Here is a 144,179-nt window from a genome sequence, read left to right as displayed (position 1 = left end):
CAGGAACAGGAGGACTGAAAAGGAAAGTTGTGGAAGATGAAGCAAGAGTTATGAGCAGAGCCAGCTCCCACAGGGCCTAAAGAGCTATAGCTTGGGACTTGAATCTCAGTCTAAAGGAAAAGGAAAGTCACTGGAGGGCTTGGAGAAGAAACAGTTCATGATTTCATTTATTTTTCTTGAAACATCACATATGCTGATATATGTAGAATAAGCCACAGATAGTGTGTCAGTTGGAGTCCCTGCTGGGCACAAATGACACACTCATATTGGCTAGTTTGAGAATAATTTAATAGTAGGACTGTTCATAAAGATGTAGCCAATCAGCAAACTATAGTTCATTAAACCAAGGCCAGTAACTGGGAGATTTTTACCACTCCTAAGACCAAAAGGTCAGGGGAATGAAGATGCTAGTGAAATGAGAAGAGAAAGGCTTTTGTGAAGAGGGGTGTCTGGTAGAAATTGAGAACCTGCATTCAGGACCTGGTCAACCAGAGGTCACTCTGCATGGGATGGTCATGGGGATTAATCTCTCCCTTCACACTCTTCCTGGCCCACAACTTTCACTGATGTCCTCCCCCATGCCTGGTCATTGACCAAACCAAGTGCAATTTAGAATGCAAGGGAGCCTAATAGTGCATCCATTCAGGTCAGCCTCAGGAGACACAGGGCAAAGAGGTTGGTGAACAGATCTGTAGAGGAAAACAGGAGCTATCCAGTATTAGGGCAGAATTGGAAGAAGAAGACCTAGTTATGAAAACTTGGCAAGTTCCAGGCAAGATATTTCAGTGACTTCAATGAACATGGTAAGAATGCAGATGGCGAGAAATTATCAGACATTTTGGTGGCCACCAAAAGAACTTGCTGTGGATTCTAAATAACAAGGATAAAGAACAATCAAGGATTGTGGCTGCCTTCTACTTTGAACTACTGGGTGGATGGTGTGCTCTTTGGTGAGATAGGAAAAAAGGAGGTATGGGAATGTATTTTGGTAGGGGAGAAAAACAGAGAAACTCCTCTGAATATTTTAACTTTAAATTAGACATCCAAATGGAGGTTCTGAGCAGGTGGTTGGATATTTTTGTCCGTAGCTCAGAAAGAGATTGGAGTTGGATATGTAAATCTTGAAGTCACAAGCACATAGATAGTATTTAAAACCATGACAATGAGTGTCGATAAAGAAGATAAAGAGTCCAAGGTTGGGACATTCCAACAATTAGGGATTGAGAAGAGGAAAATATCTTGAAATAGAAACTTAGAAGGAGTATACAATGATATGGGAGAAAAACCAGGTCTCAGAGACAGGAGAATAAAGAGATTCAAGAAGAAGAGAAGGGTTTTTAAATGTAAAGAGAACAGTGTCTTAAATATAGCTGGACTGGGAAAAGAAAGTTACCTACTGTGATTATCATAAGAGCTCAGACTTGGATTTAGCTAAATTAATTTGAATAAAATTGCAGGCCCTTATTAGGAGTTTGACCTGGGGCTGCCTTTCTAAGTATCAATTTCTTCAGTCACAGAATAGTGGGGAGTTAAGGGTAAGTTCATTTCTCTTGTATTCTATCATATGTGTGTCAGACGAGTTTTATAAATAATTTTCCAAAGAATTCACAAAAAGTACAACTTATTTCTGATTTGAGAATTAAGAAAGAATTTATTATGGAGGTTGCCTTTGAGACAAAAATGAATAAAATTTTGTCAAACAGTTGGGAAAAGAAAGAATTTTGAGCATCAGAAAAAAACATGAACAAAAACCCAGCAATTATGAAATATGGGGCTCATTTGGAAGAAGAGCAAGTTGCATGTTTTTTTCTGGAAATTAGGTGTGGTTAGTGGGCCATGTGTTGGGAAAATAATAAATGACATGCTAAATAAATTGGATTTTATTTTGCAGACAGTAGAAAAACCATTCATGATTCTTGAGTAGGTGATTAAGCTAATCAAAACAGGGCTTTGAAATTTAGTATGCAATGGTAAGTAGATAGTATTGGAATAAGGAATGGTGGGTGTTTAGTTGAATATACAGCTAGGGTTTGGGACATTTTATTCATAAGTCATTCATTTGGCTTAATAAGTGTTACTTGTGATACCTAGTACAACCCACTGGGCACACAAATGCCTATTAAATATGCATTCTATGTATGTATTCAGTGCAGGCAAGAGCGGATCCTGAGACCAGGGCTCTGCCAGTCTTTGTTGTAGAAGATCCTTATTACCTGATGAAACTAGAATGCCATAAATTCCATCAGTTTTGCATGCTTGGACAAGATAATCAAGAAAAATATATCATTCTTGTTTGAGTAGGGTGAAGAGGGTGCTGTGCTACTGTTAGCATGTAGTGAGAGGCAAGGTAACTCATTTTGAAGAGAGTGATAATAATGTTAATTGTCCAAAATCATTAAGCAGAGACGCCAAGCCCTTGTCCTTGATATATGGCTGATATAGTAGAATAAAACCACTGATTTGAAAGGCAGTTTTGGTGTGGCCACAGATTAGGAAACATTCGGAAAGTCACTTGTTTTGATACGGGCTTGTTAGCTCATTTGTACAGAAATAATAGAATTAGTGTTGTTACTATAGAGTCTCAAAAAGGATATACATTTTTTGAATCGGTTTTTTTCAGCTTTAACCATGTAACCCTTGTAAAATGTAAAATCTAGAAACATTACTGGCAGGAACACATGGCAAAAACATTATGTTAAATGTTGCTCTAGATATTTCATAAGGCCAGATAGATCAAAGAAAGTGCACAGACTTTACATATTGATTTTATATTCTAGTTCTCCCATTTATCAGGTGATTAGCTGTGAGCTCCTGAACTAATTTTATGACATTCCATTTTCTCTTGTGTAATATGTTTATTAATATTATCTATTCCTTAATATTGTCTTAATGATCAGTTTCATGCACCCAAATTAATCAGTTAATCAATGTCTGATTCTCACTTGGCTCCTGTAAAAGTTACTAAAGGGCAACCAATATTTTGTTATTATTATTATATTTCTTTGAGTTTAAACGTATTGTTTTCAATCGTGATATGGGAGATTAAGTACTTGTCCATGAATTTTTAAATGTTTATTAAAATATAATTTATATACCATAAAATGCAGCCATTTATAGGGTACAGTTCTGTGGATTTTTAATATGACATAGATTTAAGCAAGTATCACCACAATCTAAGTTTTGGATATCTTCATGATTCAGAAAAAAAAAAAAAAAAAGGATTGTGTTCATTAGCAGTCATTACCACTTCCTCCCAATGCCACTCTCCAACCTAGACAACTGCTATCCTACATTTTGTCTCTATAGATTTTCCTGTTCTAGGTATTTCATATAAATTAGATAATTAAATATGTAGTATTTTGCTACTAGTTTCTCTCACTTAAGATATTTCTTCAAGATTCATCCATGTTGTAGCATGTGTCAGTACTTTATCTTTTTTACTGCCAAATAATATTCCAACTATGGTTATACCACATATTTTTTAGTTATTCATCAGTTGATGGGCTTTTTTTCTATTTCTTAACTACTGTAAATAATGTTGCTATGAACTATCACATGCAAGTGTTGTGTGGACAAATGTCTTTATTTCTTTTGGTCACTGACTTAGGAGTGGAATTTCTGGTTTATATGATAACTCTGTGTTTAACATATTAAAGAACTGTCAAACTGCTTTCCAAAGCACCGCATGCTTTTACATTTCCACCATCGGTGCAGGATATTTCTGATTTCTCCACATTTTCTCCAACACTTGTTACTGTCTTTTTATTACAGCCATCTTAGTGAATGTGGATTAATATTACATTGTGCTTTCAAGTTGCATTTCCTCAATGACTAATGATTTTCAGCAACTCTTCTTGTACTTATAGACCATTTGAATATCTTCTTTGACGAACTATCTATTCAAATCCTTTGCCTTTTTAAAAATTTTTTAAAGGATGATTTATAAGAGTACTTTATATATTCTGAATTCACATCTCTTTCTAACTGTATGATTTGCAAATATTTTCTTTCATTCTGTGGGCTCTATTTTCACTTTCTTCATGGTGTTCTTAATACAGAAAAAGTTTTAAATTTTAATGAGGCCCAATTTGTTTATTTTTTCTCTTGTCACTTGTGCTTCTGGTGTCATATTTCAGAAACCATTGCCTATACCAAGGTCATGATGATTTACTCATATGCTTTCTTCTACAAATATTATAGTTTTGTGATAAATTTAGATAGATAATATATTTTGAATTAACTGTTTACACTATGTAAAATAAGTGTCCAAATTTATTCTTTTGCATATAAATAGCTGCCTGTGCACTATTGAAAAGACTATAATTTCCCCATTGAATTGTCTTGGTACTTTTGTGGATAGTGTTGACCATACATGCTAGGGTTTATTTCTGGACTTTCAGTTTCATCCCATTGATCTATATGTCTTTTCTTATGCCAGTACCACGCTGCCTTGATTATGGTAGTTTTCTAGTAAGCTTTGAAATTAAAAAGTCTGAGTTCTATAACTTTTTTCTTTTATAATATGTTTTAGCTATTCTGGGTTCCTTAAATTTCTATATGAATTTTAGGATAAACTTGTCTATTTCCACCCTCCCAACCCCCAACACAAAAACAAATTCAGTTGGGATTTTGAAATAGTTTGTATTGAAACTGTAGATAAGCTGGGGAGTATTAGTAGCTTAATATTAAATTTCTCAATTCATGCACATGTGACGTCTTTCTATTTAATCTTTAATTTTTTTCAACAATGTTTTGTAGTTTTCAGTGTATAAACCTTGCACATCTTTGACCTAATTTATTCCTGGATTTTTTTAATGCTATTGACATGTAACTTTGATCTGATTTTATGTTTGAATTGCTGATTGCTAGTGAATACGTGAATTTTGTACATTTATCTAGTATCCTGCAAAATTGCTGAACTTCTTTATTGTGTAGCTTTTCTTTTCTTGTAATGTTTTTGGTTTGAATACTGGGGAATGCTAGTCTTATACAATGAGTTGAGACATTAGAAAAGTTTGTGACAAATAATATTTGTAATTTAAATTTTTAGTATAATTCATTAGTAAAGACATCTGGTTCTGAATTTTTCTTTGTAGGAAGTATTTCAATTATTAATTTAGTCTTTTTGCTTGTTATAGGTCTGTTTTAGATGGTCTATTTAACTTTGAATTAGTTTTCATAGTATTTCTTTCTGGGAATTCTTTCTTCTAAGTTACTTAATTTTTGTCATATAGTTTTTAATGCTCCTTATGATTTGTAAAACATTTCTATAAGATTGTTCATTATGTCCCTTTTTCATTTTGGATTTTAATATTTGCATCTTTTCTCTTTTAGTCTTGATTAGTCTAGCTAAAGATTTGTCAACTTTGTTGATCCTTTAAAATAATCAACTTATACTTTTATTGATTTTTCTCTATTATCTTTTATTCTTTATTTTATTCATTTCCACTCTATTTTTTATTATTTTCTTCCTTCTGTGTGTTTTGGGGGAATTATCTTGCACTTATTTTTCTAGTTTCTTAAATTAGAAGGTTGGATTATTGATAGGGGACTTTTTTTTAATATAAGTGGTAACAGCTACAAATTTCCCTCTAAACACTCTTCTACCTGCATCTTCTACCTGCATGTTCATGTTTTTTTGTTGTTGCTTTTTTATTCTCAAAGTATTTTCTAGTTGTCCTTGATTTCTTTTTTGATCAATTGCTTATTTGGTGGCATCTGGTTTAATTTCCATATATTTATAAAATTTAAAATTTTCCCCTGTTGTTAATTTATGTTGAAATACCTGTGGTCAGAAAACATAACTTTTATTATTTCAAACCATTAAATTAATTGAGGTTTGTTTCATGTCATAACATAGAGCCAATGTGCTAGACAATGGTTCATGTACATTTGAGAAGAATGTGTATTCTACTGTTATTGGGCAGAGTATTCTATACATGCCTCTTAGGTCTAGTTATAGTGTTTTTCAAGTCTTCTATATTCTGTTAGTTATTTTATTCATTACAGAAAGTATGGCATTGAATTCCCCAACTATTATTTATAAATTGTCTCTTTCTCCCTTTAATGCTATGTGTTATGCTTAAAAGTATTTTGAGCCATAATTTTTTATCGTTATAAAATGTCTTTCTTTATCTGTATTAACACTTTTTGTTTTAAAGTCAATTTTGTCTGAATTAGTATATCCACTCCAGCTCTCTTTTGGTTACTGCTTAGCATATGTTTTCCCATTCTTTCTCTTTAAACTATCTATGCCTTTTAATCTAAAGACTGTCTCTTGCATAGTTAGATCACGTTATTTGTTTCCCCATTCTGCCAATATTTGCCTTTTGGTTAGAGTACTTAATTCATTTAGATTTAATGTAATTGTAGAAATGATGTTATTTACATCTACCATTTTGCTATTGGTGTTGTATATGCCTTATGTAACTTTTTCCCTCTATTTCTCAATTATTGCCATCTTTTGTGTTAGTTTATTTTCATGTATCATTGAAATTTCCATGTGTTTTTTAACCTTCTTTTTTCTTTGAGCAACTTCCTCAGTGGCTGATTTGTGGCTTATAATTAATATTTGATTTAAAACAATACAGTATATCAGTACTAACTTAATTTCAATCGTATGCAAAACTTTGACCCAAAAGGACCTTGTTTTCTCCTCCTTCCTTGTGCTATTATTGTCCTCATGGACATTTTCCATTAGCTGTTTTTATTTCTTTTGTATGTGGCATGCTTTCCTATTTCTTTGCATTTCTTATATTTTCATACTGAAAAAATGACATTTTAGATAATACATTGTAACTACTTTGGTATCTGATCCTTTCTTATCCCCCAAAGTTTGTTGTTGTTAAAGAATTTCATGTTGTTGTTGTTCTTTGATTAATTTCAGTTTTCCTCAATTAATTCTGTAGATTCAGTATTTAATGTAATATGCAGCCATTGAACTCTGTTAGATTATTTTTAGGTATTATTTTTCTTTTAAGTCTAGCTTCCTAGTGATCAGCCCAAGGTTGCTATAGTTTAAGGGTCTGTGAGTGATTGTTCAGAAGATTTCCTAAAAGGCTTTGCTTTTGTGTCTCTCTCCCGTCAAAGGGATCTATGTGAGAAAGGCATGCCTTCAAGCTTCAAGTAGTTTACAATACAGTTTTAACTTTCACTTTCTGCTTGCATGAAACCTCAATATCAACCAGAGATTTGTGGGAATTTCTAGTTTCCCAGGTCTTTCCAAAACAGGCACATAGATCCCTAGGAATGTGTGGGAGTTTTTCAAAGTTCCCTATGGTTATATAGCTCTCTGTTATTCCCTTTTAAATTCCTGGCAAAGCTCTTGTTTGATCTACCAGAACTCATAGCCTTTGACAGTTGTGATGTTGCCAGAAAACTTTTCTGATTTTGGCATGTCCTGTGGATAGGGAATTCCCCACACCTTTTTACAGAAATTTGACTCAAATCAAATAACCATCATTCTAGAATAGGGAATTTTCAGAGAGCTGCAAGTTTAGGCAAAATATTAAAAGTGCTTCTAGAGATGGTGCTTTTAACAGAGTTCCAAAATGGTTCAGTCTTTCCTCTTGCTAAAACACAACTGACTAAAAGGTAGCTTTTTATGTTTCCCATGCTACCATGCTAGAGAAAGAGGAAGTTAAAACATCACAGCCTGGTGGCTTATTAAGGTTCCGTAGTTTCTCTTCCATAGGCAATGTCCAGTTTGTTCCTTGGCTTTGGCCAATTTATAGAGTTCTGAAATTATTAAATTTAGGTTTTTATCCCAGTATTTTTATTGTTTTTCTGGGAAAGCCATGCCTGAGGTCTTCATTCCAACATTCTCAAAGTTGATCCTTTGTGATTTATTTGTAAAAGTCTATTCCTGTATTCTTAGTAATGTTCTCATTGTAATTTTTATATCTACCTGAAAATGATAGAATCAGTTTATTAAAGTTGTGAGATTACATATTTGCACATATATATACTATATATATGTGTGTGTATTTGTGTATTTTCAAACCTTGAATATTATTATAATACTATTGCCATAATAGAATTTGAAAGAAATAAAAGAAAAAATTATCATACTTTTAAGTAGTGTGCTTTTATCTACCTTGTCACACTAACAAAGTTACAAATGATATGTATAAGAGAAGAAAAAATACAGCAGATTTATTCTAAGTATATGAGCTGGTGTTTCATCTAGAGTTCCTGTAGAATAGGGGCTATCTAATACTAATTAGAGATGATCTGGAAGCAGGTTGTTTGGTAGCCCTGAAGGGGCTTCTCCTTGTTACAGCAGCCATATGCACATTAGTCTACTCAAGATACAATTTTCTTTCCAGCAAATATAAAATGACAGAGGAGTAGAGGACACTCCATCTCCCCTCTGGGGCCTAAATGGTACTTATCTAATGGTCTCTTATAAATGCATATTAGTACGTGATTAATATAGGATTGATTTTAAACTGTAGATCCCATCCTCATTTTTATGGAAATTATGTAAACCAGTATATTACCTTATTATGACTATATTGGTAACTACAAAACAAATTTGAAATATGCTTTATTAACAAAGGTTTCTATTTTGATACTTGCTGTGTTGCTTCCATTATGTGAGACTATTAAGTCTTTCTGCTGATTAACTTGTTTTTAGCAAACACTTAAAACATAAAATAATGACCAAATGCTAAATATTTTATGGTCTACACTGACTCACACTTTCCTACTACAAAATATGAGAATGTTTACCCCCGAAAACTTGGTTGACCGAGCATAATTACCTAAAATTGATAAGACTCTTATAAACCAAGTGTCCATAAACATAATTCACTTATTACTAAAAAAAACCTTATTAATTATAAAAGATGAAGAAAGAAAAGCTAGAAGGGACCATTAGCATATGCCTATTAAAGTCCATAGATATAGATGTCACAAAGTGGTAAGACAAGAAATCAATGTCAGAAATTAATAAAATATATTATAAAATATATTATTAGACTTAATCAGATTAGGCATCTGGTTTTCTTTAAGGAAGTTTCTTTCCATATACAGGTTAAGAATGGCTTGGCTATGCCTTGAAGAAGATTCACAGCCAACATGGACTATTTTTTAACAACCTCTGTCAAAATCCCTCTGGAAAATGGGTAAGTCTTAGCTATCACATATAGTTTCCTCTAATTTTTTATAAAAATTATGTAGCTGTAACTTTACTATTTTTAAATGGAGTCCTAGTATCTTTCCTAAATCTTGCTTTTAGCACTCCGTTGAGTGACTTTTCATGTTTTCTGACTTATCAGGATCTATATCTTTTAGGGTACTTTTTACTTGTCTTTTACTGTGTTACTCCTCTGTGTCAGTTAAGATTATAAGTTACTCTGATTATAATTTACAATCGGTTAAGATTGTAAGTATATTCTGTTAATATACAAAATTTGAATAACTTAAAACTGTGGATGCATATTTCTCCCTTTATGTTACACATCCATTGTAAGTGAGCAGAAGGATCTACTCACTAATTGTTCAAAGATCAAGGCTGATTAAGCAGAGGCTAGCTTGAGTCCCATTAGTCACAGTACCAAATGAAAAAAATCGCTGGAGTGTCTTGCACAGGCTACCAAATACTGAACTGAAAAGAAACACACACCATTTTCACTTACAACTCTTTGTTCAAAACCATTGACTTGGGCTCAACTACTCATGAATATGGAGGGGGAGATGGTAAGCAAGTGCAATTCTATGATACACTTTCCAAAGTATAGAGCTTGAAATATTTAGGGGGAAGGAAGAAATATTTATATAAACCAGAGTCTCTTTACAACTTTAATACATGCAAGCATCAGACTGGAGAAAAGCTAGGTTGTTTAGAAAAAAAAATTACTAAGAAAATGGGAAAATTTTAATTTAGTAAATTACTTTTAAGTCTTCTGTGTTTTTATTATGTTCTTGTTAATTTTCTCAATTCTTAGATAAGATTATTACCTATGATTAAAGGCTATTTGAATTTTATGCAATATATTCTTAGATTTTCAGGTGAAAATATGACAGGGGAGCACTATTTTGAGTTCAAATGAGAGTATCTGCATAATTTAACTTATAGAATTGCAATGCCTAAGAGAATATCAATTGTGGGCAGGAAAAAAATATAGCAAATCAAGTTAACCCATTTATGACTGAAGTTGCAATTTGTTTGAGTTTTTGCAATGAGACCTTGGCGATGACCTTGAGCAGCAGGATGTAAATAAATCCCACATGCCCAGTGGTCCAATAATGGAACACTACGCATGAATTGGCTTAAAGATGAAAAAAATTAAAATTATCCTGGGAAAATAAGAGATTCCCAAAAGGAATTTGGTTGTCTAATAAATGAAGGTGTTTTGGAAAAAGGAAACGTCATTAAATCTAGCTTTGGCAAAAGAAAAAATAATGTAAGAGATGATTTGCAATCACTTTAATACATGCAACACAGTAAAATTCTACAATAATGCATATATTTATTACATTATTATAAGCCAACAATTATATTCTCATCAAGTTTTTTGAATAGTATAGCATATTATAAATTTGGTGTGATAGGATTGTTTAAGTGTTAAAACACATCATCATACTGAAGAAATTGTCTTTGTCATCATACAGGTTTATGAGCCGATTAAAGATGATTTTCCTGTTTTCAATATTCCAACCACTCTATTCAAAATTCAAGATGATTTTCCTATTCTCACTCATCTCAACCACCCTATCCAAAGTTTTAGAGAGAACAGCATCTTACAGTCAGTACCTGAAGATATCCACATAATGTAATATAGCATATCTTTAATATAATATACTATATAATACATATATTTCCCAACTATGTTATGCTTAATCATTTTGGAGATTTACTTTTTTGTTATGTACAACATGAAACTCTATATAGTAGCAGAAGAAATAGTGAGGGAAGCAAAAAAATTTAAAGTTTATATTTTCATGTCAACTTGTCCATGCAATGACTAATCATAATGGAGAATCACGCTTCCAATTATTTTGAGAAATCTCCTTTACCTTTATAATCATAGCAACATTATTGGCCCATAACAGGAAATAATTTCCATTTTTGTGCCTGTGAGTATAAGGATTACAAAGTGGTGAGACAGGAGAGCTTTTCTCAGCTTTGACCTTGACAGTTCTAAGCAGAATCTGTTGGAAATGTGGATGTAAATAATGCTATGCTATTATCACTACTGACCTGGGAATTTAAAATGCAACACTTGTTGCTCTCTTGGCTTCCTATTAGACTAATAGTTGTGGTCTTTCCAAAGCCACGGGAAACATACTTGCTAATAGTATAGGAAATTTTCCTCTAGAAATCTGCTTAATGTTGAGGCACCGGATTCTGTTTACACATGAGCAGTTGGCTTATTCAATAAAAAGATTACAAATTACCTTATGGAGCTTTCATAGAAAGTCTGTAATAATTTGTCATTTAATTAGTTTGTGGTTTCTACTGTAGTCAGGCAATTGTAGTGAAATTATGGTGTATGATGCTATAGAAACATTAGCATGGTGCCATGGAATGTAGATAACTAGACAGTAGGAAGACTGCAAGGCTAGTGCACTGTGTTATGTACACACACTCCAGATTCATCAGTCTGCTTCCCACAGTAAACAAACAGAACCCTCAAAATGTGAAATTTTACTTTAAAATATACTGGTTTTAAAAGGTGGATATGGGGAAACCACAGAACTGGCCAATGTTCAGTGTGACCTAAGCCTTTCATCCCTAGCCCTGTGAAGAGGATGGACTGGAATACAGTTAGCAGCCTGGAGAGAATCCTTGAACTTAGGTTGAGGGAGAAAGCCAAGCTGAGGCAAACTTTATGGGAGAGAGGCAGAGAATAAATGCCCTGACCTCATTCTCTTCTGTCTCTCCAAACTTCTATCAACAGCTACCTCCCCCAGACCCCCAATCTTGGAAGAACTTATTGGTACCTGATGGATACATGCAAACACACAAATGCATACATAAAGACACATGTAATAATACTATTTCTCTCTCTCCTTCCTCTTTCTCTCTCCTCTTTATTACACATTCGTGTGAGTAAGTTCTGGTGTAGCAAAAATGCAAACTCAGACAAGTCACAATTTCTCTAGTTTCTGCAATTGTAAATAAGAATAATCACACTCAGTTCACCGAAAGTTTGAGAGCTTAATGACATATGTATGAAATATGAAATTTTATTTTAAAAGTAAATTACATATATAATTATATATAAATAAATTATATATATGATATTTACCTAAAATACGTAATGCAGTGAAGGCTACATAAACAGATGTTCAGAAAGGATAAGCAGTCTCTGTGAAACAGGTAACCCAATGAGATAGGTTACATTCCATTGTGCTGCTTAGATTGACCAACACAGTGCATGAATATAGTGCTTACTTCATAACTGCTGAGTGATTTTATTCCTCACATCATTTTAAACTACACTTCTTTATTTCCTTCCCTACTCCCTAGTATTTCTGTATTAGTACAGAATGCTAACCGATTGTGCCAGTGGAGCTTCAAACTTCAGTATTTCCTAAGGCTAGTACTAAACTTTACTATGGCTTCCTGTACTTGGCAAATTCTTTTTATCATATTTCAACTGTGTCTTGGCCAGTCAGAATGCAGGGATCAAGGCCATGCATTGAGAATTTGAAGACAAAGACTGTGACCTTCACTTCAAGGAATTTGGATCCTATCAGAGGAGACAAACAAGTGAACACACCCTTTAAACTCAGTAACTAGGATTCTAGGGTGGGAAGCAGAATAGTATTTGTTAAAAGGTGAAACACTAGAGTCAGAATGCTTGAGTTTGACTCCTGACCCAAAGCGAAACTATAAGGATTTGGGATAAATTACCTGATCACTCCATGCTTCAATTTTTTCATGTTTAAAATGGGAATATTAAATGCACAGTGTGCAACTAGGTATTAGTCAGTTCTTGCTCTGCTATAAAGAAATATCTGAGAGTGGGTAATTTATAAAGAAAAGAGGTTTAATTGGCTCATGGTTCTGCAGGCTCTAAAGGAAGCATGGTGGCAACTGCTTCTCTTCTGGGGAGGCCTCAGGAAACTTACAATTATGGTGGAAGGGGAAGGGGAAGGAGGCAAGTCTTACATGGCTGGAGCAGCAGCAAGAGCAAGAGGGGAGAGGTACTACACACTTTTAAACAACCAGATCTCACAAGAGCTCATTATTCTGATGACAGCACTAAGAAGGATGGTGTTAAACTGTGAGAAACTGCCCCCTGATACAATCACTTCCCACCAAGGCCCTCCTCCAACACTGGGGATTAAAAGTCAACATGAAATTTGGTGCAGACAGAGATCCCAACCATATCAGATTACCACTACAGCTATTATTAGTACAGTACTATAATCTGAAAGTACTATTACTACTGCAGAATGGCAATGATAATGATAATAATGAAAGTGGCAAAATATGGTGTAAAAGGACAGAGAGGTAGAGTCTTAGAAATTTGTAAGCAAAGTGATAGGCTGTTTAAAGATTGGAGAAAATTCAAAAGAGGACAAGTAAAAGGGCATGGGGAGGAGACGGTCTTTTCTGGGAACAGCAAGTAATTTTTCAGAGAACAAAGGTACTTGTGCAGGCATGTAATGCAAGAAGAAGCAAGGAGAAAACAGACTATGAAGGTTATCTGTGCATTTAATATTCCCATTTTAAAGACGAAAACATTGAAGCATGGAGTGATCAAGTAATTTATCCCAAATCCTTAGAGTTTTCCTTTGGGTCAGGAGTCAAATTCAAGCAGTCTGACTCTAGTGTTTCACCTTTTAACAAATACTATTCTGCTTCTCACCCTAGAAGCCTAGTGACTCATGATATCTCATGATGTCATGTTAAAAGGCATAAATTTTATCCTGAAAACTAAGGATGTTTTGGGAAGGCTTTCAGGAAAGCAGAGGCATGAATTGTCCTACCTTTTAGAGAGATCGCTTTGACAAATATGCCACAAACAGACTTGATAACAGAATTGATAAACAGAATTATGGGAATTGGAGAGAAGAGGGAGAAATTCAGGACCTCAGGTATGATTTGAACAACAGTATGACTGGTGGTTTTAACAGGAAGGAGACTATAAGAGGTGTATTTAATTTAAAGTACAATTACAGTCAATTAAAAAGACTTTGAGGTTCCATAGAGATACAATGAGATGTGGGTAGTTGACTAGGTTCACATGGGTGGAGCTCTATAGAGTGTACAGGTAAAGACAGACCACACTGGAATTTTGGTGAAGATATGCATTTAAGATATCAGGTGAGATATTAAAGAGGAATTGTTACAGATATGAAAGAGAGAAAACAAGGGAAGGCTTCAGGACTTTCCAAAAATGAAGGTGGATAAGAACGTCAAATGGGTCTAGTAAGATATGGACAAAAATGCATTTCTAAGCACTGAGAGTATGTCACCTCAGGGCTAGAAACTGAATTTTCCTATTTCCAAGGAGAAAGGCGTCAGGGAGAAATATCTTGTCCTTGTGAGGATATCCCTTGGACCTCCAAATGCACTGTGGAGGGATTCAGGGGTGGAAATTATACAATTTTTCTACTTATTTGAAACTAATTTATCTCAAGAAAACCATTTTTTGAGCCGGGCACAATGGTTTATGCCTGTTATCCCAGCATTTTGGGAGGCTGAGGCAGGCAGACCACTTAAGGTCAGGAGTTGGAGACCAGCGTGGTCAATATGGTAAAACCCTATCTCTACTAAAAATACAAAAGTTAGCCAGATGTGGTGGCAGGCACCTGTAATCCCAGCTACTTGGAAGGTTGAGGCAGGAGAAACACTTGAATCCAGGAGACAGAGGTTGCAGAGGTTGCAGCTAGCCAAGATTGCACCACTGCACTCCAGCCTGGGAGACAGAGCAAGACTCTGTCTCAAAAAACAAAAAAACAAACAAAAAAAACAACTTTTGATCTCATACTTGGAGCAGTAACAAGGAAATGCTGTAATAACTTGTCTTTTTTAATGTACATGATTAAAGTAAAACAAAACAAATACCAGTTATAATATTTTCTCTTGATGTAGTTAACAACTTTTACATCTATTTACAGATAAGGAAAAGTAGGTTTGATGGTTATTTTATGAGTCAATTTGACTGGGCCATGGGATTCTCAGATATCTGGTTAAACATTATTTCTGAGCATATCTGTGAAGGTTTTTCTGGAAGAATCTAGCATTTGAATTGGTGAATTGAGTAAAACTGATTTCCTTCCACCTATGCCCTTCAACGTGGATGGGTAGCATTCAATCTGTTGAAGGTCTGAATAGAACATAAAGGCAAAACAGAAGCATATGGATTTATTGTGTCTCTGCCTGAAGGCTTAAGCTGGCACACTGATCTCCCCTTGCCCTTAGTGCTACTCATTCTCAAGTCTTCAGACCGGACTGTAATCTACAAGATTGGCTCTGTTGCCCTTAGGCATTTGAATTACACTACTGGCCTTTCTAGGTCTCTAGCTTGCAGTGAGCCAATACTTTATAATAATAATTCTCTCTCTCATTCTCTCTTTCTGTATACATATAATATATTAAAATATATACATATATTATTTAGATATTATATACATTTATATATAATAAATATTACATATACACACATATTTTATATGTTTTTTATATATATACATATTTTTTTCTATTGACTCTGTGGGTTCTGTTTCTCTGAAGAACCCTGCTAGGCATAGAAAATTTAAATTACCTACCCAAAATCACATAGAAAGAGATGAAGCCAGAACAGAAACCCAAGTATATGTAACTTGTCTATTTTTAACTACTATGCTATACTACTGAGTTAAAAATTTATTATTATTTATAATATTATTATCCTTGTTAAAAACAAGATGCTTCTTGATGTAGGTGTAGAATACTCTAAACATTCAACTATTTATTTCAAAAATACATTTTATTGATACAGTTTTGTATACTTTAGAGAAATGTATTTTGTATAATTTCTGAGAAGATTACCAAAAAGTTCCAAATATAATTATTCTTAAATGTAGGATTTTATAATTATATAGTAATATCAGGTGATGACCTCCAAATAAAATATTTATGGAGAAATATTTATGGGTATGAACAGGAAGGTAAATTGTATATAACAGTTTCGTGCCCTCGAGTCTCAGCCTAGTAGAGAGTGAGGATTTGGGTTCCAGGGATAGAAGTGCACTCAGAAATGGACAATTTTGTCCGATGTCATTTTATATTTCAGAATCTCATTCAGGAAATTCTAACCCTATGGTTTTCTAAGGAGAAGAAGTCCAATTGAGATAATTTCGTACTTATCCAAATAGTTATTTCAATAAAGAGATGGAAAATGTAACAATCAAGCCAGAGTATCTATTTTGTTAATCTTTTTACGACATTCTTAATGTTTACTGATGTTTTTGAAAGACATGTTTGTTGATGTAGCCTACTAAAATTCTTTCCTTATCTATCTGTATGCATACTAATATATGTCCATTACATACCTATTTTATGAAAACCAAAATCCAGTATATTTTATCCATTTGTTAATTTGTTCATTTGTGGAATGCTTTCTTTTATGGGAGATAAGAGTACAGCAGTGACTGCTTTTAAAACTCTGGGAAGACATCCCTGTCCATGGTTCTTAGCAGGCAATGCAGTGGTGACCAATACCTTTCATTTGAGTGGTAACTTTACTTCCTGAACCATGCCCTTGGCAGATACAAAGAACTTTTTGTCCTGTTAATTCCAGACATAGCCTCAAAACTGTTCACACAAACAATGCCCCAGGCAGTAACTATCAATTGATTAGAGTTGTCACATGAAATGAAATCTATTTGTCATTACTAGGCAGATAGACAGTATTATCTTGTTGGAAAGAAAAAAATAAGGCAGAATATAGCAATAGTTCATCCCAAAAGCAATATTAAATTGATATGACAATAAAAGAAATAGAAGACTTGAGATGACAATTTTCTTTGATTTTCACCTTCCAAAAGATTGGTTAGGTTTCCAATAATCTGGTTAGATACTTTAAAATACTTATCAAGTTTAGATATAGTTATATCCCACTGTGCTTAACTTAGGTTTGTTATTTCTATTGCTTTTTTAATGATTCTGTTATTGTTATTTGTTTTCGATATTTTGTAGGCCTGCTTTTTGGTCTTTTGCTATTGTTCACATTTCAAGAATTATAAGCCAAGCTTTCAAAAGACTTTAATATATTTAAATTTGTATAAAAAAAAAAGTCCATGTGATCAACCTGTACTTTTAAGTGTTTTCAAAACTAAGACAAAGATAGCCAGTGTTGTTTCCTGCAAACAGTGAGGTTTATGGAAAATTCAGGGTATGTCATCCTACACTCATCCTCCAAAGTGTGTACCCATAACTAAAGAGCACAAAAAGGGCTTTGTACCTCTCTGTCCATCATTTTGATTGTGGATATTCCTTGACTTTGCTCAAATGCTCTAATATATTGATATTTCATGTAAAGGTTGAATCTCAGCATATTTTAATATTTCTGACCATATCAGATATATACAATATGTTTTTCCTTGTTCTCATAATAGAGACAATTTGAGCTACTTTGATCATATGGTGGCACCTATGTGAAAATAGGGTGGAAGTAGACACAATGTTTATAGCATAATTGACCATGAGAATGTTCGTCTGAAAGTTTGAGCTGACCATAAGAGTTGTTTTGACCTCTCTAGCCCATTGAAATTAGGGGATGTGTCAAGGAAATTTTATTTAGAATTCAAGAGACTAAGAAAAAGACTAGAAGTCACCTGAGTTCATAGGAGACACATTGGGGAGTGGGATTCTGTGTGGTTTGGGTCATTTTATGAGTGGAGAGTTATGGAGCAATCTTAACACAAAAAATTCAATTTATAAACTGCTGGGACTCTGTCATGGCAGACCTTATGACCCTATTATAAATCAAGGTTAATCTGAAACATCTATTTACTTCTGCCCTCAGTGTCATAAAAATAGAATGGTATTCAGAGAATATATATTCTCATATCTTAGATGGATCCTCACCTCCTCTACACATACTCATAATGTTTTTGCTCATTCTGGAACAATAAGAGAATGTCTTATGTGAAAGTATGTCAGCCCTCTGAAAATTAGCTCCAGGAGTCAAAATGATGGAGTACAAATCAAATTATACTGATTTTGTAAATGTTCTTTCCCTACTAGCAAGATATAAATATACTGTGTTTAGTTGATTACCACGTTGCAAATTGTTAACCATGGAGTTTTTATTTAATATCTCAATGATATGCACAAACCATTTTGGCCATTTAATTCAAATGATATTCTTCGGATGTGGTAATATTTAATATGTAGCATATTAAAGATGGCCAGAGATTCCTTGATAATCTGCCCATTGAGAGGAATGGTCTGTGCCCCTCTACCTTGTCTTGAATCTGGGAAGTCTCTGTGACTGCTCTAAAGAATCAAGATCAGCAGAAACGATGCTGTTCTTGTTCTCAAGTTCAAGACTTCAGAGACTGGCAGCTCTCTCTGTCTTGGAATGCTCATGCCTACGATACTACCTGTCAGACCACAGTAGCCATGCTAGAAGTGGCTCTGGTCACACGGAAAGATGGCCTATCAGTGTTCCAATAGTCAGCCTCAGATGAAGTCCTAGCCAACAGCAGGCATCAACTGGCTGGAGTCATTCATGTAAAGGAGATATGTTGGACTTTCAACCAAGTCAATCCTTAAAATGACTGCAGCACCAGCTGACATCTGTCTTCAACAGCATGACAGATCCCCAAGTAGGAACTGCCCATTTGAGCTGAGTCAACTCATAGAATCAAATGAGGTAATGATTATTGTTATAAGCACAATGTTTGGGGGTTGTTTATTACACAGTAACAGATAGAAGTTCAGGTATAAATTAAACATCAGAGTGATCAAAGTTTCATTATATCAAATGTTATCTTTCCTTGATTTTAGATCACCAGAGTAATAGCTGTGTTCAGCAATATTGTGGTAACTATTGCAATGCTGACATTCCCATTAGTTAGAGCTGCAAAATGATGATGAAATATGAACATATTCTTATTTAGATGCTAAAAAGGACATTATAGAGATGAAGAGAAATGGCTGCCAGATCCTGCCTCCCTCTTGCCTTTCCCCTCCCCCAAACACACAGATATATTCAGCCAGGAAACTGAAGGCAATGGAATGTAACTGGCACTGGTAATGCTGATATATTCTTTTTTGTGCCAAAACAGTCTCTTGGCTATATCCACAGCACTGTTGCCCAAACAGAGGATCTTCTGTTTTAGGGCTGAGCATGGCAATGATTCCAGTCTTTCGCCTTCTTCTTCTTTTACCATTTAAATTAGTAGAAAACATTTCCATATTTTGCTTTCTAAAGAATTTTGCATGAACGAAAATGATACCTATATTTACAACTTATAAGAGATAATCAATCCTTGAGATGATTGCTACAACTGACAAAGTTATACACAATTCTGGGACACTGGATGTAAATGCCCTGGGATTCTTACTAAAATGCTCATTGTTTTCGTTAATGCCTTCAACCTTTGGGCCCTTGTTTTCCTCTCAATAGTGTTTAGAACACTAATGCACCATGTGATAAAATCATAGCCCTTGGTGCTCAGAAGCATAAAGCAGAAGTAACAGGCTGAATCAGTACTCATCTTGGAAAACACAGTCTGCTTAGACAGAAGTCTAAGAGAGAAAATTGGCAAGAATGAAGAAATCAGACAGCTTCATGGAGAGTGTCTCAGTGGGAAAACCACTGAGGAAACACATAAGACTTGAAGGCAAATGATGGCAGGATCCATTTTTCCATGGAGATATTTGAGAGGAAGTTTGATGCCTGTCTGTTTGGAATATTTTAAATAAAGTCTGCCCTGATGTAGAAGAATATACTTCATATTTGGAGATTCTGCTCAGCTCTATTGTTCTTTGGATTATAAATGAAGTCATTTTATTTCTCCTTCATCACTACTAGTGAGAACAAAAAATACATCTCTATTCACACAGACTCATAAAAATTAAGGTAATGGAGTTGAAAAACCCTTAGAGACTACAGACTTAATCTATGCAAGGTTTCCTCACTCAATAAACCTTTTCATTTGTATCTGCCTCATATTTGTTGAACCTTCATCTATATTTACAAATAGAAGTTATTCAATGCTTGTCACATCTAATTTTAATCTAGCCTTAACTCAAATTTTCTGAACAAGAATTTCAGGCAACTTCAAATAAAGTGACATAAACACAAAAGAGGGAAAAGAAAATAGGATGATATTAATATTAATATGTTCTATTACAAGGTTTAAATGTGGCTGTGTATGTTCAGAGAGGGTAGACCAAAAGAGAAATGTAAGAAAAAGTATAACCCTAATCTGATAGAAAAGGTGCTCTTTCGAAAGTACAAATATATTTTCTTCTGTTGTAAAATGTCGAATATTGTCAATCACACGAGACACTGAGTGACACAATCATAATATTTTTCTATCAGTTAATATTAAATGTAGAAACAATTTTGTATACTTTTATAGAACTGGATAGAAGGAATCCTGGGGTGAAAGAAATTCTATAAATTTAGCTGTAGATAAAACTACATTCAGACTTTTACTCTATCTATCTAAACTTGGTCAAGTGACATATACTTTCAACACATGGAAGTTACTATTTTTATTTTTATCATGCTCATTTTCTTTATCAGTACGTATATTTTCTACTCAGTGCAAACCCCATTTCTATGAAAAAAGATTTGAGGATTTTCAAAAATATATATTGTGAATTTGTAATAGGTCAAAGGTGAACTTCTTTGTGAATTTTGTGAAATTTGACTTTGTAAATTAATTTTTTATTTAATTTTAATGAAAAATAATAATAGTGTATATTTGTGGGATACAATGTGATATTTTGATCTATTTTACATTGCAGAATGATTCTCATTTTTAATTTTAAGGTACTTTTAAATTTAGAAAAAATTCTAGTTGTCACATTCATTACTCTTAATTGTTCACAATAAGTCTTTCAGAGTTATCAAAGTATAATATAATCAATTTTGTGTCACTTTTGTTTTAGGTCATCCCAATAGATTTATCAGTCTGATAATTCCTTAAGTATTCTAAGTAAAAAGTGTATATTTGTCACTGGTTTCCTATTCTGGATTAGAATTTAATCTGTCAATTTGACAAATGATCCTACTGTAGATAGTTTAAATTACAAAAGATCTTTACCAAAATTCTCTTTTCAACTTGAATTATTATTTCCTTTATAGCATGGACTGTGTCTGATATTTTTTCATTACTTTTCAGGCTGCTTAAGAAAGGGTTAATCACATGATTAGTGATGAATAAATACTTGGTGATTTATTTTAAGGATATAAGACTGAAATTTTTCACTCTTTCTTTCTCTGAAACTCAGGCTTTCTAACTCTAGCAAAGACTGATCATTGGTCCTTGAGTTGATTGTAAAGTTAGTACTGATTAGACATGGATATAGAATTTGGTAGTCGTGTCTTTCCCCTGGTCTTTCAAGTCAAAGAAAGGGAAAAGCAAGGTTTTTACCATAGAAAAAAAGTATATATATTAATATAATTATATCTGTATACACACACATATATAATGTGTCACAATTAATGCTTTATCATACAAAGTAATTGTGTTTAATTTGAGGAGACAAAATTATTAGGCTAGGCTATTTTTGTTGCAGTAAATTTGACACTGAGAAAATATTTCCATTTAATTTTATCAGCCTGAAAACTAGATATAAGAAGTAACTGGCCAAATGAGAATTCTGTGACCCAGATGTTGTTCAGAATTACTCTATGAATAAAATTGATTTGTTTTTAATCACACAGTGTAAATTATACACATATAAGTATATTGTTTTATTTTATATTTTGTTTAGATGAGATGTTAATATTAATGAGGTCATAGTACAGATAATGTTTTGAAATTTACCTTTTAATGTTAATGTATCTTGGAAATATTTCTATGTTAACACATGAAGATAAACCCCTATTTTCTTTCCTTAATTATAAAGTTCACATTATAAAACTGATTAATCTTAAAAGTACAACTTGATGTGTTTTTAAAAATGAAAATGCATGAGAAACCAACATATGAAGTGGATCAATATTAAAATATTACCAAACACCTAAATAATGAAATAATGCTATCGTACCACTCCCAGTTAGTAGACCTCAAAGGTAACTACCAATTTGACTTTATTCATTATAGATATTTTGCCTTTTTTAAAAGTGAATTCAGAGCACATGTGTAGCAGGCCCTCTATATTTGTGGGTGCTGCATCCACGTATTCAACCTACCACAGATTAAAAATATTTGGACATGTACAGACTTATTTCTTGTCACTATTCTTCACAAAATACGGTACAACAATGCACATAGTATTTACATCACATTATATATATCATAAATAATCTGCAGATGATTTAAATATATAGGAGAATGTGCTGAGGTAAATATGCAAATATATCATTTTATGTAAGGGATTTGAGCATCCATAGATTTTAAGATCTGCAGGGGCCCGGAAACCAATTCCCCATAGATACCAAGGGACAACTGTATTCAGACTTTCATGTCTGGATTATGTTGCTTTGTTATTTTGTGAGATTTATTCATATTATTGTGAGTAGCAGTTTTTTTTCCTTCTACTATATTTTTATGTGAACATGCAGCAACATATTATGCATTTTATTGTTGTGTTTTATTTTATATTTTTAGAGATGGGATCTCACTCTGTTACCCAGGCTTGAGTGCAATATTGCAATCATAGCTCATTGCTGCCTTGAAAAACCGGGCTCAAGGGACTCTCCCACCTCATCCTTCTCATCTGTGACTACAAGCACTGCCATCACGTCTGACTAATTTTTAAAACTATTTTTAAAGATGGTAGGGGAGTCTCACTATGTTGCCTAGGCTCGTCTCAAGCTCTGGGCTTTGGGCAATCCTCCCATCTCAGTCTCTTGAAGGGCTGGAATTACAGACGAGAGCCACTGTGCAGGGCACATTTTATTTTTGATGGATATTTGTATTGTTTATGCATTTTAACTACAGTACATGAAGTTACTTTGAATATGTCTGTATATGTTTTCAGTGGACAATAACTTTCATTTCATTTGGATATTTACATACAAGTGGAATTGCTAGGTCACTAGATAAGCATATCTTTAACTATAAGTGATCCTGCCAAGATGTTTTTCAAGGTAATTGTACTAACTTATTCTCCATTATTGGTGGGTGCAAGTTCCAGTGGCTCATTAAATTCAGCTTTTTCAGTTTTTACAAAAAAATTTGTGGTCATTTTCAGTGAGAATGTAGTAATATATTTATTATGAGTGGGTTTTTTTTTGGTTTGTTTTGGGGTTTTTTTTTTTTTTTTTTTTTTTAAGACAGAGTCTTGCTTTGTTGCCCAGGCTGGAGTGCAGTGGCACTATCTCGGCTCACTGCAACCTACACCTCCTGGTTTCAAGTGATTCTTCTGCCTCAGCCTCCGGAGTAACTGGGACTACCACCACGCCCAGCTAATTTTTGTATTTTTAGTAAAGACGGTGTTTTACCATATTGGCCAGGCTGGTCTTGAACTCCTGATCTCATGATTCACCCACATCGGCCTCCCAAAGTGCTGGGATTACAGGCATGTGCCACTGCGCCCGGCCTATTATGTGGTTTTTATTTGAGTTTTCTTAACGTCTTACAATATTAATCACCTTTTCCTTTGTTTGTTGTTTATTTGCAAAGTACCCTTTTCCAGTCTTCTCAAAAATAAATTAGCAACGATCCAAATTGGTGATGTAGATGCAAACTGGCTTCACCCACTCCACCCCACAGAAAACCAAAACCAAATACACATCAGTGAAGTTATCACCAGCCATATCTCAGAAGTCAAATATTAGGATGAATCAGTTCCCTGGGCTGCAGAGGAGTGAAAAATACTCCAAGAAGACAGTCAAAGAATAGGATTTTCATATCCATGACACCCCTTCTGCCAGTCTACCTGGCCCCAAGCATGCAGAAAATTTCCTTGACTCATGATTTCCACACTGGAAAAAGTGAGATAAAGGTGGACAACCAGATTACTCGCCATCTTGTGTACCCTGGCAGGAGATCTGTTCATGCCTCAACCACAGAAAGCATGCCCGAGGGGAGAGAAAACCCTGAAGACAGCTAGAGACAAAGTTGAGAGGTGGGACTACCATCCCCAGCATGGGAAATACTGCTCTGTACCTAGGCTAAAGGAGACACCAAATAAGAGTGGCTGTTCACTAACACCAGGGTGTAGAAGGTATGTTCCACAGATCCCCTGGGCACAAACCCCTAGCCAACCTTTTAACACTGCTGGTGATAGAGACAGGAGGCAGCCAAATGCCACTCAGGTCATTGTGCACAGGTGGCTTGCCTAAACATGCCCAGGGTACAAAATTCTGTCTCTTAACTCATGCACAGTAAAGTAAATAAATCAATGTCGAGTGACTCAGAGTAAAGGCCCGCCCACATACTGGGAGAATGGGGTGGAGCCACCAGAAATTTGCCCCTTATGAAGGGAGGAGAAGCCTGGCCCCTTCAGCTCCTGTGTGGTGGCCTGGTATTCCATCTGTGAGTTGGGAGCCTGTTGGCAGTACCCTCTCTTTTTTTGCTGAGAGTTTTCTTTTAATAAATTCTGCTTTCTTCACCTTTCAATGTGTCTGTATTCCTAATTTTTCCTGGTCATGAGACAAGAACCCAGATTTTAGCTGAGCCAGAGAGAAAAATCCTGTATCATTGGGATGTCCCCTTTGGGATCTCATCCATTCCAGCAGGGCAGTGCTCTTGTTTGCTAAAGCTGAAGCAAACCTGGACTTAAGATGCCATCTAGTGCCAAAAAGGAGGCAGTGACCTAGTGGAAAAAATACAAGAAATTCAATGGGTAAATTAAGAATTTTTAAGCAAACACTTCAAATAAAAATTTAAACAAGCCAATTAAAAAAACTGGAATATGTAATTAATTTTTCAATGCAAATGCATAGACACACACCCACTAGAAGCATCAGCAAACAATGAACCATGACCTCCACAAACAGACAAAGCAAGGAACCAGTGACTAACTTATGAACTCTCTGACCCAAAATTCAAAACAGCAGCTGTAAGAAAACTTGGTGATCTCCCAGATAACACAGAAAAGTAATTCAGAAACTTATCAGAAGGATTTAACAAAGAGATTAAAATAATTTTCAAAAATCAAACAGAAATCTCAGAACTGAAAATTTATTTGCTGGACTGAAAAATTTATTGGAGGCTCTCAATAGTAGAAAAGATCAACAAGAGGAAAGAGTCACTGAGCTCAGACAGGCTATTTGAAATTACATCATCAGAGGAGAAAAAAGGAATGAAAAGAAACAAAGATTACCTACAAAATATAGGAAATTACTTCAAAAGACTATACCTGAGAATTACTGGTATTCAAAACAAAGTTGAGCAAGAGCACTTGGTGGAAAGCTTATGCCAAAAAAAGAGAAAAAACCTTTCCGAAACTTGATAAAAATATAAATATCTAGGTACAGGAAGATCAGAGAACACCAAACAGATTCAACCCAAATAAGACTATCCCAAGGCATGTAATAATCAAAATCTCAAAGGTCAGGGACAAACAGTTGATTCTAAAAGCATCAAGAAAAAAGCAAATAACATATAAAAGAACTTCAATTTGTCTGGCAACAGACTTTTCAATGAAAACTATGTGGGTCAGGAGGGAGGAAAAACATTTCCAAACTGCTGAAAGAAAAGAAAACAAACAAACAAACAAACAACAAAAAAAACCTGTCACTTAAGAATACTTTATCCAACAAACCTATTCTTCAGTTATGAAGACAAGATAAAGTATTTCCCAGACAAACAAAACTAAGAGAATTTACCACCCCAAACCCTTCTTACAAGGAATGCTAAAGGGAGTTATTCAATCTTAAAGAAAGAAAAACTAGCATGCAAGAAGGAAACATTTGGAAACATAAAACCCACTGGTGAAATTAAGTAGACAACCTCAGAATAATCTAATATTGCAATTGTGCTGTGTAATCTACTCATAACTCCAGTATAAAGCCTAAAAAGCAAATCTATAGAAAACAATAATAGCTACAGGAACATGTTAAGAGATAGGCAATATAAAAATATGTAAATTGAGATAACCAAAGGTTGAAATGTGGTGGAGATGAACCTAAAGTATATAATTTTTTTAGCTTCTTGTTTGTTTCTGATTTTTTGAGATCTAAAATAAATGATCATATTTTTTAAAGATTTTAAGAAGATTTTTATAAGCCACAGATGCAAAAACCTATAATAGATTCACTAAAAATAAAAAAAATCATACTGCCAGAGAAAATCAAAACATACTGCCAGAGAAAATCACTTAACCACAAAGGATCACTGTGGGAAGGAAAGAAAGGAAGAGAGGAGTTACTAAACAACTGAAAAACAAGTAAGAAAATGGCAGTAGTAAGTTGTTACTTATATATAATAAAAATGAATGTAAATTAACTCATTTTTCTATTAAAAGACTCAGAGTGGCAGAATGAATAAAGAAACAAGATTCATGTTTCTTATGTCATATGTGGCCTGCAAGAAACTCACCTCACTTATAAAGACACACATAGACAGAAAAGAAAGGGGTGGAAGAAAAGGATATTCCATGCAAGTAGAAAGCAAAAAAGAGAAGGGGTAGCTATACTTATATCAGACAAAATAGACTAAAGTTAAAGACTAAAAAGAGACAGAAAAGGTCACTCGATAATGATAAAGGAGTCAATACAGCAGGAGTAGATATGACAATTATAAATATCTATACACCCAACACCAGAGTACCCAACTATATAAAGCAAACATATATCAATCTAAAGGCAAGATAGAGTACAATATAATAATAGTAGGGGATATCAACACCCACTCTCAGTAATGGACAGATTATACAGGCAGAAAGTCCAAAAAGAAACAGTGAAGTTAAACTACATACTAGACCAAATGTCTTAATTGACATTTACAGAACATTTCACGTGACTGCTGCAGAATACAAATTCTTTTTATCAACACATGTAACATTCTCTAGATTATATTTTAGGCCACAAAGCAAGTATTAACAAATTCTAAAAAGAATCATATCAAGTATTGTTTCTAATTGCAGTGGAATAAAAGTGGAAATTGATACCAAAAACCACCTTGGAAACTACACACAAAAAATGGTAATTTAACAATATGTTCCTGAATTTCCAATGGATCAATGAAGACATTAAGAAGGGGATTTTAAAATTTCTTGAAACAAGTGAAAATGGAAATACAACATACCAAAATCTATTTGATACAGAAAAAGCAATGCTAGGAGGGACATTTATAGCAATAAACATCTACATCAAAAAAGTTGAAAGACTTCAAATAAACAACCTAACAATGCACCTTAAGGAGCTAGAAAATCAAGAACAAGCCAAACTGAAAAAAACATAGAAGGAAAGAAATAATGAAGATCAGAGTAAAAATAAATATAATTGAGACCAACAAAATTGTGGAAGATCAATAAAACAAAAATTTGGGAGTTTCTTTGAAAAGATATAAACAAAACCAACAAACTTTTAGCTAGACCAAGAAAAAAAAGACCAAAACAAAATCTGAAATTAAAATGGGAACATAACAACTGAGACTACAGAAATGCAAAGTATCATTTAGAGACTATTATATGATACGATGTGAAGCTAGGATATAAAGGGTATTGCAACGATCTCCTTGTACTCTTTCATGGATCATTCACTCTGGGGGAAACCAGCTGCATGTCATCAGGATTCTCAGTCTTTGGAAATACACACATGGAGAATGACAGAAGCCTCGTCCTAGCAACCGGCACCTACCATGCCAGGCATGTGAAGGAGTCACTTTGAAAGTTGATTCTCCAGTCCTGGTCAAACCACTGTTGACTTAATTCCTCACTGATAGCCTGAATCCAATCTCAATAAAAATCCTGAGCCAGAACCACCCAGTTAAGATGCTCCCGGATGCCTGATCCACAGGCATAAGATTAATGGTTAAGGGCGAGGGTAATTTGTTACGTAACAATAAATAACAAATACAATAATTTCCTACAGTTTTTATATTTCAACTTCCTATCTGATAATTGCCCTTTGGCATGAAGGAAACCTTTTAGTAATTTATTATAATGTGAGACTATTGTGACAAATTACATACATATATATTTTTTTCATTCAATATAGAATTTTATTTTAATGTATTTTTGCTTCAGCATTTGAAAGGTATCGTTAATGATTTTCTGGCCAACATTGTTTCTTATGACAAATCACTAGCAATTTATATTTTTCCCCCAAACCTAATACTTCTTTTCCCTCTGGTTGCTTTCAAGATGTTTTCTTCATCTTTGGTTTTCAGCTGTTTGATTATGACATGCTGAGCTCTCGTTCTTTTCATACTTACTCTTCTTAGGTTTTGTTAAGCATCTTGGATCCCTAAGTTAGGATTCTTTTTCATCAAATTTGAGAAGTTTAAAGCCATTATTTATTAAAATATTTCTTCTTCACCATCATAACTTTCATATATTAATTATATAATATGTTAGACTACTGTTATTATACAGGTTGCTTTAATTCTATTCTATTTTTTCAGCCTCTTTCCTTTCTGATTTTCAGATTGAGTAATATCTTGATCCATCTTCAAGTACAGACACTTTTTTCTGCTATCTTAAACCTCCTGTTTAGCTCAGTACATAATTATTTATTTTTTAAACTTTATGTATTATGCTTTTTATCTCTGTATTTCCATTTAATTCTTTCTAGTATTGCTTTTATTTGAAATTATGTAATGTGCCTGAAAACTTATGACACTGATATTCATATGTGATGATTATCCATAGTTTTTTCCCTTGGTACAGTATTTGTCAGATTTGGAGAGCTTATGTTACACATGCTTCTCAAAATAAATTACGAACTATTATTTCTTTTTCTATACTCTGATTTTCCTTAAGTGTAATCGAAATTATCTGACTCAAAGGTTTGGTAAAATGCCGGTTGAAGCCATCTCAATATAATTCTTGCGTGTATTGAGTGGGGACTGGGACAGTGGTGAGGACTATGGAGAGTTCTACTAGACTTTTATTTACTTAGTGCAATTGCTTAATTAAACTATCTATCTCTATTATAGATATATTATAGATATTTTTGGTAAATTTTATCTTTGAAAAGAATTTCAGTTAAGTGTGCTAAAAGTTATGGTAAGTGGTTTCTCTTTAAATTTCAAATGCTTAGATCAAATTTTCCTCTTGTCACTTGTAATTTTGTGTACTAATATTTCTCCCTTCTCTTAAAAGTAGATTTGCTGATAACTTTTTAATATTGTTGAGTTTTCCAAAAATGAGCGTTAGGATTTATTTATAAGCTCCTCTTTTTTTTCTCCACTCGAGAGCCTAGCAACCATTATTTTACCCTTTGCTTCTAGAAGTTCAACTTTTTCAGACACATGTAAGATCATGTAGCACACATATCTCTTTCTGTGCCTGGCTTATTTCACTTAGCATAATAATTTTTTCTACAGCTCTTTGATGGTTTGTTATTGTTTTATAGTGTTTTTTTGTTACATGTTTAATTCACTTGTTTTTAATTTTTTAATATTTTTTAGTTAATGTTGTATATATTTGAGAGATACATGTGGTATTTTGATATATGTATACAGTGGGCCAAATCAGGGTAACTGAGATATCCATCACCTAATACATTTATCTTTTCTTCGTTTTTAGGAAAATTACATTTATTCTCTTATAGTTATTTTAAAATATACAACAAATTAGTATTAACGATAATTTCCTTATTGCGTTATCAAATACTATTGCTTATTCTTCTAAGCGTATTTTTACTCATTAACTGACTGTCTTCATCACCCCCTCCTTTTACTCAGATAATTACAGCTATACAATAGAGATTCTGACATTTTATAATTTTACTTGTATTATTTAAACAAATCTGTGATTTTATCTTTCTACCTCACCTCAATATTTGATTAATGAAGGTTTTTTTTCTTCAGATGGAGGAATCTTTTTAACTTTTATCTCATTATATTGTATGACTTCTATATTTTAGGCAGAATGCTGTTTGTATCACATATGTGCTGTGTGCCATAATTGTATTATATCTATATTTTTGTATTTTATTGAAGTTTCTTTTGTAATCTATGTTCAATTTTTTGTGACCTTGCCATGTGAAATAAAATGTATTCACTGTTTTTCGGTTTCAGAGATATATGCATAGCTGCAACATCCACTGCATTAATGGTTTTTTGGTTTTCTGTAGCCCTATTAATGATTTATTCTCCTGATGTGCTTTGGAATAAGAAAGCAATTTTGTGAACATCTATTAGTCTTTGTCAAACTATGCGACGTCCATAGTTTCTGTTTGTTGCTGCGGTATTTGATGCATAAGTATTCATAAATTTTATTTTTATTGTGAATTATGGTTTTGAGGATTTGTAATCTCTGTATATATTTATAAAATTTTTTTTTTTTTTTGAGACAAGGTCTCGTCCTGTTACCCAGGTTGGACTGCAGTTCCATGATCAGAGCTCACTGCAGCCTCAAACTCTTGGGCTCAATCAGTCTTCCACCTCAGCCTCCCTAATAGTTAGGACTACAGGCAAGCATTGTCATTAGGCCCAGCTAATTTTATATTTTGTAGAGACTGGGTCACACTTTGTTGCCCAGGCTGATCTTGAACTCCTGGCTTCAAGTGTCCTGCCACTTCAGCCTCCTGAAGTGCTGGGATTATAGGAATGAGTCATCATGCCCAGCTACTTTAGTCTTATTATAAAATGCTGTTTGGTATAAATTTTATCTTATTAGATATCAAGATTGTATCCATTACTTTTTAAAGTTACTGTTTGTCTATTGTATATTTTTCTATCATTCTACTTTTAACCTTTCTGAATGTATTTTGTTGTAGAAATGTCTCCTATATATATAACAATTTTGTCTATAATATTTAATATATAATATATACCTTTTTCCCAAAGAATATCTATAAAGCAATTAACAAGCCTACTTTAATTCGCTTACATTCGATCTATTCGTCCTACTACGCGTTTTGAGGAGACATTTTATATTATGTTATCTGTCTTATAAACATCATTTATTATTAGTCCTGCAATAAATACATGCTTAGTTTCAAACAGTTCTTATCTAACATCTCTTCGGTATTTTGGTTATCTGAATTTTGCCCTCTAATGTACTGCTTCGGAAGTGCTCATAGATACAATATCTGTAGAATTATCCAATTTTTATAATAGCTTGACTGTAGCATTTATATTCAAGAGTCATTTTGGCTGGGTTTATAAATCTTAGTCATATTATTTTTCTCATGTACATTAATATTTTACTCCATTGCCTTCTGACATAAAAATTTTCTCTGAAAAGAAAAGAGAACAAAGACAATCTGATTTTTCTGACAATTTATATGACATCTTGTTTTTTGTTTTTCTTTTCTTTCCTTATACTGATATCTACAATATCTTGATACTGATAATTATGAATAGATTTTTTCAGGTGTTTGTGTGCCTTTTCCATATGTAGTCTTACATATTTTTATTATTATTCAGGGCAACTTTCTTGAATTATTGTTTATATTTTCTTTTTTTATTGCTTCAGCTTTCTGCGGGGATATCTGTTGCACATGTATTCTATCTTCTCTTGTATCTTTAATTTTCTTCACTTTCTGTGAATTTATTAAATGATTAATTTTTAATTATTTGGAAAGCTATCTTTTTAACTTTCCACTACTTTTTACACAATATCTCTTCATCAGCTCTCGTACTCTTCATAGTCTTTATTTTGGAAATAATTATTTTTTATGTTTTTTTTCCCCAAGATTCAGTCATTTACTGTAATGTTTCTTTTTATTCTATTTTAATTTTGTCTTTTGTCTCGTGTACCATTTTCTTAATTCATTTTATTTTACTTTTTAATATGAATTGATAGTTTGTATCTGTTTTATGGACACAGCTTCATTTTTGGAGGGGTTTTGGTCTGTTTTAATTATGTTAATAAAATATCTGTATGAACTTTGGGTATGATTCCTTCCTGTTGCTTATTTGTATGTAAAATTACTTATTTCTTCTGGTTTTCAGAAGGGAATGTTAGCTGAGTATAGATTTTCTGACTCCACAGTACTAGAATTCTGTCATCTAATGTTTTCATAAAGTGGATAAAAATATCGTCTTTTATTTAATGAGAGGTCCAGACAGTTTCCATCCTCTATTTTTACATGGATTTTTTACTTCATTTCTTGTTTGTTGTTTTTATTTTCCATGTCTCACTCAATTTGGAATATTTTCCCAACAGTTTTTCTTCAGTTTAAGACCTCACCTCTAAGTGAGAATTAGTGGTTGGTTATGAAAGTTCTTAGTGCCCAATTTCTCTTACATTTTTATACCTTACGGTGAACCCTTGCATTCATGCACAAATTGGAGTGTATAAAACTAATCCCAGTCCCAGTTTCTATGCTCAAAATGACCTCCATGTGCTTTTTTGTTGTTGTTGTTTTTGTTTTTTGAGACGGAGTCTTGCTATGTCACCCAGGCTGGAGTGCAGTGGCGCAAACTCGGCTCACTGCAACTTCCGCCTCCTGGGTTCAAGCAATTCTCCTGCCTCAGCCTCCCGAATAGCTGGGACTACAGGCGCACGCTGCCACGCCCAGCTAATTTTTGTATTTTTAGCAAAGACAGGGTTTCACCATGTTGGCCAAGATCGTCTCGACCTCCTGACCTCGTGATCCGCCTGCCTTGGCCTCCCAAAGTGCTGGGATTATAGGCATGAGCCACCACGCCTAGCCTGACCTGCATGTTTAAATGAGTACAACTTCGTTGTTCTGGATTGCTCCTGTCCTCAAGACCATTAGATATCCTATTGCCTACTTTTGCTTCTTCCCATATAGATGCTGATACTTGAAATTCTTTAGGTGTTGGTGACCTGTCCTTGCCCGCTCCAATTGGGTGTACCTTGCCATTTAATTATTTTTTAGAATTTGGTCATACTTAATTGGTTTTAATATCCTAGGTTCTTTATACTTTTATGAGATGATTCAGAGAAATAAAAACAAATCAAACTATGCTGCTGATGCTGAAATTTTTCTAGTTTGCCGTCTATGTAGTAATATTCTTAATAAATATTTAACCGGAAACTAGGCATCAGAAAACAATCAAACTCGGGTGTGTGACATTATTTAAGAGAATTGGTATAGATTTCTAAAAAAAATGCTACTGTCATTAAAAATAAAGAAGCCAGACAGTCAGGGGACAGTTTTAGATTAGGTGAACAAATGACAACCAAAAGCAAAACATAATTATTAGTGGTATCTTACATCAAGAAAGCATAATTATAAATAGGTTGCTTTAATAATGGTCTATATTTTATTACATGCTCTATGTAATTATATATATTTTATTATGCGCTCTATGTTAGATAGAATATCAATGTCAAATATTTTGGGTATGATAATGCTATTTATTGCATCTCCCAGTATGGAAATATGCCCTTGTTATTAAGAAATACGTGTTTTAATGTATTTAGGTCTGAAGTAACATGATTTCTGTAATTTTTATATATATAATATATGCAAAATATATACATATTTTGTATATGTTTTAATATAAAATATAATATAGACATGCAATATATATTTTACTATATGTAGTATATGTAATATACACTTTTATATATAATATATAGTATATTTATAATATATAAATTTAGTTAATATTTATTATTATATATTATAATATATAGAGTTATATAACTGTATATTATATAGTTAATATTTAATATATAATATTATATAGTTAATATTTATTATTATATAATATATAAATATAGTTAATATTATTATCTAATATATAATTATATTATATATAATATATTATATAATGTATAATTATATTATATATAATTATATGATATAATATATAATTATATATAATATTTAATTATATAATTATATATAATATATAATTTTATATAATTATATATAATATATAATTTTATATAATTATATATAATATATAATTTTATATAATTATATATAATATAGAATTTTATAAAATTATATATAATATATAATTTTATAATTATATATAATATATAATTTTATAAAATTATATATTATTATTATTATATATAATATATAAATATTAATTATAATACATAATATATAAAATACATTAAATATTAACTATATTTATATATTATGAATATACTATATATTATATATAAAAGTATATATTACATATATTATGTATAGTAAAATATATATTGTGTCTATATATTTTTATAATTATATATTATTATAATTATATATTATAATAATATATTATTATATATTATATATAATAATATATACTTATGTATTATTATATGTTATATATAATTATATATTATATTATATATAGTAAAATATATATTGCATGTCTTTTTTTGTAATTACATATTATTGTAATAATAACATATAATATATAAATATTATATATTGAATATTTAATACATTTCTACATTATATATTAAGATAATATATAAATATATATTGACCACATTTTATATAAATATTAAATATATATATTTGTATTATATAAATATTTGTATATTTTATATTAAATATATATTATTGAATAATCATATTTATTATATATGAAATTATATACAATATAGACATTCTTTATATAATATATAATCTATAAGATTATGTATAATGTCTACATAATATATATAAAAATAAGTATATATTATGTATAATAGGTATACATGTAAATATGTATATATAATATATAATATGTACCTATGTTATATGTTACATTAAAATACATACAAAATATGATACATTTAATATATAATATATATTAATTTATATATGTAATTATACACATCTATATAGTATGTACATCTGTTTATATATAGATAGAGATATTCTAATTATTAAAGCAAAAATTGTGGAAACATTCTTTTTTATAATTCTAATATTTATTTTAAATTCAAAGGGTACATGTGAAAGTTTGTTACATGGGTATATTGTGTGACACTGTGGTTTTTGGTACAAATAATCCCATCACCTAGATAGTGAGCATAGTATCCAATAGGTAGTTTTCCAGCCCTTCCCTCTTCCTTCTCACCCTCCTCTAGTAGTACCTGATATCTATTGTTCCCATCTTTCTGTCCATGGGTACCCAACAAGTAGCTCCTACTTCTAAATGAGAACATGTGGTATTTGGTTTTCTGTTCCTGTTTTAATAGGCTTAGGATAATGGCTTCTAGTTACACCCATGTTGCTGCAAAGAATATGATTTTATTCTTTTTTATGGCTGTGTAGTATTCCAAGGTGGGTATGTGCCATTTTTTCTTTATATAATACATCATTGATGGGCATCTATGTTGATTCTACACCTTTGCTATCATGAATAGTGCTGAGATGAACATACAATTTATGGGTCTTTTGGGTAGAATGATTTATGTTTCTTTGTGTATATAGCCAGTAAAGGGATTGCTGGGTCGAGTAGTATTCTAAGTTCTTTGAGAAATCTCCAAATTGCTTTCCACAGTGGCTGAGCTAATCTGCATTCCCACCAACAGTGTATGAGAGTTCCCTTTTCTCCACAGCCCTGCCAGCATCTTTTGTTTTGGCTTTTTAAATAATCACCATTCTGATTGGTGTGAGATAGTATCTCATTGGTATTTTGATTTGCATTTCTCTCATCAGTAATGATGAACATTTGTTCATATGATTGTTAGCCTTTTGTATTTGTTCTTTTTAGAAGCTTCTGTTCATGTCCTTTGCCCACTTTTTAGTGAGGTTATGTTTTTCCCTTGTTCACTTCTTTAAGTTCCTTATAGATTCTGGATATTAGACCTTTGTTGGATGGATAGCTTGTAGATAACTTCTCCCATTCTATAGGTTGTCTGTTTAGTCTATTGGTAGTTTACTTTGGCTGGTCAGAAGCTCTTTAGTTTAACTAGGCCCCATGTGACAAGTTTCATTTTTTCTACAATTGGTTTTAAGGTCTTAGTCGTAAATTCTTTGCCAAGGCCAATATCCATAATGGTATTTCCTAAGTTTTCTTCTATAATTTTTATAATGTTAAATCTTACATTGAAGTCTTTAATCCACCTTGAGTTAATTTTTATATATGGTGAAAGATAGGGGTCTAGGCTAGCCAGTTATCCCAACACAATTTATTGACTACAGTGTTTTTACTCCATTACTTATTTTTGTCAACTTTATTAAAAACCAGATGGCTATAGGTTTGTGACTTTATTTCTGAGTTCTCTTTTCTGTTCCTTTGGTCCATGTGTCTGTTTTTGTACCAATATCATGCTGTTTTGGTTATAGTAGCCTTATAGCATTGTTTGAAGTTGTGTAATGTGATGCCTCAGCTTTGGTCTTTTTGCTTAGGATTGATTTTTCTATTTGAGCTCTGTTATGGAATAGTTTATTTTTCTAATTCTGTGAAGAATGACTTTGGTAGTTTAATAGAAATATCATTGAATCTGTAAATTGCTGTGCATACTATGGCCATTTTAATAATATTGATTCGTCCAATCCATGAGCATGGAATGTTTTTCCATTTATTTGAGTCATACGTGACTTCTTTCAGCAATGTTTTGTTGTTCTCCTTTTAGGGGTCTTTCACCTCCTGGGTTAGATGTAGTCCAATTTTTTTTGAGGCTATTGTTAATGAGATTGTATTCTCAATTTGGCTCTCAGCATGGGTGTTATTGGTGTATAGAAATCATACTGATTTTTCTGTGCTGATTTTATATCCCGAAACTTCACCAAAGTTGTTTATCAGCTCCAGGAGCCTTCTTGTAGAGTCTTTAGAGTCTTCTATGTATAGAATCATATCATCAGTGAAGAGAGATAATTTGACTTCTTTATCTACTTGGATGCCTTTTAGTTCCTTTTCTTGCCTGACTGCTCTGGCTAGGGCTTCCAGTACTATGTTGAATAGAGATGGTGAGAGTGGACATCCTTGTTTTCTTCTTGTTACTAAAGGAAATGATTCTAGCTTTTGTTCAATCAGTGTAATGTTAGCCATGGATTTAACATAGATGGCTCTTACTATTTTGAGGTATGTTTCTTTGATGTCTAGTTTGTTGAGGGTTTTTATCATAAATAGAAGTTGAATTTTATCAAAAGCTATTCCTGCATCTATTGAGATGATTTTTTTTGTTTTAAATTCTATTCAAGTGGTGAATCACATTTATTAATATGTGTATGTTGAACCAACCTTGTGTGCCTGGAATAAACATACTGGGGCTTCACTCACTTTTTTCAGCTGGACATTGCCACAGGGACTGCTTGCTCACCTTCTTCTCCCCAGGATATGGGTTTTCCTTCACAGTTCTGATGGATTCCCATTTTCCAATTAAAGCTCACTGAGTTTATCTGTATGCACTATTTTGATATTTCTGAGTGACCAAGTTGTGTTAAAAGCCTCTAATCTGCCGTCTTGGAAATCAAACTGACAAAGAAACAAAAAACAAAACAAAGTCAAAATAAAGACTAAGACTAAGCATAAGCAAAAAAATAATAAGAAGATAAAAATAGAAAAAAATCAAGCAAAATCAGCTAACATAACTGAGTGACTAGATGGAATTTTACTTTTTGATATTTACATAATTAACCTTACCTTCCTTAAAGAAACTGCTTTAGGGATTTTGGTAAACATTATAGGTGAACACTTACCTATTACATTTTATCAATGTGTGTTGTTATTCCCCATTAATCTATCTTTATAGGTATCTATTCCATTCGTGTTTCTACAAATCAAATCTGTTGATTAAACTCAGGAATATGACAAATAAAGAATATCAGAAGTATCATAGGAACAAACAACCACTAATGAAAATAGTACACCTGAAGAAAAAGGGGTTGGATTGGCTTTAAAAAAGATAAGGATAGATGGATAGATATAGATAGATAAATCTAGCCATGGATGTATACTAGGTTTTAATGCTCAGGGCCTGTCTTTGTGAAATTGCTGATATATTAATATTTTATTCACTGAACTTAATGTTTATCACTTCAAATAGGGATATAAACCAGAAATAACTGTCTCTTTGCTCCATCTCTCACACATTATTACCTCTTTAATAACCTGAGCAGATCTGGCACTTTACTGACCACAGTTCTACCTAGTTTCATATAAAATTGTAGTTATCATTAAGATTAACAAAATCCAATGCCTAGGTAGAAAATGTGTTGGCATGTTAGGCTATATAAAGTAGAATTTCTGACCATTTTTTTTCAACATTGACCTATGTTACAAAAATACTTGTATAAATGAGCCACTATTCTTGTTACACGTAGGATAAGGGCTTTGACATAGAGAAAAGAGTGTGCCTTATTCACAACTATCAATCTATGAACTGTCATGCCGCCAGTTTTTCTACTTTGCATTTTATTTAATGTAAGTGAATAAAAATGACTTTTTTGGGAAGAGGCAGTCTTTAATCCACCATAACTTGCATTTAAGAATTAAAGCAAACATCAGTTACATAAGCATTTCACTGAGGTTATATAAATATGCAGAAACTTGCGGTGATCACAAATGTATAAGCTCACACATTTTCACGAACTGAACACCGCTGAGTAACTGATACCCTACTCAAGAAATGGGCTGACACACTGGCTTACACCTGTAATCCCAGCACTTTGGGAGGCTGAGGCAGGAGGATTGCTTTATGCCAGGAATTTGAGACCAGCTTGAGAAGCAAAGCAAGACCTCATCTCTACAAAATTAAAATTAAATTAACCAGTCATGGTGGCAGGCACCTGTATTCCTAGCTACTAGGTAGGCCGAGGATCACTTTAGCTTAGGAGTTTGAAGCTGCAGAGAGCTATCATCATCATTCCACTGCTCTCTAGTCTGGAGCTGGAGTAGAGCAAGACCCTACCTCTGTTTTGTTTGGTTTTTTTTTTTAGACGGACTCTCGCTCCGTCACCCAGGCTGGAGTGCAGTGGCAAGACCCTATCTCTGAAAAAAGAAACAGAAGTTAACCAGATTGAGGGGTGGGGAATAGTGCCACTTTCAATTCATGAGTAATCACAATCTTAAATTTTAGCATCATATATTAGTTTTGTCTGGTTTTGAAATTTATATAACTATAGCATACAATATGAAGTCTCGGTGTATGGCTTCTTTTTGGTATCAGGCTTTTGAGATTCATCTATAATTATATGAACATTTATAATTTGCTCATTCTCATTACTATGTAGCCAAACATTTTCTGAATAAAATAAAAATGTATATTTTCAATTGGCAGTTGGATAATTTCCTATTTTTGCTTATTACATATAGTAATACTATGAATATTATTGTAATATTGTATATTTTGGTGATTATATAATTGTATTCCCATTGGTTGTATTTCCCTACAAGGGGATTTGCTGAGTAAATTGTCATACGTATTTAAAGTTGGTAGTAATTGCCAAATGGTTTTCCAGAACGTGTCCAACCATATATACATTCGTCAGAAGAGTATGAAAGCTCTGGTTTCCCCCTCCTCCAAATTCTTCTCTACTCTTCATTTGCTCTTCCTTTCTTCCCTCGTTATCTCATTTTCTCCACTACTTCTTTCTTTCCTTCTTCTTTGCTTCTCCTCTTCCTTTCTCCTTTCTTTCCTCCCTCCCTACCTTTCTGCTTCCCTCTGTCTCTCTCTCTTTCTCTTTCCTTTCTTTATCTTGTTTTGTTATTTTCTGCTATAGCCACTCTGTTGTTATGCATTAATATGTCTTTATTTTAAATTTACACTTACTCGAAGTATGTTGAATACCTTTTCCTATGTTTATTGGTTATTTAGATTAACTCTAATTTTGTGAAGTGCCTGTCAAACATTTAGTCATTTTTTTCGACTGCATTTTTTTCTTACTACTTTTTATGTGTTCTCTATAATTTCTATACATAGCATAAGATAATTCTCTTATTCTTTACATGACTTTCTTTTTACTGCCTTATTGATGTCATTTGCTAATCAGAAATTTTTAATCTTAAGATAATCTAATGTATTAATCCTCTAGTGTTAATATTTTTTATGCCCTGGTTAATAAATGTTTGTGGATTTCAAGGTCATACTCTCCCTTAATTTTTTTCAAAAATGGTATTATTTTATATTTGCATTTAGATATACACTTCTGTAGTATTTCTGTGTATGATGTCAGGTAGGGTTAAATTTTATTTTGTGTCTAAATAGGTATCTATTTGAGCCAGCACTAATTATTGAAAAGATATTTTTCCTCACTGCATTGGATTATCAAATTTGTTCCACATTAGTTTATTGCATGCATGGAGTACTATTTCTGGATTCTCTAGTTTATATCATTGGTTTACTTGTCTGATTTTTGCTTCACTACTATGTTTTTTAAATTACTAAAGCCTTTTAATAGGTCTTAGTATCTGGTAATATAATTTATTTACCTTGCTTTTTTTTTTCAAAATTTCCTTTTTTTGAAACATTATTCCCATGTATACACACACACGCATGTACTCCTAGAATTTCTTCTGGAACTAAGTTTACCCTATGAATCAATATGGATAACATTAAACTTTTTACCCAATTGCATCTACCAACCAAGGAAAATGTTTATGTTAGCCTCCATTTATTTTGTTTTAGTTATGTTCTCTACATCTCATTGTAGAAGTCTTTCAGATCCCTTAGATTTATTACTAGGTATCTGATAATTATCAATGCTATTAAAACAGCATTATGTTTTTGAAATATATTTTTCTTTTTGTTTAATGCTTATGTGATAATATAATTTATTTTGTATATAGGCATTTTATCAAGCAATTTTGATACATTTGGATATTATATCTAATTTTGAAATCCAGCATGATTGAATAAGGTGGTTGACCATTGTAAAGTTGGACAAAACTATAAATTATAATTATTTTGATGCTCTGGAATCAATAAAAGGTATACAGTCAAATGAGAAGCATTTATTCATGAAAACCACTGAATTTCAGGTAAGAACAATATAGTCTGCAGCATTTTTGCCCAGAGAATCTCCTGTGTCCCTCAACTCAGCCCATATAGTAGTTCAACCGAGGTAGGCATGCTGTGAATATAAACTTTGTCACCAAAGAGGCACATTTGATTTGGACTGTGACATTTGAAGTGGCAACATTTACGACAAAGGATCAAGAAGGGTTAGTGGCACTTATTCTGAGATTATGGGCCTGCTTGATGAAAGTAAGAAACCAAAGGACTAATAAAGAAGAACAGGGTGGCAAGGAGTCACATATTCCAGGTTGACCAGATGCTGTGTATGTGCTGCAGACACTGTGTGCATGTGCCAACCACCTGTACATCCTTGGAAGAAGGGGCCTGCAATACCCAGAGGAGATGCCAGAGAGTCCAGCTGAAAGTGAAATGAGATGTGAACTTACAAATAGCCTGAAGCTTGAATGTGCTCTCTGGCCCACACACTGATCAATCAGCAGATAGAGGAAGACTTCCTGGCTTATAATATTTGGACACAACCTCTGACCAATCTTTGGCTCAAAAATAAGCTATGCATACAGAAGGGTGATCTTTAGGGAGTCAGGCTTAAACCAAAACAAGAAAAAATATATAACTAAGCATTGAGATATCAGTATCTGCATATTGTCAAAAAACATACTTGACAGATTTACTTTTGCAGTAAAATGTGTATAAAATGAAGTGGTTAGTGAGGACTCTGAAAAGTGAATCATCCTAGGTTGACTGAGGAAGAAGAGCGAACTTTGAAGGACCATGGACCTGGTGATGAACCTGCAATTCTTTTTTCCCCCCAGCATTCCTGGACAGAGAGAGCACCAGGAGAAGCTCTCTAGTTCTGACTCAAGAAATGAGAAGGACTACTTGTAATGCTCCAAGAGAATAAGGAGCTCACCTCCCCCTCCCCACCCTACCTCCTATTTTTTGCTCCATTACTTCATGTCCCAGGCAGTCCCATTGCAGCTTTGGCAACATCAGCAGCACCAGGAACTCAAAGAAGCCCAAACTCTAAGACAGGAATATCTTCTGATCTTCTTCTCTCATTGGTGGCTCTGTGTTACCAGCACTGTGCACTGTGCAATTAGCTCCCATTGCCTTTCTCTCTGTGTCTCTTCCCATTGCTAACCCTGAATTTTTTTTTTTTTTTTTTTGAGATGGAGGAGTCTTGCTCTTTCACCAGGCTGGAGTGCAGTGGCACTGTCTTGGCTCACTGCAACCTCTGCCTCCTGGGTGCAAGGGATTCACCTACCTCAGTCCCAAGTAGCTGGGACTACAGGCGTGTGCCACCATTACCGGCTAATTTTTTTGTAATTTAGTAGAGACGGGTTTCACCATGTTGCCCAGGCTGTTCTCAAACACCCGACCTCAGGTGATCCGCCCACCTCGGCCTCCCAAAGTGCTGGGATTACAGGGGTTAGCCACCGTGCCCGGCCTAACCTTGAATTTTTATCCTTGTAATGATATCTTTGAATATTAAAAGGTAGTCTAATTTTACTTCTTTTAGTAAAAGAAGGCACTACAAATAATATACCATATATATCAGATGATTTTATTTATATAAATTTTGAAAGAGGTGTTTACAGAAGCATTTTGGTAATAAAACTATAAAGATAGGCAATGAACTGATTATCATACAACCCAGGGCAAAATTGAATGGGATTGGAGAAGGCCGTTATCGTATAGAGATGGTCATATAAATGAACATCTGAAATGCTGGAAATAAATCAGCAACTGACAGACAAATGTTTATATAGATGCTCTCTTTATAATAGCTTGTTAGCCTGCAGTTACATTTTATGCACTCTTTGTCTGTGTTGTTTCACAATGTAAAGGTGAAAATGGGTACATAGCTTCCAGGGCATGAAATAACCTCCTAAACTATATTTCTAACTACACTGCCCAAAAGCTGGAAACACAGACAATGTTTGTCTTTCACACTTGGTGTTTCAACATAGTGTACCAAGGAAATATGAATACTGAATATACAAATTACATGTGTAAAAATTATAAAATTTCTCCCTCTACATTGTACATATTTGTATTAAAGTGTTTTTTAATTCACATCAAGCAATTTATCTTGATCCTATGATGTTCTTGGAATTTAAAACGCCACCCTTGTTCTAGTCTCTGTGGCAACTATTGTCTTTGGAGTATTAAATCCATAATTCTGTATATGCAAGAAATTCTCAGTAAAGGATTTTTTACTTTCAATTTTTATGATTTAACTTACCAATATAAATATATAAGTTATGTTGCTCTGACCAGCCTGTTGTTAGACCTATTCTTGAGTTTCCCTTCCTGGTGAGATAGTTTGGTATCTTTGGTGGGACCTTAAGTATGTTAATTATTACCTCCTCCAGATTCTTTAATGCCCTTTTTAGATATGAAAATTTTAAAAGAAATCTGGTGATAGTTATTTATTGAGTGCTTACTCGATTTTATATACATCATCTCATGTAACACTTAAAAAAGTCAGTATCTCACAGATTAGGATATTGAGATTTAAAGAAGTTAAATAACTTTGCCAAAGTCAGGCATATGATGTGGGATTCCTGCATTTTTCATTTGTCTGACTCCACTAATTAATTCATTCATTTGTCCATTCAGTATCTAATATAATACTGGCTACCATGCCAGGTAGTGGTAATATATTAGCAAAGGGAAACAGCCAGAGTCCCTACTGCATGAAGCTAGCACAACCATATAAACACTAAGATGAAAACAAACAAATAATAAAACCTTAAGAAATGTATAATTACACGTTCCATCTATCTATAAACTACAGAAATGTACAGTGAGAGACTGCTAAGTAACTTATGCAGAGGCTAACATGTCTTGAATTACTCTTTGCTTTATGCAATAAAACCCTTTGTATTGGCAGTGGTGCAGCATCTGTTGAGGTGGGACAAGCAATTCTGTAAAATTAGCTTCAGAATGATGATTTTTACCAGAACTCTACCTCACAGGATGAGGTATTAATTAGTACTTGTAACATCAGTCAGCACTTCAATCATCCACAGACGTAACACTGGTCCTCAGTGTAATAAACAGGCTTACAGGGACTTCAGAAGCCGACTTCTGAAAGGCTGTTCATAAAAAATTGATTTAATTGATTTTTCATGTTTATGTTCTAAGACAGTGGTTCCCAGCCTTTTCCAATAAGAGGATCCCTTTTAATTTTGCAAACATCCACATTAAAAATGCATTTCTGATCATTTTGGACTGTGAAAATCCATGACTAAAGGCTTTCATAGTATCAGAAACAATAAAATTAGCTTTCATTTTATTAATTACTAAAGCATCTAAATATATTTAAAAACAAATAGTATGCACTGGGTTTCCAAGTATGAGTGCAATAACTTCCCTAGGAGACTATGAGCCTGAACTGTGGGTTCAAAATGACTTGGCTATATTACTTGCTAGTTCTATGACCTTAGGGAGATTACTTGACCCCTATGTGTCTCAGTATCCTCTTTTATCAAATGCTTACAATAAAAGCATATAGTTCACAGAATTTTTAAAATAAGGCTTCATAATATGTGGATGTATATGTATTATTCACACATATGCATGCATGCATTCAACTTTTTTTTTAAATTTTATTATTATTATACTTTAAGTTTTAGGGTACATGTGCACAATGTGCAGGTTTGTTACATATGTATACATGTGCCATGTTGGTGTGCTGCACCCATTAACTCGCCATTTAGCATTAGGTATATCTCCTAATGCTCTCCCTCCCCCCTCCCCCCACCCCACAACAGTCCCCAGAGTGTGATGTTCCCCTTCTTGTGTCCATGTGTTCTCATTGTTCAATTCCCACCTATGAGTGAGAACATGTGGTGTTTGGTTTTTTGTCCTTGCGATAGTTTGCTGAGAATTATGGTTTCCAGTTTCATCTATGTCCCTACAAAGGACATGAACTCATCATTTTTTATGGCTGCATAGTATTCCATGGTGTATATGTGCCACATTTTCTTAATCCAGTCTATTGTTGTTGGACATTTAGGTTGGTTCCAAGTCTTTGCTATTGTGAATAGTGCCACTATAAACATACATGTGCATGTGTCTTTATAGCAGCATGATTTATAATCCTTTGGGTATGTACCCAGTAATGGGATGGCTGGGTCAAATGGTATTTCTAGTTCTAGATCCCTGAGGAATCGCCACACTGACTTCCACAATGGTTGAACTAGTTTACAGTCCCACCAACAGTGTAAAAGTGTTCCTACTTCTCCACATCCTCTCCAGCACCTGTTGTTTCCTGACTTTTTAATGATTGCCATTCTAACTGGTGTGAGATGGTATCTCATTGTGGTTTTGATTTGCATTTCTCTGATGGCCAGTGATGGTGAGCATTTTTTCATGTGTTTTTTGGCTGCATAAATGTCTTCTTTTAAGAAGTGTCTGTTCATATCCTTTGCCCACTTTTTGATGGGGTTGTTTGTTTTTTTCTTGTAGATTTGTTTGGGTTCATTGTAGATTCTGGATATTAGCCCTTTGTCAGATGAGTAGGTTGCAAAAATTTTCTCCCATTCTGTACGTTGCCTGTTCACTCTAATAGTAGTTTCTTTTGCTATGCAGAAGCTCTTTAGTTTAATTAGATCCCATTTGTCAATTTTGGCTTTTGTTGCCATTGCTTTTTGTGTTTTAGACATGAAGTCCTTGCCCATGCCTATGTCCTGAATGGTAATGCCTAGGTTTTCTTCTAGGGTGCTTATGGTTTTAGGTCTAACATTTAAGTCTTTAATCCATCTTGAATTAATTTTTGTGTAAGGTGTAAGGAAGGGATCCAGTTTCTTTCTTTTTTTTTTTTTTTTGAGACGGAGTCTCACTCTGTCACCCAGGCTGAAGTGCAGTGGCGTGATCTGGACTCACTGCAATCTCCGCCTGCAGGGTTCAAGTGATTCTCCTGCCTCAGCCTCCTGAGTAGTTGGGATTACAGGAGTGTACCACCACACCCAGCTAATTTTTGTATTTTAACAGAGAGGGGGTTTCACCATGTTGGCCAGGCTGGTCTCGAAATCCTGACCTCAAGTGTTCCTCCCAACTTGGCCTCCCAAAATGCTGGGATTACAAGCATGAGCCACCACGTCTGGCTGCATTAAAACTTTTAAATGAAGTACATTATACACACAAACAAACTCCAAACATTATTAATGCTGTCTGGGGATGGGATGTCAATCTGGCATGATTGGACTTGATTTAGAATAGACTAAGGCTGGCATCCAGCGAAGACGCCACTCTAAAATGCTTTGCATGGCTTAAGGAGTTTTGACTTTATCCTGTAGTTTGTTTCATGTATGAACATCCAGAAAACATTGAGTAAGAAGACATGATTTTTTGCCACCTAGTAGTAGGTTTTTACCTCGGGTGGGTAAGTTAGCTAACCTTCAGTTTTCTGATAAATTATCTCTCTCATTTGAAAATATTGCCAAGTGAGCCATATATATATGGGGGTGTGTGTGTGTGTGTGTAAATGTGTATATATATACACATTCTAAAAATGTAAATAGAATGCTTAGGTGACAATTTTTCTTCAGAATTTGAAGCCATATATTTCTCTATCTATGTATATATCTATATATACACACACACATCCATATATGTATATGGCTCACTTTGCAATATTTTCAAAGTGATAGATATCTACACACATAGATAGATAAAGAAACGGAGGCACAACAGCCCGACTTTCACAAACCAAATGAGATCATGTGTAAATTTGTTTTAACTCACAATAACAAACTAATATAGATGACATTAATGCATGCATTGTAAGTTAGGAATTATCTGGTGAAAAAAACCTGTCTAAGTTTTTGAAAAAAGAAAAAATTAGAACACCTTTGAATCTTATTTTTAAAGATACTTTTTTGAACTAGCAAACATCTATCAAAATGCTGAATTATTTTATGTGGATTTTAGCTCACAAGAAGAAAGTATGTCTGCAATTTGCACTGCAACACTCTGCAAATTTTTACAGGAAAACAACAAAAAAGGGGAATTGGATAGGTGGCATTATCAGCATAAAAATTGTTTACATTTTTAGAAGAAATCATTAGTCACATGGCCTTATGAAAAAGTTTATTTTGATGCCTGAAGTATTTGACAGACCAGTCAAGTTATTCTGATGATGATTCTCAAGAACTTTCCAAACTATTTTCTTCATGCACCTAGAGAAAATGCGTAAGAAGATATGGAAGAAACAGTACTATTGATTTGTTTGAAGAAAAAAAAGTACAGTAATATGTTGTATGCAAAACTGAGCTTAAAAAAAAAAAGTTGGCCAGGCTTGGTGGCTCATGCCTGTAATCCCAGCACTTTGGGAGGCCAAGGCAGGTGTATCGCAAGGTCAGGAGATCGAGACCATCCTGGCTAATGGTGAAACCCCATCTCTACTAAAAAAAAAAAAAATTAGCCAGACATGGTGGCACACACCTGTAATCCCAGCTACTTGGGAGGCTGAGACACAAGAATCACTTGGAATTGCTTGAACCCCGGAGGTGGAGGTTGCAGTGAATGGAGATTGTACCACAGCATTCCAGCCTGGGTGACAGAGTGAGACTCCTTCTTAAACAAACAAACAAACAGTTTATGGGAGTTTAGTCCCACAGACACTGAGCAGTCCCTAACACAGCTCCCTGTTGTGTAAATAAGACTAATAAATCGAGCTCTGAAAAGGAAAGAAAAGTGTATACAAACAGAAACAGTAGAAAGATAAGATCCCTTCTATTTCCCACCCAATGAGTGAGCTAAATAGCCAAAGGTGGTTTGTTAATTTTAAGACTGAGGTGAACATGTGACAATGATCAGAAGGCAACTTGCTTTCCCTAGATAACTAACCATTTTTAGACAATAATGTGCAGAAAAGATGCAGGGAAACAGACAGGTGTTGGTATCTTGACACCTGTCTTAGTTATAAACAGCCTAATTAGACATTTGCTTAAAAGCAATTCACAAGGAAATCAGTTGCTCACCATACAGCAGCACCCCTGGATGTGGCTCTTGGACGTTTCTGACAGTACAAGAAGAGACAGTTTTAGGGTAATTTCTACCAGCATACTAAGATAATATCTGAATATTATATAAATTAATTGTATAGATGATGGATATCAGTTGAACTAAAAATTAATTCATCCATTTTTAGTTCAATTTTTATTGGATTTAATAAAATACAGAGATGTACACAAATAAAAATATAGATTCTGCTATGATGTCCTCTTTTATATTTGTAATTTATGCCTCTTTTCTTTTATGCCTTATCAGTCATATATAGGTTATTAATTTTATCTATTTAGAAAACAAATTTTTGGCTTTTTAAATTTTCCCTATTGCTTATTTGTTGGTTGAATTTATTACATAATTTCTGCATAACAAATCATTCCTAAATTTACTAACTTTAAACAAATATGTAAACTCAGGTGGATCCACTGCTCCGTGTGATGAAGTTTTCCAAGACCGGGCTGGATACCCAAAAGGGCTCACTCACGTTTCCAGCACCATGGCAGGAAAACTGAGCTCAGCTGGGACATTGGGATGTCCCTGTCCCTCTGTATCACTCTCTAAGTAATCTTAGGGCACCTCTCTCTCCACATGGTTTTTCCACCTGGTTGCTCCACATCGTCTCTCTAAGTAGTCATTCCAGTAGGATGTTTCGTCATCTTGCATAGCAGATCATGCTCTCAAAAGCACAGAGCAGCTAACAGGACTTGTTAGAGCACAGGCAGTGAACTGGCACAAGGTCACTTCTGCCTTCCTCATTTATTAAAGCAAGTCACAGACCTACCCAAAATTCAGTGGAAAAGAATTTTTACCAGCTATTAATAAAAATGGGAGTGGTTCTCTTGGAGTCACCAAAGTAACCAACTATCACACACATTGTAGCTAAATTTCACTAGTTTTGATACACTGTATGTGATTCATTTGTTAGTTTTACCATTTGTTTAATTTTTTTCTAATATTTTGTAAGCCATTATATATGGAAAGCACACTAATTTTGGTGATTATTACAGATTTAGAGATTAATTCTATATTTGGGATGTTATTTTTCTTTGAAATTTGTTGAGAATTGCTTTATAGGCCAACATATGGTTCATTTTGGCCAATGGTCCTTACGCAAAATTGGAAACACACACACACACACACACACACCCTGAATTTAAGTACTATGATATTTTTATGTCATTTATTTTTAATCTTATTATTAAAATGTATTATACCATCATCATTTTTGTGATTATTCTATCTGATATTAGAAAAAATGGGTTAAAATCTTCAAACATATCTCTGAATTTGTCAGCTTCTCCTTGCAGTTCTTTCATATATTTGGAGATTACTAGGTTCATTCAAGTTTAAAAGTGTCATATCTCCCTGGATTTGGAAGGGCAATAACTACTTAATTATTTCACAATGAGTCATCTCTGGAGTCAGTCTTGTTCTGAAGTCCACTTTACTTGATATTATGTTACCTACAGTTTCTTTTTTTAGTATTTGTACAACACATATTTTTGCAGTACATATATTAACCTTTCTGTGTCTTTAAATAGATAAGATGCATCTCTTGTAAGTATCATGTAACGGAGCTTTGTTTTTTCATCCAGTTTAACTTTTTGTCTTTTAATTGAGTTATTTAGTTCATTTACATTTCACATTATTATTAGTGTTGTTGCATTTCCTGCTACCATCTTGCTTTTGTTGACATTGTTGTTGTTGCATTGGTTTTATGGTCCCTTCTCTTTTCTTTCTTGTCTTCCTTTGCAGTAATGTCAAGTAAGCCACCAGCAGAGATCACATTCAAGGGGATTAGATTACACAGGGTTGTGAATACCAGGAGGAATCATTCATTACAAACAACCAAAGTAACAGACAACACACACTCTGTGTGAGTGTGTATATGTATGTGTGAGCTCTATCATTTGTTTAATAATATTATCTAAATTCCTTCACAATTTCTTCTCTGTTATTTTTAACTATATTATCTTTTACTTTTTAAAAAGGCTCCTCAATGATTATAAAATATTTGATTTAGTAGAGTCTAAATTAATGCTCTCAAAACCTCCAAAAAAATGCATTTATCTGTTAACTCCAATTCTAAGTGAAAACCTAAGGTGTTTATCTTTACTTACCATTGTTCCCTTTCAGCCTTTTCATTAATGTTTTTATGCATTTTATTTCTACACATATTTTAAGCCCAAAGACTGTTTTTCAATTTTACACTGTCAATAAGTATGCATGTTTACCCATATACTTATTATTTCCATTTTGCTTCCTTCTTTTCATTTTCATGCATGTTTCTAGATTGTTATCTTGCTGCTTTAAAAACTCCTTTTATTCAAGGTCTTCAGGGATGATTTTAGTTTTTTTTTTTAATTTGTCTGAAAATATACTTATTTCATCTTCATTTTCAGGATAGATTTTTTGTGGCATATAGAATTCTTAGGTGAGAATTTTCCTTCAGAATTTGAAGATACTATATTTTTTCTGACTTTTATTATTTATGTTAGTAAATTAGCTGTTAATCTTATTGTTATTTTTAAATGATTGTTTATTTTTTTGATTTCCCTTAAGATTGTTGTCTTTTTCTTTAGTTTCAAAGCTTTTATTTTGATGTTTCCAAGTTTCATTTTCTTTGTAATATCTTACTTGTTATTTACATTATTTCTTGAATTGGGACCTTGATATTTTTTGCCAGTGTTGAGCAATTCTTGGCCTCTGTCTCTTCACAGATTGCTTCTATCTCATTTGTTATCTTCTTACATTTTGGAGTTGCAATTGCATGCCTGCAAGATCTTTTCATCATGTATGACTCTCATTTTTGTTTTTGTTTTTTTTCCCTCTTTTATTTTCTCATGATGGTTTCATCTAATATTTACTTTTGATATATATTCCTGTTTACTAATTTTCACATTAGAAGTGTCTGATTTACTGTTAGACTCATCAATTTGGTTCATAATTTCAGTTAATATACTTTTCAGTTATAGAATTATAATTCTTTTTTTTGAAAAAGACTTTGTTCTCCATTGGCATTAGCCACTTTATTGTTTTTTGTTTCCACATATTAACCACAGTATGCTTAATGCTCATATTTTCTATCCATTATCCCAACCACCTGTAAATCTCTTTTCATTGTCTGTTCTCTTGACCCTGTGTCTTGAAATGCCCAGTAAATATGATTTAGTTAGGAACTTAGTTTTGTTTTAGGCAATTAAAATACAGATAAACTACCTTCATCCAATAAAGGATTGAGTTAGTTAAAGGCTATGTTGCAGTCTTTGTAAGAAATGGTTTATTTTTGTTTCTCTATTGCTCATACACTAAAGCTCTTCAGGGCTTTGAAGGGATGTTTATCTAGAATTTTTATCAGAGCCCTTTCTCTGAAAATTCCTGAATTAATTTTTTTTTTTTTTTTTTTTTGGTCTCCTCAGCACTAGGAAACTGCTGAAAGCTCTACTTTGCATCTCACTTGTGGTCTTTTTTGTTAATCTTCTCACCCTATGGAATGTGAACTAACTTGACAATTAGCAGATGCCTTGAGGGAAAATGTGGTAGAATATCAGAATTATTTTATTGATTTTCCATTGACTTAAGTGTTTTGGTCTCTCAGGTCCTTGCAATGTTGGTTCTTTTTAATGCATAAAACTAATTCCTAAAAGTGTTTTAGAAGTTTTATATTTGTTCTTGTCAGGCATATAGTTCTTCGAGCTACTCAGTCACATTTAGATGCAGAAGTTCTTAATTCTTTTTCAATATTTGCTCCAAAAAGCACCTTTTTTTCTTTGATGCCTCAAAAAATAAGTATATAATTAAATGGTTATGTTTTTGGCAATTTGTACTTTCCTATAAAAGTCTGTTGTCTGTTTTGATTTACATTTATTTGAAGTATGTAACAGATCATTTGTTTATTATCAGATATGATTTCCATTTTGATGGATTTTTCTCAAACTGCATTCAGATGGTTCCTGAAGACAAGCTAAGGTTCTACAGACCTTGCATTTTATATTCAACTCAAAACTTAAATTAAGAATTTCTGAAGGGTAAAATAAGAAAGCAGAACAAAATAAAACAGAAACTGTTCTTCTTTTTAAAAACTTTACCCTCAAATTGAAACTTTGTTTTCAGGAGTAATGTTTCAGACTGTATGACTTCTGAATTTAAGACAAAGATAAATATTATATGTCCTATTACATATTTTTTAAGTTGCATTCATTGCATCAGTAAATATTAGCACAGGAAAAGACTTAAAAACTTATGAACTCTGACTTAATATGCAAGTTAAATAACATTTGAAAAAAGACCAACATAGAAACCCTAAGTTTCTATCCTATGTACACCACCGTGGAATATTAATTTAGAATAATGGGTAGGCAAGTCTAAAGGATCATCACATATTGCCTCCATTCTCGTAGTCTTAAAACATTTTAAAATATCAATATATCTAAAATGTATTTTTACATGCACTCGTTTGATTTTAGAAATGAAGAGCTGAAGTGATTAAAAAGAATTATTGAAGATGTACCGGAGAATAATTTGTGTCCCCTTTTTAAAACACGAGTAAATGTATTAAAATCTTTTACAATCAAATAACATTTCTAAATAAGTCTTGCTTGAAAGAAAACTTACTCCATAATTTAATCAAATAAACTTCCCTCACACTCATTTGCATCTTACTGACCTTAACATAAATTATGGAGAGCAAAGGCATTTCTTGTATTATTTTGGGTATAGGCTTTTAAAAGCAAACTTTAAAGACACATCTGTGTCTATGTGTAGGTAACACAGAAGTTTCAAATATTCATATCCATTTTCAAAACCCACAAATAAAGGATGTTGAAATTATCTTTGTGTACAACAAACAGTCATAAAATTCAATGTCATACTGCATCTTAGTGATTTTCAAGTCATTACTCAATTTAACATTACATTTAATATTTTTAATTTGTACCATTTATACATTACAACTAATTGGATAAAATTAAGCAAGGACTTCAATTGTTCTGTGTATTTAAAGTTTCACATTTTAGCAAATACTTCTTCATGATATCTGTATTTTGTAATATATCCAGCTCAATTTTGACTTTCCAGCCTGACTATCAAGCTGGTCATATTGTGAGAGCTCTCTTATTGTAATCTAACTTTTGACAAATATATTAATCTGTCTGAAAACAAATATAGCAAAGCTTTACTTCCTTCTCCTATTTCATTTGTCTCCTGACTATTTAGTGTAGAAAAAAAATATGCAATTCAGCAAATTCTTTTTTGGCTTCCTCAGCCAATTTTCTGGGAGTAAGTTTTCCTTTCTACATTCATTGTTCCTTAGCTGATTATGAAAAGTGAAAAATAGAATCATCACATGAGATTTTTTTTTAAAGAGGAAATACATGTTCTCTCAAAAGTATGAACATGACATAGCTTTTGGAAGAATGAAAGTGATGAAGAAAAGGGATAAAGGTAACTGATGATGTGGAATTGCAACTTGACAAAGAGCAACAATCCATTTCTTACAGAGAGGCTAAAATGCAAAGCCATCTTTGGCCAGTGTGCTATTTTGCTACATTGTTTTATTTAAGTCTGATAGTGATTTGCAAAATTCCCAAGCAAAATGTGTCAGCTGTTTTCATTTCAGTTTTGGACCAATTAGGTTGAGAAACTCCCGACTTTCACCTAATTCTATTTCTGAATGTGCCTCTGTTACAAAGATCCTATCTGTCCCCTGAGGTTTGATGGATCAGGCTTGCCCCAAACAAGCTGACAATTATGACAAGCTAGGCCGGCATTATTTACCTGAGCTCAATCCAGAATATTTCTAAAAACATAAAATGTGTTTAGTTTCCTAAGCATTCTCTTTTAGGTGCTCATCTTTTCTTATTTTCATCCACAAGTCTTGGGTTTATGTGTCAGGTTTGTTTTGCTGTTTCACCATGGCACTCAAATCAGACCATTGAAGAGAAAAGTAAACACTTTCTAAAAATTCCCCACCTATTTGAAACTATTTTTCATTTGTTCATTTTCAAAATACTTGGAAATTTTTTTTTGTAAATTAGAGCATCTATGTTGTGTGAAAGCACGCTATTTATGAAGTCCAAACCACAATGTCAAGTTGCATATATTTTCTTTCTTTTTTTGAGATGTAGTCTTGCTCTGTCGCCCAGGCTGGAGTGCAGCAGCACGATCTCGGCTCACTGCAAGCTCCTCCTTCTGGGTTCACGCCATTCTCCTGCCTCAGCCTCCTGAGTAGCAGGGACTATAGGCACGTGCCACCACGCCTGGCTAATTTTTCGTACTTTTCGTAGAGACGGGGTTTCTCCCTGTTAGCCAGGATGGTCTCCATCTCCTGACCTCGTGATCCGCCCGCCTCGGCCTCCCAAAGTGCTGGGATTACAGGCGTGAACCACCGCGCCCGGCCAAGTTGCATGTATTTTCATTTGTTATAAGATGCTAATAATAACAAAATGCCATTAGTCTTGGAAAAACATATTTTATTAAAAGTTCACAGTAATTTTTAACAGCTGAACATCAATAAACGATGTCCTATAGTTATCACATACTAAATGATGAAGCAGTGATGGGACAAGATGTAAGAAAACACAACGAGAAGGAGTGAGTGTTCATGGGAGTGCTGGCAGGTCTCAGCCTCCACGTGCCAGTGTTTCACGACTGACCTAGAGCAGGGTGCTAAAATGGGATTTTTGTATGCTTCGTTTTCAAGTAGGTTCTTTTTTTTTCTAGGAGAATTCCTATTCCATTGTTTTCATTATTTTGAAATATACAATAAATTATTAGAGGGGATTGTTAATAGGTACAAAAATACAGTTTGATAGAAGGAATAAGATCTAGTGTTCAGTAGCACAATAGGGCAAGTAAAGGTTTTTTAATGGAGGAAATATATATATACATATTTGGACTACATATATATAGGACTATATATATATATATATATCCTAAAATTTGCCTTGGTAACAATTTCTTAGTATACTATTCATTGGCATCAATTACATTCACAATGTTGTTTAATTATCACCACTATCTATTTCCAAAACTTTTTATCATCCCAAGCAAAAAAAATTTGTGCACATTAAGCAATAACTTTCCATATACCCTCTTCTTTGCCTAAAATATAAATGATCTCCAATCTGTTTTCTTTACCTATGAATTTGCCTATTCTAGATATTTCACGTAAGTGGAATCATACAATATTTGTATTTTTTGTGTGTCTAGCTATATTAATGTAGCATGTTTCCAAGGTTTGTCCATGCTGTAGCATGTCTAAGCACTTCATTTTTATGGTTGAATAATATTCGATTATATGTGTATCCCACATTTTTCTTTTTTATTCATCTGCTGATGGGCGCCTAGGTTGTTTTCACTTTTTGGCTATTGTGACTTATGCTGCAATGAATGTTGGCATACAAGTATCTTTTTGTGTTTGTTTTCAATGCTTTTGAGTAAATACTTAGGAGTGGAGTTGTTGGGTCATATGATAATTTGATGTTTAGCTTTTTGAGAAGCTTCCAAACTTCTCTTAGCAGGTGCACCATTTTACATTATCACCAGCAATGCATGAAGGTTCCAGTTTCTCCATAACCTTACCAATATTTGATATTTTATGGGATTTTTTTCTATTGTTTTTGTGTTTGATTTATTATAGCCATCCTAGTGGGCTTAAGTGACATCTCATTGTGATTTTGATTTGCATTTCTCTATGAATAAAGATTCTGGGCATCTTTTCATGTGATTGCAGGTTATTTGTTTATTTATTTTGATGAATTGTCTATTTAAGTACTTTCCCCATTTTATAATTTTGTTTTGTCTTTTTGTCATTGACTCATAGGAGTTCTTTATATGTTAAAAATGATGCAATAATTTGCAAATATTTTTTTCTATTCTATATGTTTTTTTTTCACTTTCTTGGTAATGTCCTTTGATGTACAAAAGTTTTCATTGTATTGAGATTTAATTTATCTATTTTTTTCCTTTGTTTCTGGTGCTCCTGGTGTTATAACTAAGAATCCATTGCCAAATCTGATGTCATAAAAATTTACATTCATATTTTCTTCTCATTTTCATGGTTTTAGCTTCTTTCCATCATTTCACTTTCAACCTGTTTGTTTCTTTGGATCTAAATTAAGTCTTTGTAAACCACATACAATTGCATCATGTTTTTTAAATCCATTCTTCCAATCTTTGCATTTAGAGTAATTACTAATAAGGAAGGACTTGCTTTTGTCATTTCATTATTTTTTTCTGTTTTATATTTTTATTTCTCAGATCTTTCATTATTGACTTCCTTTGTGTTTACTTCATATTTTGTATTGAAATCTTTGGATTTTCTTCTAACTTGCTTTGGTCACATATTTTGGATATTTTTATTGCTCTTACCATGGAGATTACATTTAACATCCCAAATTTATAACAATCTCATTTGAATTGTTACCAAGGATAATAGTAAACAAAAACTCTGCTCTTATGTAGTTTCATTGCCCCTTTTATGTTGTCGTCACACATTACATCTTTATACATTGAATGTAGATAGATAGATAGATAGATAGATAGATACTTTAACTCATGGGAACTAAAAAATAGAACTATAATGCAAAATTACAATAGTACTGTTTTTATAATTGCTCATATATTCACCTTTACCTGTGAACTTTATTTTTTTAATAGGCCCCTTTTTAAGAGCAGTTTTAGATACACAAAAAAATTTAAGAAAAGATAAAAAAGATTTTGCCTATATTTCCTGCCCTCATGCATGCATAATCTCCCTCATTATAACATTCCTCACCAGAGTGGTAAATTTACTGTAATCAATGAAGCTACATTGACACATCATTTAATTGTCCAAAGCCCATAGTTTATATTAAAACTCACTCCTGTTGTTGCACAGTTGATGAATTTGGACAAATGTATAATGCCATGTATCTACCATTATAGTATGATATAGAATAGTTATACTGCCCTAAAAATTATCTATGTTTTGCCTATTTATCCATCTTTCCTCCTAACTGATGGTAACCACTGATTTTTTATACTCTTTCCATAGTTTTGACTTTTTCAGAAAGCCACATAGTTGGGAACATATAGTACGAAGCCTTTCAAACTGGCATCCTTCACAGATTAATATACATTTGTTTTCTCCATGACTTTTTGTGGCTTGGTAACACATTTTATTTTAGTAGTCAATAATATTCCATTGTCTGGATATACCACAGTTTATTTACACACTTACCTACTGCAGGACATCGTGACAGCTTCCAAGTTTTGGCAATTATGAATACAGCTGCTATAAACATACATGTGTTGTGTCGTTTTTTAAATAGACATAAATTTTCATTTCCTCTGTATAAATAGCAATAAGCACAATTGCTTGATTGTATAACGGTATGTTTAATTTTGAAAGAAATCGCCAACTGGCTTCCAAAGTGCCTATACCATGTTGCATTCCCACCAGCAATGAATGAGAGTTCCTATGGTCCCAAATGTTGCTACCTTTTGGTGTTGTCACTGTTTTGGATTTTAGGCACTAGTGTACTAGGATCACATCATTATTTTACTTTTCCATTCCCTAATGACATATGACATATTTGCCACTAATATTATTATTATTATTAACTATTTTTGATGAGGTGTGTATTAAAGTTTTTGGCCCATTTTGTATTTGGGTTGTTTGTTTTCTTATCATTGAATTCTAAGAGTTCTTTGTGTATTTTAGATGACTGTCTTTTATCAAATGTGTCTTTTATAAATATTCTTAGTCTTTGATTTGTCTTTTTATTCTCTTGACAATATCTCAAATAATATATTTTTAAATTTTAATCGTGCCTAACTTATCAATTCTTTCCTTCATCGTTCATGCCTGTTTTCCTCAGTACTGACAAAATGGGTTCGTCAATGGAGTTTTAAGACAGTACATAACAAGTTCGCCACATTACATACTGAAGTGCTAAACCATATGATCAGTCTTTTAAAACAGGTGTTTGGGAACCAAGTTTGCATTAAACCTTTAGGTAGCTAACCATCCACAGCCTATCAAAAGAAATCAGGAAGGTCAGAAAATAAGGGAGAAATTTCAGTTATTCACCTATACTCTGAGTCTTAGTTTTTGCATGGAAAATGATATGTAGCTCGATGCATGGAAAATGTATATGTGGCCAGGGTAAATTCCATGGGTACCCTGAAATTTAGAGGGCATATTATACTGATATCTTTTTCATGCACGCAAATAAGGATGATGTGAACCTTTAAGCTGCTTCTCTTTTCATTTAGAAATTTTGTGCAACAGCATTTCTTAAATATGTCAAAAATTACCTTTATACTTCCCATATCAGTAAAAAAAGGAATGTGAAACTAAAATAGCTAATGAGGAAAATCTTCTTTAAGCTCTATAACTGTTAAAGGAATACTTGTGATAATTATAAAATCATAATGTATCAACTTAAGGAGAACAGAGATAATATATATTTTGTGAGTTCTTCTTCATGGCCATACACTGTTAGGGGCAAATTTTTATGTGAGTAAACATTTTTGATTTATGAAAATAAAACTATGTCTTAATTCCTTTAACTTGGAAATTGTCATCCTAAGAGCTCTTAGTGTTAGAAAATTTTAAACTTACCCCCATGCCCAAACTAAAACCATTTAAAAACTTGTATTTAATTGATAAGAAAATTTTCAAATCTTTCTCACTTAATTGAATAATATTTGTTGACCTATTTCTGGTTCATTACATTTGCCTCTCAAAAGAATTTGACTCTGATTGATCTGTGTTCATTCTCAATTAAAATGGTTTGAACTGCCTCTACAATTCATATTTCAATTTTTGGTTAGAAATATGAAGAGATAATTTGTAAGCCAATTCTAGAAGTACGGTGTAAGAATGAGGACATTTCACTTGTGTCTCCTTATAAACAGATATTCTAGCTGAATAATCATCCTGCTTTTGAGGTTCTTTGCTAGTTCCCATGAATCCATTATTTCATTCAATCATCAAGTGTCTCCTACATGCCTAGCATTTTACCACACCATGGGCATATAAAAAGAAGTCAATCAATAAGGCATCTTCCTTTATTCAGCTTGTTCTGATGTACCTGAAAGCAACATTTAAAAGATATTTAAAACCTATATTTCTTATTTAATTCTACCTTTGTAAAGAAAGTTGTTAGGAAAAGCTTCCTGGCAGAACAATAACAATTTCAAGTAGTATAGTAAGGATATGTTTTGTCTCCCTCCTAATATTTAATTTAATGAAACAATGATTTTCTACTTTTGCTGTTGTTGTTATTGTCTTGTTAATTTGTTTTGTTTTGTTTTTAGATTACTGCCTACTGCTCTGGCATTTCGTTTTGTCTCTCCTTTTTATTGACAAGTAAAAATTTTACATATTTATGGTGTACAGCATGATGTTTTGATATATGTGTACGTTATAGAATGGCTAAAGCTAATTAACATATGCACTATCTTAAATACCTATTATTTTTACAGTAAGAACATTTAAAATCTACTTTCTTAGCAATTTTCAAATATAAAATATATTGATATTAACTGTAGTCACCATGACACATAATAGATCTCTTAATCTTATTCCTCCCATCTGACTAAAATTTTGTGTCCCTAATCCCCACCATTCCCCTCAGCCTCTGGTAACCATCATTTTGCTCTCTGATCCTATGAATTCAGCTTTTTTACACTCCAGATAATGCATTATTTGTCTTTCTGTGTCTAGTTTGTTTCACTTAACATAATATCCTTCAGGTTCATCCATGTTGTTGCAAATGGCAGAAATTCCTTCTTTTTTTAAGGCTTAATTGTATTTCATTGTTTATACATAACACATTTTTTATGCATTCATCCATTTCATATCCTTTGCATATATACCCAATAGTGGGATTGCTGAGTCATATGGTAATTCTATTTTTAATTTCTTGAGGAACCTCCATACTGTCTTCATAATGGCTGTACTAATTTATATTCACAACAGTATGTAAAGGTTCCCTTTTGTCTATCTCCTCACCAACACTTATCTTCCATCTTTTTTGATAACAGCTGTTTTAACAGGTGTAAAGTGATACCCCATTGCAGTTTTAAATTGAATTGCCCTGATGATTAGTGGTGTTGAACATTTTTTCGTATTCCTGTTGGCCATTTGTATATTTTCTTTTGAGAAACGTCTACTCATGTCCTTTGACCACTTTTTAATTGGGTTATTTGTTTTCTTACCACTGAGTTGTTTGAGTTTCTTATGTATTTTGAATATTAGCTCCATATCAGATGTATGGTTTGCAAATACAATTTCTCTTCCATAAGTTGTCTCTTCAATCTGTTGATTATTTCCTTTGTTGTGCAGAAGCTTTTTAGTTTGATGTGCTTCCTTTTGTTTACTTTTGTTTTTGTTGCCTTTGCTTTTGTTTCATATACAAAAATATCATTGTTCAAACCCAATGTCACATAGTTTTATCCCTCTATTTTCTTAAAGTAGTTTTACAGTTCTAAGTTTTACATTCAAGTCTTTAATACATTTTGAGTTGGTTTTTGTATATGGTATGAGATGAGGGTCTATTTTCATTCTTCTCCATGTGCATATCCAGTCTTTCTAGCATCATTTAATGAACAGAACGTCTTGGGATCATTGTTAAAATCTATTGGCCACACATTCATGGATTTGTTTCTGGGCTCTCTATTCTGTTCCATTCATCTATATGTCTGTTTCTTTTTTCTTTTTTCTCAGAACGAAACATTTACTAGGCGTTTATGAACAGAAGCCAAGTCAGGGATGGTACCAAGACAAGATGATGGATCCCTATGCCATTACCCCCACCTCCCCAGCTCAGGGCTTATATAGCATAGGGAAAGGGTAATGTGTGCATCAAGAGGGATGTGTACGGCCAGGCACAGTGACTCATGCCTGTAATCCCAGCACTTTGGGAGGCTGAGGTGGGGGGATCACTTGAGGTCAGGAGTTCAAGACCAGTCTGGTCAACATGGTAAAACCTCGTCTCTACTAAAAATACAAAAATTAGCCAGGCATGGTGGCAGGTGCCTGCAATCCCAGCTACTCGGGAAGCTGAGGCAGGATAATCGCTTGAACACAGGAGGTGGAGGTTGCAGTGAGCTGAGATTGTGCCACTGCAGTCCAACCTGGGAGACAGGGTGAGATTGTCTCAAAAAATAAATAAATAAATAAATAAATTTTTAAAGATAAAATAGAAATCCTAGATGAATTCTTGGAACTGGGATTAATCAGAACATGGCAGATTAGCATCCAAATGGAATTGCTTTATCCTCATTCAAGGTTTCCCTCATTCTTCATTCTGACCGTGCTGGTCACCCTGCAGTTTGTTCCTCAAACACACATGAAATGCATTTCTGTCTGTCTTGGCAGTCATTCTGCTGCCTGTAACGTCAGCACTGTTTTCCATCGTCCCTTCAGTCAGGTCACTGTTCAAATGTCAGCTCTCTAGAGAGGCTCTTCCTTATCATTCTACCTAAAATAGCCCCCAATCACTCTGTATCCCTTTACCCTGCTTCCTCTTCCTGCTATTTCATACTACCTGAAAAAATACTTAAGTTTGATCTTCCTAGAACATAAGCTCATAAAAGCAAGAACTGTGTTCTACCTGTCCTCTCCTCTACCCCAGCACTTAGAAGAGCAACAGAGTCAGAGTCATTGTGAACCAATGAGTGTTCACAAATCAAGTCACTGCTTGGCAGCATTCAGCACTGTGACCACAGCCTCTCCTATCTTGAACTCTTTCTCCTTTTATTATCCTCTTCTGCTTTTCCTCCTCCCACTCTAGTAGCCACTCTTCTGGGGGCTTGTCCCTTGAATGATAATAGTCCTTACTGACCTATTTTCTGTCCACTTTTTCTGTTTTTGAGACAGGGTCTCACTCCGTCGCCCAGGCTGGAGTGCACTGGCATGAATACGGGTCACTGCAGCCTCCACCTCCCAGGCCCAAGTGATCTTCCTGCCTCAGCCTGCCATGCCATGTACCCGGGGCCACAGGCGTGTGCCACCATGTCCAGCCAATTTTTTTTTTCTTTTGTAGAAATGGGTCTCACTTTATTGTCTGGTCTTAAACTCCTACACTTGAGAAATCCTCTTAACTTGGTCTCCCAAAGTGCTGGGATTACAGGCACAAGACACGGTACCTGGCCTTATGTTTTCTTTTCTTAAGATACAGGGTCTCAACATTTGGCCCAGGCTGGACTCAAACTGCTAGGCTCAAGTAATTCCCCCACCTCAGCCTCCCAAGTAGCTAGGACCAAAGGCATGAAACCACCATGCCTGGCTTGTCCAATTTCATTGTACACACTTTCTCTGTATTTAAACAGCTGCTATTGCTCTTCATTCTGTAGCTCTACGTCAGATTCATGCTCTAGTCCTGTATATCCAAATGATGACTAGATGCTGCCACTCTGCTCTCTCAAAGGCACATTGAGCTTAGCTCATGTACAAAACTCTCCCTTTTCCAATACAGCTCTTCCTCCTGCATCATCTAGCTCTCTACATCTGGAACCATTGGCAGCTGCTTTCATAGGGCACCTCGGTCTGGCATTTGGAAAACCACCCTGTCTTGCCAGAGCCACTTGGTCTTGGTTAGCAAAAGCTGTATGCAATCTAAATCAAGCTTTCAATCATGAGAAATCACATTCCCTCTTTTCCCTTTCTAATATACTCCAGTGTGTCTTTTTTTTTTCTTTCTCAATTTTAATAAGCAAATTTTACCACCATCTTATTCGGAGATGCTCCTTTTTAAAAGCTGTAGATCACATTAATGTAAGTGTTTACTGCTGGGAATATTTTCTGTGTACAATGATCTGTAACCCTCTTATCTCAATTAGTTACATATTATTAGTTCATAACAAGTTCAATTTATAAACTAAGAGAAATATGAAAATATATTTGAAAAAAGTTACATATGGGCTGGGTGCGGTGGCTCATGCCTGTAATCCCAGCACTTTGAGAGGCTGAGGGGGGCAGATCACAAGGCCAGGAGATCAAGACCATCCTGGCCAACATGGTGAAACCCCGCCTCTACCAAAAATACAAAAAATTAGCCAGTCGTGGCGGCGGGTGCCTGTAGTCCCAGCCACTCGGGAGGCTGAGGCAGGAGAACTGCGTGAACCCAGGAGGCCGAGCCTGCAGTGAGCCAAGATCGCGCCACTGCACTCCAGCCTGGGTGACAGAGCGAGACTCTGTCTGAAAAAAAAAAGGAGAGGTGCCATGTGTACAAAAATCAGTGCATATTTATGAACGTTTTTCAAATATATTTTCACACATCTTATCTAAATACATAATACAGAAGCCTGTGTGACTTGGGCAATGTGGCCCAGGAGGGTTTGAGACTAACACATCCACCTTGGCAAAAGGATGTAAAATATCTCTTACGATCGGAAGAAACAGCCTTTTGTGTATTTACTTAGTTTACGAAATGTACTTGAAATGCTATTCTTATTTATTTTTCCCATTTTGTTTTTGTACCAAGGAGACTACAGTCAAATAAAATTAAACAGATACTACCAGCGTTCGTTGGGGCAGCCGTACTGCAGCAGCACGTCCATGCTCTCCTGGTTGGAGGCCTGCCGGGCTTAGGCCGGTGCTGTGTTCCCCTGGGCATCTCGGGCCATGACATCCACCCCCTACCAGATCAGGAGCTGCACCAGGACCACATTCCCCTTGAGGCAGGCCAGATGCAGCACGGTGCAGCCGCCTCCCTCCCCGCAGGTCTCCTTCACCTCCTCCAGGGAGCCATGTGCCAGCAGCAGCAGGTCCTCATCAGCGGTGGCCCGCAGCAGGTGCTGGCCCAGGGACAGCTCCGTGCAGGGTAGCGGGGACAGGAAGAGCTTCTGCTCGCACTTGACACAGATTCACCGTTCCTTCTCTTCCCTTGTGGAGTCTACTGAGGGTTTCGTTCGCCCCTGGTTGCTCTCTTCCCAGACGCTGTTGGCTAGCTCGTTCCAATGAACGACATCACCTTGATGTGTTGGACTGGCCAGTCATCCAGGTCCAGAGATCGTACTTGGGAAAGGTGAGTGCCAAGATTCCGGTGGATTCCTGAGCACTTGATGCACATGAGGACTCCCAAGTTCAAAGTGGCCCAGTTAGGATTCTGGGTCTCGCAGTCCACACAGTTGGAGTTCCCGCATGTTTCCCATCAACTGCAGGGCCATGGCCTCGCTCTGGCTCCTCAGCTCGGACTTGCTCTTGCTGCTCTCGCATGACTGCAGGCTGACCAGGATCTGGCTCTCCACGGCTTGAACCCAGGCGTCCCGCTCCTCATACGTCGTGGCTTCAAAGTGCCACGTTTGGCCAGTGAGGGGCACAATGATAAAGTTTTCTTCTTGTCCTTCAGCAATGCCAGACAGGCCATGGTCTTTTAAGTTGTTGGTGCTTTTCTTCCTTTGGTGCTTCTTTCTGTTGGCCTGAGGAGAGTCGGGCGGGTGGAGCTTGGGGCTGGTAGTGCTGGAGATACTGGGGCTGGAGCATACGGAGTCATCCAGCCCTGTGTCTGAATTGGGTGAGATGTGTAAACTGCTCATGTCCTCGGTTAGGCCATTGGTTTTAGAGCTGGAGATGGGCGCACAGGCGGATGTGGCTAGGAGTGACCTCTTCCCTGGGACTTTCACAGTGGTTCTCCCAAGGTCAATCTCTTTACCATGAATATTCTTCATGTAATCATGTAAATTTGGATGGTAGGTCAGCACGCCATTGTCACACGGGGTGACATATTTCTTTTCCCATTTCTTCAGCCATTTGCCACTTAGCTTGAATAGCATGTCCTGTTTAATGGGGATGGCTCTGCCGCTCCTGATGCTGTCCACACGATTCTCCAGGCCTTTCTTCTCTTTGTCTGGGTTGCTCCCTTTCTGAGAGGTAAACAGGTTGGACCAGTGCTTGGACTGCTTGCGAATGGGCGTGGGTGTGTTGGCAGTGGGAGGAACATGGATCCGAAGTTCCTCCTGGCTGATGCTGGGAGTCGATGGAATGGAGGAGCAATAGTCACTTAAACTCCCACCTCCATTACTTGTCTGGCTGATGTGTACAGTGGAAACCGTAAATAAGTATAACCGTTCATCAAATATGCTCCAAGAAAAGCACAGGGTAGTTCCTTACTTGAAGCTGTCTTCCTGTATGAGCTCTATACAAAGCCTCAGTAGAGTAGGTCCCATTAGCAACCAAGTTGAACAACTTTTATTTGCTGACTGAATGTAGATACACCTGAATTGTTGACTGCTTTTGTAACTAAACACTCCTCTCCTGTCTTCTAATGAGTGGTCATTTTTGTCTGTAACTTGACCACAGCAATCCCTGGGGCCCTAGCTCTACTCTCAATAAAGAGTTATGGCTGTATGTCTTGAATGACACCTTAGGACCATCCTGCCTCCACCTCCTACTCCATAAAATAGAAACCTAACTTTTCCCTGAAGCTCTAAAATGATGAAACTTACCAACTCTCTTTTCTCCCTTCTGCTTCTTCCTTCCATGGTAGGGACATTCAGATTTTCTTTTACTAAAAAAGCACTAAACATGATTTTGTCATAAAAACTGAGAGCCATAAAGTGGGGTACCACAGTCCTAATTCAATAAAGATGAATACTCACCATCTAGCAAGGAGTATGTGCCTGACAGTGTCCCCACTGTGCTATGCTCGTTTAACCCTCAGAAACAATCTCATTTTACAGATTTTACAGAAGAAGTTGAAATGGAGAAGGTAAGTAACCTCCCCAAGGCCACATGACTGCTAAGGGTGGGGCCACGATTTGATCCCAAGTAGTCTGAATTCCCCAATTCCTCAAGCATGATTATCAGAAAGTTATTTAATCTGTTTTCACACTGATATAAAGAAATACCTGAGGTTGGGTAATTTATAAAGGAAAGAGGTTTAATTGACTCCATGGTTTTGCATGGCTAGGGAGGCCTCAGGAAATTTACAATCATAGCAGAAGGGGAAGCAGGTCCCGCTTACATGGCGGCCGCACAGAGAGTGTGAGCATGTGAAGGAGAAACTGCCAAACACATGTAAAACCATCAGATCTCAGCTGGGCATGGGGGCTCACACCTGTAATCCCCGCACCCTGGGAGGCCAAGGCGGGTGGATCAACCGAGGTTAGGAGTTCGAGACCAGCCCGGCCAACATAGAGAAACCCCATCTCTACTAAAAATACAAAAACCAGCTGGGTGTGGTGGCGCATGACCATAATCCCAGTTACTCAGGAGGCCGAGGCAGGAGAACCACTGGAACCCAGGAGGCAGAAGCTGCAGCAAGCCAAGTTCGCACCATGGCATTCCAGCTGGGGCGACAAAGTATATGTCTGTTTCTATTTTAGCACCATGATGTTTTGATTATTATAACTTTGTTTTCTGTTTTCAAATCAGGTAGTGTGATGTCCCCAGCTTTGTTTTTACTACTTTTGAATGAACCATATGTAATTTTGAAATCAAATATAAATACTTTTCTTTTATAATGTGATTTTGTTAGCATATGCTAAGAGTAGTCTAAAAATTATTAACTATGCTATTTAATTATTGCTGAAAAGATGGCTTAAGAATGACTACTGAGAAATAAGATTTTTGGAGATATCAAACAATATTTCATATAAGGAATGTATAGTACACGTGTTTCTGCAAGAGGTAAAATTATTCAGTTTCTTAAGTAGTAAAATTGAGAGTTAATTCATCTTTGGATATGTGGCTACGTGGTATAAGTCTGTGGTAGCTAACTGTTTGGAAATGCTTTATCTTACACTTAATATGCTACATTCTATGAGTCTTCAATTATATGACCATGTTGAAATAGGCCCAGAACTGGTATCTTAAGTAAGATTTTGGCCCAGATATTTGGTCCTTTTGTTACAGTAGGTAACTAGTCAGACATGAGCAGGGCAGGAGAGCCCCACCCCCACTAGCAATGTCAAGCAACCATCAGGTGATGGTCAGGAGGTTTTTAACTGTCGCTCGAAAATAATAATTGGTCGCAGTGATAGGGAAGTGCTGAGAAGGGAAGGGCATGGTCCCTTCCATGAAATGGAGTGGGGAAGGGTAGTGCTGCGTAGAGGAGGGCGTGGTTCCTGGCTAGGTCTCCACCCCTGGGCCCGTGCCTGTGGACCTAGGTAAAGACAGGCATATTTGTTTTCCTGCCCAAATGTTGCATTTCCCAAAACCACCCTGGCCTGCCATGCCCCTATCTTGTGCCTATAAAATCCCCAAGACTCTAGCAGGCAGACACACAGGTGGCTAGATGTTGAAAGGAGCGCATGGACTAGCAACAGCATGTTGGCAGGCTACCGATAGGCGGAACAACACAGAGTTTGGCTGGGGCAGGCAGAGGAGAGCGTGGGCCACTGAGTGGCCTTACTCCAGGGGAAAAACTTTCCCACTTCATCCCCTTCTGGCTTCCCCCATCTGCTGGGAGCTACTCAGTAAAACCTTGCACTCATTCTCCAAGCCCAGGTGTGATCCGATTCTTCTGGTACACCAAGGCAAGAAACCAAGCTACAGAAAGCCCTCTGTCCTTGTGACAAGGTAGAGGGTCTAATTGAGCTGATTAACACAAGCTGCCTATAGACAGCAAAACTAAAAGAGCACACTGTAACACAGGCCCACTGGGGTTTCAGGACATGTAAACATTCACCCCAGACACTGCCATGGGGTCAGAGCCCCACAGCCTGCCTTTCTATATGCTCCCCTAGAGGTTTGAGCAGCAGGGCACTAAAGAAGTGAGCCACGCCCCCAGTGCATGCCCTGTGAGGGGGACAAGGGAACTTTTCCTGTTTCAACAGCTGGTGCCAGGGGAAGGCAGTCTCCTAACAGAAAAAAACTTGAAGCTGGTAATCAGCTGCTTCCCAATAAGATTTCAGGAGTTGGGCATGTGGGTTCACACATGCACACTAGAGGCAAAATGGCAGAGTTTAACTGGTATATGTTCTTATAGGAATATTTGACTGGTAAGGGAAGAATGCCTCAAGTGAGCATGTGTAGAACACCAGTAAACACACTGCACATGAGGCCCTCCCAAGTGTTGACAGTCCACTGCACATGTGGACAGCCCACCCCAAGGGAAGAATCAAGGATGAAGTAACACAAGACCATGGACTCATGCCAACATATTAAACCCCAAGTCAAAGGTCACATTGCACACTTGATATCTCAAGGCACCTACTTAGCCCTCTTCCAAGTGTACTTTACTTCCCTTTGTTTCTGCTCTAATTTTTTAAATAAACTTTCACTCCTGCTCTAAAACTTGCTTTGGTTTCTTATGCCACCTTATGCCCCTCCATCAAATTATTTCTTCTGAGGAGGCAAGAATTAAGGTTCCTGCAGACCCAAACATATTCACCACCAGCAACACTTTCTTGTCCAATATAAATTTGGACTGTGATGGAACCTCTTCAGGCATGTATTTTATTAAAGCCCATTAATTTTCATTATGGTCACCAACAAAATCTCATGCTTAAGATGTTAGACAGCAATGTAAAATATCTGCACTCTGGGTTTTTTCAAAAAATATAACCTTGAAATATTTGCCTTGTAATACTTTCCCAAAACTGAGCTATAAGAAATCGCATTATGGAAGGTTGCCTGAGGTCCATGCCCTCATCTATTGCTCTAGGGCAGTGTTTCCTAAATTGCATACAGTTGAACACTAATAACTATATACTAATACATGGTTCTACTAAGTTACAAAAACAAACAAAACGGTTCATCAATGAAACAACAAACAGACAAACAAAACTAATAAGGTGTATTGAACAGAGTTAAATAGGTTGCTTAAAAAAGGGTAGTTCAGAGCCCCAGATAGGTTCATGTTTACTCTGCAGCCTGAAGAGAGGATTTAAAGGGTTGAGCTTCACACAACGATCTGGTGGAACCATCTTATGACATTAGTGTTCTGTGGATTAAGCTCTGGAAAGACTATTTGATGCTCTAAATTATTCCTTTAGATTAAACCAGAATGGCATTCTTGGACCCCATTAATCTGACGGTCATAAAATACATGTTTACTCAATTATACATCAGCGTCCTTATCACTTAACCCAGAGGATGTTGAATGAAGCTGCATGAAGTTAGTATTAATACTAAAAATGTGTCAGGCACTGAACTAAGTACTTCACAAAACTCACCCAATTTTTTCCTCCCAAGAGCTTTAAAAAATTGATGTTGCTTTTCCCCATTTTACATATATAAAAAAAAACCTGTTAGTTAAGCAGCTCCCTAGTTAACCAGGATTCAACCCTAACAACATAATTCCAGGTATTCTTTGTTAACCACTGCTGTACAGAGCATGTATTATGGAAAAACACTGCGATGCTAAAGAAATAATTCTCTTTATAAAGACCCACGGGGGAAAATTGATACAGGATTCATTTTGAAGATAAGCTGTGTTTTGCCTAAACAACTTGTTTGTTTTTATTTTAGTGATGCTGTGAATCTTATAACCTTTCATTTTTCTTTTGTGCTTTGACCTCTACATATCTCAGAATCAAAATTGGAGATGATCTTTATTAACCATATAACATCACATAATATATACCTTTTCATGTAATAATCTTACCTTTATTAAATTCCTCACATATTTTAACCTCAATATTCTTGTTATTTATTCTCTTCTTTGTTTTATATATTTTGGTATAAACCTCAGATGTTAGATAAAAAATAAACTATAAGCAAATATATACATGCATACTTATTGAAATGTATGTTTATATTTTTCATGTTATATTTAAACTCAAAATGAAAAGTATAAGTGAATTAATTAGCTTATAAAAACAAATCTTCACAAAACTTTGAGAATATGAGCATTCAATTCAATTTATATTTGAAAAATATTTAGACTCAAAAGAATGCTATGTACAATTAACATTTATAGCTGTAATCTTATCAATCAGGTAACCTACTGAATCACTTGCATAAACAAATGCAAAATCTCAGTGATCTGAGATATATCCCAAAGCATTTTGTGCTAAAATATATTTTTATGCTTCTTATAGCTGCAAATGATTCACATGCCAGGTAATTGCAAACAATTGCTGCTAGCCCTTATGATTTCAATGACGGAGACAAAAATGTCAGGGAACACAACAATCGTTTCAAATGAAAATGTCAAGATATCCATTAGAGAGGCAAAAGAGCCACATGATAAATGTGAAAAGGTCAGTGTTCTACAATGCTGCCTTTCCATGGAATGCTGCTCTTCTTTACTTTTTGATGAGGTACATATTATTTTCACAACTTGAAACACGTTTAAAAAGCAGACATTATAAAATATGGTTCATGAGTCATGGTAGATTGAAGAACACACCATATAACAAAGTTCACCTTTTACTCATAACTATGCCTCCAATATGCGAGGTCACAAGCTGAATCACCATGGAGAAGAATTTGATGTAAGAAATTAAAGTTTCCCTTTGGGATGACTAATGCTTGGTGTGTTATCAATGCATAACCAGTTAAATCCCCTCATGCTATGTTACCATGAGTTTCATCACCTATAGCAATGGGAAGTTTGCCTCTCCTTACTCATGTTTGTGTCTTTGAAGTGCCAGAAAAATATCAAGCTCTGATACTGTAATTTCAATATTGTTATTTCCAAAATGATATTATAGTTTGTCTTCTTGTTTTCTATAATCCATAAATTCTTTGTAAATTATGCAACAATGGCTTTAAAAATTATGATGTTGAAAAGGACTAATATAGATTCTTCTTACCTACTGGATCGAAATGTAAGAATCCCATTTTCTTTACTGGTAATCACTGAAGGAAAGGAAAGAAAAGAATGAAAGTTTTTACTTATCGCATCATTTTTACAGAAATCAAGTCTTTAGCACATGTTCCTTTTCTGTAGCTAGTTCTACAAATGTACTATTAATGGCCACTTTCAGAATGCCAACATGAAGAATTTTTCAGTGGTAATAAAAAAGACACACTGTTCTCTTTTTTTTCTTTAAACATTGAAAGATGAAAAAGTATATAGCTGCCAAGCATTGTTCTGTTCCTTTCATTTTGGGATAAATGAAAAATAAAAAATATTTTGAACTTAAATCCAATTGGTTTCAATGCAAAGTAAAAGAAAATTGGGATACTATTCATGTAGTCTCAAGTGGTAAGTACATATCAATTTGATTATTACACCCTGTATGTGTTTTTATGCTTGTTTTTTATATATGTATGTAAATATATGTCTTCAATATTAACTGTTAGTATAACACATGAGTTAAATGGATTAATGTAAATTATATTTATATTACCTAATCTCTGATATTAAAACATAGAGAATATATTGGTGTGCTGGGAATTTTAATATCTGAAACGTTCTCTCTTATCAAGGACATGATTTGCTTTCCTATCATTGTAATAAATATAATTGTAAGCTCAGTAATATTTTCTAGAGTATTTCTCAGAGTTTTTAATGTGTAAAATGATGCCATTATGAGTACCTACATCAAAGGATTGCACAGAAAAATAATACATGAACTGCATTTAATATTGTGATGGCACTTAAGTGATTAATACATGTTAGCTATTATTATTGTTGCTGTTTTTTATATTAAATGAGAAACATTAAAGCTAAGTGAATATAAGGTATGTGAAGGCCAGGTGATTTGCTCCCTATTATATCCTTATAGTTCATCCCTATATCCACTGAATCACCATGGACCGGGACTTGGTTCTTAGAATACACCTCTAAAATCTGGTTTAATTTTTTGGTTTCCAACATGAGTTCTAGAAGTCAGCATCATTAAGCAAACTCAGAAGGGACTAATTTAAAACCCATAATGTCTAAATAACTTAAAATGGCGGGTAAATAGAAAGATCATTAGCATCAGTTATTTGTTGTAGGCACCCATATATTTTTAATAAAATGACCCGTGAGATCAATGCATTGATCAGAAAGCATCCTAATCAACATAGAAGTGGATCACTTAGAGTTTGGACTTTTAAAATTTTCATTTCTACTAAGCTTGGCCATCTAGATAAATTGTTTCTCTTCATCTGCTGCATTGAAGATGATTCTTATAACACAAACATGAACATGTCATGTCTAGTTCCAATAGACTCTTTTCCCAGCATAATGTTAGACAATTAGTAAACACTGCCACATTTTTCCCATCCAATGTTTCAGTTTCCTGCTGCTCTTTAGAAGACATCCAAAGCACTAATACCTCTTGACATACTGTGGTAGGCAGAATAATTGGCCGTCAAAGTTTTCTACATCCTAATCCTCAGAACCTTTAAATGTTACTTTACATGGCTAAAGAGATGTTGCCGATGTAATTAAGTTACGAACCTTGAGTTTGGGAGATTATCTTGGATAACGTGGGTGGGCCCAATGCAATCAAAAGGCTCCTTATAAAAGGAAGACAGGAGGGCATGAGAGAAATTTAAAGGTGCTGGACTGCTGGCTTTGAAAGTGGAGGAGGAGGACATAAACCAAGAAATGCAGGTGTCTCTAGAAGCTTAAAAAGGCAAGGAAACAGATTCTCCCCTAGAGCCATCAGAAGGCACACATGCCCTGCCATTTTCTTGGTTTTAATCAGTAGGATACATTTCAGACTTCTGGCTTCCAGAGCTATAAGAAAATTAATTTGTGTTATTTTAATTTACTAAGTTTGTGGTAACTTGTTATAGCAGCAGTAGAAAAATAATATGCACTGGAAAAAAAATAGTCAACCTTCTGCTCAAAACCAGTGGTTTTCCACTGAGTTCAAAGTAAAAGTGAAAACTCTTGTTATAATAGCACACAGGACTCATGTGATCATGCACACTCCCACCACATAATTTACAACTTTTATCTTTCTTGCTTCCTCTTCTGCAGGTCAACTGCCCTCTTCACATTTTTCTTGCATATGCCAGGTGTGCTCCAATCCTGCCTATGCCTCTTTCTAGAACAGATCTTGCTCCTGCAGCCTATATGGTTCATAGTCTCAATTATTTCCAGGTGTATCACATTTAGAAAGAGGCATTTCTGACCACTATTAAAAGTCCTAATATACCCAACCCTTCCTAACACTCCATATTCTCCCTGTCTGCTTTTCTTTCATCAATAGCACTTATTATATTCTAACATAGTAATTTGCGTATTTAATTTGTGTACTAAATTGCTGAAAGCTCTAAGAGGGTAAGAGGTCATATCTATTTTATTTAATGTTGTGTCTTCAGTGCTTTACACATAGTAGATACACAGTAAATTTTTTTTAATGAATGAAATAAATGACACATTAGGTTAGAGTTTTCACATGAATAATTATATTTACTTGTATTTTTTTCCTGACTAAATTGACTCACACATCTCATGGAGATGTTGAAAACAACATAATCTTTATATCATTACATTTATAAACCAGCTTCTCCTTAATAACACAAATTAATGTTTCATATTATAAAAAGCCCTTTCTTCTATAAATCCTTTGGTCACTCACTAAGGCCTAAAAAGTGAGTATTATTTTTATCCTCATTTTATTGATTAGAAAATTGAGTTTCAAAAATAGTTATCTTCCCCAGAATTAAGTAGTAGAGTATCACTTTAAACCAGGTCAGCTTTTCCAATGGCCTCTTCTCCATTTTCATCCAACATCTTTCAGCATCTGGCTAACCATATTCATACTACTATAACTTTACTAGCCTCAAGTTTCCAGGTAACCAGAAACATTTTCATGAGTGTCTAACAAATTGGAAGGTGTTCATGGATTATCATCATTAGTGGTAGAGTATATGTCTTAATGGAAACTTAGAAGAAGCTGAAAATGTATACATGACCTACTCTACAGCTGAAATGTCAATAGGGGCTTTGCAGTTCTTATCTCATAAAATCTTCTCAAACAAAGAAACTGAGATATTAGTAAGCACTGTTTTACAGGAATCTACCAATATCAAATGCTGGTGAGATTTCAGAGCAAGCAGAGCAACTTTCAGATATTGTTCATTGGGAATGTATAATATGTGGTTCAGCCTCTTTGGAAAACAGTTAGACAGTTTCCTTTGATGTTAAACTTTTACTTACCATATGACCCAGCAAACCAAATTCTACATATTTACCCAGAGAAATGAAAACATCTGTTCATACAAAACACGTACATAGCAACCAAAATGTCCATCAACTGGTAAATGGATAAATGCTCTATGATTCATACGTACTCTTCTGGTCCCAAGCATTTTGGGTAAGGGGTACTCAACCTGTATTGTGTATTTTCATTTAGGTGACATCTTGGAAAAGGTCAGACTATGAGGACCAAACACAGATCAGTGGTGGTTAGCAGCTGGAGTTGGGAGTGGATATTGACTGCAAAAAAAAAATATGAGAGAAACTTTTGGGATGATGCAAATGTTCTCTATTTTGATTGTGGTAGTAATCACATGACTAAATAAGTTTACAAAAATCATAGACTCATACTCTTAAAAAGAATAAATTTTCTGTAGATTATGTCTCAATAAGCAAGAATAAATAAAAATAAAAATTGTGTCTAATGTGATAGAAAAATTAATTGTGCAGAGTTGGGACTTGAACCAGGACTGTTTGTCATTAGACGTTTCATGCTATGACTCTCTGATACCACCTAATCATTAATTAAAACACTTATTTATACATAATTCTATTCCATTTTAAGGTTTTATTTTGTTTTTATTATATTTGACATGATTACATCTAGTGTTACTTCTAGAAGGTAGTGATTACAGATTAATTTAGTTTACAGACTTAGTTTTAGAGATTTTATATTTTAACCTTTCGCTGGTCATCATAGGAAAGTTAGCCATACTACAATATCTCAGCTTATTAATTGGTAAAATGAGAATACTGAATTATATTTCTAGGATTTCTCTTGTATTTCAACAAGTCTGATAGAAGCATCTCTTTGTTTGACTCAGAACACTTAATTTGTATTTTCCTCTTTGCAATATGTAAAAGTTTTGGTACCTGTTACTATGATTACAGGTAGTGGTAACCAATATATTTGTGACTGCATTTTTATGCCTCACTGGGCTTAGCACAATTCATGTTTTGAAGAGAATTACCTCTTTATTTTCTTTGTGATTTTCCTACTTTCCTTTCTGTACTAGTTTTTCTTTCTCTAGAGGCCAAAGGCTGTAATGACTGACACCTGAGAAACTCATCTGTGTCCATTTAATAGCAAAATGTGCATTAAAAACGATTCTGTGAATGGACCAATTTTTAGAGAAATAAATATCTAATGGTAACATTTTAGACGATGTTGATGGAATCATTTGGGAACAATATATTTTCTTAGTGTCTTCAGAAGTCACCCTTACCTAAGTGACCAGTTTTACCTAAACCATATCAAATAGCCTATGCTGGGAGTCGATAATAATTATGTAGGAGTAAATAAGCATTTCAACAATGCGCCATAAGGAAGTTCTTATTGCCAAAAATCAAAAGTTCAATTTCTGTGGGGTTATTCATTTAAAATGAGAGCTCCTAAGTGTAAGCTTACTTTTCTACCCTTAATATCTGATCTTCAAGGGGAATATTATGCCATAAGACATTGCAAATTCAGTGAGATTCTTGTCACAGTCAGTGATCTTCTACTTCCATCAGCAGCGTTAGAAGTGTTTTCCATCTTCCTTTTATTCTAAAGTATCTCTTTGCCAAGAAGTGGTCCTTTTATTCTTCAAAAACATTAAGAATGACTTGTTTATTTAGCAGAGAATTCACTTTTTTGCAACTGAAGTGCATCTTCCCTTTCAGGTGTTCTTAAAGATGATTGCATAGCAAAGACTGTACAGATGTTCTGATTCTTTTAGAAATTCTTTAGGTTTACCCATTGAATCTTGCAGTACTGCCCCAGTGAATGGAGTCTGGAATTTCAGATATGTAATCACAACTCAAAATTATTTTCTACTATAGCAAGATAATTATAGGACATAAAAAATTTCACAGTCTTCCGAATAATTATGTACCTCTAAGGTATAATTTTTAAATTTAGGCATTAATAATTTAGCTATTAGAAACTTCCATGGAAAATAGTTTTTTCCTTTAAAAATGTGTATTTAAGAAACCTAAAGCTTTCTACAGTTCTCCTTAATCACATCTATGATAACAAAGAAATAAAGTATGCTTTGATATTTCCTCTTTCTCCAAACATATTGAACTGCAATTATTGCCTTAATCATTTGTCATTTCTAAACACATACTTGAATAAAATTAAATTGCAATATAGCTTGTATAGGTTGGCACTGAATCTGCATCTTTTCATGTTTGATTTCATGACTTACATGTGTTTAATGAGTTGTAAGTTGTTCTTATGTGTTTATTTATTTATTTATTTATTTTGAGATGGAATCTCACTCTGCAGCCCAGGTAGGAGTGCAGAGGCGCGATCTCTTCTCACTGCAACCTCCGCCTCCTGGGTTCAAGAAATTCTCTGCCTCAACCTCCCGAATAGCTGCAATTACAGGTGCCTGCCATCACTTCTGGCTAATTTTTGTATTTTTAATAGAGATGGGGTTTCACCATCTTGGCCAGGCTGGTCTTGAACTCTTGACCTTGTGGTCCACCCACCTTGAACTCCCAAAGTGTTGGGATTACAGGGGTGAGCCATCGCGCCCGGCCTCATATTTATTTTTCATTACTGACAACAATCAACTCTCGATCATTAGAAGATTTTGTAAAATGAGAAGCAAGTGGAGCAGCAAGGAGTTGAGTAGATATACCCACTATTCTTTCAGACAACCATGATGTGCAAGAACTCCTGGCCTCACTTCTTGCATTCCAGAGATGAAGTCCACCATTCTTAGCCTCTCGTTATTCTATTTGACTAATATTTTGGTCTTTTCTTATGCCAGTGATACAGTAAATAAATTTCTTAGATATTTGTGGACCCTTTTCCATATAACTTTCTCAGAAAAATTGACGTTTTTGTCATCTCATTTTGTAGATGCATTAGAGTTATTTATATCTGGACGTTTGGATGACTGTTGGATTTTTTATTATGAATATTGTTGTTATAGACACACATATATAGGTCTTTCTATGAACTTATGTTTTCATTTCTCTTCTATAAATACCTAGAAATAAAATTGCTAGATAATATAAGTTAATATAGATTTAAATTTACATTAGCATACTATTTTCCAAAATGGCTGTATTATTTTGCATTCTCCACAGAAATACATGAGATTTATCGTCTTCCTACATCTTCACCAACACTTAGTATTGTTATTTTCTAAATCTAGCTTTTCTGTTGATTGTCCAGTGGTAACATTGTGACTTTTAATTGTATTTGTCTGAGACTATGATGTTGAATGTCTTTCTATGTACCCATTGGCTATTTTTATATTTGCTTTTGTGAAGGGTTTCTTCAAGTATTTTGTTCATTTTTTTTCTTGTTTTTGACTTGTAAGAGTTCTTTATATATTCTGGATACATCCTGTTAGATATGTTTTACAAAAATTTTCTCCTCTTTATTGCCAACATCTTTTGTAAAGCAAATTTTGGAATCTTGATCAATTCCATTTTATCAATCTTTTTATACATTTCCACTTCTTCGTGCCATGTTTAAATAAAATATTTTCCTTATCTCAATATCACAAAGACTTTTTCTATGCCTCTTATATGAGTTTAATAATTTTAGATTTTATGTTTAGGTCTATGATCCACTTTGAATTAATTTGTGTATATCCATAATATAAAGGTCATTTTTTCCATACCCATATCAAGTTGCTCTAGCACCGTTTATTGAAAAGGCTAGCTGCTCTTCATTAAAGTACCTTAGCATCTCTGTTGAAAATCAGTTGGTCATATGAGTCTGTCCTGTTACATTGCTTAATACATCTATCTTTACATCAGTACTGCACAGTAATAACTTTTATCTTGATAAGAAATATTGAAATCAGATATTTTAAACCCTCCAAATTTGGTTTTTCTTCAATTAATATTTGGCTAGTATTTATGCTTTGCCTTTCCATATTAATTTTAAAATCAACCTGCCAGTTTTGTCAAAAATGCTTGTTAAGATTTTGTTTGAGAGTGCATTGAATATATGGATCAACTTGTCAATGGCTGTCATCTTGAAAATAATGAGTCTTCTAATTCATAGTGATGATCTGACTCTCAATTTATTTGTGTCTCCTTCAACATTACTTTGAATGTTTTGTATTTTTCATGTATAAATCTTGGGAAACTTTTGTTGCATTTATTCCTAAGATTTTATTTTATGCTATTATCGATAGGGTTGTTTCTTTCTATTTCACTTGGTAAGTGTTCATTTCTTCTATATAAAAATACAATTGATTTTGTAAAAGACTTTCTGTCCTGCAACATTGCTAAATTCAATTATTCTAACAGATTGTTTTTTGTATGTTCCTTAGGGTTTTCTACATACACAAACAAGTTGCTTACAGAGAATGACTGTTTTGCTTATTATTTTCCAATCTGTATAACTTTTTATGTCTTATAATACTTTTTAAGATACGTAGAACAATGTTAAATAGAAGAAGTTAGAGTGGACATCTTTACCCTTTTCCTAAGCTTAGGAAATATTGAGTATTTCATTGTTAAGAATGACGGTATACGTAATTTTTTTGTAGATATCCTTGACTAGAATTTTAATATTTCCTGATTTTCCTAATTTTCTCAAAGGTTTTTGTTTGGTTTGGTTTTTTAGGTAAAAACTGTATGCAATAAAATTACTCATTTTAGAGTACAGTTCTGTGAGTACAGGTAAATATATAAAGTTATTTAACTACCAAAAAATAAAGATGTAAAAAAATTCCACTTCCACCCCCACCCCCTGCATAATTAATTACCTTACGCCCCATTGTAGTCAATCATTTTCCAACCTGTGTTTATGGCAACTACTGATCTGTTTTCTGTCCTATAGTTTTGCTTTGTAAAATGTCACAAAAAGAAACTACAGAGAATTCAGCCTTTTGAGTATGGCTTCTTTCACTTACATCTTTCATCTAAGTGTTTTCATGGTGTTGCATGTATTAATACTGTACTTTATCCACATTATTGCTCTGAATATTCTTCCCCTCCTTTTAAAGATGAGGAAATGGAAAGTCAAAATGTCCAAATAACATTTTCAGGGATACTTAGCTAGCCAGCAGCCAAACTCTGGTGTTCATACTCAATATTGCTTCACTCTAAATTCTGTGTTATTTTCCACATAGCCATTCTGCTTTGAATGTGTACATGTATGTGATTTTGTGTGCACAGGGAAATACTTGGAAGTAATATACCGTTATTTTAATAAAGGCCATCTCTGGATAGAAGAATTTTAAATGTTTTTATTTTATTCTTTATTCCTTTAAATATGTTTTGTTTTTATAAGCATACATTACTTTATTAACACATATATATGCACATGTATACACACACACTGGATAATATTTAAAGGGAATCCATAATATTCTCATCATGATGAATCATATACAGACAATAAATACATTATCAAAAGCTAAACAAAGTTTTCCATGTCAAGCCCTAAACATCCTAAGCAAAGATATTTGAAGTTGTCTCATCAAAGAAAATGCATTAATTCTGAAACATTTTTGACATATTAAAAGTAAACATTACTCATCTGATCGCCCATTACTCTCCCAGGCTAGACACTTCTGTTTTAGACCTTTGAATAAAATGTGGTTTCTTTTGCTCATAAAAAAATGTGTATTTTAATAATACCTATAATTCATTCTTTTTTATGATATTTTTGTGAGGGCATAGCTATTGTTTATTATGCCGGAAATTGATAATAGCTTAGATGGGTTGTGATAAGTAATCACATAAATTATATGATAAATAATCACATAATTTACCAATTTCTGACATTTTTTGTCCTCAAAATAGTATTTGAATATGTCTATTTCCATTGCCATTATCACAGTAAAGCCACTGTCATCTCTTACATGGATTGATTCCATGATTTCTTAACTGTTATTCCATTTTTACTTTATCTCTGCTTCAGGCTCTCATTACACAATATCCAGAGTCAATTATTTAAGCTACTACTCTCAGACTTAAAAGCTGGCAGTGGCTCCACATTGCATTAAGAATAAAATCCACAATGTTAAATATATCTTACAAGGACCTGTATGATCCAGCCACTAGACACATCACCAATATCATTTTAAGGTCTTTTTTCCCCTCTCTCTTCTCCAGCTGTGTTGGTATTCTTTGATAATTTCAATGTTGTTAAATTCTTTCCTGCTTCAGTGTTCTCTGAACACATGTTTTTCCTCCTGCCTTTAATACTCAGTCTCCAGGCTCTTCATTTGAGTGGTTCTTTCTCAAACTTCAAGTCTTGCTTTCTTAATAAAGCTTTCCCTTGCCACCTTCTATAATTTAGCTTCCCTTTACCACTCTTTTATATTAATATTATCATCTTCGAAGTATATCACACATACTAATTTTATGTTTGTTTCCTTGTTCTTTACTTTCTCATCTCTCTTGAACTTTGATTATTGGGGATTGACACCATATTGATTATATTTACCAGTGTTTATATGGCATCTGGGACAGGGCTTCCATTTCACACAGATCTGTAGAATACAGTGTAAATGATGCCACTGTATGGCAACTCTGACACAAGTTATATATGCACGTGTGCACGTGCACAACCATATATGTATATACTTACATTCATATATACATACATGTGTACATATACGACCATTAATACATGCATGTTGAATGAGAGCATAAAAGCAATATGCTTAATTTTTAATTCAATGGTTACATATATAATTAATTCTTACATTTCTTAGCTTATAAATAGCTATGCATCCTCATTATAAGCTTATATACGTAGAAAGATGGATCACAAACTACAGGGTTATATATATGATATCTTTTTTTGAGACATAGAAAGACTACCACTTTTATCTGCTTATCATAGATATCATTTTGTGCATAGCAAATTAAGGGTCAGAAATTCAAGGTTTATTGATTTCCAGAAACATTCCATCAAAGTGCCTGATGTAACATTTGTCTTATCATCTGGCTTGAAACCATGACATCAAAACAGTGATTCCTCTCTTATGTGCATCCACCCTGTTTCAGCATCATTGATCATCCTGTTAAGCTAAGATAGAGGGTTATTTAAACTAGAAAATTTGAGGGTCAGTTGTACATATTGAAAATCTACGATATAGTTTCAGAACTATTGGACATTATTACATAATTTTATAGGCATGAAGGAGTGTACAAAGTAACTGTTGGTATGGTTGATCAAAAATATGAATAGATCCAAAGAAGAGCCTTTACAGGCACTCATCCTTAGCTATTACGTTCTTATTGAAATATATTGAATGTACTCGATATAACCCAAATGAAAAATCAGCCAGCTATGAAAATATTGCTGCTGTTATTACTAATGTTGTACAAACATACTCATTATCAATCCACAATAAAACATAAAAATCAGAGGACATTAATTTCTCTAGTCCTACGGGACTGATTAAAATTGACATGCACACATATATACGCACAGACAGCTGTTAAAGCCAAACATAATGTAGAAATATGTATTTAAATTATCTAGGAATTACAGTTGTTCATTTTCATCACAAGATAATCAATAACAATTGTCATAGGGTCAAAGGAGATCCTTTTATCACTGCTGCCTGGCCATAGAATATATTCACCATTATATTTCTTTGAATCACTTATTTCTTCTGAAATTACTACCAGTTCAAGCAATTTTCAAGCTTCTCTATGAAATGCTGTCTCTACAAAGATTTTTATAATAAAAAATATGTGATCAGCAGTTAGCCCTTCATTGCTAATGGCTCTATTGTCTGAGAAATAACAGGTACAGTGATAGATCCAAATCTGAGACACTTTCTTGCATTTAAGACACTTGTAATATCCAAAACCTTTAAATGAATACTGAGTTATTCCACCAAACTGTACGCATACAAGGCATAATGTTTATTATTGTCTAAAAAGAAAGGGGAGGATTATTGCTAACAGGAATCACTAATAAGTCCTCAAATAATTTTAGAAAAGATTAAATAAAGATGGTGATTTTGTTTGCTTATTCGAAAATAGTTCACATATACTAAGTGTTTTACTTGGGCCCACCTCTGTTCTAAGCATGTTTACAGTGTTTTATGTCTTGTTTATATATCTTTTAATCCTAACAACTGTCCTCTTTTACATGTAAGAAAACTGAGGCCCAAGAAGTTATTATATTTGTTCAGTACACAAACAGTTAACAAGTAGTATGGTACCCAAACACTGAAAATATGAAACTACACATTGGGCACCTTCAAATAATATAAAAATGTACATGTTCCATGACTCAGACAAAAGAAGATGAAAATAATGTCTTCTAACTTAATATTCTTCAAATGTGGAAGTGTGAGTAGAAATAAAACCTGTAGATGCAGAGAACAAAAATCCTTTCTGTTGAATTTCGGTAGTCGTCCTTTTGTAGATGCTCAATAATGAAGAGATACTGTGTCACGTAACGTGAAGAGAGGGAAGAAGTAAGGAGACGGTGGTAGAATTACTGGAGGCATGTGTGCTTTTCTGGCTCCACCCAGTGCATGGCCATTCATACTGGCCTATGGCCTCTTTTGTAGTTGTGGAAACTGTGCTGGTAATATGACTTTGCCAAATAATTGCCAGTTTCTTAAAAAAATAAAATCTCCTATCGTATTGTGCTCCTAAAATGGAGTTAGGTGTATGAGTGAAGAGTAAGAAGAAAAATGAAAAATGAGGAGTTAAAAAAAAAGAAAGAGGGCAAATAAAGTAGGAGAGTATAGTAAAATAAAAAATAGGAAATAAAGGACAAGTTAACAATGTTCCACAATAAAACAACTTTTAGGACATACCAAAAATAAAATAAAATAAAATAAAATAAAAAAATAAAATAAAATAAAATAAATCAAACCAAATCTGTATACACTGAACTTATTACAATGGGTTAACTTTTATTGTCCATATCGGGAATCAACAAACTTTGCTGTAAAAGGCCAGATAGCAAATATTATAAGCTTCACAGCTGTAGTTTTCTGTCGCAACTACTCTACTTTACTGTTTAGAAAGACAGTAGCCATGGACATACAAAAACAAATGAGCATGGCTCTATATCACGGAAACTTTTCCTAAAACAGGGGGCAAAAAAAAAAAAAAAAGGAAAAACAGCTAGAGGTGATGATAGTGTTATAAGGCCCAGAAATCTCCAAAAACAAAATAGAACAGGCCACAACCCAGATTTGGACCATAGGCTGTGGTTTGCTGATTGCTGCTTAAAATAAATAGGTCTTTTGGAAGAACAAATGGATTTATAATCAGGGAAGTTTACACTGACCTACCTCTAGTTCAAGTACATGTAACTAGTTTATGTTTTACTTGGAGAATGACATTCAAAGTGCAAATATGTAAATGTACCTACTTTTAAGCTAACACATATATTTGAATTATTTCCTTTCAAATATAAAAAGTTTACTGTTTTGCAAGTATGGTATAATTAAATGGAAAATCGTAAACCAGGAAACGTCTTTCTATGTAAATAAAAAATCAGTCATATTTTATAAATATTATTTGTCCTATATTTGGTAAAAATTCAATCCCTAGCATAAGAATTCATATGCCTATTGTCTGTGATTATGCCTTTTTATAAAATATTATTGGTTTAACTTATAGATTTAAGAAAAATGATCACATGGTAAATGTGGGTTAATTTTCAAGTGTTATTTTTTCATGTTATATATTTAAAACTATTTTGAAATATATTTCCACTTAGGAATATTAATTAAATGAGGAAAAAAATTAAGATTATGCCATTGAAAATAAATAAGAAAAAATCAGATATATATATATATACACATATATAAGGTCACTTATTTTTCTAACCTATGTATATTCAAATTTTTCAATAAGAAATGACATGTTCAGTCAATTTTAAAATGTAACAAAAGAAAATGAATTATTATTAAATTACCAACTACTTTGTTTTAGGCACTGAGCTAAGTAGTTGCTTTTGTTTAAATTCCTTTTAAAAGGTCGCACTAGCCTTGGTCTAAATACTAAGCTTCAAAGACTGAATGGGAATACTATTGAGTACATGCATCTAGTTCTCAGTATCTTCTTCCTTTCTGATCCTTTAGCAGGTCCAGACCAAGCAAGTCTGGTGGGGAGGCGCCTGTTCTAGACCTGGAGAGTCCCCGCATCCAATTCCAATTGGGTACTAAGTTCACTATTAGGGTGACAGCTTCAATAGAAACGCAAACCTCAGCATCACACAATATATCCATGTAACAAACATGCACATGTGCCCTGGAATCTAAAATTAATTAAATAAATAAATAAAGCAGTGGCCCTGGGGTAGGTCATGAATATCTACTATTTTAGATGAAGGATTAGGACAGTCCATGGATACAGTGCTTTCTTAAATAGACCCTCAAAATTCTGCGTCGTAAAATCCTGATACTCAGGAGCAATTTGAAGCACTCCATTTGGTACTGTAGTGTTTTTTGAGTTGCTTTGTGTTTAGCGTGATTTTATTTTTTCTCAAATTGCTTCAATGCTACCTGGCCCATGACCTCTTTTGGAGTTCATGAAAAAAACTGCAAACTGGCAAACAGCTTTGCCAAATGATTATCATTTTCTCTTATTAAAAATCATCTTATTCATTGCTCCTATAACAAAGTTAAATATATGATGCTTCATTGTTTTGATATAAGGACATTAAATGACAAGTCCAACAGATTCATAGAAGCTTTCTGTAGTGTTTTATTTTTTTTTTTTCTGGAGCAATTTTTATTTAATTTTTTTAAGGTTTTACCACACTGCAAATGTCTCAATAATAATAAACTTAAATCTCTTGAATTAAATAAGAATACTCAGTACATATTTGTCACTGTGACTTCTTTCAGCTTGAGGATTAAAGTTGATCTTGAAACACTGTCCCCCAAGAAGACTTTTGCCTGCAGTCTCTGACATTGGTACTCTCTGTAGTATGTTTATTGTTGTTTTCTTAAAGGATTCTAACAGAAATCTACCAGCCTCATTCACAAACTTTGCCTGTTCTAGCTGGTGATATTTACCAGATAATAGTGTGAGCAAACATACCATATATTTCCTCTCTGATATCTGTGAGTATAATACTAATTGTTATATTATTAACATTTCTGTGAAATATTTTTGACATTTGTATTAAAGCCTTTATTAATGATAATTACATAAACTTAACTCTCTAACAATTTTTATGACTTTCCACTATTCACTTTTAAATAAGTCTTCACCATCACAAAATTATTAATTTACAAATGTGTTCTAGTTGCCTAGAAAATAATTTTTTAAGAAAATATGTGGACTGTACATTTTTATATTTTTTCTAAATTAAAGAATTACCAATAAATTATTCACAAGAATATAATATTTTAATTTAAAATGTCTTGGCTATACAGTACTTTTCCTCTCAAAACTATAATTTTTGTTCCTTTTTTTTTTTTTTTTTAGAAATTTTTCTTCTTTGTTTTGTATTTTGTCCTCCTTTTCTTTTCTTTTCTTTTTTTGGAGACAGAGTCTGACTCTGTCACCCAGGCTGGAGTATAGTGGCACAATCTCTGCTCACTGCAACCTCTGCTTCCCGAGTTCAAGCAATTCTCATGCCTCCTAAGTTGCTGAGATTACAAGCCCATGGCAGTACTCCTGGTTAATTTTTGTATTTTTAGTAGAAACCAGGTGTCACCATGTTCGCCAGGCTGGTCTCGAACTCCTGACCTCAAGTGATCCACGTGCCTTGGCCTTCCAAATTGCTGGGATTACAGGTGTAAACCAATGTACCCTGCCAAAATTTTTCTTCCTCTAAGTTTATTCTTTTTTAATTATTATTTTCTTTCAACTTACTTTACATATTATTTTTATAATATGGAAAATATAAAAATAATTTCTAAAAAATGCTTGTATGCCTATAATCCAGAGAGAATTGATGTTAATATATAGGATCACTTGTTAAAATGCATATCTACATGTTTACATATTTAAGTGCTATTATACTAGATGGAGAATTTATGTAGTCATTTTTCTCCCACTATGATATCATGACTTTCAATTTTTATAAACATTCCTTTAAAAACATGGTTTTTAATGATTTTCTAATTATCTTATTGTTGTACCATAACTTAACTGAACACTCCCATATACTTAGATATTTAAAAAGTTTTTGTTTGTGATAACAAATCATCTTCTGCTGAACTTTTATGTATATGCATGTGTGGAGGCTTCTTTAATTATTTCCTTAGGATGAATTCCTAGGAAATAATTTATTGATTCAAAAGATATAAACTCTTATGTTTATATTCAGAGTAAAAAAGTGATTTCCTAAAAGATTATGCTAAATTATAACATTCAGAGCTCAAATAACTGTAATTTTAACACTCATAATTAATGAAAAGAATGTATCATTGCCAATTTAATAAAGGCAACATACTTCATATTATTTGAATAAGTCTTATTTATTTGATTATTAGAGAGGGAGGTTGCACACATTTTTCCTGTGTTGAGTGGCTAATTATATTTCCTCTTTTATGAATTACTTTTCCATATCTTATCTAGTACTGGGGTTAACAACTCTGTCAACTCTCTCTTTTGAGAATTACCAGAGATGTGGTTTGATTTACATTTCATCACAAGATATATCTTATTTAAAATTTCAAATGGCTTAAAACAGGACCTGAAAATTTTTGTATTGTAACCAATTATAATTCAAGAAAATTTTGTGATGTATCATTCAATGTTTTAGCATGATGGAAATCTAAGAAAAATTAGATTGTTGTGTTTTGGTAATTAGCATTTTTTCTGCCTGAATGTCTGCATTATGTTTTTGTCTTGGCTTGAATTTATTAAATTTGTCTAGGACATAAGTAAATGACTGAGAGCTACTTCTCCTACTTAATCCCACCCCTACCTTACCAGATACTTTCACTCATTTCTACTTTTCCTCTCGAGATTCACCATCATATATTAGAACTTCTTTATGATGCGTATTTACAGAGAGATTCTGATTATCCATGAGGTTACATTTGTAACTTCATAGACACCCAAAGGGAAATTCTATATCTTGGTGAGTAAAATTTTAGATGGAAATTATTTATTACAGCACACTTGCAGGATTGCTATCCTCACTTTACTATCTGTGGTAGGACTATACACTGTGGCACCTGCAAAGTGGAATTCTGGACAGAAAATTCTAATTGCTGTATTCTGCCTAATTATCATCTATATAACAGGGTTAATAATTACAGGAAAGATTCAGCTAAAGTTAACACTAAAGTTACTGTGGCCACACAATAACGTAATCCTCTCAATATTATCGGAAGTTACAAAAGATGGCCCAGACCTAAAACTATCTCCTAACGGCAAGTCGAGGGGGAATACATGTTTTATTCAAAGAAAAATGTTGCTCCTTGGCCGGGCGCGGTGGCTCACGCCTGTAATCCCAGCACTTTGGGACCCTGAGACGGGCGGATCACGAGGTCAGGAGACAGAGACCATCCTGCCTAACGTGGTGAAACCCAGTCTCTACGAAAAATACAAAAACAAAATTAGCGGGGCGTGGTGATGGGCACTTGTTTTCCCAGCTACTTGGGAGGCTGAGGCAGGAGAATGTCATGAACCCAGGAGGCAGAGCTTACAGTGAGCCGAGATCGCGCCACTGCATGCACTCCAGCCTGGGCAACAGAGCGAGACTGTATCAAAAAAAAAAAAAAAAAAAAAAAAAAAGAGAGAGAAGAAAAGAAAAGAAAAATTTTGCTTCCTTATTAATGCTTTTGGTAAAGTATAGCGAAATTTGGTGGAGGCAACCAGTATTACAACCCATCGAAATTGCTGACAGATATCAAACTCCACTGTCATGGTTATGGCCTGTAGTACCCCCACTAATAGTGGTAATCTTAATACTCATATTCAAAATTTGTATTCTAAACCTTCTTGTAAAATTTGCCTCTTCTCACCTAGAAGCTATTAAACTCCAAATGGTGTTGCAGATAGAACCATGCGTGGACACGCCTTTCTTTAGAGGACCCTTAGATTGACCCCAGGAGGAGCCTTTGCTGCTGTTCCCCACATGAGGTACCTCTCCAGCAGGAAGTAGCCAGAAAGAGTTATCTTCCAACACCCTCTAACAGCAGTTAGGATTTCCACTCCTGAGGGGTGATATACCATACAGGAGCTAGAAAGAAATTATTTAGGCAGATAGTGAGGGTAAAAGAGTCCTTGGCAAAGCTTCCCTTCTAACAAAAAACAGCCCAATAAATTATTATTATTTTTTCTAACAAAAAGCAGCCTGAAAAAATGAGCTGCAAACCTAAATAGGCAAGCTAGAAGCTTTCACGAGGGAATGCCAGTAGCTGCGCCAATATAAAAGGGCCCACCTTGAGGCCAAACATATCCAACAGTGAGGTTCTATCTTCCATTTTTCTGTGTGTTACCAAATGTACAACATGCCACAGATCAGGCAGAGGACCCAGCTGCGTAATAAAAGATTAGAATGGGGAACGCCAGAAACCCACGCCCTATGCAAATGGCACACCTAGTCCTAAATATTTTTTTGTGCCCTATGCAAATGGCACACTTGGTCCAACCAATCTTTTGTGCCCTATGTAAATCAGACACTGCCTCCTCACCAGGTATCTATAAACCCCCCTGCATTTTGTTACGGACCGGCATCCCGTTTGGGACCCCTCTCTCTGCAGCGGAGAGAGCTATTCTTTCTTTCGCCTATTAAGCTTCCACTCAGCCTCACTCCTTGTGTGTTCACGTTCTTAATTTCCTTGGTCATGAGACAACGAACTTCGGGTATCCTAGACAATGAGGCTGCTTCAATAGGAGGCAGCCCTGGTAAATTACTAATCTTTTACTCTGCTCAATTTCCCCACAAAGATCTTACTAGGATTAGTTGCAAATAGATACAGTTTTATTATTAGGTTAAAAAAAAAAAAAATACCTATGGCTTTTCTGCTCAAAGGATGGTTCAATGATCAGCAACTCCGTATCACTTTGGAGCTTATTAGTAATGTAGAAGTCGGCACCCCTTACCCCAGACATAGTATATCAGAACGCGAATTTTAAAAAGGTCTTCAGGTAGTGAAGGGGCTACATTGTCTGGGGTATATGCTCTGGGGTTTGTCATCATGTGCCAGGAAAATTTAGGACATAGACACACATGAGGAGTTCAGGAGAGCAGGTTTGATAGGCAGAAGAGAAGAGAAAGAGAAACAGCTCTCTTTATAGAGAGAGGGGTCTCCGAGTGGAAAGGACCAGCTGGCGGCAGATGCGCTAGATTTTACAGTCCTGTTTGAGGAGGTGGTGTCTGATTTATGTAGGGCTCACAGATTAGTTTGATCAGGTAAGACATTTACATAGCGCGCAGCAAAGCCTGGTCTCCCCGCCCTACTATTAATATGCAAATGGGCTTTCCAGTTGATCCAGGCCATCTTGTCTGCTCTTTACTGTACATATGGCTGACAAAGAGAAGGGAAGATGGAGCCATCATCTTGAACATGTCTAGACCTTAGTTCCTGCCGGCATTCACCCGTGCAAGCTCCCAGCTTCCTTGTCTACGCCTACGGCTTTACTTCACAGGCTGCTCTTTGTTAGAAAATGATTTGGGGCTCCTTTTCATTAAAGAGAAAAGCCTTACCAAGGATTCCCATACCCTTACTATCTGCGTAAGTGATTTCTTCTTAACTCCTATATGAGTACATATGCACATTTAAGGTATAAAAAGGACAAATCCAGAGTGTATTTAGAAATTTTCATCTAGACCTAATAACTTAACTTGGCCTTCTGTTTTAATGACATAGAGATCTCTTACGTTTATAATGATAATTATTAAATCAACATTAAAATTCATATACCATAAAGTTCTCAAGTGGAATGATTTTGTTTACAAAATTGAGCTGTTTTTTAAAATTTTTATTTCATGAAATGGTTGTTGGACACATAATTATATAAGCATATTGCTTTAAAAATTCTGTCTTTTTTTTGGTGATTATATATTTTATTAGTAGTAATTCTTTTTTTATTACACTTTAAGTTCTAGGGTACATGTGCACAACGTGCAGGTTTGTTACATATGTATACATAATTTGTAAAATATTTCAAACATACAAAAAATATATAACATTTCTCAACATACCCACCAGGAATCAACAAACACTTATATTTGCCATATATATATATATATGCATGTATAGATATATAAATTTTTTTTTTTTTTTTTTGAGAAGGAGTCTTGCTCTGTCGCCCAGCCTCGACCTCCCACAGTGCCAGGATTACAGGCATGAGCCACCTTGCCTGGCCTTCTTTACATATATTTTAAAGAAGTAAAACACTACAGATATAGCTGAAGTGTTTTTTATCCTCCTGGCCCTTTAACCTCTATTTCTCCATACCCCAAATGTTCTACCATACTGAAGTTTGTTAATGTTCATTTTTAAAATTATATATATATGTTGAGAGTCAATATTTTGTACCGTTTTCTATGTTTTAAATTATTTAAGTGATGTGATACTTTATATTTCTACAAATTTTAATTTTCACTTAACATTAGTTCTGAAATAATCCATTTAATTATGTTTCTATATTTTCTGTAATTTTCTTCTATGAATTTTTAAGTCTTCTTTTTTTTTCTTTTCTTTTTTTTTTTTTTTTTAGAAACAGGTCCTTCTCTGTCACCCAGGCTGGAGTGCTGTGGGACCATCTTGGCTCATTGCAAATTCCATCTGCACCTCAAGTGATCCTCCTATCTCAGCCTCCCAAGTAACTAGGACCACAGGTGCATGCCACCATGCCTGGTTAATTTTTGTATTTTTTGTAGAGACAGGATTGCCCAGGCTGTTCTCAAACTCCTGGGCTCAAGTGTTCCACCTGACTCGGACTCCCAAAGTGCTGGGATTACAGGCATGAGCCACCATGTCTAGCCTACAGTTCTCTTATTCATATATATGACTTAGTCCATCTAGAATTTATTTGCATTTATGTAACCTGATATAAAAAAAATTTTAATAGTTAACAGTGCCTCGACTAATTACTGGCTATCTTCTCTTTTTCTATTGCTTATGATGTCAGTTTCTTCATTCAGTTTAAACATCCCTGTACTAATATTACATGCCTTAGTACCATAGCTTTGTAATCAGTCTTTACATCATTAAAGAAAAAATTCTCCTTACCTTCATCTTTGAAATTTTCTTGGATTTTTTTTATATTTACTACTCAAATTGCTTTTTTTGTTAGTAAGAGCTAAATAATATAGAAAGTTTGTAAATATCTATAAAAAGTCTTTTAAGATGCTGATTGAAACTGAATCAGATGTATAGGTTGTAGTAAAATTGACATCTTTATACTATCATTTCTATTTATGAGCAAAGCAAATCTCTCCATATATTATTTTTTATACCCTTCAACAGAGTTTTGCATTATTTTCTATTAAATTTTTGTACTGCTTTTGTTAAATTTAATCTCAGCTGCATTTAAATATTGCTGGAATTGTAAATAAGATATTACTTTATTATATTTAGTAAAGATTTATGATGTATAAGAAAGTATATGTATACACAAACATATACATGGTGATTTTATATATATATTTAGATGTAGACATAGCCATAGATATAAGTATAGACAGATAGGTACAGATACAGCTATAGATATAGTGTATGTGCATACACACATGCATGTGTGTGTCCAGCAATCTTCTAGAGAGAGAGAGAGAGATATATATATACATATATACACATAATTTTGTGTGTGTATATACAATCTCTCCACATACACATTAGGTTGGTGCAAAAGCAATTGTGGTTTCAGACCACAAATTTTAAATCATTATAACTAGACTGAAACACGTCTTTATTAATCAAAACAGGAACCATTGCAATCAACACATTTTTGACAATGATAAATTAGTTTATTCCTGTAGCGTAAAAATCCATGCTTTGGGATTTGAGAAACTCTTGGAAAACATTTTTTGGACCCTGCTGGTTGTAGAAGTGTTTTCCCTGCAAAAAATTGTCGAGATCCTTGAAGAAGTGGTAGTTGGTTGGCAAGATGTCAGGTGAATATGACAGGTGGGACAAAACTTTGTAGCCCAATAAGTTCAACTTTTGAAGTGTTGGTTGTATGACATGCAGTTGGGTTTTGTCATGGAGGAGAATTGGGCCCTTTCTATTGACCAACGCCAGCTGCAGGTTTTGCAGTTTTTGGTGCATCTCATTGATTTCCTGAGCATGCTTCCCAGATGTAATTGTTTCACTGGGACTCAGAAAGATGTAGTGGATCTGATTGGCAGCAGACCAACAAGCAGTGACCATAACTTTTTTTGGTTCAAGTTTGGCTTTGGGAAGTGCACTGGAGCTTGTTCTCAATCCAACCACTGAGCTGGTTGTTGCTGATTGTTGTGTAAAATCCACTTTTCATCACACGTCACAATTCAATTGAAAAATGGTTCACTGTTGTTGCATAGAATAAGATAAGACAACACTTTAATGATTTTTTAAATTTTTTGCTCAGCTCATGAGGCACCCACTTATCAGGCTTTTTAACCTTTCCAATTTGCTTCACATGCCAAACAACCATTGTGTATATCCAGCAATCTTACTGAATTCTATAAATATGCACAATTTTGTATGTGTATATAAAATTTACAATGAAAACTGGCATGGACTTGGATCATAGTAACATGAATCAAATCTATATTACTAATGGAGCTCAGAAAAAGCTAATGTTTAGTTTCATCTAGGTTACAATGGTTGACATTGAATTCTTTGGCAACTTCTCACGTCGTTGTGAGAGGATCAGCTTTGATGATTGCTCTTAATTGGTAGTTCTCAACTTACAATGGCGGCCTGCTAGCAGCTCATCTTCAAGGCTCTCCCCTCCTTTGCAACACTTCTTGAACCACCACGGAATTGTTAGCAGTTCCTGGGACAAATTCCTTGATGTTGCGAGTTGTTTCCACTGCTTTATGACCCATTTTGAAATCGAGTAAGAAAATCATTCGAATTTGCTTTTTTCTCTAACATCATTTCCATAGTCTAAAATAAAATAAAATAAACGGCAACTAATAAGTCATTAGCAAAAAACATAAAGCAAGAAATGCACATTAAGATAACCACATTTATCTAAGAATGCATTTCAATATCAAACAGCAAATTTCAACAATACAAAAACTGCAATTATGTTTGCATCAACCTAATGCAGTTTTATCCTTTGCATGATAACCAGCTTTTATGCTTTTTTCCCTAATCTTATTCCCTTAAGTTATTTATTTGTCTATTTTTGGTATTACTAAACTGGCTAGGATTTCCAATGTGATGCTAAATACTAAATAGTTAATAGCAGGCAGCTTTGTGTGTGAATGATTTTAATGGTATTGTTCTAGAGCCTCATACATTAACATTTTCTGTAGGTTTTTTATGTAAGATGTACTTTTTGCTTATAAGGGAGTTTCAGCCTATTTCTAGTTTGCTGAGATAGTTTTAGAAATAAAAAAAAATTGTTAATTCTTATGCTTTCTCTACATGTCTTAAGTTTATTTATTTATTTCATTTAATTCGTGATTTGGGTGAATTACATTAATTGGTGAACTTATATGAATCACATTCATGAGATCAACTTTTACTATGATGCATTTGTTGCTTTTATTATGATGCATTATGATGAGCTTTATACACATTATTGGAGGATAATCTGTGTTTTATTTATTTAAATGTTGATCATTTTATGCAAAAGTGGGACTGGCCTAAAATTTTTATTTTGTTATATTGTTCTTATCTAGTTTTGATATTGATTGTATACTATCATCATCAAATGAACACGGCAGTTTTCCCTACTTGTTTTATGTTTTTAACACAGTTTTGTATAAGATATAGAGTACATCGTTTGTATAGTGAGATTTAACTCACTTAAAATAATACCTGGGCCTTAAACAAAAGATCTTATCTTGAATGTATGACTAGTGGATAGAGGACAACATAATTCACAGTGAATTAGGTTCTGTAATTTACAGAAAAGTAAAAAAACCATCAAGTCTGGGAAGGACAACCATCAGAATGGAAGCTTATACACATCCACAATTGATAGATTTCCAGAAAAAAACCCATCCATAACATATTTTGTTTTTTTGTTTTTGCCTTTTTTGAGACAGAGACTCCCTCTGTTGCACAGGCTAGAGTGCAGTGGTGTGATAACGGCTCACTGCAACCTCCGACTCCAGAGTTCAAGCGATTCTCCTGCCTCAGCCTCCTGAGTAGCTGAGACTACAAGTGCGTGCCACCACGCTTGGCTAATTTTTGTATTTTTGGTGGAGACGAGGTTTCACCATGTTGGCCAGGCTAGTCTTGAACTCCTGACCTCAAGAGATATCACTGCCTTGGCCTCCCAAAGTGCTGGGATTACAGGCATGAGCTACTGTGCCCAGCCATATATTTTGAAAGAGCTTATTTATTATTTGAATGTTTCTCTATATATTTTTGAAAGAATCCAAACTGATACTTACATAATAAAAATGTCCATAAATATGGAAAATATAATGAATAATAAAAACTGATGAAATGTTGCCTGTCAATGGCATAAGGAAGGTACAAACAGGAAAGGTATGGTGTAATTAAATTTTGAAAAGTAACTTGAGCCTAATGCAGTTTTAATTCCACATACACAAAGGCAAAAATTGATTTAGTGTCCTTAAATATATTTACCCTTTGAAGAATATAAAATATCCAAAATGGAGAATTCCTTGGGATATACCATAGATATTTTAAAATGGTCTTATTGTCTTTGTTCCATGTCCAAACTTGTAAAATAGAATCTGATTATACATTTGATTTTCCTGGAACCTAACATTTGAGAAGCCTAGGATAACAAGCATTGGCATTTCGTACATACTAGAAAAACACCCAAGTGTAAATGAACAAGTTGGTTTTCTGATTAAAAAACTGAAACTAGAGTGGACTTGGATCATAGCAACACAGATCAAATCTACATTACTAATGGTGCTTGAAAAAGCTAACGTTCAGTTTCATCTAGATTACCAGTTCTGGTTTATTGGTAATGACTACCTGAGTTGATGGGTATTTTGAGGTCAAGTCAACCTTATCATGTATTAATAAGTGCAGTGATTTGCAGTGAGATAGGAAAGAAGCCTTAGCAGCATACATATCACACATTTACTGTCGCTACTGAATGTGTTACAGGGTCAAAGAAAAAGGGGTAGTCATCAGGGACACGTGCACTCAAACAGCCAATGGGGAACAAGACACACAAAAAGAGAGAGACCTGTGAGCCAAAGCCTTTATTGAAGTCCATGGTGTCATCCTTGCAGGTTTCCATAGGGCAGTTCTAATTGGTGGGTTTAGAGCAAACAGGCATGTGTCCCAGGAAGTCATGTTATCCATGTTTGGGTGGGTGGGGTGAATCAAGTGGGTTGCATCTAGCTGTCCCATAGGGAGGTGGCCATCAGGAGGTGGGTGTTTAGGGAAGATATCTGGATGGACACGTTGAGGAACTAGGAGGAGGCAGAAAGCTGGAAACTATGTCAAGGATGACTAAGCCGTGTTTCTGGCATGAGAAAGTCCAACTTATATTCAAAATAGATGCTGAGGCAACATAAAATTATGGAAATTCACTACAGTAAAATTCTAACTTTCAAAGATATATCTAAATATTTTATTGACATATTTTATATCAAAGAAATAGTTTAACATGTGTTTAGAGATTATTAATATAACTAAAAAGACTATTGTCATAGCATAGAGTTTTCAAGGAATGGAGAAATATGTCAATATATTAACATGGCAGCTTACACTGTAATCCTTAGCATCCTGGAAGGCCAAGGCAAGAGGATCGCTTGAGGCCAGTAGTTTGAGATGACCCTGGGCAATACAGTGAGACCTCATCTCTACAAAAAAATGAAAAAACAAGAAGATAGATAGGTGTGGTGTGCCACACCTATAGCCCCAGCTACTTGGGAGGCTGAGGTGGAAGGATCACGTGAGCCCGAGTTCAAGGCTGCACTGAGCTATGATGGTACCACTGTACTTCAGTCTGGGTGACAAAGCAAGACTCTGTCTCTAGAAATATCAAAATTTTAGATATATAGATATAGATATAGATTCAATTATTTATTTCAGCGTCATTGAAAATGACAACGTGAAAAATTAGTAGACAATATAATCCGTCTACTTTTCTTCAGATCACTTTTAAACTGACAGCCACTCAACAATAAGAACTGTCTTATTTGTAAATTTTCCAGTACCCAGAGGGCAGTAGGTACTCAAAAAATATTTTTGAAAACCAAGGAACACTAACGGTTATCTATAAATGAAAAGTAATGAGACCTACTTTGCAAGAATATTGAGAATTTTAAAACAGTAATCATTTGTAAAACAGCTACACAGTGCCTGGAATGTGCATTTTCAAGATCAACTCCTTGTTGAACAAAAGCTACTGGGAACTTTAAGCTATAGAAGATTTTCCACACTTTCATGTCCTTAAGGGCCATGTGAAAAGATTGCTTTCAATGAATATCCCCAAATACTCCAATTTCAGAAAGTAGAATAGGAATCTATCTTTTAAATGATCATCTAGATCCATGAAGAGCATGACTACACTTTGGAAAATACGGCTCTAGAAAATATTCATAACTAGGATGAATTATTTACTGCTCAGGCAGTTGAAACTTGATGTAATTTACAGAGAAATAATATTTAGAAATTTAAAACATAATATTTAAACTGCATACTGCAATATGTGTCCATAAGTAGATTTAGAAAATTCGTAAGATGAGACTTGTCCTCTTCTCAGATCTACCATTTACACCGAAGAGTTTGCAAAGTTGTAGAATATGTGGGCTTCATGCAGAGCACAATCTGAAGCTCAGTGTTCACTTTCTGAAGTTCAATAACGCTGTTCCTTCAAAGAGCTCCAGGCACTGAACAATTTACTTTTAAATTGTACAAATCATTTTTCCAATGAAGATTTCTAAATGCCCTTTGCGTATGTGAGAAGGAGCACGGGGAAGTAAAGAAGAGTGAAAACGGGGGGAAAAGGGAAAAAGGTATTCAGGGAAAGAAAGCAATTACAATGTCAAATGACTAAAGGCATCATGAACTGCCTAATGACTTTATTGTCGGGGTCAGAGCTGCTGATAGTGGTGCTGAAAGGAGAAGATATCTGAAACGGGCAGACTTTTTAGAACCCTGGCTTACACTCAGCTGTGCTACTGACCTTAACACCACTATGGAGGTTTTTTTCCTGGTCTTCTCCCGGTATTATAATATCAAATTTCTCACATCTGGCCAAAAACTAGGAATCTTTGTTTGCAAAGCCTTCCACTCAGATGAAACTTACAATTCCAATGAAATAATAAATAAATAGCTGTATCAGTTCTGCAGATGGCATAAGCCTGACAGTTGAATTGTATCAAGTGCAGTAGTTCAGAGTGGGCTTTTCAAGTAAATTCAAGTCACTTCCTTAATTTTTGAGGTTACTTAAATCTTACAAGCTATGCTTTACTTTAGGAATCACAGGTATTGGTGAGGTATATAGAAATTAACTCTGATGAGATTAGAAAAATAGTGTTCTTTTTTATATTACCATTCTTTACTATAACTTTCACACTCTGACTTAAAACATATGCTCTTTTGAAAATATTCATTAACCTTTCACATGATGTATAACTAGCTTTATCACAGTGGATTAAAAAAAAATCCCACTTAGAGTTTTGGAAGAGAGACCCAGTGGGAAATACACAAATGGTAAACTCTACCGAAGGACACAAAAAGGCCCATAAAACATCAGAAAGGTTATAGAGGTCTATGGATTTTAATTGCTGTGTGCCATTGGGCCTTTACAAAGCAATCAAGCAGGCAATCTCCAAAGACAGTCCTGCCATAATACATTTAACAATAGAGTTCTCACCCTCTCGGCAGACTAGGGTTTATGAAGGTCCCAATAGCAATTAATGACCTTGTATACTGAGAGAGGGAGAGAGAGCAAGTGGGAGTGGGAGTGAGCAGTGAGCGAGAATAAGAGAAAGCAAGACAGAGAGAGAGAGAGAGAGAGAGAGAGGAAGAGGTAGGGAGAGGAAAAGGGAGAAGGAGAAGGTGGGGAGAGAGGAAGGGAAGGAGGAGAGGGAGGCTCAGACTTAAATTGGCTCACTTGTTGATGCTTAAGATAAGTATAGAAATGATCATTTTGAAAAGAGGAAAGTAAAAGTTGACAAGGGATGCAATCACATCCTTAAGTATTCTTTTTATATTTTCTTTCTTTTACCTTCCTCCAAGGTAGAGAAAATTAATGCACCCCCACCCAAAAAAAAGGCTGCCACCAAAATGAATTTTTACTTAAAAGATGGTTTAATTTGTATATTTTCTGGAATGGGGAGAGTGAAATTTATAGATTTATTGTTGACATTAATACAATGTTTCAATGATTTGAATATGAAAGGTTGATAGTTGTGAACGTTAAGATATTCTGAATATCCAATTTTCATTGATTGCCAACTCACCGAGACTAATAATCTTAAACTACATTGAATACCTGCTGTATACCATACACTGTATTATTTTATTTAATCCCATTAGAAAAGTATTGCTCTCTTTAACTGATGAAATACAGCAGGCAGAGATTTGGCACAAGGTCACTCTTCTAAAAAGTGACTTCACTGGAATTCAGATCTATTTAAGGCTCTGAATGCAACGTCTTTCTACTCTCCATATATACTAGGAGCCAGTAATGTACAGACATGTTATAAGAATCCTCCTCTTCTGCAACAACTTTCTCTCAACTCTGGCCTAGCTTCTTGGAAAATTGCTTGAATAAGATAGATATCCATTCCTATCCTATCTACCTTGAAATGACACCAAGCACATACTTGGGTACTATATTTGGAGCATCTTTTTTACAAGTCTGCAGCGACTGTAAATATTATAGTTGGAAAGACATGGTTGTCTTCTGCCCAATATCCCAGTGCCTTATATGGACTAGACCTATTGGCCTCCAGAGAACATTATTCAGTTGCTTTCTCATTTAATTCTGATTATCTGTAGCCATTTTGCCAAGCTGGTGCTTTGGCTTAGTTCCCCAAGGCTGAGTTTCTCTCTGTTGCCTCATAGAGTGAAAGCCGGAAGAAGGAAAGTCGGAACCAAAGTTTCCAAGCAAAAAAGAAAAGAAAGACATTTTTGTCAATTACATTTACAGCCCTTCAGATTGTTAACATTTCAAACTTTCCCCTGTCTTTTGCTTTTCTGGGTTAGACTTGGGTTATCCTTCTGAACTTCCAACATTAAATTCTGAGTAGTGTTTTACTCTCTCACCACAAATCCTAGTTTAATGGAAAATGCAATCTATTTCAGTTTGTCCTAGACATTACTTTTAATAGTTTCCATTTAATTCTTGTTTTTGCCCTCCAGCATGCTGTATGTCTGCTAAAGAACAAGTTATGATAGAGGGGAGATATTATTACAACAGTGCAAATGCTTACTTTAAAGCTCACCAAGAAAAAGTATTTCATAAAGGAAATTATCATCACATAAAACATCATTAATCTTATATTTTTGTATAATTGATATCTTAGTACTATGAGTCAGCTCTCACATCAAGAGACACTTTGATGATAGCAATAATAGGTATCGTTTACTTTGAACCTGATAAGAACCAAGTTGTCTTTACGAAGTGTCCTAGATATTTATTTTTATTAAACTACTGCTTTAATAGCATTTTATAGTTTCTGAAGGTAATTTCCCAGAAACAGTATCATATCTGTGTTTTTTAATGAAATGGCTCTATCTATCAAACTTCAATTTACACCTGAAATTGAAAATATTTTGGACTCTAACATTTAAGTTGGTGGCCCCACATAGAACAATGAAGAGCATCTTGATGTAAATAAAACAATGTTTCTTTGACCCTTTCACATGCAAACCTCCAAACATTCCGAAGTCTTATCTCATTCTTAGCAAAAGCTGCCCTTTGCAATGACCCAAGAGGACCTGGAAGAACTGGACCCTGTTGCTGCTTTAATCTCTCTATTGAATTCCCCTCCCATCTCACTTAACTCATCCAGGTAGACCTTTGTTCATCCTGGAGCAGGAAAGGGTTCAACTAATTCAAGACCTTCACCTTGTACCTTCTCCCTGGAAGGTTCTTAAGACTCCCTATCTGTCTTTTCTGATTTGCCTTTCTTTTTAGTCAATTTATCACTTTCTACCATATGCTTTACTAATTTATTTGTTTAATTAATGTTTTCCTACACATAAGCTCCTTGAAAACCAGGCTGTTTCGTTTACTACCATATTCCTTGAACCAAAGAAAATGCTTGGCATATAGTAGGAGCTCAATAAAAAATTGTTGAGTGAATAAATGATTGAAAAAATAAACAGCCTAGTTCAGTTTTCTTTAAAGAGGCAATGTCCAAACAGGACAAAAGGAACTCCATTTTTTACTTGTACTTCTAAAAGTCTAGAAAGGAGATCCAATTCCTGACATTTAGTCATTCTTCTTTCATCTCACCTAGTTTTTACTCACACCTGCTGATTACTCTTCTGTTACCAATCCCCCTCCAACCACACCAGTTCTTGTCCCTAGGCTTTGTACACCTCTCCTTCCACCCTTTCACTTTGCTCTTCTACCCTTCCCTCTTTATGACTTAGCATCACAAAAACCCTCAAATTAAGCTGGCAATAGCTGGTTTATCCCATATGGGTGGGGTCAGAGAAAAGGAAACCAGAGAAAAGGAAACCAAAGAAAATCAGAAACCATTTTAGCAATGAGACGAGAGAAATGATGGGGAATATTCAAACAATCAAAGGTTTTATTCACTAAAAATATTTCAATATTTTTGAAATTGGGGTTGGTTTTAAAATCAACATCCAAAGAAAACTTACACCTTGCAGGGAAGGAGTACACCCTTGACACAACTGTCACCATCTGTCTGTGTGTGCTTACCCATATTAACGGTGTTCATCTGTTCATCAGTGGCCACCTTAGGAGGGTTATTTTCATTAGTATTATCACAGGCAGTTAATTTCTTAATAGGAATTTTGATTCATGTGTGTAAATTAAATTGTCTTCAAAAAGATCAAATTATGACAGGCTTGAAGTAAACTTTCTTGCATAGGAAGAAGAGCTGTAAAATAGTTTCAAAATATACATTTATAAATGAAGCTGATACCTGTCACTGATGGAAATATGGCATTTTCACATTTGTTGTAAAGCTTTTCACAACCTAACAAGGGAAGGTGGCCACAGAGGCAGCTATATTTTGTCATGAATCCACATGGAACCAGCATTTTTGCCTATCATGTATCACACAATATAATTATATTAGCCAAGTGTGCACATTGCTCAGTGCATATTATAGAGTTTAAATAGGGTGTGTTTGTGTGTGTGTGTGTGTGTGTGTGTGTGGCCAATTTGTCTTTCTTCAGGCTATCACCTGGGCAACAAATACCTATTGCTCCAAATGATTCAGTTTATGGAAAACTGAAGTTCAGAGATATATAATTAAATTAAGGAAACCAAAATGACCCTGCAATGAGTAAAACAGGAAATTCAGTCAAAAACCTGGTATATGCTATTAAATGTTACTGGACTATGATGTACTAGACTATGCTACATACTAAAATTTGCCATAAAGTTTTACCACAACTTTAAATATATTGAAGAAATGATGAAGTTAAGCAGATTTTATGACTTAGGGTTCATCTTGTGGATACGTCAGCCTCAGTAGTCAAAATTGTTTTAGAGGAATCTGTATAAACTGAAAGTAACTAGGCTTTACACTGGACTTATTTTGATACAGAAATACTCTTTTAGTTATACAGACAAATGCGTGCTATAATTGGTTCTACTTGGTATTTAAAGAAGTGTTTTCTTCCCATCAGGGGAAAAGTGCTTTTATTAAATTGTTATCAATTTTGAAACAAAAAATAAATAATAACGGTAATAATGGTGTTTTAGAAAATAAATAAACAACTCATAATCTGTCCCTTTGCCTAATCTTCATCCTCTTCATTTTCTGATTAGTGAGTGTCAGAGTATGCCATGGCTCAATCCTTGGAATTCTTCTTTCTTCTTTCTTCTTTCCATATTTACTCCTTGGGTGATCTCACTCAGTCCTACAGCGTTATTTATTTCTGTATTTTTCAGGATGGGCTAGGCTATGATGCAATAACAAATAACTCCCGTATTTCAGGAAACCAAGATGGCAAGGTCGATTTCTCACTCATGCTATATCATTGTGAGTCAGCTGGGAGTTATGCTATAAGTTGTCCTTAATCTGGGACCCAGACAGATGGAGCAGCCACCATCTGGAGAACTGTCAGGAGACAACCACAGGAACAACAACAAAAAGATTTCTTGAAGTTCTCGTACTGAAGTTAAATGGTCCAGCCTAAAATAGCTTCCTCTCATAGCTATTTTCAAGGCCCCACATAACCACAGAGAGCTGAGAAATGCCATCTTACCAAATACCTGAAAAGCAGAGGACTGAAAAATCTCACACCACAGTATCTATTTCTTTCTGATGACTCCATACTTTTAATCCTGAGAATATACCCTCTACTGAACCCCACATTCACATATCCAACTTCTAAATCCACATTCCAATTTGAAAGCTTAAGTGCATCTCAAGCTCAGCATGTCCAAAGAATACTTGATTCCCCATGTGTACAAGCATTTCTCCTCCAAGCTTCCCTGTCTCAGCAAATTAATTCGTAATTTCTAATTTGCTCAGGCACAAAACACGAAGTTGTTTTTCACTCTCCCCTTTCTTATTTTTTTCTTGAGGCGGAGTCTCTCACTGTCACCCAGGCTGGAGTGCAGTGGCGCGATCTCGGCTCACTGCAACTGCCATCTCCCAGGTGAAAGCGATTCTCCTGCCTCAGCCTTCTGAGTAGCTGGGACTACAGCCACATGCCACCACACCAGGCTAATGTTTGTACTTTTAGTAGAGACAGAGTTTCTAAATGTTGGCCAGGCTGGTCTTGAACTCCAGACCTCAGGTGATCCACCCACCTCGGCCTTCCAAAATGCTGGGATTACAGGCACGAGCCACCATGCCCGGCCGTCTCCCATTTCTTATAAATCACATATTCAATCTAACGTCAAGTTCCTTTATCTGAACCTTTACAATATCCAAAACCAACTACTTTTTACAATTTCCTACCAACTGTTTAGTCCAAATCACTATTTTGTTTTGCTTGGACCACTAAAATGGTCTCCTAATTATCTTCCTGGTTCTCCTAAAAATTATTATCTATACAGCAACTAAAATCATCCCTGAAACTCATACACTTGGTCATTTCATACTTTGTTCCTATCACTCAAATGGCTTTCAGTCACATTTATATTAATGTCAAACTCCTTACCAGGGTCTTTCAGGTCCTCAATTATTCAATATCTACTAAAAATCTGTTCAACGTCCAGTGGCTAGAATGATCCTTTTAAAATGTATTTCTTATAGTGAAACATCCCCTTTCAATGCAATCAGATGGCATCCCATCCTACACAGATGAAATTCAAAGTTCTCAATATGGCGTTAAATTTCCCTGTAATCTTGTCCGTAGTGTTCTTTATGGCATCATTTTACCATTGTGTACTTCATTGACCATAATGAATTTTATTAACTTTTTTACTGCTTTTCAAACTTCCCATAAACTTTCTGACATTAATTCCATTGCCTTTGCTGGAATTAATCTGGAGTGCTCTTATTTTAGTTTATTTTTATTTTTATTTTTATTTATCTTTATCATTATTTTTTTGAGATGAAGTCTCACTGTGCTACCCAGGCTGGAGTGCAGTGCCACGATCTTGTCTCACTGCAACCTCTGTCTCTCAGGTTCAAGAGATTATCTGGCCTCAGCCTCTCAAGTAGCTGGGATTACAGGCATGTGCCACCATGCTGAGCTAATTTTTGTATTTTTAGTAGAGACAGGGTTTCAGCATGTTGGCCAGGCTGGCCTCGAACTCCTGACCTCAGGTGATCGGCCCACCTCGCCCTCCCAAAGTGCTGGGATTACAGGCATGAGCTACTGTGCCCAGAGGTGGAGTGCTCTTATTAGTCATCTGCATGTCTTCTTCCCTCATTTCATTATGATTACTGCTGAAGTATCTCCCCTCACACAAGCTTTTTCTGACTGCTATCTAAAATAACATTTCTCTGCCTTTCCTCCATAACTCCTTACCCTGCTTCTTTTTTTAAATGACAAAAACCATGGATTTTAAGGAAGCTTGAAGGCAAAACAAGAGATCATGAAGTAAATACAAGAATAGCTCTCGTGCAAAGATGACGTGCAGGCCAAGGCAACTCCACTGTGGATGCTAATTCACCATGTTGACTTCTGATTAATTCCTGCTCTGGGAAGCTGCTAAGATTTTCAGTTCATCTATTGTTTCTTATGTAAGAGCGGGTGCTTACCATAAATCCTGCCCTTAGGTCAAATTAACCTTGATATTATTGTACTGCAATTGTCCTACACATGCCTTCTGGGTCACCCCTTCCCTATGTTATACAAGCCCTGGGTCTGAGGGACAATAGCATGGGGATCCAGTATCTTATCTCAATACTGCTTGAGACACAGACATGGCTTCTGTTCCTAAATCCCTGCGAAATGTTTGATTCTAAAAAATTGGATTTGTCAGCCTCTTTCTTAGGCCTGTCAGCTTCCTCAGACTTTGGAGGTAGGTTTGCATAGACCTGCTCACTGAGAAACACATGAATATTAACTTCGCTTTTCTTCAAAAGGCAGAAGATGCCCCATACCTTGCTTTGATGCTTCATTAAAACCTCTCTTCACCCAATGAGGCTGCCAGGGATTCTTCAGCTCATGATTTGGGTCCTCCTTTTCTTTACTAGAAATCTTGTATAAAGAGCTGTCTTCTCTCATTGTCTGTGTGATCTCCCTCTCATTCGACCCACTGATTATTTTACGTATTTGTTACACTTCCAATTCTGCTAATATTGCCCTGGTGAAGGGCAATGCCTCTTGAATGAATAACTAAATGGGATTGGAAGTGTTGTAAAGTTCCTTCGTAACAAACCCCTTTTGAAAAGGAGAGGGACTTTTATTTCTAATCAAATATAAGAAAATAAGTTTTAATCACAGCTGCAGTGACTGCCTCACAGACTTGAACAGAACATTTCCAGAAAAAAATCCAATTTGATTTGCATTCAAATTTCTTTTCCCTCAAGCCTATACTGCATATACTTCAGTTTGGATTAATGTGATCTCCTTTACATAAAAGGCTTCTTCTTTTACATAACACTTCAAAATTATCATGCTATTAATAACCTCAAAATATGTTGATGAGGATATGATGAGCACAAGAAACATTATATACAATTTGCAATAGATCTACATAGAAATTTCTGCAAATGAGACAGTGTGAACTTTGAAGACAACCATAAAAGCGGTGAGGCATCAAGGAGAGTACTTAAAAGTCTTGAAATTAAAGTTATCATCAGGTTCAGTAATTTCCAAGATTAGTTAACCATTCTGAATAATCACAGCATCACAGAATCAAACAGAAAAGATTTTGAACAACTTATGAGTAATGGGCTTAGGTCACACCCTAAAAGAGTTTAAATTCCTTCTTTTAGTCTGTTAACCAACAGGATTATTATCAAGTTGGGAGATTTATTCAGGTGGCATTTAAAAACATACTAATTATGGATCTGTCAGGTAGAAAGAATTAGGGAAGCATGTAAAACACAGAAATTAAAACAGTCTCCAACTTCACTGAATACACACACATGCACACTCACACACATAAAACATAATAGGTTCATGAAGTACAATTACTAAAACCTTGGAATTTCTTAGAAAATATGTAGTGCATGGTATCTACAAGACAAGTGAGCACCTTATTTTAGCTGAGAAACTTAACAGCCAGAAAGTTAATAGTAAGTGATGGTGATGGTAAAACTAACATCACCCCACCCCCATCAGGGTCTCTGTAGAGCATTTTGACACACAAAAAATTAGCTGGTATAGTTGAGCAAGTACTATATTATAAGCTAACCTAGATCAAAATTCTTCAAATAAAAACCTAACTTTAATGCAATATCTCTTGTGGCTTTGAGTTTTCTTTTTCATTGCATTTTACTGCCTGTATGCCTCTATTGTCATTCTATATAGTGATTAACAGCAAGGGCTTTGGAGCCAGACTATTTGAGTTTTTTTGACCCAGTTTTACCATTTCCTAACTGTTTGACATGGGATAAATTACTTAGACACTATTTTGCTTATTTTACTTTTGTTTATAGGAGATAATAATATTTATCTCAAGGGTTTTTTGCAAGGAGTAAATGAATTAACAGTTTATAAAGCACTTGAAAAAAATCTTGGCACCTAATAAATATCTAATAAAGGTTAGCTATGATTATTACTTTAATTGTTAATAATTTCAAGCAGTTAAATACCATAAACCATTATTTGAGACTTATTAATTACTGTACTGTTAGAAAGATGCCTGGTGTATAATAAGTAGTCAATAGATACTTGTATGAGGCAAGTGATGATTTAAATGGTTTTACTTTGTATTGTATGTTAGTTGTGCTTCCATCTTATCAGTTCCAAACTTCAAATTACAAACTATTCATCTAACCTAAAGGTGTAAATTAGACTCAACTGCAGGAAATATAATCCCTCAAGTATAAAAATATAACACAGCAACTGAGATCGGAAGAGTATCCTAACAGTAGATCCAGCAGAAGGGTTTATTTTAGGTAGCCTTGAGTGGAAGATGTTTTTGGAAGAACTAAACGGAAGAGGCTGACTCAAAAAAGGAAAAAAGAATTATGTCTGGTTGCTCAGTAATCCAGGAAGAAGATGCTCAAGTAGGTTTAAAATATAATGCCTTTTAAGAACTTCGTAAGTTATTGTACCTTTTATGGAAAAATATAACTATAATTCACTGAGCATTTACTACGCTCCGTACTTGGTGGTAAGTCAGCATTTTACCCTAATTATTTCATGTTGGTCATATCTACTTTTTAGCTATTACTATTTCAATGTTAAAAATAATACAACTGAAGATTTAGAGAATGTAAGTAATTTACTTAATGTCACACAGTAGACATTAATGTAGTATTTGAATCTAGTGAATCTATACTTTTACTCATGATGACATTTACCTCCATTACTCAGGTACTCACCATTATTTTTTTGCTCAAGTAAGTAAAATCAAATGTATTAGCTATGAATTCAGTCACATGCCAGGGAGCCCTGGAATTGGTAGATGTTGAACAAAACATCATTATTGCCTTTGGGGAGTCTACATTATAGAAAGAAAGTAGATGATCTGGACAAAGTTATTTTACATAGGAAGAAAGTAGAGTAAATCATAGACTCCTGTCCTATTCTGGGTAGAAGAGATTTCACAGCTGACTAGCATCTTCTTAGCAATTCTGATCAATTTACTCCTTCTTTATAAAATGGAGTGATCAGATTAGAAGCTCTCCGTGATGTCTTTCAAATCTAAAAGGTAATGATTGTATCTTCGCATTACCTGCTCATCAGTTTTTATGTTCTGCTTTCTAAAGCCAGGAGGGTAAGTTAAAGCTGGGAGTTGAAAGAAGGGGAACTGAATACCTGCATGGGGAGTTCACATGGTCATGAGACCACCATGGTTCCCCTAAAGAGTATCAGCAGATACTTTATAATTATGCTGTGGCAATGCTTAGAAACTTATAAAACTGAGGGAGCATATCATTGTGTTCCCTCCCTCTAGTGTGTGACAGCCAGGCAGAGGAGAATGCATACATTAAATCCATGGAGCCATTGTCAAGCCTCACACTTGAAAATACTCTGTTACATGGAAACCTGATAACAATAAACACAAAAATAAAAAAATAGAACCTTAAGGATAAATACTAAACATTTCTTTTTTTCTCCTTTGGTTTCCAACCTTTGCTCTTGAGGGAGACACTATCTTTATTATCATAGTGGAGAGAATGTTTAAATAAAAGTATAGTAAGTACTACACAAATATTCTCGAAAAGATGGTTCAGAACAAAGGATATCAATGCCTCTGTATTCAGGAAGAATCACCTCCCAACAAATCTAAAACCGATACTCTTAACATTTTTATTTCTATTGCTTTTCAAATACTCTAACACCATGAATAAATGAATAAATTTTTTCACTGATACTTTAGTTTTTCAGTTTTGAGATTACAGACACTGATGTCAAGCGGTGTCTATTTATGCTTCCCATCCTCATCCCCATCCCCAACATAAGAAATAGGTCTTCAAACAAATAAGGCAAAATTTTAGCAAAGTTTCTTTTTGAAGTACTGATGCTCAGCTCCCCTAGCCTCTTGCTCTGACTTTTGTAATTTGCTGCAGAGGCACTGTTCTCTTGTCTAATATGCATCATAATGTGTTCTGGGAAAAACTGATCTACAAATGAGAAGTATTATTTTCCAAGACAGATCTCACAGCTAGCGGATATTAATAATAACTCTTATGCTGATCATCATTATGGTTAAAAACAATTAGTATAAAGCACACTCCCCAAAATTGGTAAAATATATCAGGAAAATAGATGTCTGGAATTGAAATTTAAAGAGAACATTCAATACATCAGATTAACCTTTTACATAAAAGAATTACCTAGGTGTGTGGTTTGTGTGTTACTTGTAGGAGTAAGGCTTCTTCTGATAAAAGCAATAGCGGTTTGCGTTCCAAGGAGAAGATTATAAACAGTACAAAAGAAGTTCTACATCAATCAGTTGTATTGTACCTAACTGAAATAATAATATAAACTGGAGGAAACATACAAAAAAAGGTGGAAAATTAGACAATAATGTATCATTTTCTCAGAAACGTTTGGAGAGATGTTTTTACTTTCAATTGGTTATGTTAATTCTGAAAAACTACTGCAACGCCAGCACAGTCAATTAATAGAGACAACTAATTTAATTGACATCTTCTCTCTTACAATCCTATGTTCACAAACCACTATCTTGAATAATAAATTTATTTCTAGTAAAGCTATTCACTACAAGGAAATTTCTTGCTTGAAGTATCAAGATTTGTTTTATGTATCAATCTCTTAGTTAATAGAAACATATTTCATTAGAAACTAATAAATCAATATCTTACATTATAAGTTTGTTAATGGATGTTTGTTGGTGCCTCTGAGCTTGAACCTGCACAAATGAAAGACATTGTCTAGAGCCATAATGGCCTTATAAAATACTATATCTTCTTTATAAATTATCCAGCTGGTCACTCTCTTTTGACATCACTTCAGGAACAAGTGCTTCACTCTATAAATCCAGATTAAAAATATGTTAGAAACCCACATGACTCCAATATCAACCTTATTTACTGAAATAAACACTGGAATGTCTTGTTAGACATTAACTAAATATTTTTAAAAAGAAGTATCTAAAATCATTGAAGATGGACGTTTACTACAATGATAATTTACAACCAAATGGACATCACAAGTTTCCTCTTTAAGATCTGAGTCAAAATACATGATCAGTGTTTAGCACTATAAGCCCCCAATATGTTAATTCATCTCTCTCTTTCTGTTTCTCTCTCTCTCTCTCACACACACACACACACACACAAAGTCTAGTGTCAGTTTGCAAAGTTACTATGTGGAATAAATACTTCACTTATGACTAAATATTCTGAGTGACAAATTGGTAATGTATATACTTTTTTGTGATTGAGAAAAGGTATATTTTTAATATAATCATTTTTACTACTTTAATAAATATTTTTAAAAATCAGTATATGAGACATTCTTGAGCTTTCTATGAGCTTTAAATAACTGAAATGTCTAGATAAGTTCATATTATCACTGATACAGTGACTGTTTTTTACCTCCAGACTGGAATTTTTTACCTCAATGTAAGTCAATTACTGAGATTCAAATTCTGTTAGGGAATGGTATAGACATCCGATATTTTGGCTTCAGATCATAAGAATATCTTGACATGAATACATTCCTGTATTTTATATAATAATTATTCACAAAGATAATATATTCCCCTATTTTGGTGTTTCTGAACTAATTCAAGTACAAAAATAATTCTTAACGTATCTACCTAAGTCAGAGAAATTTCCTCTTCTCCCTCTTTATCCTCTCTTTTCTCCTGACTGAAGTCACATGGAATATCCGAATTTTGGAAACATAGTGTTTTTTAAGGTTGTTTCTTGTCCTACCCAAGAACATTTCACTATTTCCTTCATTGTATCAATGAAATGTTAACATAAATATTGTTCACTTATGATTTTTAAAATTTATCTCTGTAAACAAAGCTATACATCTTTCCGTGTATTTTTAAAATAGAACATGAACCAAAATTTCAAAAATCAGAAATGGATTTAACTGATTTTAATATAAATGTATTATATTAAGGAAATCTTACATTTGAGAGCATGATTTTGTCATCACTTATCATTGTGCTTTCATAATGTTTCTAAAGAGTAAGACAGGGAACTGTCTATATTTCACAGGGGAAAAATAAGTCCAAATAAGTGAAGAAGTTAATCAGCTCACTTAGCAATTCGGTCAAAGAAATAGAATTAGAAAGCAAGGCTCCAACCTCTCAGTTCTCCAGTTTTTTTTCCAGAGAGCAGTCAAATATTACACTTGGAGTCTGCTGGGTTTTTTTCTTTTTTTCTTTGAGAAGGGGTTTCACTTTGTTGCCCAGGCTGGAGTGCAATGTCAAGATCATAGCCACTGCAGCCTCAAAGTCCTGGGCTCAAGCAATCCTCTTGCCTCATACCCTGAGTAACAGGGACTACAGGCAGGCACAGCTGTGTCTGGGTAATTTTTGTTTTTGGTGTTGTTGTACAGTTTTTGTAGAGTCTGGGTCCACCTACGTTGACCAGGCTGGTGGCCTTAAGCTATTCTCCTGCCTCATCTTCCCAAAGTGCTGGGATTACAAGTGTGAGCCACCACACACACTGTTAAGTCTAGCTCTAATGTTCACATATTTGGTGAAAACTGAGTACCGATGAAATTATTTTGAAATTTCTCTAAAGGATCTACAAAGTGCAGTACAGTATATTTGATTCTGTGCTAGAACTTTATATTGAAGCATCAATGTTTAGTAGATATGAAATTTCAGAGTGAATTATGGGACTGGCTAGCCTATAAGCTGGCAACAAATTAGATAGAGAAATAAACAAAAATATAATATGATGCTTCACTGAAGTATTGTATTGAAGTGATCATAGACTCTAGAGTGGAAATTAGAAAATTCCAAGGAAGACTTCATTGTGGAGGCGGGAAGCGGCCGCACTGTGATTCTCAACACTCAGAATGGGGGATGGTACTCAGTTAGTAAATAATCTTCAATGGAATTACTAAAATAATTTAATCTATACCTTCTGCAATATAGGGGACACAGGCGACTAATGTTTGTCTCATGTTGAGAAGTCTGAAGAGCTGGAGACAGGTTGGCCAGCAACTAACTTACAAGCCAGAGGAGTGGCAGTTGCAATGGGCTTGGTATGCATTTTCAGATTTTGTTAAACCAAAACCTATGTTAGTGTTTCCTTTGGACCAGAAGTGGACTACAAGCAATAGAGGATTAGCAAGGGAGTCGCATTACATTCTGCCCAGTAGAGGTGCCTACCCTCTACCAGAAGTTGGATCCCTAGATTCCTAGTGGCTTCAGAATTATTAATGTAAAATTGTGGAATTGTAAATGAGAGGTTCTCAGCAATAGGGAAAGGACATTCTGGATAACTCATGAGATTGACCATAGCATGTTTTTCAGACCACCAATTTCATAGGATGTTCATTATAAGTTCGTGAAAAAAAGTTCTGTGATCCAATAACATTGGAAAATATAGTTACTAAATCTCCCTTTCTTGAATTTACAATGCATATGAGTATATTAGAGATTCTGAAAAGCCTTGCAGTAAACATAATTTAATTTTGCTTAAACACATTATTTACAAATGATTATTTGTATATGGACTTTTCTATATATCAATTAATATCATTCATACACGCACACATACACGTTCACACACACACAGACACACACACATATATAAAACCTCTTGGAGCACAATTCGCTCAATATTATCTTCCACATCTCCAAATGTCAACACATTTGCAAAAGAAAAATCCTTTGAAAAGTATCTAATAATATATTAGTCACAAACTTACTGACTCCACTTCTGCAACACCTAAATCCTGGAATAACCGTGGATTTACCTCCAAAAGTTATATTTATCTCTCATATTACAGTCTGCTAATTGAGTGGCTCTTTGTTGGTGATCCTTCTAAAAGTGAGTCAGGATCTGAGTTGTGTTCTACTTGTCCATCTTATACATCCATCATTTCACACTTCTTTTCTTCAACCTCAAAGACAAGAGAGAGGAAAATAGAGACACCATAGCATTCTTACTTGCCTCAAACTAGAAGTAGCACATCACTTCACTACCTCCCACATTCCCATTGGCAAGAACTCAATTACATGGTTCCAAACTAGCAACAAGGGAGGCAATGTAATATTTCTTTATGCTCCAGAAAAAAAGAAAAATAGTAGTTGGACAAATACCATTTTTTCTGTGGCACATGTCATATGTATTTCCATAACAACAGAAAAAATAAAAGAGGTAATAGGAAGGGGCTCTCACATTTGCATACTAGTTCTCCATTGCTACTTCCAACATTTTCATTCATACCCAAGATGCATTCATTCATGTAGTTGACAAGTATGTATTGAGTGTCTAATATGTGATAGACAGTAATCTAGGCATCAGGGGTACATTAGTAAAAATGAAAGACAAAATCTTGCCCTCATGAATTTGAAAACCAGTCCATGAATAAGAAAATATTATTTTTCTAAATACTCATTATTTTCATCTACGAAACAGTGTTTGAGGATAGCTATTAAATATCTGTCATTGTGGTCAAAATATAGCATCTTTATTTTGTTTTAGATCGTAGACCTAAAAGAAAGACTGTTAGAATTTAAATGAATATGTAATAAATGGCTAAATTTATCTTAAAAATCCCCTATTACACTTCACAGCACATTTTCTTTTCTGGAAGATTTCAAAGAAACAGAAAAACCACAGTGTTATGATAAATAAACATACAGAAATGATTTAAATTTTTAATCATTTTACAATATTTATTTTATTTTATAGAAATAATACTCTGTGGACATATCAAAAGCGATAAGTTGGTTTATAGGAGTTCTGTCATTTCATATTTTTTTAATACATTTATTTGTGTTCACAGAGAGTAGGTAATTTTTTGTGAATTTTTAAAAATATGCATAAATTATATAGCCTATAAAGGCAGGAATTGTTGTCTTTATTGTTTATAACATAGGGGCAAGAAGAAACTTTCCCTTTAAATCTGAAGGTTCTGTAAAAATCAACCATCAAAAAGCAGGTTAAAAGGAGAAAAGCATACACAATTTATTTTAATATGCATAGCACATGGAAACTCTAGGAGAATAATTACCCAATAACCCCTGGGTACAGATGTTTATATACCCTTCTTCATAGGGGAAGGGAGATGCAGGAAAAGTGGCAATTCGAAAGATAGTAAATGGTTTTTAGGGGAAAAATGAATGGACTTGGAGAACATACAATGGCCTGAGACAAAGTTTGTTGGACCTACAGAGCAGACAATGGCTGGTAAATGAGTCTCTGAAATATGGAATAGGCTTCATCTTTACAAAAAATACAAAAATTAGTTGGGTGCCATGGTGCGTGCCTGTAGTCCTAGTTACTCAGGAGTCTGACATGGCAGAATTGCCTTAGCCTGGGAGGTTGAGGCTGTAGTGAGCTGTGATTGTGCCATTGCACTCCAGCCTGGGTGGCAGAGTGAGACCCTGTCTCAAAAAAAAAAAAAAAAAGAAATATTAAATGGGACCCAAATAGAAGAGAGTGGTTTATGACAAAATTCTGTCTGGGTGGGCTGACAGGCTTCAGTCTTTCTTCTTGAAATAGGAGTTAAGAAAACGAAAACTTAGGGAAGGGATCAGAGGTAATTGTTTTCTTTTTGGGGTGGTCTGGACTTCAGGCAGATGAGAACTTCAGAGAAGGGTTTCATCCAGAGCTTTGGGAGAGACTGAGAGACAGGAGGGTGGGGAAGGTCAGAGAGACCTGGAAGCTGCTGCTTTAGTCCAGTACCATATTCAGTGTCAAAGCACCATATTCAGGGTATTAGTTTCCAAGCCCCAGCAATAGTAAGCAGTCAATAAATATGTGTTGATTGAATTAAAAAGGATATTCTGCAGTATATTTTTACATAATCAAAAAACATTTTATTAGATTATAACATATGTACAGAGAAGCATACAATAATATGTATGTATTGTGATGGGCAGAATTCTAAAGATATTCACCCAAGATTCTTGCTGTCTTGTTTTTCAACCAAATATGCATTTAGATACTGCTGTGAAGGGAATTTGCAGAGCTAATTGATGTTATGCACCTTAAAGTAGTGAGATTATTTTGGATTATCTAGGTGGGCCCAGTCTAAACACGTTAACACTTCAAAGCAGATAAATTTCTCCAGCTGGAGTCACAGAGCTGCAGAGAAGAAGGTGAGAATGGAGAAATCAGTCAGAAGAGAAGATGAGTGACATTCAAAATGGGAGAGGTGCTCAACCTCCATTGTTGGCTTTGTACTTGAAGGGGGACAAACCGACCAGGGAATGTGTGTAGCTTTCAGAAACTGAGAACAACCCCTGGCTAACTGCAAGGAAATGGAGACGTCAGTCCTACCACCACATGGAATTGAATTTTGTTAACAACCTGAATGAGGCTGGAAACAGATTTTGCCCTAGAGCCTCCAGAAATGTAGGCTGGCCAACACCTTGATTTCAGCCTTGGGAGACTCTCAGCAGGGAAACAGCTAAGCATGGACTTCTGACTTTTAGAAACAGTGAGATAATGAATGGATGTCACCTAAAGCCACTAAGTTTGTGCTAATTTGTTACTGCAGCAATAGAAAAATAATCCAGGTTCAAAGAATTATTACACAATAAATACACTGATATAGCCACTATCCAAACAAAGAAATAAAACCTGCTGCAATCGCTAACCACTCTTCACTCCCCAGATGTAACCATCACCTTTACTGCGAACAGTAGAGATTAGTTTTCTTATTTTTTAACATTATATTAATGGAATCAGAGGCATGCATTAGGTTGGATCTCATTTATTTCATTTAATATTATGTGTATATGATGCATTCATGATTATATATATACCTATAGTTTGTTATTTTCATTGTTGTATATTTCATAGTGTGAATATACTTCACATAGCCTTAAATTTCATCCTGGTCTGCTTTATGCTCTCTTCCAATGTGTTAAGATACTTTCAGTTTGTGTGGCTTATTTTAGATCAAACATCAATGACCTCAGGGCAAATAGAAATAAAAAAACTAAGGTAGCATTTTCATGTTAGGGCTATCATCAATTTTTTTTTTTTGTCTTTTTTCTTTTTGAGGCGGAGTCTCGCTCTGTCCCCCAGGCTGGAGTGCAGTGGAGCGATCTTGGCTCACTGCTAGCTCCACCTCCCGTGTTCACGCCATTCTCCTGCCTCAGCCTCCGGAGTAGCTGGGACTACAGGCGCCCGCCACCACGCCCGGCTTTTTTTTTTTGTATTTTTAGTAGAGACGGGGTTTCACCGTTTTAGCCAGGATGGTCTCAATCTCCTGACCTGGTGATCCGCCCGCCTCGGCCTCCCAAAGTGCTGGGATTACAGGCGTAAGCCACTGCTCCCGGCCTCAATTTTTATACTTTTACAAACATGAGGAGTCTCCCAGCCTAGCTGTTTCTTTGAGAAAAACAACATTGTTTCCTGAACTCGTCCTGCACCCCAAATTCTACCCAGGGCTGTGTGTGGAGAGGAGGGAAAGAAAGCGTTTGAGAAGGCACCTTAGAGATGGGTAACAAAGAAAGGAACATTATAAAGGAAAAAAAAAAAAAACTCTAAGAATATTGCTGTTTTATGAAAGATGGGAAACACGTAGAGATGTTAGACTCACTTAAAGATTCTTTTAAAAAACCATGTAAAATCATATGGGAAAACCAAACACTTAAATGGAAAAAACATGTAGAATTAAAAAACAGACCATTACTGGCCAGGTGCGGTGGCTCACGCCTGTAATCCCAGCACTTTGGGAGGTTGAGATGGGTGGATCACAAGGTCAGGAGTTTGAGACCAGCCTGGCCAATATGGTGAAACCTCGTCTCTACTAAAAATACAAAAAAATTAGCCAGGCATGGTGGCACATGCCTGTAATCCCAACTACTTGGGAGGCTGAGGCAGGAGAATTGCTTGAATCCAGGAGGCAGAGGTTGCAGTGAGCTGAGATCGCGCCATTGCACTCCAGCATGGGCGACAGAGCAAGATTCCATCTCAGAAAAAAAAAGTTACTTAAAAGGATAGGAAAAGTTTCTCAATTGATGTGTTTTACCTCAGATTTTGAAGAACTGAAAATTAAAAAGGATTCTAGACACAGACGTGTGTCATTGGTACATGGCTAACATGTCATTTGGTACATTTTTTAAGAGAGTTTTTTCTAGAAATGTAAAGACAGATTGGTAAAAATGTATGATGAAGTGATGGAGAGACAGAACCAATGAAAAGAATAACTACAATTATATATTTTGTAATTATATATGTTACTGTCATATGTACTAATAAGATTCATTTACATGTAAGACAACCAAGGTCGGTATTACATATCTCATCACTAGCTATAGCACCTACTGTGGAAACAATTCTTTGGGTTGTAAACTATTCTTTTTTTTTTACCTACGTGTGTGGCGATGTTTTATTTATTTAGAGATGACAAGGTTGTTTCATTGACATAGACTAGGATTTCTAAATCTCAGCCCTATTAACATTTTGGGACAGATAATTATTTGTTTGGGGGTCTATCTTAGGCATTTCAAAAGTTTTAGCAGCATTCTTGGCCTTTCCCTGACTAGATTTTAATAGAGTATTCCTCTCCTCCAGTTACAGTTACCCTGAGGGGAGAAAATTGCCCGTTTGAGAACCACTGGCCTAAATTGTCAATTTTTAAAAGTGTGGCACTAACAGTAGTGTCTTCAAGTGTATTCTTCAAATGCCCATTACTACAGTGAATCTATGAGCATACAAGATCTTAGAGTTATAAGGGACATAGTAATCTAGAAGGGTGGTATACAGAAACAAATGCAGAATATACAGCCTCTCCTCTCCAGGATGCACACATATGCATGTGTATGTGTCTATTGGGGGGCATGTATGAAGTGACTAATGTGAAAAATTATATTCATAAAAATATTTAGTGCTCATCTTCCAGAAATTAGAACAGAATGGACTGGTTGTGGTCTAGCCACTCAGAAACCTTGTGTGTAACTACCAAGCATATTTTACCAGTTGCCAAAGGGAGTACATACTGGCTTTAAAGAGTATATCTATTCTGAAATTTGAAAAGAAACTAAGCAGCAATTGAGTGCTCAATCCAAGGGCCAGATCACTGCCTACTGTTTCCTCTTGGAGTGATTCCAGGTAATATTTGCACATTTTAACGATTTTGGATTTGACTAGCTTAAATAATTAGAGGCTGGAGCCAACAATGCAAACATATTTTCCCAAAATGAACAATGTAAGCCTGTCATCTATAAGAAAGAATGTTCACAGTTATGGCATACATCCTCCTTAGTTGTTACATAATAGGCTGATTCTTTGAATTGTGCTGAAGATTCAACGCCACAGCTTCACACGCATAATATCAGACACCAGGGATTCCTTGTGCCTTCTGAACATGCCTAAGATAATGAAAGTTTACGAAAGAAGATAAGATGTCTCTATTGTGCTATTTTTTCACTTGCCATTCTTCCCTGACAAGAGTAAACAGAACACTAAATGAATTGCAGCTATTAATTTCTTTATGAAGGAATAACACTGTAATAAGACCTGCCTTGCTTTACCATCTCTGAGATTCCTATTTTTCTGAGATAGTCATATGCATGCAATCAAAATCCCTCATTTGGAAATGCTCATACAAGAAGTATCAAATCCATCTCTACATCAAGAATGAAATATGTAAAACCAGCCTAGCTCCTTCTCTTTTTCTCTCTCTCATACAGTAATTTAAACATTATTTTTCAGGTATCTACATATACCTCTAAAATTCTGTGCAACTATTCCAATGTTGAAAATAAAATGATCATTCTTGTTTTTCTAAAAAAATAGTAAAACAACCTTTAGACCAAATGTAATGCATTATGTTGACATAACAAATGTGGACATTAATTAAAGAGCAGCAGAATCCAGCAGAGAAGTTTGCCCTCCATCTGCTTGACCTGAGGTAATAACAATGTTCCATTAACCCAAACTGACAGATTTTCTAGGGTTTGTCTTCATCTCTAAAGTTGCTGCGCCTAGTATGAATAACCATATGTGTGACATCATCCCTAACGTGCCATGTGGAATAAAATTAACTGCTTATGCATCCTATTTTGTTTCTGTTTTTCATTGTGTCTTCCTCCTGAGCTCTGCATTCTACGTAGCCCTTTACTCTTTTCCTAGCTCACTGCCCAGGACGTTTTCCTGTACAAAGTACTTAGGCCTGAGATGGCATCCAGGTTCTGATCACTCATATTTGCCAAAAGGAAATTAGATAAAGCCACGTGACATTCACACTGAAAAAAGAGCCAACCTAGCAAAAGTGAAATATGGCATAGTAATCATTAGGATTATTATTCAAGTCAAATTTGAAAGCAGAAGTATGTTAAACACATCATGTATTCTGTACAAAAAAAAAGAACTTACAGAATTTTCTAAATAATAAATTAGTGGGATGGGGATCTTGTCCCAGAACTGAAACTTAAATCTTTGAATCTGTTCATATCTGGTATGTATTAGTTAACCAAGGGAACTGTTTTTCTCTTCCATCTCATTACAGATCAAACATCAAAAGCTTTCCACTAGAAGCAGGCACCCAGGAGGCATTTTGCTTTGTCACAATACAGTATTCACAGCCACCCTGATAGGAGTGCTAACTCTCTTGGTAGCCTTAAAGAACAACAGTGCAGTTATTTGTTGTGCTTCTTCCTCTCCTCCCCTGGAATTATTGCTTCACTGTAATAAGTAACATTCCTTCCAATTATCCAAGCTCCTCAAGTCCGCAGAGCTGACCCCCATGACTTTAGAAAAGACTCGCTGTTTAGAGTCATTAATCCAAGATTATAAACATGGAGGGAGATTCATGAGAAAGGGATGAACTCATGGTTCCTGAAGAAAGACAATGGCATGCAGTGTTTTCCCAGAGGCTTTGTGTGTATATGTGTGTATGTGTGTATTTTGATTTTAAATCCTTCCTTTTTCCTGCAAGGATTTTTTCCCCTCATCTTTTCAACTGCCATTATCTTCTGGCTTGTTCTTCATTTGGGTGGGTAGCAACACTTATTACAACTGGTGTGTTAGGATGGCTTAGCTTTTCTCTGAGTTTTTGCCTGGACAGCAGAATCCAGATGGCAACATTCTGATGGAGCGGTGTAAAAGATGGGCAGATCAGAAGTGCAAGTTTTGCAACTAGCCAATGCAAGAATTTAATTGCAAATTGCTTACCCCTCCTGTAAACTCATTTAATGTTTGTTTTTAAATTTTGGAAATGATAATGATGCACCCTTCCTGACTCTGTGTAAGTCAGAACCACTGAGACATACGCACATGAATTTAAGGCATTACACTTTGATTCTAGAGATCATCTTCAAGGTTTTGATGTTCCCTGATGTTTGTCTCTTCCTGAGTTCTACAAAGGCTTTTAAAAAAAATTTCTGGAGGAAAAGAAGAAATTGCATAAAATAGACACCAATAGTCTATACTGTTCTATTTATAAGCTAATGTGGCAATTAGGAATCTCGAACTCTTTTTTGTGAACTTGATATGTATGCAAGTCTTTCATCTTCACCAGAAATCATATTAAATCTTCTGAGATCTTTTTGGAAGCCAAAGAGGAACAGTATTCTGAATCTGCATGATTTTGTTACCACATTACATAGGAAATTAAAACATTCTTTTTGTTGCTGGAATTGGCCATAGAACAGACAGCATTCTTTCCCCTTGGTCTGGAGCTCTGATATCAATATGAGCTAAAATATTCTTTCATCTTTCCCCAATCTCTGCTGCTTTTGCTGCCTCTTTACAAAGATTATACTTATGCTTAGCAAATGAAGAACGGAATTAGTGATGCTCTCTCATTTCCTGTCTTCCCACAGATGGTGATAAATTCAAATTCAGACTCCATTAAACCTGAGTAGAGCAACCCAGCAGGTGGCTGTACTAATGGAAAATCCTGGCTTTGGAATAATGGGAATTATAACCGACAGCTCTTCTACACCACAAAAAAGATGATGTATTCTTATTGACAGTGTCGCATTTGAGTCCAGAAGGCTGATCTGATAGTTCAGTCCTGGCACAACGGAACCTAAAAGCCCCCTGGGTGTTTTCTTGGCCACACCACTGTAATTTTTGTCATCTGAACTTTCTATTACAATTCATTTTACAAATCTCATATAAGTTGAAGAGAGCAAGAGGAATGAAAGGGAGGGGAAAGAAAAAAGGAGGCCTTTATTTTGCCTACAGGCATACTTTTATTCTTTTTTCTTGGCTTAAAGGACAAATAAAGGTTGACACACAACAGTATTTCTAGCCAATTCGGTATTTTTAATGCTGACATACTTGGCCCAAGTTCTCTTAGTGCTCCTAGACAAGCTCATCGGAGGGAGTTTCTGTTTAAAAGGTACATAGATTGCCCCGGAGGTGTAATGTCTGATGTTCCACTAGAATTCTTGCAGGAATCCTACATTTGTATGCATTTTTTTTTCTTTCTTTTCACTTAGCTCCACCTTCCTTTCTAAACTCCACCATGTTATTTACAAAAATATGATTTGGTCACACTGATCTGAAATGACATCTGGATGTTCAAATATTTAGAACTTCATATTTTCACTAAGCCTCCAAGTCTCTGAAAATATAACAAGCAGTTATCAAAATATTTCATTGTATTCACCATCTGTCAGCAGTTTAAAAATATTATATTAAGTTTAATAATCATACTTTGCGCTTACTCAATATAGCATATTTCCTCTTGAGAACTGTTGGTACTTTACAAAACTGAACTGAGTCATTGTCACTTTTTCCCACAAACAAAGTTTAAAGAAAAAAGTTTAAAGAAAAAAAGTTGGGTTTAAAGAAAAATGTTGGGAACAAGTTTAAAGACAGGTAAAAACTGGAGATGAGCTGAAGAAGTTGACATTTAATTCATTCCACAATTTTTTTCTTCAGCTGATTACTTTCACTTACTTTTCATTCTGCAACTTGTTGAGCAGGTACTTTTGTTCTAAACAGTTAAGGAGCTTCGACATTCTGCTTTTATTGCTCAAAAATTCAAAGCTTAGAAATCAGCCTGTTAACTAGAAGCAGACCTACTGCCTAGAAACTTTGTGGCATAAAGAAAGGGATCTCAGGACCTTGGAGAAGAGGAATATAGACCAGAAGAGTCTGTAACAAAGAGGGATTTGTGCTATTACCATTTTCTTACCAATGATTCATTGGAAGATATATATATATATATATATATATACACACACACACACACACACACACACAAACCCACACACATATATGCATGTAGCATATACATATGTGTGTGTATGTGCACACACATATATATACAAATATGTATTTAACTGCATATATATATACACACACATATATATAATATGTATTTAACTGCATATATAGATGGGTTTCATCTTTTTTAGTTAATTAGCTTATCTTCATTATGGGGTCCTGAATTGAAGAACCACCCAGGTATATGTGAATGTCTCCACTTGCAAAGTAGACTACGACTCCCCAACGCATTGAGGCAGGAGCAAATCAGAGCCAGAGAGCAACTCACAGAGAATGTTAGTTCAGGAACAATTATTTAGGACTGTGTATGCTAAAAACTTTAACTAAATCAGAAGAACTATGAAATATTGTTATCTTCGAATGGTTTCATTATGTAAAAGCACTAACCCAAATAAATGCACAGATTGTCAGCAAAATCCTGAAAGACTCAGAAGAAGTCACAAGGTAAATATAAGAGAAATTTAATAGATTTCTCTGTTGGTATTTTAAAGTCTACCACTGTTGCCTGCAGGCATAAATTGCTAGGGAACCTTAAATGCCTGATGATACAAAAACTTTAAATGCCTGATAATACACAAATATTATAAGTTTGCATTTAGGAGTAGCAGTAACATTTACTGACTGTTTAGCAAGTGCTAGGCTCTGTTGATTATATTAAGACTCTTAATATCCTTATTTTTCAACAGAATAAACAGGGACTCTTATAATTTAGGTCCTTTTATCAAAATCACTTAACTTAAATGGGGATTGAATTCAGATCTGATTGGCTTCAAAACATATTGAAATCTCAATTGTGCAAGGCAGTGTTTCTCAAAGTGTGGTTCTTGAACTATAAAATCAACATGTCCTGAAAACTTGTTATAAATGCAGATTCTTAGATCCCAACTCAGAGTTATTGAATCAAAAACCCTGGGTTTGGGACACAGCAATCTGATTTTAGAAGCTCTCCAGGGAATTCTGAAGTATACTAATGTTTAAGAATCACAGTTGGCCGAGCGCGGTGGCTCATGCCTGTAATCCCAGCACTTTGGGAGGCCGAGGCGGGCAGATCATGAGGTCAGGAGATCAAGACCATCCTGGCTAACACAGTGAAACCCTGTCTCTACTAAAAAAAATACAAAAAAAAAAAAAAAAAGAATCACAGTTGTAGACTGTTGTTATAGTTGTATGTGAAGAAAGAGAATGAGATGTTTGTAGATAATTTGCATGCACTGTCTACAAATTAGCAAAGCAATATACCAGTTAAAAAATGTTTAATGAGTAAATTTAGTGAAAACTCCCTAGTGTGTAGTCAATCATGTAACCAAAAGCAGGAAAGAAAAATAGCACTAACAAAATATTAAGAAAGAATGCATCATCCAACTCTAGCTAAAGTAATTATCAGTAAAAAAAAAGAGGAAGAGCCATTAAGAGATTCAAAGTTAAGAAAAGCATTGATTCAACCTCATGTATCTGTATAAATGAACTTTAAAGTGACCATGTATCAAATTGCATAAGAAAGACAATTAAGAAAATATTTAACTAGGCAAAAAAAAAATGTGCTAGGGACTTCATGATTTTTATTTCATTATTATACTTTGTAAGGAAAACCACAGCTCAGAATCCTACTGAGGGATCAGCAGTCATGTTTTGTAACTTCTGATCCCTTGGCCACATCTGATATCAAAGCTCAACATCTGATACCAGGGGAGACCTATAATTGTTATGTGGCCCCAAATGATGTTTCTCACATCTGGAATTCTGTTACCAAGAAATTTAAAAAGAGTGAATAGAAAAAAAGTGACATGAAGTAGAGTTCGGGCAAGAGGAATTAAAACAAACCAAAGACCAGGCGAGGTGGCTTGCACCTGTAATTCAGGCAATTTGGGAGGCCGAGACAGAAGAATCTCTTGAGCCCAGGAGGTCAAGACCAACCTGGTTAAGATGGAGAGAACCTGTCTCTACAACAACAAAAGGAAAATTAGCCAGACACAGGGGTGTGCACCTGTAGTCTCAGCTACTTGGGAGACTGAAGCAAATGGATGCCTTAAGCAAAGGGGGTTGAGGCTGCAGTGAGCTGTGATTGTACCACTGCACTCTAGCCTGGACAAGAGAGAAAGACCCTGTCAAAAAAAAAAAACACCACCACCAAGAATAAACTGAAGTTATAAGGAAGCAAGAATTGTAAACCAGCAAAGTAAACCAACCGAGAAAGAAAAAATGAGCAAATAGGTAAAGGGAAGCAGAAGAGTTAGAACTACCGTGCTGTTCAGGAGAGAAAAGTAAAAGTGGAAATACATTTTGTAGAGTGTAGCAGAAAAAGGGAAAGAAAGGAGAAGGTAGACTAGTTAGAAAGTTGTATGAATTTAGGAGAGAGATGATGATGGCCTCGACTTGGTCAGTAGCAGTGGTTATGTAAAAGAACAATGAATTCTAAAGACCCTTTGTAAGTGTTGGAGGAAGAGGTATGGGAATCGCAAGTCTTCAGCAGCAGAGATTAGAATAATGAAGAAAGAGATTGTTGAGAGTTTTCAGCAAAAAATTAAAAAGGGTTGAGATCTTAATAGGATTCTCCAGAGAAACAGAACTAATAGGATGAATGAATAGATAGATATAGATAGATAGATAGATAGACAGATAGACAGATGATTAGATAGATAGATAGATAGATAGATAGATAGATAGAGAGAGAGATAGATAGATGATAGATAGATAGAGAGATAGACACAGAGAGATGATACATAGAAAGATGATAGATCAACTTATTTTAAGAAATTGGCTCCTATGATTGGGGAGGCTGGCAAGTTCAAAATCTTTAGGGTAGGCTGTCAGACTGGAGATCCACAGAAAACTTAATGTTACAGCTCAAACCTGAAAACAATCTGGTAGCAGAATTCTATCTTCTTTCACTGACTGGATGAGGCCTGCCTGTATTATGAGCGGAATCTGCATTACTCAAAGCCTACTGATTTAAATGTTAATCTCATCTAATAAATACATCACAGTGGCATCAGACTGGCATTTGACCAAACACTTGGGTATCATTGCTACCTCCCTAAGTTGACTCATAATATTAACCATCACAAATTAGAAATACTGTGTATTATGCGGCAAGTAGTACTATGCTTCACGTAGAGTAAGCACTCAATAAATGTAATTATGACTATTTCTGGGTTAAAGGAGAGGATATTAGGCTCCTCCCTAGTGAAGAGAAGTGGTAAAATATAGAGGCTGTTATTGAGATGTGAGCATCAAGCACAGGCGGATTCTCTCTACCTCCTTCTTCCTGAGCTTCTATTCCCATTGTCAGTACTTATCAGGCTTTATTTTATTCCTCAGTAAACTCCCAGAGAGGCAGGGTACATTGCAAACATTTTTTTCTTATGCTCACCCTTTTCTTGCCTTTCAGTAGGATTTAAAATAAAGTAATCTTCTAGGACAATAACCAGCATATAATGAGAATTATGAGACTTGGATGTTCCCACAGTCATACTCTCGTTTTGACTGGATGTCCTCTATTGAGATGTTGGATTGAGAAAAATAGTCTCAATAGGCTTAACATCTGCACAGCCAACTCTTATATCTCTTAATGTATATAAGTCTAAAGTCAGAAGTTATTAAATGAGAGACTTCTTGTTCTTGAGAAATACAGAGCCAAATTCACTGAGACAAAAAAAGAATGTGTATGTATTAAATATATTAGTCAGAAAACGTATAAGAGCAAAAGGAATTCACTTATGCCTCTACATTGAATCACATATATTAAAGGACAGCAATGTTTTTTATTTTCAGGAGACAAACAGCTTCATGTTGAACAAGAAGAAATGCATCTTTCCTCCATAAGAATTGCAAAAGAAATTCTGAATGTTATAGAAAACTATTTCCAGCATAGTAATTCATATGAGCTCTAGAACCAAAAATCCCAGAATCTTACCTCCACCAGTTACTATGACTGTGTTTAAATTATTCAGCTTCTTTGTTTTTCTACCTACAAAATGGGGACAAAATGGTACTGAGAAAGAGAGAAGTGGCATCAGACAGTTAGTAGCTAGCCTGGCATAGAGCTAGGCCTTGTTGTTAAACCTGCCTCACAGTTAGGCTGTGGTGTTCTCCCATTGAACACATAATGTCAGACATCGCCACCATCAGACAGTCAGTCTGTGACTGAGATAAAGTGAAACAAAATCAACATTACTTCATGATCATGTCTGAGCAGAGACAAAAATATTGTGATTGCACAAACTACAACCCTCTCCCAGCTAACATGAAAAACATCTGCTTCTTCATCAATTACATCTTAGCCCCTCTTCATTCCTACCACATTCTACATAAAAATTAGTATGTCAAATTGTAGAATTCCCTAGGCTTCCTGGCAATGTCCCATCCAGAGGAAAAGCTTGCTTCCTTGAGTTCTCACTAAAATCACCCAAGACTAAATTCCCTAAGTCCCTTTCAACACCTTCTTGTGCCACGGGATTTTTTTTTTAGCTTGTTGACTTTTTTTAGGTTTTTAGTTTTCTTCATTGTAATGAGTCAATGAGCCCAATTTTTCATGATTTGGGGTGTATTTCTCTCAATCTTTGGCTGCAGGGTGTGGGACTGTTATAAATATTAAATTGATTAATGCACAGTTTGCATTTAAAACAGCATCTGGCTTATAGAAAGTTTAAGCCATCATTACTTTCAAACACAGTCAAAATGCCTCATGGAATGTCAGTATTCATATTTAGGTATTTTTATTTTACTTATTTAACAAATGTATTTTTATTCAGCATCTTCTACATTTTAAACCCATTGCTATGTACATGGATATAAGAAATGATAGTTTTCCTATCTTTAAGTTAAACAGTAGACACCTGTGGATTTCCAAGACTATTTAAACTTTCCAGATAACTCCTTCTTACACACTGTTCTCCGTACTAGTGCACACAGATAATTACTCAGCCTCCCTTACCTTCATACCTCTACAGTTTCACAAGCACAGAGCTCTGTTACATGGTAATCATCATGGATAGTTTGGAGATAATAGGAGAGAATTTCATTGCAAATATAATGTGACCTAAAACTAGATATGAGGGGTCCTTATAACCAAAAATGACCATCATCAGAGAGATTACTAACAGATAAGAGCAATTTTCTAGTTTATATAGCCAATTGAGTATATTCCTGCTCACTGGGTATAATTATAAACAGAGACTCTTCACTGTCAAGCATATCTTGGTTTGGATGGTAAATTTTCTAGTTCCCCTATTTAGTGGCCATCACTATTTTTGATATCTCATCTTAAAGTTGGGGTCCACTCTTCCATCTCTGATCTCTCTTTTCCATTACAGGCACCATAAATGACGTTGAAAGACCAAGCAAGCAATCACTCTTACTCTTTATTATTTAGAACCATTTTATTTCATACTCATCTTAACGTGACTTATCCAAAAGATGGGATGGTTGTCCTCCTAGAACGAATATGTTTCAGTGCTTCCTGGAATAGCTGGAATAAATGGCAGCTGGATTCTAATACCACAACAATGTTTTATAACATAAGTTTTATACAATAATATATTGGTGAATTTTCGTCAGTGATATAGTAAGAATATGTATAGCATTACTTTCTTGATAATAATATAGTTCACTATATTACTATAACATAATTTATTAATACATTAATTTTTACTGTTCCAAAAATATTTTAATGATGGCATTTCTACAGATTTCTTTATATTATTTTCTTTTATTTTTTCATTATTGCTCCAAAAAAAAAAAACAAAAAACGAGATACATGTGCAGAACGTGCAGGTTTGTTACATAGATATACATGTTCCATGGTGGTTTACTGCACCTATGGATCCATCCTCTAAGTTCCCTCCCATCACTCCCCACCCCCGCAACAGGCCCCTCTCTGTGTCCATGTGTTCTCAATGTTCAACTCCCATTTATGGGTGAGAATAGGCAGTGTTTGGTTTTCTGTTCCTGTGTTAGTTTGCTGAGGATGATGGCTTCCAGCTTCATCCGTGTCCCTGCAAAGGACATGATCTCATTCCTTTTTATGGCTGCATAGTATTCCATGATGTGTATGTACCAAATTTTCTTTATCCAGTCTATCATTGATGAGCATTTGGGTTGGTTCCATTTCTTTGCTATTGTAAAAAGTGCTGTAATAAACATATATGTGAACGTGTCTTTATAGTATAATAATTTATATTCCTTTTGGTATACACCCAGTAATAAAATGCCTGGGCCAAATGGTATTTCTGGTTCTAGATCCTTGAGGAATTGCCACACTATCTTCCACAATGGTTGAACTAATTTATATTCTGACCAATAGTGTAAAAGTGTTCCTATTTCTCCACAGCTTTGTCAGTATCTATTGTTTCCTGACTTTTTAATAATTGTCATTTTGACTAGTGTGAGATGGTATCTCATCATGGTTTTGATTTGCATTTCTCTGATGAACAGTGATGTTGAGCTTTTTTTCATATGTTTGTTAGCCACATACATGTCTTCTTTTGAGAAGTGTCTGTTCGTATCCTTTGCCCACTTTTTGATGGGGTTGTTTTTTCTTGTAAATACATTTAAGTTCCTTGTGCATTCTCGATATTAGACCTTTGTCAGAAGGGTAGATTGCAAAAATTTTCTCTCATTCTGTAGGTTGCCTGTTCACTCTGATAATAGTTTCTTTTGCTGTGCAAAAGTTCTTTAGTTTAATTAGATCCCATTTGTCAATTTTGGCTTTTGTTGCAACTGTTTTTGGTTTTTTATTCATGAAGTCTTTGCCCATGCCTATGTCCTGAATGTTTTCCTCTAGGGTATTTATAGTTTTGGGGTTTACATTATTTTATTGTTACTACTTAAGGAAAATCTCCTAGAAGTGAAATTTGGAGATCAAAGTAAATGCACATTTAAGGCTCCTGAAACATATTGCCAAACTGTCCTCCAAAGAGCTCGTACAAATTATAGGCCCTCCAGTAGTAAATGTGACTCCCTATCTTGCTTAGATTTAATTGTGACAAATCATTAGTGATATTGATTATAATAAATATTTTTAATATTTTCCAATAATAGAAAAATTTAGTTATTTGCATTTCTGATTGTTAGAAATGTGAACATTGTTTGACATGTTCATTTATTATGTATTTCTTCTCTGGTGATTTGTCAAATCTTATTATTTGCACCCTTTTATTTCTGTGATTGTTTTGATAATTACTCTTTATAGTAAGAATATTAATGCTTTGTTTTATAGAGAGAGCAAACATTTCACAAATTTATATCATTATTATAATTAAATAATGTAAGTATACATTTTTAAAGTTTTGTAAAATCCAATACATTGATCATTTTTAGCACAGATTCAGGGAGCTCCAGGTGTGAATTTATTAGATCTTCATATTATCACCTCTCAGCTTCCATGCTCGTGGTCAGTCGATTAAGGTTAAATTAGATAATGCCTGCAAAGGGTTTGAATTTCAGTGCTTAGAAATTTGTAAAGTCTCAGTCAATAATTACTGAGCTACTTTTTAATAATGCTTCTTCATCAAAGTTATGTATTTATTTAAATTTATCTTTCAATGCTTTAGTGGTTCTTGTTTATATTTTGTCTTAATTAGAATAGAATTTGCCTTTTTTATATGGTAAAACATTATTTATGTAAACTTATTTTATTCATAATGCACAGTACTCAGAATCATTTTTAAGTAAATTATATTTTTCCAAATTATTTAAAATGTAACTTCATGATAGACTACGTACATTTCTCTTCCCCACACATGCACTTACATGCACATATAGACACATGCACGAACACGACACACTTTGATCTGCTTTGTATTTTTTGTTCTGTAATAGGAACGTGTCCATTATTCTGGTTTTAGTATGATATTTGACACTTTAATGATTTGATCCTGGTGCAACATCTTTAACACTGTAATTTATTTTCAAGAAATTCTTTGCCTTTTAGACAAGTTTATTCTTCAAAACATATTTTGGAATTATTTCACCAAGGATCAGAATAAATATAACAGCACCTGAGTATTTTTATGATAATTCTTTAAAAATAAACTAGTATAATTTTTATTTCAGATTTAAGATTTTCTTAAGATTCTTTTATCCTAAACAAATTTTTAATATGAGATAAATATTTTAATAATACATTTTGATGATCTATTAAAAATGTGATTCGTCTGCCACAGTCTTAAAATTTTCAACTGCAGGGTGTGGGACTGTTATAAATATTAAATTGATTAATGATGTCACCTACTGAATAAAGAGTCCCATTTTTTGAAGAACTTAAACTTTCTCCTTAGAGGTGTAAGACAGAGTAATACATCTCTAAGTAGTAAACACATTAAAACATACACCATAGCAGGATTTTAGAGGTTATTAGCTAGTGTCTTTAGAATATTGGTATAAAGCTCAGTTACAAAGCACTGTTTAAAAGAAAACAATGAAAAAGAAGAACAAAGTTGGCTAATTACATTATATGACTAAGACTTGCAATATGGCTCCAATATCAAGATAGTATATACTGGCGTAAGTATAGACATACAGATAACTGCATCATGATAGGAAACTAGGTTATACCTATCAATATTTGGGCAATTGTTTTTGGAAAAGGTGTAAATATACTTGAATGGGGGAAAGATAGTCTTTTCAACAATTGCAAATAATTGAACCTCTATCTATACCTTGAACCATACACAAAAATTAACTTAAAATGAATCGTAGATACAAATTAAGCTAAACCTATAAATTTCTAGAACACAACATAGAAGAAACTGTGATCTTGGGCTCAGAAAAATTTCTTAGAAAAAATTAAAAATGCACAAATTATAAAAGAAAAAAATGATAAATTGGACTTCATTAGAATTAAAAGCATTTACTCTTCTTAAAGTAACTTTTTTTAAAGGTTTAAACAAGTCACAGACAGGGAGAGAATATTTGCAAAACAGAGTTGACATAGTATTTGTTCCTCCAATATATTTTAATAATCTTAGAACTCAGTAGTAAGAAAACAATCAAATTTTCAAAAAGAGCAAAAGATTCAAAAAGACACTTTACCAAAGAAAAAAGAGAAATGACAAACAGGCAACACAAAAAGATGCTCAACATCATTATTGACTGGGGAAATAGAAATTACAATAAAATTCCACTACACAGAGCTTAAAATAGCTCATGAGAATGTAGAGCAACTGGAAATCTCAGACATTGGTTATAGGAATGCAAAAAAAAGTAGTCCCTTTGGAAAACAGTCTGGTAGTTTCTGCTTAAGTGAAACATACAAACAACAAACATATTTATGACCCACTACGTATTTACCCTGATAAATGAAAATACATGCCCATACAGATATATGTACATGAATGGTTATAGTGACTTTATTCATAACTATGAATGCCCGTTAACTAGTGAATGAATAAACAAAGTACTTCCATTCAATGTAATACAACTTATCACTAAAGAGGAATTAACATGCAAAAATGAAGATACATCTTAAAGTAGCATGCTAAGAAAAGAAGTTTACCCAAAAGGCCACATACTGTGTGATTACAATTTTATGACATTCTAGTAAAGACAAACATACAATGACAGTAATGTCAGTAGCAGCCAACCAGGTAGGGAAAGTGGATTGACCATCAAGAGTCATGAAATTATTTTTCTGTTGACTGTGGTGGTGGTTACACACTTAGAATATTTGTCAAAACTCATAGAAAATGGTGCCTCCTCATGTATGTAAATTATACCTCAATAAACTTGACCTTTAAAAGAGTAGAGAATGATGCCTTGACTAAAGAAGATACTGACCTTGTAACTTGGGTGGAGTTTACTAACTTTGAAATCTCAGTGTACCTACCACACTATTGAAAATAATAGTAGCGCATACAAAATGCTTGACATACAGCCTCCTTCTTAGTAAGTGTTAGTTATTATAAAAAGGATGTGATGATCATATCCCACTTAGCAAGAGGAGTAAGGAGTGGTAATGAGATAAGTTAAAGTGCACAAATGTTAACTCTTTTTTTAAGATGAACAGGAAAAACCTGTGTACCCCACCACTTTTGAAGCTAAGTCTTATCTTGTCAAATAGATTCAAATAGAAGATTCTCACAGCTTACAGAAGGTAATTTAAAAAGTTTCATTGCCAACACAGGAAAAATGTAAACTATAAATATATGTGTGTGTATCATATACAGTTTGTTAATTGAAGTGTGAATGCAGTAGAAAGAGGGTATGAGTAATAGGTGGCTTAAGCCAAATTTAGTTTAGTCATATCCTTGCTCTGCCAATATACCTCAAGCTTAAATGGTATCACTGAAGCTGTTTCAGACTTGAATTGCTCCAAAGCATTATTCTTGTGCCAACTGGGCTGAAATCTGGTGGTAGTTTACTTCTGCAGCCAGATAGGCAGTATCTTTTATGTTTTATTTATTTATAGTATCACTTAAGCCATGCATAACTTTATATGCACTTATAAAGCTAAACTCACAATTTGTGAAGCAAACTTATGATGGGATGTAAGCAGTTTACAATATGAAACACATTATTGGATAAGAAAAGTTATTAGAGATAGCATAGTAAATTAAACAGTCAGCCCCACACAAGCTATTTGATTGCCACATGGAACGACTAATGCCAGAGGTCTTAACCAATTTTTATGACTTTTTCATGGACAAATTTGTTTCAAATTTGACTCTGATTCCATAAATTTAGCTCCTCACTGCACCCAAGTAATGATGAGAAAATCCTCTTCTTTTCCTAGAATCTAATAACAGAAAAGAAGTGCTTGTTATCTATTACCCATTTGAGAAACAAATTTGTAGTAAAGACCCAGATTATTTATGACCCCCAAATCTATAGGGATTTTTTGTTTGTTTTTCCATTACACCTTACCACCTTTCTTTAGAATACTTATCCTATTAAGGAGATGGACAGTCTATGTTTAAAGGGTGGTTATACTCATTTTTTAAATACTCAAGGAGTTGAATGTTCAAATGGTAGATTTATAAATGGTATTTTTATTTACCATTTAACATTTAATGACAATGAATTATGAGCTCAAGTGCCTGTGAAATGTCTACTTTTGTCCATAGATCATAGACAACTTGACTTAAGGGATAAGTAATGGTTAGTTTGAAATCTTCTGTTAAGAATAACTGCTCATTGAAAATCAATAAAAAAATGAACTTACATAGTTTTGAGATTCTGATGCAATCTAACAGAAGTTATTCAAGTTATTATAAAATAAGCTATCAATTAATACTATGAGTAGTTGTAATTATGAAAGCAACATAACCACAGTACAAAGGAAATAGTTACCCTTAATTTCATTCCCCTAAGACAACTATTATTGTCTTACAGCCTTTTAAATGTGTATGCAACTTTTGCAGAGTAGTCTCGTACAAAGTAAAACAGACCTGAATTTCTATAAAGCTCCACTAACTATGACCTAATGGCCTCTAACTTTTGACCAGCGAGCTAAGAATGATTTTTATGATGTTAAATATTGAAAATTGAAAACAGAATAATATTTCATGCCATGTGAAATAATATGAAATTTAAGTTTCAGTGTGTTATAAATATAACTTTTTGAAATACAGGCATGCTGATCTATACATGTATTGTCTGTGGCTGCTTTTGTGCTACATGGGGCTGAAACTAGGCTAAGGCCATTTAGGTACTCACCTCAGGCACAGAACCTAAGGGTGGCGAGGGGTGCAAAAAGTTCAGTCATGAAGATAAGCCATATTTAATGCAATATGTTAAAAATCAAAATTAATCCACAACAAGTTATAAGCAAAATATCTAAATATTATTAAAGACAGCATAAGTTCTACAACAACAGAACTGAGCAGTTGTGGCCAAGACTGTATCACCTGCAAAACCTAAAATATTAACTATATTTAGTTTACTTGCTAACTCTTACTCTCCAGCATTTAGGCCTTAGAGTTATTTTCATATTTCCTCTTAACAGTTTCTACTTTAGAATATAATGTAGATTAGTAAAGTTTTGTTTGACAAAGATATTCCTTGCCAAAGACTCTGTCAATCAGAAAATAAATAAACAAAATAAAATACATGTGGACAATAATATGGCAAGCATGAACTCTTTATTTTTTATTTTTTATTTTTATTTTTTGAGATGGAGTCTGGCTCTGTCGCCCAGGCTGGAGTGCAGTGGCGCCATCTCGGCTCACTGCAACCTCCGACTTCCGGGTTCACGCCGTTCTCCTGCCTCAGCCTCTCGAGTAGCTGGTACTACAGTCGCCCACCATTACGCTCGGCTAATTTTTTATATTTTTAGTAGAGACGGGGTTTCACCGTGTTAGCCATGGTGGTCTTGATCTCCTGACCTCGTGATCCGCCCGCCTCGGCCTTCCAAAGTGCTGGGATTACAGGCGTGAGCCACCGCGCCCGGCAGAACTCTTTTTATTCTTACTGTGGTTTTCTTAAAAGAAGGAGGAGAAAAAGGAGGAGCAGGAGGGGAAAAGAAGGAAGTCTTAGGCTGCATGACCCAGAAGACATTCTGTGGGAAGGATTGATTTTATCTAATATGATACCAAATAATATACAAGCGTGGGAGGCCATAGAGGCTTATAAAGACCATCACTCACCCATATTTACCAAACAATGGTTGTTCTAAAAAAATTACTTTCCCTTTAATGTTCTGTATTGAGTATTCTCCACCATAATCTCACTCTGAGGAAGTTAAAGATGTGAAGCACCAAGACTTAGATATTATCTAAATTCTTAACAACAGAGGAATAGACTCTGCCAAGCCTCAGGCTAGACTTCTCATTTATTTTCGAGAACTAGTTACCTGATGACAGTTGTTTGGACATTAAACCTAATGCTGACTATTGGAGATACTTCATACCCTGTAATATGCTTAAATATCAGAGGGAACTTTCTAAAAACCTGATTTCTAAAGATTACTTTGGAAATTCTTTCTTGTTTCTCTGAACTCTAATTTTTTCACACATCAGTTTTTATAAATAATTTGCTTCTTATTGCTATTAAGAAGTGGCAAGCTGACAGTTTCCCATATTTGCTCAAAGAAATCTTTGATACCAGTTTGTCAGAAGTCTTTTATTACTGTTGAGAAACTTGAAAAAAAAATTTCCTGGAAAATACACTCAGGATTCCCTGTCCCTTGGAAGTCATTCTGCTTTAGGAAGATTCTGTTCTGTAACAAGGATTCATGTGCTTGTTACCAATGCAAAGTTATGTTTTACCTGCTTTTCTAAAAACAGGAAGATTGCATAATATTTTTTTTCCTGAAATGGAAGTGGTAATTAAGCATGACATTTTAAAATCATATTCTAGTTTTGTTAATAAAAATGTTTAATTCTACAGATTTGCAACAAATTAAGGAATGAAAATTTTTGTATTGTCATCGTATTACTATATATAACTGACATTTAGCTGGATGCAGTGGCATGCACCTGTAGTTCCAGCTACTTGGGAGGCTGAGGCAGGAGGATCACTTGAACCCACAAATTCAAGACTCTATCACACTACGATCATGCCTTTAACTAGCCACTGTGCTCCATCCTGGGCAACATAGTGAGACCCTGTCTCAAAAAAAAATGACGTTTTATTTTTGCAACTATGGTAAACACTGAAGGACTTTACATATATTTGTGATTTTAAATTGTTTATTTACCTATCAGATATTCAGAGTGGCAAGCTTTGTAAACATTCTAAATTACATACCGATCAATCAATTCAATTATGTAGTATGGTTAGATCATCTAGTACCTTATAAAACTTTTACCTTTGAGGTCTGTTGCCAGCAATTTCACCTTTACTAAAATAAAATACTTCAGGAATTCTAGAATTTCAATATTATAAAAATTTGATAATGTGTCAAGTTTAACATTGTAAAATTACTCAAAGGCATAATATGTACCTTAAGAAATGCATGGCATCTTTGCTATGTAGAGTAATTATTAAGTGCTCAGTGGTTGGCTCAGCATTTTTCTGTGTGTATGCAGTGAATTGCACAGAGTTCTTTTTTGATAAATATTTGCTGAATAAATAAACTTGGTAGATTGAACAAACACTGATAAAGCCATGTTAACACAGGCTATCAATGTGAACCTTGACAGTCTCATTAAGCATTTTAAAACAGTCTTCATTAAAACCTGAGTCTATATTAGAAATGTGTATACAGATAGACAGATAATTAGGTATAGAAAGTAAGTAATAACTCTGTAAGTAAATTTAGGTTCATGCATAAAAGAATCAGAAGGTTTATTTAAGGCTCCATGTCTAACAGGTAATATAACAATCTCTATCTTTTTCATGTTGATGATAATTTGGATTCAGAGTAACATTTCAAGTGAAATTTCTTAAGGAACATTAAATACCCATTGTATTCAGGGCTATCACTCTGAGCGGATGCTGGTGAAATGTAGGCTTATTCTGTAATATTAGACAGTCGGATGGCTTTCATGTGTAATGTCTTCTCCCTATCATAACCTAAAAGTGGTCCCATAAGCAGTTCTCCAAACCAAAGGACTGAGAGACAATTAACATTTTTAAGTAGTTACTAAAAGAAGAACAGCATTCGAAACTTTTGAGAATTTTAAATAGATTTTAAGTCTACTTATACCATTAGGTATACTTTCTCTCAGGTCAGAAATGTGAAAAACACCTGGAAATATCCGAAGAGTTTGTTTCAAAGAATACAAATGGTATGTTGTACAGAAGCACTCGAAATGCTAGATAACAAAAACAAAACACTCATCTGGGTGTCAAGAGATGTGTATTTTTTTCTTAGTAGACCTAATAACTGGTTGTGTGATCCTGGACAAGTCACTTAATTTGTCCTGGCCCTTCCGTTTTTCACCTGTTAAATGAAAGAAGTCACAGGTGCATTTGATTATTGTAAACCCTGAGAGTTTTAGCCCTAATGGATTCTACAGAAAGTAGAATCAAGTCAGGGGAGTATGAAGAAGGCACCTGAGTTCTGTTTGCAAGAGAAGAAGTTGGCCATCAAAAGTTGGGGTGCAACAAAAGTGGAGGGTCAATATGACACACATTGTTTCATGCTCCGAGGAATCTCCCTTCTACTGCATAACTTGCCAGCTCAGTTCTTTTGGTTTTTCTGATTCTTATCCACAGGACACTGCAATCACTTGCTGGTTGGTGTGTATGTGCTCAGAGTAATCATTTTACATCCAGTGACTTAGAGTGTGGTCCTAGGAAGTGGCAGCATTTCAGCTGCAGAAAGGAAGAGGATCAATCTGAGCATTCTTGAAGAAGATTGCAAAACTGCTTTTAGTTCATGTAGTGTATTTCGAGTCCAAGATTTCTTTTAATGGGCAAAAAGAGATTTTTTAAAAAAGGAGAAACTTGCATGTTTCCTAAAGCAACATTCAAAGCAATTAAATGGAGCTTTTTAAGCAACGTGATCTTTTTCACTCTCACAATCTCCTCTTTAGCCTTAAGTAAAAACCAAAAGAGATCTTTGAAAAATGATGATTTTTTATATTTAATATATGATCTTTTCATGTTTCTGCTGTTGTGTGCTTTTGAGCTGTCTAACAACTATAGCTATATAGCCAGCAGAAGGGCAGACTTGTCTTATTTCCTGTGAAGAGGTGACTACCTGAAGTGTGAGAATGAAAGAAAAAATAAGAATTCTATGAAAGGTTTTACTACAGAGAATATAGGGCCAAGACCTTCATCTAACCCTGGATACACATTATTCTTAATAATGCATACCGGTATCTTTTTTTTTTTTTTTTTTTTGGCCAACTTTAAGTCATGAGCTTACAAAAACTGACAATATTTTACAGAAACAGATTTTTTTTTTAAAAAAGCATAATTCTATTTCCTGTATCTTTCACAGTTCTTTAATTTGAAACATATCACTTTTATCTCGTCTTGCTTTAACACCAGATTTGGTTTAATTAAATTTATGTCAAATGAACACATGAAACGAAAGGAAAATCGGAAAGCCTGCAGTTGCCCATTAGTGAGTCAGTGACTGCAGTGAAAGGCTTTTGAAGCCTGGCTTACTGCCAGGACAAGCTTGCAATGATGCTTGGAGACACCCATGATGCTTTGAAGGAAAGGACTTAGCTGACCTGAGCCTGCTCAATGGAATCAGTCAAAATCCTCATGGGCTGGATATAAAATCTATAATAAGTCTTCTGTCTTCAACCATTTACCTGTCAAAGACAATGAGTAGGGGGTGTGAAATCACAATTCATACAGAAAATTAATTGTACGAGGACCATTTATTATTATTATTATTACAGCATTATTGATTATGTGGGTGATTTAGTTTGTTTTGAAAGCTACATGCCAAGCCTTTGAAAGGCAGTGCCAAACTGTCAATCCTTGGAGCTACTCCATCAAAACAATATTTAACTTTGGCTCTCTTAGCTGAAATATCTGTCAGTTAGTCAAATAATACGTGCTATTAGCGAATGTAAAAAGCATAACCTCCAGGAGCTAATATTTAGAGCTTTGCAAATTCGTTGCTGTTAAAACACCTATGTTTAAAAATACATGAAGCCCTAAATGTTTTGACACTGCTGCTAAAATGGAAAGTAAAATTTCATGTCTCATATTGTTTCTGATACCACGTGGTCTTTGCGTCTTTGTACTTGAACACATTTGTACATCCAGCTTCGGCACTTTCATATAAAAATATATTGAATGACTCCATGAATCAAATAATGATGTTTATTCTGATTTTGTATTCAAACGACATGTTCTTAAAGGATACGTACTATTTGGTTTCCTCTTTTTGCTTATTGGGATCTGATCCACAGGTTCAGTTGCATTTTGTATTTTCATACTTTAGACATTAAAGCCTTTACACAAACTTTCAACACTAAAATAAATAACTCATTAGGGAGCAGCAGGGTGCACTGATGTTAGTAAAACACGATATTTAAAAGCAAGCTTGGTTAGCATCTAGGAATATCAAAGGGACTAGGGAAGGCAAGAGAAGGCTTTCAGTAGCTATTTTTTCTTTGTCCTGTTTAAAAATAATTCAAAGAAATGTCTAAATGTTCCAAAAGTCAAATGGATATTATTGGAGGTGCTTCAATAATCCAGTCATACCAAACATCATCAATGTGCTTGTTCAATTTCTAATTTACCCAGTTCTGCTATTATCCTACAGGCATACTGTTTTATATTTTCCGTCTCTTCTACATGCTTTGCTTTTTTTCCCCATTATTTCATTTATAATTTAAAATAAAAGTAAAACAAACAAACAAAGTAAAAACCCTCTAAGGGTTGCAGTTTTTCCAGGTGAAAAAGATTCCATTCACAGATCCAATGTGTCTTTCTATGTTCTAAGATAAGTGTCTGCACTGGAACACCATGGTAAGAGTTGCCTTCGGTAGAATATAATTTTGAGAAGAGAAATGATTTCTGCCGACAGCTAAATATGAGACATCGTTTCTTGGCCAATAGGAAAGTCCTTAATTTTGTGGAATCGATGAAATATGTTCAGCTGGATTCTGCCACTTGCCTCTAGTTAGATATTAGTAGTCTTTTCATTTTCACGAGATCAAATAAGATATGAAAATATTCAGTGTTTGCAAATTCCATAGGCTATAGTACAATCCTAGTAATATAAGAAAAAAGATGGGTTTAATTTGCACTCACATTACCTTTGATGAGGTTGAAAATGTAAGTTTATATTTAAATAATGTACTCCTTAAAATCATGCCATCTTTGTTCTCAGTATACATTTAACATGTAAAATATTTTATAACACCAACCATACTTCTTTAAATGTAAATACTTATAACTAAAAAGGAAGAACTGCATGTTTATGAAGTAGCAATTATTCCACTTTAATTCAAAATTCTCAGGGCCATAAATATTTTTCTGTATAAAATTTTGTCAGTTCTTTCAAATATTTTGTCTAGTAAAGTACGAATTAAATTATTTGTTACAAATTGCACATGATCATGATAACTGAGAATAATTTTTAAGTGCTCTAAGAGGCTAATAATAAAAGCTTTAAGAAATTGATTATATTTGTCAACATGTGCAATAGTCTTGCTTGCTTTTTATTGTGTTAACATATTAGATATCTGCTTTACTTTATTCTTGGAGACTTTTTCAAAGGGTAAGAGGAGAAAATAAGCAACCACTCAAAACTATCTTAGAGACCGTGCAGAAATATTTATTTTCCTTTGCAAAATATTTGCCGAGTAAGGTCTTTTCCAACCAGAATACATAATGACCACAGTATTCAGACAAATTTTTTTCTTTTTTTCTTCTTTTCTGAATTATTCTAGTAATTGTGTAGCACAGATTTTCCCCCTGGCACTAAGGATCTAGTCTCTTTATTTCACATTTTAAAACCAAATTGCTAGAAGTGTCTGAAAGGCTGTACTTCAGGAAAAAAAAAAAGAAAAAAAAAAGCACTTCAGGGCCAAGCTTTTGCTAACACACTGAGCATTAAGAGATGAATCAAGGGCGTAACAGAATGCTGAGAGCACCTTTGCACTGGAATCAAAGGCACATCACGAGGAGTCAACATTTTGCCTGAAGTTGCTCTCTCTGACTCTCCCATTGCCTGTAATAAAGTAGCTAAAAGGACATTTGGGACAATCCTGGGCCAAGCAGAGCTGTTTTAGATCCACCTAAAAAATCATAGCCAAAAGAAAAAGTGATTCTGAGAAATACCTCAATCCAATTCTTTATACCTGTCCCTAGAGAAGAAAATGCATGGTAAGGCATGGCCTCACTTACTGGCATTGAGGCTCAATTAGTTGTTCCTGAACAGACTCCAATAACTAGCCACCTGTTGGAGCTCTGCCATCCTTTTGATTCAGTCAGTGTTAGTTTTGGAGTCTCTGTTTCATTAGGATGCAAATTCCTGAGTTGTATTTTCTGATTTCTTTAGTTACTCGAAGTGGAAATTTTGGGATGAAATGACGAGAGAAAGAACAAAATAAGCCTTTTAAAAATGATCCATGAATGTGTTTTTTACCCCATGTTGCTGTCAACAGTAAGAATATCCATCGGGAAAGGCTAGCTCAAGGTAAAGATTAATACAGAAGCCCAGCTATTCTGATTTTGTTAATGCCTAGCAAAGTGTCTTCATATCACTTCCAAAGAAAAGAAAATTGCTCACAAATGCCATTTATTCATTTATACTTGTACAATGAAGCAAACAGATCAATAAATGTATATGAAGCAGTTGAAGCATTGAGAAACCAAACTTCATTGCACCAATTTTTTGTTGTATAACTAACTGCATTCCTAATTTCAAACAGGTGCTAAATTGCAAAGACAGTCTCATAATTTCAGGCACTTTTCAACACAGAATTCTTTTTAAGAATTAAAAGTAGATAACTCATTTTCACATTATCCCTTAAATAAAATAAATGAATATATAAATATGTTTACTTTCTTAGGTTAAAATGGTGCCATTGAGAACAGATGGTTAGAGGTTAAAAAAAGCATTTTTAATATAATGTTGGAAATATGATTATTCCTTATATAAAATGCAAAATATTTCAATGGAACAAAGATCTTATTTATGCAATTGAAGCTTAAAACTCAAATGAAAGCATTTTTATTCAACTTGAAGATAGCATTTTTTTTCATAACTGCAGTCATCCACAGGAGAGCCCATGTCACTTTTTGATTTTTAGAACAATAGCTTGTTTTGTCTGTTGTCAACATTGGTATGTAAAATGCTTGTAGTCATATTTTAGAAATCACGCAGGGTTCATCTTCAAGTTCTGTCATTACAAATCTCCCAATTCTAACAATATCATTACAAAATATTGAAATGTTCACAGCAAAGGGACACACAACTTTGAAAGTTCCAGTCAAACTGATTATACAAAATGATAACACTAAGGTTGTCCCAACATAAAAGCTGACAAGTCAAAAGCAGGGATAATGTGCATTTTCACTAACAAATAATAAAGATTCTGTGCATCAGGACAGCCATATTCTCATGATCAGAGCCATTACTGGAAGAAAGTGTTTTGATAAAGACGGCTAATTTTGCACAGAGGCAAATTTGAAAGAAACAGTAAGAGGGAATGTGCCCAATACACCTCTAAAATATTAACTAATACACCTCTGGAAAGATGAGCCCTTATGTTCCAGTTACAAAGATAGGGTGCATTCATGAACTTAGTTCAACATTCACCCTGCATAGCGATGGGGTGCGAAAAGGAAGGCAGCGATGAAGTCACTTACAGTTTGCAATTCAGCTGTCATGTGGAAGTCTGCAGTAGGTATGAGCAAAATATACTGTGAAGAATATGTGGCTCAATATTATACAGCAAAATCGAACTTTGCAACTGCTTATGCATAATTAACTACCTGGGACTAGCCTGCTCTGGTGCACCACTTTATAGAGCAATAAAAAATTAAACTAAAAATACAGACTCCTAGGTAACTGTGGTCACAGTACAACTCTATCTTCTTTTGCAGGCTTATTATTTCCTGAAGCTGTGGCTGACAGGTTCTATGAGCACACATTTTTGCATATATTTTGTTTATGTGCAAGCCTTGGCATTTCAGCCATCTCCTGCTGAGGCCCCTTCCAACCATATGCTTCTGTTTTTCTTCATTAGGTGATGTGATCCCTTTTGACTGTTGCATGCACGTGAAAGGACAGTGGGCTTTGGGGGGAGAAGAAACCCTGCTTTAAGAGAGTACACGTCAGTTGGCCTTCAGCTGTTTGGAGCTGATTCGATCTGACAAGTGTTGAAGCTACTCATCGTAATGGATGTCTCTGCTTTAGCAGAGAGGAGGTGAAAAGGATGTAATTCCCAGTGAAAGAAAGCAACATGAACTATTATTTAATTACTGCTTAATATATAACTCACTCTAGGAGTCCCTGTTGATTTACAGTTCTAGCTGCTTCTTTTCTTTATTAACGGAACCATCTAGTCTTTTAATGCGATGTGATTGAGCCACACCTGTTATTGATAAGGACTTTCCCAAAGGAACAAGGCAAATAATCCATTTTAATACCCAAGCATGTATGATTCTGAAATGCTTAATTTTTTCAAATATAGAAGTTACTCTTTTCACCCCACAAAAACAAACAACAACAACAACAGCAACAAAAGAAAACCTTGAGCTAGTATTGCCCAGACTTATTTCTTTCACTGGTTTAGGATATGGTGTGCATATTTCTGAATACTCTGACACCAACCTTTTTAACTCTCTGGATTCTAAAAATAATTAGAACCCTCCACTCTCTCCTTCCCACTTCAGTTTTCACACCAATAGGATGCTGAGTTAAATAGACATAGTTTCGTTTTGTTTTTTGATCACATGCAATTTCTGGATGTGCTGACGCTGATTTTTGTCAGCAGTCCACCTTCTACACAGAATTTGTTGTCCTACTGGGGAAATGCAACTTTAAAATCTGAAATGCAAGTCTATTATTCATTTCCAAATTATAGTACTTTTTGGAATCATTTCTAAAGTATTGTTTTCATTCCTTTCTTTTATTGGGAAAACAGTCAAGGCAAAAGAGTGATTGGGTTTTGGGTTTGGGTTTAATTCTACTCACATAGTATGTTAAAGTTGCATGCTCACTGAAAATATTTAAGTAGAAGGGTTCTGTCCACATATTAAATATATAGCAATAAGATTATTTAATTTTTTATTCCCTTCAATATATAATATGTAACAATTATATTGGTAATGTTTCTTGTATTTTCTTTTTTTGGCTACAGCTTATATTTTCCTTACCCAATTTTTCTGAAGGATTATTCTTAACATATAGTATCTATAACATATAATAGTTTATATCATTCATGCAAATTTTTCAACAAACATATCACTAATAAACACATATCATCCTTTAGAAAACACGTTATATTTGTGCCAAAATCTGACATAGAGAAGAAAACACTCTGTATTATATAGTCCATATGTTTAGTTTAATCATTTTTAGCTTATATCATTTTTAAAGTACCCTTATTTTGCTATGTCCGCAAGTAGACTGATAAAACTTTGAAACTTGTGGCTTTCTTTTAAAGGTAGCCAATTCACTAATTTGGATATTATCAGAAAACAGTTCATATGATAATGCTAGACTGTCTAAATTTTTTATACTCTACATTTTTTTTCCTGAGAAATTATCACATCCAGCTGATTTAAGTATATATAAAATAGAAACAAATACCTCACAAATGACAATACAATTTTATTTTAAAAGTTTTCACTTAGGTTTTTCCAAAGCTAAATCCTGACCTCTTCCACATATTTTAATGTTTTCCCTTGCAGTCGTGTAGGGAAATAGATTTTTATCCAATGACCCTCATTAATGTAGACCTTTGATTTGTATGGAGGGAGGGTTTATTTTCCATTTGTGAGTATGGAGACTGTTGCCTGTTTGCTTTGAAATCTTTTATTACTTTGGAACAGAATGCGAGTGTATAATTCTGTGAATGATCTCTTTCTTTAGTTTACTTGTGTAAATATAGATCAAATATTGGTAATCTTGGAGAAGGAAAGGCTATTTACGTGGCAGTTTCTAAAATGAAATAGTAGCTATGCCAAATTGAACAATTTGAGCTTTTATGCCAATTAAACAGTTTGA

General features: G+C 34.6%; 1 long non-coding RNA gene and 1 pseudogene across 1 annotated transcript; both read right to left on the bottom strand.

Annotated features, from left to right (window-relative positions):
- Nucleotides 1-63,556: 63,556 nt before the first annotated feature.
- On the bottom strand, nt 63,557-121,377 carry LOC129043480 (arf-GAP with GTPase, ANK repeat and PH domain-containing protein 1-like; annotated as a pseudogene).
- Nucleotides 121,378-133,751: 12,374 nt separating this feature from the next.
- On the bottom strand, nt 133,752-142,114 carry LOC134737970 (uncharacterized). The gene is made up of 3 exons (XR_010123449.1): nt 141,815-142,114; nt 137,710-137,793; nt 133,752-136,466 (listed from the first exon to the last, which is right to left on the bottom strand). It is a non-coding gene; the product is annotated as an uncharacterized LOC134737970 (long non-coding RNA).
- Between the last annotated feature and the right edge of the window lie 2,065 nt (nt 142,115-144,179).

The sequence above is a fragment of the Pongo pygmaeus genome, chromosome 13 (assembly GCF_028885625.2).
Source record: "Pongo pygmaeus isolate AG05252 chromosome 13, NHGRI_mPonPyg2-v2.0_pri, whole genome shotgun sequence".
In the NCBI taxonomy this organism is placed as follows: Eukaryota; Metazoa; Chordata; class Mammalia; order Primates; family Hominidae; genus Pongo; species Pongo pygmaeus.
This window is presented reverse-complemented; position numbering and strand designations above follow the sequence as displayed.